Here is a 134,947-nt window from a genome sequence, read left to right as displayed (position 1 = left end):
GGGAATTTGAAACTCATGCCTGCACCTTCAGATTAAAGATACGAACATATATGTTTCATCCTCTGAGAGCGGATCCCTTTCATCAAAGAAGCACAAATGCAGAGGAAAGAGACAACGCCACCAGCACCATATAATCCTCTTCCTTCTTGTGTCAGGAACATCTGAACTGAAGTCAGGGCTCTGGCACATGAAAATATGCATAAATATGCTTATTTATTCCCAATGTTCTTTTTGTCAACAGACTAGACATGCAACCCTCCCATCTCCAGACAACTGACAAAAGACAGCTAAACAACACCAAGACCTCGTTATAAGCTAACATTATGCTAGCTGACGTTATGTTTGAGTGGCCTAAAAATCACGATTATATTATTACATTCTCACTTTGTATGACAGTTTATTCATTAAGAACTGGAGAGTCCAATGCTAGATTCATTACACTAACACTGGCAAAATATTTAAATAGCCGTGAATAGGTCTTATCCATTTTTCATTTCCTGATTAACAGCAAAGTGTTGATATTATTCAAATATGTTAAAATACAGTGAGTGCAAAATGTACTTTTTACAATTGTAGAAACATGCTAGCCAGTCACGGGCGTTATAGGGTGCAGTCTAAATGTAACATGTTTCATCTCTTAGCTGGCTAAAACTTTTAACAGCCTAGCTAGGTTTGTGCAGTTCAGTTGGGAGGAGTAAGAAACTGAGACCCGCAGACTGCGATTAATGCAAACTAAGGACTTATAGCGGTGAAAATGTTATACATTGCTTTACACTTTTATACACTTTATATAGTCTAGACCATGAACTTCGGGGTGGTCTACAGTTCGCTGTAAGGCAGCTACGATGAGTCGGCAACTACTGAGACCATGGTTCCGTTTGACCAATAATTGTAAAGTATTATTTCTAATTATTGGTCAAACAAGAGACTGACAGGTAACTTGATGTGCCATCAGCAGTAATGAAATTTTACTTAGTTTTGAGTTTTGTGTAGTAAACAGAAGGGCCAAAATGAGTTTCTCCCTGGTTCCTGGATCACACTTAGAGATCGGGTAAGAAGTTCTGATATTTGGAATGGAACATGTACCACCGCACCTTTGTGTGTGTTCATAGTATTTTAAAGGTCTTAACATTAAACTTACCATTGGTTTCCCAGTCATAATACGAGTGCATATTCCTTTAGCATCAATGTTTCCCAGCTCCTCATTATTCTTACTATTTGTTTTTGTTCTCCAGCATGTGTATCTACCTTAGGTTTAGTTTTTAGTATGACTTTGTTTGATTTTTACAGATTCTAAAGTGGCTACAATATCTTCTCCGTTATTTGTTCCAACATTCAGGTATAAATTATTATTATTATTAAGCTCTGGTTTTTGTGGTTTTTACAAATATCCTGTTAGTCTGCTTCCAAAATTGAAAAAATGAGTAGGCAGAATTTAAAACAAATAAAAAATTTAAACACGCTTCCTTCTGCCCGATCTGATTTCTGATCTGATTTGGAAACACGGTGCTAAAATGCTGAATCCTGATAAAAATCTTCTTGAAAATCTTTCGATTGGTAATAAAGACAGCTAAACCATGAGCATGCCTAGAGCTCCATTAAGACTTAACCTTTGGATCCCTAATAATGCCTTTTAATTAAGTCAACCCTCTTTCACCTCAAGTTGGAGCATATTTCATGCCTGACTTTCTAGGAAGGCATCCTGACAATGGAAAAACCTTTCCAACCCAACCAGATGCACTGCAGATTACCAGGTCAATTTAAAGTGCATGAAGGTGGTAGAGGAAACTTTCTTATTCTTACTTCTGCTTTTTTTCTTGCAAAACAGTATAACTGTTAACAAGGGAGAGAAAAACGACACACAAAGTGCCAGTTGTCCCTGCTCGTCTCTTGGGAAGACACACAATGTACAAACAGATTACGAAGGCATGTGGAATTGCAAGACAGTGGTATCCAATAAGGCAGCAACCCCTGGTGGCAGTGCTCCTCTTGGAGCACCTATACCCTCTACTGGATGAAATGTGTTATCTCAAATAGGGAGGAATTTCAGGCCACTCAAACATCTGAATTGGAGTGTGACATTTTTCTTTAAGAGACTAACCGAGTGCTAGAAAGCAAGTGGAATTCATTTCATAAGGTATTTTTAAACATGATTTATTCATTTTGAATGATGTATTCACAAAAAAAAAGTGTATTATATTCTTTGCCGACTGCCCCAAATGCATACCAACACACTGCATTCCTGAATGGACGAGCAGGTCACAAACAAGGTTCGTGTTTGAGTGTTCAAAGGATATGCTTCTTTTTTTCTGTCACGTCACATTTTGGGAACAATACGACTCTTTTATGCGATCATCTTAATAAACACAACTGCTTTAGAAAACATTGTGTCTTTATAATTTTGTGCAGTTTTGAAAACTCTGTCACCACCTCCATGCACTTATATCTTATGTGCAATGCGTCATTTTCATAGGGCACAGAGGTCACGCCCATGCCACTAAGATGATTGTCCTCCATTTAGTCTGTAATCACAATACTCAGAAGCTCCTTACTGCTTCATATTTAGCTGCCAGCCTGGTCCGGATCAAGTATTTACTTTGATAAGTACGGTTTACCGGGGATAGCATGCGTCTCATGGGCAGCTTAGCCAAGGGAGGAGCAATCCTCCTGAAGGTGATTAAGTACCTAAAGAAAGGCTGGTTGACAGGAATAAGGCACTAAGTTCGTCATTTTGCACGCTCTTACATAGGTGGAGCTCACGACTGGGTCAAAAAAGCACAGCAGCTATTGGTGAACCCTGTTTCCTCAGTTGAACAATGGAACATCTAGTAGTTTGAAAGGATTTGTCTATGTAAGTCTATTGACCTATAAATAAAGTTTCGTAGCTTTATCGGCCTTATATTTGTGAGAAGCAGCCTCTTTGATATTCTTCTTCTTCTTGGTTTACTTACTTTCGACACCGACTTGCTCCATCCAGACCTGACATGGCACATATAGTATTTTTGCAAAAGTATTTCATTCTGAAACATTCCCACAGACATCTCCTTGTCCAGCTGAATACAGAGGACACTTTTCTCTGGAGATTACACATCGTTTGCTCCACAAAAGAAATTGAGTTTGCCCCCCTGCCCCCCATTAACCTCATATCGCTGTTAATCAGGGTCTTGAGATGTTTTATGCTTAATTCTTACCAACTGCACAAACTGGCTGAGAAGGAGTGCGTACATTAAAAATGAATGCATAACTTTTTGGCTAGTTGTGCACTGTAATAATAATGTACACGTGGAACCTCGACAATGCGGTGGCACGCCACTTTCCTGGAACCGCTGATGGGAAAAGCGTGCGATGCCTTTACAAAGTGTAAATTTCTACTTTACTTGGAATGTTCGAGCATTTTGGAACGCAACTCCATAACACAGTCACACCGGCACACAACTGCACGTATTTTTGATAAGATTTTGTGTTCATCGTGTCAAAGGGTTATGCAATTTCCCAAACATGCTGTGACAGAAAGAAGGAAAGCCTACTCTCATTGGTCGAATACTCATTTGTATAGTTAAAACACTGTGAACTGTAGCCAGTCCTTTTAAAACAGCAGACACCAGTTTTCATTGTCCAATCTTAATCAGATGAAAGAGCACTAAGTTGTCAAATAACTCGAAAGTATTTAATCCTGTAATTAATGTGCTTGCAGGTGCTTGTGTATGTCACATTTTGATTTCTTAATGACTTACCAACGCACACAAAAATTGCTGTTAGGTTAGGCAACTGAAGGTGTGGCTCAGGGGGTTGGGAAGCGCATCTGTAACCGGAAGGTCGCCGGTTCGATCCCCGGGCTCTCTGTCCTGGTCGTTGTGTCCTTGGGCAAGACACTTTACCCTACTTCCTACTGGTGTTGGCCAGAGGGGCCGATGGCGCGATATGGCAGCCTCGCTTCTGTCAGTCTGCCCCAGGGCAGCTGTGGCTACAACTGTAGCTGCCTCCACCAGTGTGTGAATGTGAGAGTGAATGAATAGTGGCATTGTAAAGCGCTTTGGGTGCCTTGAAAAGCGCTATATAAATCCAATCCATTATTATAAAGTACAGGCCTTCCTGTTGTAGCACAGTCTTAGTAAATCTGGACACCAGGTGTCCTTACAGCAGGTGTCGGATTTTCAGCCAGTCTTTCCAGGACAGAGCCCTGTGTCCTGCAAAGTGAGCGCATAGTAAGAGGCCTAAGCACAGGTAAGAGAGGTAAACTTGGGGATTAAGGTCCTCAGCTCTGACTCCAAAGAGTCTTAGCAGGTGATTTGTGGCTCATCCCCTCTGGGCTTATGCTGGGACGATCTGACAAAGCTCGACCATCAAATCAGGTGTCTACTTAACGCAGTCCAGCCAGGTTGATGGTGGAGAATGCTCAAGAGTAGGTCACACATCCTGTTAGTATAGCTGTTTCAAAGGGTATTTAAAGGGTGATCCTATTATCCTGGATTGAAATCTGCATGTGTTCCAAAACAGGTCCAGGAAGGATTCTGACAGTGGTTGTTGGAAGGGAACATTTACAGGACACATGCTTACATGCATCAAGGTCATCGTGTCGGAAGGAATATGCAGTTCTTGGTCTGTGGGCGAGCAATGATCAGATGCTGCAAAAAGGTTAGACAAAACTGCAAAATGCAATATTTGTGCACATTCAAAATTGCCACTGTTGCCACTGGGCAGCATGAACAACTTAAGTGAGATCAAGATTATATCACCTGGAGTGAAGGATTGTGATGTGCACCCAAAAATGTACGAAGTCACAATATGACTTGTGGTTTGGTCACTTCCAGTGAGACCGGGAAATATGTTGTATGTTTTTTGTGTGTCCACAGGAAAAAAATGAAAGAGGAGCTGGACAGGAACGTGCAGTGGAAGAGCATGGGGCCATTAAAGAACAGTATTAGCTAGAGCGTGAGTAGTCTCACTTGTGTAAACTGACTGCCTGCCTTTTATCAGCTCAAGAGTTTGTTTAGAGTCCTGTCGTGTAGCCCTTGGCCTCTATCACGAAGTAGGCAAAACAAGTAGAGTGATTATCATCACCAAGGCCAGGAAGGGTGGACGGCAACATTGGAACTAATCACAGCCATCTCGCAGTCCTTTTTGCGTTGTGACCTAAACTCATTTGCACCTCCTCTCCGGCTGGCCCCAGAGCATCATGTCTGATGTGAGAGGACGACACCTCCCCTTCCGCCGCCTTCTTCCTGCCAGCCTCTCCTCGTCGAATGAACTCTAAACATGCGCAATTACAGTTTAGGATCTCTGTCCTCATCTTGGGTTCAAAAGACATCTGCTCAGGCCACAAACGCACCGTCTCATGAGCTTTGAGCCAAAGATGAAGCGTTTCGACTGCTTGAGCTTTTCCTGACACCGTGTGTCTCAGTTGTCCAAAACAAGGAGCTGTTACGTGAAGAAGTCACAGAGTGTAGAGGCCGCTATCTCTGATGGCTCAGATAGCAAACCTTGGCTCCATGCTTTTGCTATCATGGACACTCATCTCACACAAACACACACAGCCCAAACAATGACTAGCAACATCTCTGATAGCACAAACAACATCCTGATATAATTACACAATCAGGAAATTAACAAGCCAGCGTGTCTGCTGCAGCAGAAGGATGGGCCCTGCGCTGTATGCCAGAGAGAAACCGGAAGGCAGAGAATGGGTGGGAGAGAGAAGGAGGGGTCAAACACCATTTTGATTGCAGAGTCCCTGAGGCCCAGGCCACTCTGTGCATCCATACAGATAACTGTCTGCCTGGGCTGAGAGATGACAACGGGGATAACCACAACGATTTGCCGTGCTGCTGTGAAATCTTGCATGGATGCTCTTTGTCCCCAGAGGATGTTTCCAACCATTCTGGTGACCCCATGACATTTTCTTTAATTCCTAATCAGGCTGACATTTTTACTTCTATGGAGGAAAATGTCAGAATGATCTCCCGAGGCAGACACTGATATCCATGTTTAGTATTTTGTTTTTTTAAATAGCCGTCCTGTAGTTTCTTTCTTCTGGTTTATCGCTCATTTTTGGACACCCTGTGAGCACGTCATCTAATCAGCAGATTGTGACAGACTCTGATATACTGATGTTCCAAAGAGAAACGGGCAGTTTTGTTACTTATTGGAACGTGACATTTAACCGACTTCCAAATTCTCCACAATTGCAGGTGCAGTTTGGGCCACAAGGCCAGCCTGTAGCCAGAGGAAGCTGGGTGGACAGCCTGTAGCCAGAGGAAGCTGGGTGGACCCTTCTTTAACAAAGAAAAAAAATAGTGGGGGATAAGTGAGCAATAAAAATTCTGATAATGGCAGCTCTGATTGAAAAGGAGAAACCGAAGCTCATGTGGCCAAAGAGGCCCCAGCAGCAACTGCATTACAAACTGCAACTACTGCAGTGTGTCAGATGGATAAATATCATCAGTGTTATTTTAATATTAATAAGGACTTGACATTATCAAGCAGCCAAATTAGCGTGTTGTGTGAGCATTCAACAACCGTTGTTACATTTGTGTAAAGCAATTATTGACCAACTGCAGGAAAATTATTAGGACAGTGATCAATGACGGCGCATTTCTCAACGTCGTCCAATACAAAGGCTGACTGCAAATTAATGAGTTCTCTCACGTTGCCTCTCCTTTCAAAGCTTATTTTTTTCCATTCACACTCGGCAACACTGAAAGGCCAAGACTGGAGAGAGCTTTAGCTAAGAGACAGCTGTCAAGCAGACTAAGAAGGCAAACACTATACTTTTATCCATGCTTATGGGTAAACATACACACACACAGACTGGCAGGCAAACATGTGCGCAAACACTATTGAAAAGGTGAGAGGTACAGCTCTCTCCGACACCCATGGGCGCTTCAGCCTGAGAATGTTTTTAAGGTTTAGGCTCCACTCCCTTGTTTGCTCTGCAGCTTACTCTCGTTGCACCTGCGTGCGTTTGTCTTGCTGTTGTATGTGTCAAAGTGTGCCCTCGCTAGGTGAGAGTGTAAGGGCCATGTTTTTCTTCAGATGACACGTGTTTACTTTGTTTCTTACGTTTGGGTTGTATGCTGAGGAGCTGACACCTTTATGACATCATATTATCAATGTCTTCTGTCCAAAGCAGCAAGTTTAACGAAACAAATCTGTTTAGTCAGAGCAGGAAGTAGAACCTAAAAAATGTACTGGTTTTAATATTTCTTTTTTTGCAAACCTACAAAACCTACCGATGGCTCTCGAATGGACCCTGGCTTGGCACAAAACATGAATAAATAAACCTTAAGAAGCTCGGACACTCTTTGTTACCTGTGGAGCACTTTATGTTTCACAGTGTACTGAATTAACTCCTTCAACATAAAGACACTGGTTCAACTCAAATTTGCAAGAGCATTGTCTTAATGTGATTATTATTTATTATTATTATAATACAAGCCCTGCAGCTGAGCCAGGAATAAACTGACCCTGGTCAAGACAGCAAAAAAAGTAACACAGGGTAGATCGCAGTGTGTGTCTACGTGGAAAAAAAATACAAACTACTTGATTTGTATCCAGTAAGGATGCCCAATATAGCCTCAAAATTATGTCACAATATTTCAAGGAAATTTGTGATTTGTGATATTTCTAATAATCCAGAAAAAAACAACATTTGATCATTTTGTCAAATCTATCAGAGCAGTGAGTTAAATATAAGAACAAAAAAAGCCTAGGTAGCATTTTTCCTGTAACTTGTAAGTTAAAGTATAACATAACTCAGTGGTGTGCAGTGACTTTTACAGAAAGCCACTCTACCCGAAGCTCACAGCTGATCTCAGAGCAGTGAAAGCAGAGCCAGCGGCAGCTTGTCTACCACACTAATCTCCCATCAGTCTTCCGTCAAAGACAGGAGGGTTATCCGCTACGTGCATGCGGAAACAACCAGAAAAAGCTGCTGGCCTCTCAGCTTGACAAGCTCAAGTGATTGTTAATGGGAGACGGGCAGGCCTGTGACATTGAGTCACACTACAGTTTCCAAAGGGATCCAAGGCAAGCGCGTTTCCAGCTACAATAGCCAGTTATGGCCACAAGATGGCAGTAATCTAAGAAGAGACACAAACAGGTGAGAAGCTTAATGACCGAATACTGTCTGAGACAAAGGAGAGAGGTCGCTTTCACGTTTGTATCTTTTAATTAATAATAATAATAATAATGACTTTATTTATAAAGCGCTTTCAAACAAAGTGCTGTACAACTAAAGGGATAAATAAAATAAAAGTGATACATAGCAATACAGGTAAGAGACACAATACAAGTTAAAAACAATAAAAATGTAAAAACTAAAAGCCATAGAATTAAGACATATAGGATAAGGTGAACAAATGTGTCTTCAGCTTAGTTTTAAAAACCTCCACAGAGCAGCCTGCCGAATATCTTGAGGGAGGTTGTTCCACAGAAACGGGGCATGAAAAGAAAAAGCTCTCCAATTGTCTTTTTTCTGGCTCTAGGAACTTTTAGAAGGCCAGAGTCCTGAGATCGTAGAGCACGAGATGGAACATAAAGATGTAAAAGGTCGGAGAGGTATAAAGGTGCCAGTCCATTTAAAGCCTTGTAGGTGAGCAGCAGGACCTTAAAATCTGCTCGAAGCTGACAAGGTAGCCAATGCAGAGATCTCAGTACAGGGGTAATGTGCTCAAATTTCCAAGTTCTTGTTAAAATGCGAGCAGCTGCATTTTGCACCATCTGTAGACCTCTGAAACTTTTCTTTGGTAGGCCAGAAAGAAGAGCATTGCAATAATCAATGCAGGAAGACACAAATGCATGGCCAAGAACCTCTGCAGTGTCGCTTGACAAAACTTGTCTGGCTATGTTCCTCAAATGATAAAAGGCGGTCTTTGTTATCTCTTTTACATGAGATTCAAAGGAGAGCACCATGTCAAACCACACGCCCAAGGTTTTTACCTTGTTCCTGCAATTTATGACACTGTCATCAATTTTCAAGCTGAAATTTTGGGACAAGTGCTGAAATTTGTGTGGCCCAATGACCATCACCTCTGTCTTATCAGTATTTAGGAGCAAGAAATTATCCGATAACCAGCCCTTAATTGCAGATAGACAACATTCTAGTTTAGAGACTTCAGCACAATTTCCAATGGTTAAAGGAACATAAAGCTGCAGGTCATCAGCGTAACAATGAAAGGTTACATTAAAAGAACGTAAAAGAACACCAAGAGGCAGCAGCTACATAGAAAACAGCAATGGTCCAAGTACGGAGCCCTGAGGAACCCCATGCCTCACTGCACAGGTCTCAGAGAGATCATTTTTAAAACTAACAGTCTGAGACCTCCCAAGCAGGTAAGATCTCAGCCATGATAAAACATTTCCTGTAATTCCAATAAATTGTTCAAGCCTATCCAATAAAATGCAGTGATGCACAGTGTCAAACGCAGCACTTAGATCCAGCAGTACCATGTTCTGACTGAGATATTTTTGAAACTAATTCAAACGTACAGCTCTGCTACCACTTCCAACATAAATGAAGACAGAAACTAAACAGCAGTGACGTTTGTAGGGTTACTGAAGTTGGACTACCTGGTGTATAATGTTGTGCTACGTGATTGCTAGCGACACAGCTATGTTAGCATAACTGTTAGCAGAGACGGGTCTTCCAGCGGAATCTGCATGAATATTGAAGATACTTATATTGTCTAGACGGAGGAATAATCACACGTGGGGCATCGGCTTTTCACCGGAACAACACTTAGTTTTTATTATTGAACTCTCGCGTGCACTCTGCAGCATAACAGGAAGCATCCTTTCAAAATAAAATCACAACAGATGACAACGAGGGCATACCTATTAACTAGCTCAACACCCCCACTTGCACTCACGTTGTCAGCTTTACATGCATTCCAAAAGAAACAGTTTTTCTTTACTATTTGTTTACACTCCAAACATATATTTCTCAAACTTCAATAACTTCCCCTTTGTTGCTGGCTTTGTCATAACATCGGCCACCATCAGACCTGTCGGACAATACTCCAATATCAAATTTCCAGCATTAACTGTTGATCTCACAAAATGATATTTGATATCGATATGCTTACACCTCTGTCTGTTAACAGGATTCTTTGCCAATGCAATAGTCCCTTGATTGTCCTCAAAAATCTTTGGCGGTCTCTTTTGATGCTCATACATGCTTTGCAACAGTTGTGTCAAGTACAAACATTCTTGTGTTGTTGCTGCCAAAGCTATGTACTCTGCTTCACAAGTTGACAAGGCAACAGTTGGCTGCTTCTTTGTTCGCCATGACACCAAAGTACCTCCTTCATTCAGGCTTACGCAGTAACCTGTAGTACTCCTCCTGTCAGTCACATCCGCAGCCCAGTCTGAGTCACTGTGACCTTGTACTCTCAAATCTTTGTCACTTTTCCTGTAGCACAATGTCTTGTCTTTTGATTGTTTCAGGTACCTTAGAACATGTTTCACAGTAGTCCAATGTTCCACAGCTGGTTCTTTGAAGTGCTGTGACAGCTTACTTACAACAAAACTCAAATCTGGTCGTGTGCAAGAGGTCAAGTAAATAAGGCTACCTACTGCCTCTCTGTACATTCTGACATTGTTCATTTTCTCAGCATCATCATTGTAGTTCAACCTTTGTTCACAAGGAGTTGATCTTGGTTTACAGTCTTGCATTTGAAATCTTTCCAGTATGTTTTCTACATATCTCTCTTGTAACATTTTTACACAATCTTGGGTTTGCTCAAAATCAATACCAAGAAAATGTTTGCGTTTCCCCATATCTTTCATTTTGAATCTTGCAGTTAGCATTTCCTTCACAGTTTTCAAAACCCTTTCATCACTGGCTGCAATAATAATATCATCAACCCATATGATCATGATCACTTTTTCTTTTCCTGTTTTCCTTGTGTAAACACAATGATCTACAGGACTCTGCATGAAACCGTTCTCTATCAAATAGTCATGTAATGTCCTGTTCCAGTTTCGGCCTGACTGTTTAAGCCCATAAAGTGACTTTTCCAGCTTGTAGACCAGTTTCTCATCTGTTTTTCCTTTTACTTCATAGCCTTCTGGCTGCTCAACATACACTTCAAAATCTATTGGTGCATGCAAGTATGCGGTTTTTACATCCATCTGATGCAAAATCAGGTTTTCTTGTATTGCACACTGCATCAATACTCTTATGCTTGTCAGGTTAGCAGTCGGAGAAAAAGTTTCATCATAGTCTATCCCAAAACACTGGTTGTAACCTTTAGCTACGTACCGTGCTTTATATTTTTCTGATCCATCACCACTGTTTTTCTTCACATATACCCATCTACCCCCCACTGCTTTCTTTCCCTCAGGTAAGATTGTTAGGGTAAAGGTGTTGTTCTCTTTTAAGGATTGCATTTCTTCATCCATAGCTGCTTTCCACTCTCTAGAGTTGGGTGACCTTGCAGCTTCACTGAATGTCACGGGTGAGTTACTTATCAGTCTGTAACAGTAGTCTATGTTAGTCAGCACTTGATCATCAATGTCTTCTCCTGACTCATATTCATTTAGATAATCTGGTTTCTTTCTTGTTCTAGAAGGATACCTTCTGGAGTTTTCAGTCTCATCACTAAGTGGCATCTGACTGTTCACTTCTGGTTGGTTGTCAGTATCTGGTTCCTGTGAACTGGTACTGGGGCTTTCCCTGTTCACATTTGGTCTCTCCCTCACCTGTATGTCTTCATCCTCAGATGTCGTATCAGTTTGTGTTTGCTTTTCCTCATTGTGTTTGGTTACAAACTTAACCAGCCTAAACTTTTGCACTTTGGCGCTGTCTGGGAAATAAACCTTGTATGCTGGACTGTTTTTGTCGTAGCCTACAAAAATCCCTTTTGTACACTTAGAATCCAGCTTACCCTTGTTTTGCTTGTAAGCATAACACTCACACCCAAACTTTCGCATTCTGGATAGATTGGGCTTCCGCCCAGTCAGCAAAAAGTAAGGTGTCTGCCCTGTCCGGTTGTTAAAGCATCTGTTTCTCACAATAGCCGCTGTTTGAACTGCATACGTCCATAATTCCTTTGGTATGGCACTCTCAATAAGCATGCACCTCCCCATATCAAAAAGTGTTCTCCAGCCACGTTCCGCTGTACCATTCTGGTGAGGGGAATATGGGGCTGAAGTTTCATGTCTTATTCCATGTTTGTTTAACAATACCTGGTAACTCTTTGCCATGAACTCTGTGCCGTTGTCTGACCTGATACACTTTACCTTCCCGAGTGGGGCTGTATCGGCCAAAAAGATTTCAGTTGCTTGCATTGTTTCACTTTTGTTTTTGAGAAAATATACAAATACTGCACCGGAAAAGTCATCGGTAAACAATAATGCATATCTGTGTCCATCTCGTGATTCTGGATCTATCGGCCCTGCTAGATCCGTATGTACCAGCTCGAGAGGTTTCTCAGCTCTTCTGTCAGGGTTTCTATTCGTAGTCTGGACAAATTTTCCCTGAATACACACCTCACAGTTCAAACTTTCTTTGTCAGTTTTCCCTTTGATTTTCATACCTTCAACCACATTTTGTAGCTTCAGAATGTCACTATGATTGCAATGTCCCAAAATTTCATGCCATGTCTGCACATCAAAACAATTATTACACTTATCATCGTACTCACTTACAGTCTCAAGGTAATAAAGTCTGTTGTGCTCATGGATGTGAAACTTTGTACCGTCTCTGTGTTGAAGGACGTTCCTTCCTTTCTTAAAGATGATAGTGGCTCCGTTCGTGGTGGCCGCTCTCACAGAGAAGATATTCTGTGGAAATGAGGGAATGCATAGGGCGTCTTTCAGTGTTGTTTTACACTGTCTCCCTCTGCTGTCAATCAAGCACACCTCTGCATCTCCTCTGCCTTCAGCCACTCCTTTACACCTGGTGCCATCAGCTAATTCCACACAGTGCGTTCCCGGCTGGAAGTCGTCATTAAATTTCTTGAACGCTGTTTTATCATTCAGGATGTGTGATGTTGCGCCAGTATCCACCATTAGGCCTTTGGTCCTGATGTCTTGTGGCTGTTGAGGTGCCGCGTAGTCATCGCTCATCCGGAAGACATAGGTGTCGTCGCTCTCTGCGTTGTCGCCCTCCTCCGAGGCTGTGCGTGCTTCATCATTCCGTTGTCGTCTCCTGCAAGTCGACTCTCGGTGGGTGTTGCTCCTACAGTGACCGGTGCGGTCACTGTAGGAGCAACACCCATCGAGAGTCGACAAGGGTAAGTCTGTAGCGGCATGCTCTGGCCTTGTGTCCCCGTTGGCCACACTTAAAACAGACTATGTCTGACATGTCTCTCCTGTGGTCATTAGCAGCTGCTGCGGGTCTCACGCTGGGTTGCACTCTCGCCTTCATGATGTTATCCTCTTGTTCCATTAAGCGCATTTTCTCAGTGTCCTCATAGCTGCGGAGTTTCGTTTTAAATTCCACAAACTTGATTTCTGATTCACTTTGCGTAATGTGAACGGAAAAAGGTTTAAATGTTTCTGGTAAACCTTTTAACACCATCGCTACAAGCAGACCATCACTAAGTGTCTCTCCAGCATTTCTCAGGGCTGTAATAAATGTCTCTGCGCGTATGATGTACTCCGTGACGCTCTCACTGCTTGCTTTCTTCAGAGAAGTCAGTTCAGTATAAAGGCTGATAATTCTTGGTTTACCTTTTCCTGCATAATAGTCTCTTAAAATTTTCAGTGCCTCGCGTCCATCATCGGCAGCTTCTCTCATCACGAGCGATAAACTCTTATCATCCAGGAACAGTATTAACTCTGCATAGGCCTGGGCATTCTTATCTTCGTCGTCCTCATCGTCGTCATCACTTTTCAATATTGTGTCTTTTAGACCTTGTAATCTAAGATGTCCCAAAAATTTTGTCTCCCACAGTTCATAATTCTTCTCATCTCCGTCAAAAACCAACCTTGCCCATCGGCCACTGGGTTCACCAGCACGCTTATTCATGGTGCTAACTTAGCACGCTAGCCCTCACCGAACACGCTGTACTTTGCGACTTTTCTGGTGGTAAACTTTCCCCTGGCGTAGCTTCAATGTTTTCCTGGGCCCATAACCTGTTAGCAGAGACGGGTCTTCCAGCGGAATCTGCATGAATATTGAAGATACTTATATTGTCTAGACGGAGGAATAATCACACGTGGGGCATCGGCTTTTCACCGGAACAACACTTAGTTTTTATTATTGAACTCTCGCGTGCACTCTGCAGCATAACAGGAAGCATCCTTTCAAAATAAAATCACAACAGATGACAATGAGGGCATACCTATTAACTAGCTCAACAATAACATTAGCACAGTGAAGCTGGAGGATGAACGCCAACTTTTTTTCCACTCGATAAAAGTTAACGTGAGGGATTCTGGTGGTCAGGGACAAATGCAATCGCATAGCAGGATGCTGTACACGGGCCAAACTTCAGTCAGGAGAACAACTGACATTATTCATCCACAATATGAGGTTAGTTATTAATATACTGCAACAACATGGGAATAGAGCAGCTGCGAGAGAATTCAACATTAATGAATCAATGTTACGGAAGTGGAGGAAGCGCAGTTTTTGGCTTTCCCCATATTTCAAAAGTGCTTCATCTCTTTGCTATGACTGTCGCCCGCCATAATTTGCAGATGATAATGGTTGTAGCCGCTGCGATGCTTTCGACCAAAACAGACGCAGCTTGATGACATCATGTCTGTCGCGATAGAGCGATATAGTCAAAATCTCTATCGTTGGCCAAACCTTTCACGATTTTGAAGGACAAATAAAATGTTTGGGGAAACTTTGTAAAGGTTTTGGATCCATACGAAGTCAGTCTAAACAGTTTTCAAAATTCATTATGCAGTATTTTGAAATAAAACTGCTGCTGTAACATGACTTTTAAGACCCATCCAGACTGAATTTAACATAATTTAACACTTTCAAGCTCAGTTGGTGTGCCCGTGTCTGCTGCACTTAAATACTGTAGAGAAAATAGAAATCAGAACTCTACACACAATCTTAAATATGAATGTGAAGTGAAAGTATAAAACTGAACTACAGTAAGTTAAACCAACAAAAATAGGTCACAAAATGTACATTTTAATCATCAGTGAGGTTAAACTCCTAGACTTTACAATACAGGAGCTCTAAAAACTATAGCCTCTGTGAACTGGAATCAATACTAATACTAATAAACAGTGTGACTGAGTGTCTGTAGCAGCTGAAATTGTACAGCATTTCCCTGTGACGGTGCTTCGGTGCAGGTAAAGAGAATAAAATAAATCACATACAGTGTCAAACTGTGCATGACTGCGAATCATCAGCAATCCCTTTGGTCATCCGAGCAAGCATCCCCTGTGGCTAGAAAGCAAAAACCCAAGCAGAGCAGTCAGAAGTTATGAGTCTTAGTAAGGAGCTGTGCTGATGTCATCTGCGTTGGCATTTTTCAAAATAAACTCTTCGTGGCTTCTCTTCACCTAGTGGCACCCCAAGCAAAACACACCAGTCTGGCTGCAATCTATCTCCGCATGTTTATGTGGCAAGCTAAAGCAGTGCCATAACAGTAAATGGTTTAGAACAACCCCAGGCTCACACGAAGCCATATTCTACAGATCGGCTGTGACCAGTTCTTTTTCCTGCTAGGTGGTGTTTTGAATGGCTCATCCCCGAGGACGCCGCTGTTTGTTTAAGCCCAGAAATGCTCTGCTTGTTTCATTATAGATGGCGTCTCAGCCTGGGACCCTTGACCGCCTCATCACTTTCTTTCATCATTTTTTCTCGCCATTAATTTAAGTAACATTAAAACTGTTTGGACAGACTGGCAAAACAAAAGTGACAAGATGAACTGAACAATGGTGATGCCTTATCTTTCAGTAAGCCACTCACTTTAGGGAGCTTTATTGGGACAGCAAATGAGCAGAATTAGCTTAAGAAACAGATGTCTCTTTATTGCTGCTGACACAATAGACAACAGGGTAAAACCTAGCAACACAAGCCCAACGCTGAAGCCTTGGCGGCTACAGCTCTATCCACAACTTAATCAGGAGGGTCTCCTCAGGAAAAGTAGGAAAACAGTGCCCCTCTCTGTCCACACTGAGTTACACAAACAGGATAGGCCTGTTCTCTGCAGGGCAGCGTGTCAAGGGCAATAAGGCTTAAAGACTCAAGCAGAAGGTGGGCAAAGGAAAAGACAGTATGTCTGTAACACCTTCATGTCACAGAAAAGGGATTATTAGGTTGGCCTGTGATCAGTATACACAGACGCACGCACACAAAAATACAGACTGCCCATTAACTATAGACGTAGCTATTAAAAACACACCAGGGGTGCGAGGGGCTTTGTCCCGCAAAACTGGGTCAAGATTGAAAATCACAAGAGGGCGGAATAAAGGAAACTGCATACAAATGAGTGGTGTGGGGGTGGGCTTCTCTTCATGGTCTCTGACACCATCACCTGCCTATCCTCTTTGCACATGGCTGAAATTTCACACAGCTGGGATGAGACTAGCTTAAACCTCCCTTTGTGTTTCTGTCAATAATCATGTTTGCACTCTCATGATCCTACGGCTTTAGCGCTGGTAAGTTATTTGCTGCTGCACCTCTACCACCTACATGACTGACTGATGTATGGCTTCTCCGGTGCACGAGGATCAACATAGCAGTTACTGACATGTTTTCTTTGCTTTGTTTCCTTTCATCTCTTCAGACTGCCCCCAGTTTTACAGAGTTTTGATCAAACAGTGTCTCAAAAAAAACCTGAATAATAAAAGAAGAGCTTGGAAGTTCAAGTCAGGATCCTGAAAACACAGGCGCTTTGCTATTATAATCACATTAGGAAACCTGCGCTTGTTGTATAAAATGAGAGAGACTTAACTGTGGGAACTTCTCAGTCTAGTTTTAGCATGTTAAACTACTTGTTGTTAAAATGGTGCTACAAAGACAAAACTGCATTCCTCATCAGTGAAAGCAGACACAATGAAGGATGGTGCAGTGCTGACCAGCCATGTTTCAAAAGGTATAACGATGTAATAATCAGGAAAAAGATATATTTCTATGACACCATGTTCAAGGTATAAATACAGTGTTAGGAGCAAGAATGCTCTATACAGAATTAGAACCAAACAGAAAATCTTGATTTGGGTCACTTATTGGCTAACTTGTAAATTACAAACCATTAGCCAATTAGCATATTATGGATAATCCTTTTTGGGTGGTCAGGACCATAAACCGATCAGAAATGTTTTCCTACAGAATCTACAGAATGACAAAGACAGCTAATGCTATCAGGGTGGCTTTCAGATAGTAGATAATAATGTAGCTTTATGGAGGCTCCACACTGGCTTCATCTTCCTGACCTGGACGCTACATCCTAGTTTTACACTGTCTATGGTGAAGACGGAGAGTGAAGAGCTTGGATGAGCACTTTCCAGATAGCGAATTCATTTGCAAATGTAGTGTGGCTCAAAAGAAAAACTACAAATATCTGCAGCATTTGGACCAAACAAGAATTCCTACCTGTGCTTACAATTTGATATGAAGTGTCTACCAGAATTATTGGACACTGTTATGTTTTGAAAACTGAAAATTTGACATATTTAACAAATAATAGTAGCAAAGGCTGGTAGAAGACTGAAAACATTCAGAATCTGGACGGCAGTCTTAGGACGACTATTATTAATTATTGGGTCCGTTTTCTTACCCGGGTTGCTTCCCACAGTCTAATTGAAATTGATTTAAAACCTAACTGCTTATTATGGCTGATGATACTTAAGATGGTTCTCAGGTAGGCTGTTCCAAGCATCATGGACAACTTGGCAAAGTTCTAGTGTGGATTTAGGCTATCTCAGGGTATCATCATGTAATCCAAGAATGACTTAATGATACCGAGATCCGTGCAGGCCAGACCATCTGTTGGTTGGATTCTGCTGTCTGACTCACTGTTCTTCTTGTGGCAGAAGATAGTGTTTATCAGCCTGGATGGATATTTTGGCTCAATGTTCCACTTTAAAAGAAACTTGGGACTGATTAGACATCTGCTTGAGTTTACTGAGTTGAAGGTATTGGAAAGAATTTGAACATAGAAAGTGCCTTAAACCTTTGTGCAGCACTGCATATATAGAGAAACTGTGACGGAGTACAGGTCATCTAATAACAAAGCGTGTAAGTACAAGGTATATAGAGTAACAAAGACACTGATGAGAATCTACTAATCCTTTTAAGTGAAAGACAAAGCTGAAGGAAGTGAGGCTGGAGGAAAGCCAAGTGACCTGGTGCAAGGCTGATCCAAGGCACTCTTCTTGTAGTTCATGTGGTGTGCCAGGAGGGGCAGGCTACTTCTGTAAGCTCTTTCAGCTCTTAACAGAAGCCACAACGTGCAGTTTTTCTAAACTAGCATAGATCTGACCTTTATGAAAAGGTTCTGTCTTTGAAAGGGTTATGCATGTCTTTATCCTGTCTTCCTTCTCTCACCCCAACCAATCACAGCAGATGGCCCCGCCCCTCCCTGAGCCTGGTTCTGCCGGAGGTTTCTTTCTGTTAAAAGGGAGTTTTTCCTTCCCACTGTCGCCAAAGTGCTTGCTCATAGGGGGTCACATGATTGTTGGGTTTTTCTCTGTATCTTTGTTGTGATTTGGCGCTATATAAATAAAATTTAATTGAATTAAATTGAATTGAAAGGGTTAGTGGATGAAAACGACTTCTAACCAGAGTCTTTAAATCTTTTTGTAAATCTCTACTGGAATCTTGTCTGCAGCAAGACAGTATAAAACTGTATGCTTTATCAGCAACAAGTAGTTTCAGAGACAAATAAGCTGAAATGGTACCCTGAATACTTTATAGGAAGTCGTTTTCTGATGGAATGAATCCAAAAGAAAAAATAAAAATAGAACGTGAGAACAGTTCACCACTCTGAGTACAGCAAACAAAAAGAATCTAACACTAGACGGGCAATGACAGGAGGTTATTTAGAAAACCTGACTCACTTTGTAGCTTAAGGACAGGAAGGAACAAGCTAAAACGAGCGCGTTGAACAGGCAGTAGTATGCTCTTTATTGTGGCCTTCTAATATTTAAAAGCACTAGTAGGAGAGCGCTGTCTCACAACAGATCAAACTAAACTGCATTATCAGTCTTTTGGATTACACGTGTTTTTGAGCTGGCTCTGTCAGGTTGTTCTGTCTCTGCTACCTACGCTCTCACTTTTTAACTACCTACAGTCAATATTGACTCACACTGCAGTCAAAAACTCATTTTTGCTCATGAAGACTTCTAACACATTAATACTGAACTGTTGCAGCCCTGATGACAGCTAGTTGTTTCCTCAAAGACAAGAATAGGTGCAAGACTTCTGTACCTTTCCAACTGTTTACAGCAGCAAAGAGCAACTAACATACTTCACCTATTTTGAGTTGAATGAAAAGTGTGTATAACTAGACATGTCATCATTTGTTGTTTTTTAGCTCCAATCCCTTTTTCACTGAAGTGGTTACGTTTAGAAAACCATTAGTGTTAATGACACAATTCAGCTGGACCCGACCAAAACAGTGACGAGACATCGCTGCACTGTAACGGTGGAGTGTTGCATGTGCTGTATGTCATCTGTCTTTAACCATGAATGAAAAACCTAAGACTTGACATTTACTTGATGAAGCTGCCTATCCTAGCTAGATACATGCTACCAAGCTAAGCTGCAGCTCGCCAGCTAACATGGGTAAAAACTACAGGAAGCCGCTTTACTCTTACTATTGTTTATGTGCTGCCTGAAATCAAAGTTAGCAGAAGATGAATCAACTAACATTTCCTGGTTCATTTTCCTCCATTTTCTCTCAGAATGCATGCTTTTATTTGAAAGACCAGTGTGGTATTGGTATACCAATGACCTTTGACATTCCAGCAACTTATATAAGAAAGCCATATTGAGACCAAAATGAACATTGCAACAAAAATTGCAAAGAGCTGATAATACAGAACACAAAGCAAAAGAAAAAAAGCTTTGGAATCCACACGTATCCGCTGGTTGACAAAATCTGGAACAGTTATTGTGATCGTGCTTTTTGACCTAAGACAGATTTCTAGCATTTCAGCTGGTAAATGCGTCGCTTCGTGCACGACCAACTTTCCAACGTTGACTCTGTTTACACGTCACAAACAGTGCATTCATACAAATCTGTACCTAAACACAGTGTACTGCATTTTAGAACAAAACTGGGAATCATAAATGTTTTGTGCACAACTTCTCTGAACATGTGTCACGTACAAGTTATGAAGGCTGGTCTGTCTTAGAAAATGCAAACAATTCATTGCAGGAAAAACCCTCGCAGGACACAGTGGGACTGTTGGTGGGAGCACGCCAGTGCTCATAATGCTATGGAAAGGAGCACTGAGAACATTTAAACCAGGCTGTGAGTGTTTGCAACGGGTCTCTTAACAATAGGTCAACGGACATCTTGGAGTGGCAAAGACGGGCATGAATATTGATGCACTTTAGCTGGCCACTCATGTTCTGAAACTAAGGGTTTAGCATTTGGTGCACAAGGATTTAGGGGGCTTTTCCCTAAAATAAACAGAGATGGCTGCTGTTGCGGGAAGCGTAGTAATCGTGGACCTGTCACTATGTGCATACACATATATAATCTCTATTTGCAAGCATTTCATTCAACGTTATTTGTAGATCATTTTATTAGTCACAGGACTTCATAGTGACATATTTAATCAGGAAAATCGGAGGAGATTTTTCTATATATTATTTCCATTCTGAAGATGATTTCAGGGACATTTAAACAAATATTTGTCTCACACCACAACGGAGTGTGCGAAGCAGGGTAGAGCCGTGTCATTTCTCACAGGAAGTAGTCGTGTCCCTTCATTAAAATAGCAGAACAAACACGAGCACAAACACAATTGCTCACTTACTAAGCCATGCTTTCATTGTAGCACACCGAATAAAAGGCTGTAGGTTTGCTGAGTGCATTTAGAGAAAGTTACCTACAAAGTCAGCCAGGAGGGCACTTCTACAAAGAGATGGGCTTTTGGAAACGAAGGGACAATGAATCAGACGACCAGCTTCAAGCGGCACCTGTTATGGAGCAGAAGGACCAGGGTGGAGGATTGGAAGGAACAAAGGCCGAGCATTATGCTGCCGTTGTAAAGAGCAGGTAAGCCTGTTTGCTTTAGAGGTGTTGTCCCAGTTGCCCCAGCAGCTATGAATTGCGGGGACGCCCGTGGCCTTTGTTTTCTGACACGAACAGGGGGTGTTGAGAGCAAGCTGCGGACACTGATGCGTGACTGAATTCCTATTAGACTGGTAAAACTGGGTGAGTCTTCAGAGAGCACATTAATGTCCCGCTCTTATATGGGCAAACACGCATCAATGCATCTGATGGAGCATCCCCGATAGAGGCTTCAGAGGACGAATCATGTCACTCGAGTGTTTTGGATGACATAACATTTCACCAAAATGACACGAGAACCGTGTGTGTTCGCCTTTTACTCTTCACAGGATAAAAGAAAACGAAATGTGTCCGTCGTACTGCCACCACGTCAGTCAGTAACGCTCTCTATCAGAACTCAGGTTAATTACTGAAATCTCAGAATGGAGCGACATGCCTCATCATAACAGGAAAAGAAACAGGAACAGGGAAACAATCAAGCAGATTCGAGTTAAGCCACCAGGCTATTGTAGAACGATATTGCACACTGCCCATACACGTCTAACACAAATTACAGAGCAGCTTCCTGCTGCAGCTTTCGTAGTAATCATAATAAAAACAAAAAGTTTATTAGTATAGCAGTGTATTTTACAAAAAGACACAACTGTAAGCAACTGATGTAGCAAGAGCAGTGTGACACATGCATGCTCAGTAGCCTGTGGTAGCTGGGATGATGTTTGCAACTATTACACATACATACAACGACGATCGCAGATATGCACATGTGGACGCTGCAACCTGACTCATGCATCTGTGAGTGTGAAAATGCCAAAAGATATTATTAATGATAAGTGCATGCTACCACGTCACTGCACATTATAAACCACCTTTTCACTGTTTGAAGCTCGTCCCTCCATCCACAGAAGCACCTTTTTCTACGTTTTAATCTAACGTTCACACACTCTCAGCCTGCCAGGCCATCAACAATAAAACACAAATCACCTGCACTTGAAAGAGAGCAGCAGGCGCTATCGGGACACAATTAGGACTTTATGTTTTTGAAGTCTGAGCTTACGCATTCAGCTAGGGTTCTATTATAACTGGGAAAAGCTGCTGAATACCCGACGCAGAGCCCAGAGAGAAAGTGGAATCAACCTGTTCAAACAGAGATGGGCTGAGAAGTGTCATTCCCACGACGAGGTGTGCCAGCAAGCTTTGAAAGTATAATGAGTCAGGGCAAGCTTTCAGGTATGTTGCCACAGAGTTAAACACCGAGTGTGTCCTGTTTGATTTGAAGAGCTCCTGTTCTTAAATAGTCTTGTCTGTCAGCACCAGCAGATTCCACTAAGAGGCCAGAACAAAGAACTTTCCCGTCATTACTGCTTTGGGATTTCTCTCAATGCTTTGAATGGCTGTGTGGTGAAAATAGGTGTGAGATAACTGGAACAAGGAGGATATAGCGTGTTGTCAAAAACAGCCGTAGAGGGGCAAATGTTGGGTCGAGTCCCGCAACTGTCGGGAGCTCCTCTTTTCTTTGACGAGCCCACATGTTGCATTTGTGAATCCTGCGATTTATTATCAGTCCTCTTGAAGCTGCAACATGTTTTGACACAGTGTCCAGAGGCTTACTTAATGTACACAGGCCCGGACCACCAACAGCATAGCGCTTTTCACTCCTCCGTTTCTCAACACATTACCTTGTAAATCTGTTAGTCCCCAACACTCACTTAGCTTTCTGACAGCTGTTAATACCCCAGCATTCACCTGCACTTTGTCAAAAGAAAGGCAGTCCATCATTCGGAGCAGAGAAAAGCAGAGCATTTAGCAGGGGATGAGTGAGAAGTTACATGTTTGATCTGCTGAAATATTTGCAGAAGGATTCCCATATGTAGAGCCAATTATGTGTGTCTGAGGGAGTTTCCCCACACCTGCCCGATGTGAGCTCCAACAGACTGCACAAACTCCACCCTGCCAGCACAGCCGTACTCCAAACACTTATTTTATCTGGCTTTATCGCATTGTGCTGCGAGCCTTTTTGCCCGAAAGCATGCTTATCGTGGATGATTGCGCAGCTCCCTGCATTACTCTCAAACTAAACTGTGATCACAGTAACTAAACACCAAAAATTACACCAACGCAGCCCATCACAAATCAAAAGTCACATCATCATCATCATCATCAGTGTCGGTGCTTTTGAACTTTCTGCTTGCAAAAAGGCCAGACGTCCTTTAGCCTTTTAAGACTGCAGCACACGGAGTCCGTCGAGTTTTGACCGGTCACAGCACAACACCTCAGTCCATCTCACACGAGCTCACATAAAGATAATTATAGATAACTAAAGCTAAAACTTACTGTAGTCAGCTAAAAGTAAAAGTACACTTCTAGGGACCTGAAAACAAAAAATTTCTCGTTTTAGGCTTTGGCGATTTGGTGATATTAGATTAGATTAGATTAGATTAGATTAGATTAGATTAGAATAGAATAGAGATTACGTAAATGAAACGAACCCGAATCCCTCGGGTGGGTTCCTCCTGGAAATTCAGTTTCCAGTAGCACAGCACCGACAGAAGTTGAATGTTACAGACACAATAAAGGGGAATGAGAGTACAGATATAAGCATAAATACACCATATATACAAACAATACAGAATACATAATCTGGATGAATAGGATTGCACATTTGAGTGAGTGATTATTGCACTGTCGAATATAAGAAAAAAATATTGCAAATATTGCACAGTGAAAAAAAGCACTACAGCTCAGTGGTTCCCCCCTCCCTTGTCCTCCTGTTTCCCCTCCCCCTCCCCTCCAGTGAGGAGTTAAACAGTCTGATGGCGTGTGGGACAAAGGAGGTTTTAAGTCTGTTGGTTCTTGACTTTGGGAAAAGCAACGTGTCGCTGAACAGGCTCCTCTGATTGTTTACGACCGTGTGCAGAGGATGCCCAGCATTGTCCATAATGTCCAGCAGTTTCTTCAGTGTCCTTTTCTCTGCCACTGTCACCAGAGTGTCCAGCTTCGTGCCGACCACAGAGCCCGGCTTCCTGATTAGTTTCTCCAGCCTGGATGAGTCCTTCTTTGCTGTGCTGCTCCCCCAGCACACCACATATTAGTCAACACATTAACCATGAGGAGGCTTTGTATGCTTGTATATGTGTGTAATGCATGTTAACCCCCCCATGCTTCCTACTTCATCGTCATATGGAGTTATGCTTTACATCATTGCCTTGTCAGTCTTGCAGCATTCACATGGTTTATCATGGCGTCATAAAACGAGCACAGGAGTCATGTTTACTTTGGTTAATTAAAAATTATTAGTTCATGTTTAAATGAACCGAGCTTTAATTTCTTTCACCAGAATGGAAAATTCAGATCATCTGTTTGAGCCCTTCAGAAGCCAATAACTACGTCCGTTATGGTGTTTTCAGCAGGACTTCTTGCCAGTGCCTTAAAACAATACAGCCTCCCAACACGGCTACCTGCAGTGATTTAGTCCAGCACTGTTTTTGTTACAATCCCTCCAAAGTCAAAGAGCTTGAGTCTCCATTGTAACTGTGAGGACTGCTGGGTAATTTACCATCTAATGGCAAATGGAAACGCACTGTTAAATAACATCCAACTTCTGCTTCTCCAGTATAAAAGTCTGTGACTAAGTATTCACAAAGCCTTTGTGCTAATAATTCAGTGCATCATAGAGCAAGATCCCTTTCCTTTGTGAAGCATGCCAGGATAATGGAGCGCTGTTAAAAGCTCGACAGGTCATCCGCCCTGACCAAAACCTCAACTTGAACCTGAGTCCTGCTCCCAAATAAGAAGCAAATGTTTTTTCTGGACAGATTTATGAGATACTGTCATTTAATGTAATGCAAACTATGCAGCTCAGTAAAACATATGCCGACTAAAAGTAGGACGGCGGTGAAAACAGGGTTGATGCAACGACCCACTAATCAAGCTGTCACGGAGAAAAGCTGCCCATGATGGTAGAATTTACCGTGGCGTGCCTGTGTGCACAGTTTACCAGGTTAAAGCTTTGTCAAAGAAGAAGCCTTATGTGAGCATTACCCAGAAATGTTGCCTGTTGTCCAAAGCTCTTGTAAAATGAGTAGTGTAAAAATTCTCTTTGGAAAACATAAACAATGCTACAGAGGGACCGTCTGGCTCGTTATCAGGGCTCATTTCAAAAGTTTGTCTTATGATGTGGGAGTTTATTCATGCCTGTGGAACAGACACACCACCAGAGTGGAGATGCTTTACACAAAACATGCGCTCCCACCTGGATGATGTCTCTATAATGGAAGGCCTCTCAAATTTCAGTAAAACACGGATAAACTCCATACTGTAGTTTCACAACACGGCTTAATCGTAGACAAACCCAAACCTTTGCCACATCACCGAACAAAAAAACAAACCGCAACAAAGAAGACTCGGGACAGTTAAACTGATATAATCCTGTATCAGACAAGAACGGTACAATATTCCTCTCCCAACAGTCCAACTGGTCTCCTCAGTTCCCGGGCATTTTAGGACGGTTGTTAAAAGAAGAGGGGATGCTGCCAGAATTACAAAATTGGGATCTTTGTCCAAATATCAATTGTTGTGAAAGAAATTCCTGACAATCCAATTAAAACTGGAGATATCTGAGAGATGGACTGACAAAGAGACTGAGAGACTATGATGGTTAAAAAAAACGGAATCTGGGGTAGATTAAAGCTCTTAGGCCCATCAAATTCTTCCTCTCTGTTCACAGCAGATCAATCAATGCTATCAATAGGTTTATGTGGCAGAGTGAAACCTCTTATTACACCTCTAAATGAAGAAGTTCAACTGTATTGATTGGAGAGGAGAAAGGATGAGAACAATGCTACTCCAAAATCAATACGGGATGAAGAACATGGAGCTAGATGATTGTAGATGTTGCCATGACATACACACACTCACAGGGTGAAAACACAACCAGCGGCTTGTAATCGTGCATTGAAAACAAACCCGGTGATCTCTCCATTAATTATGCGTGTAATCATCTACCATTTTAGCTACTTACGGTAGTTTTTAGGGGGTTTTGTCAACATGGTTAGACTGGAGAGTATGAAGTTATGTGCAACTAGACAACAACTACAAAAACACTTCAACGTGATACTGCACAAAGACATTAAGACGTTTAATGGATCAGAGTTTCTTATCTCTGTCAGTGATCTACCATAACTAGGGTAAGGCTGCATAAATGGCTAATTGCCAGTACTTAATGGTCTCCTGCTGAGACCCCTTTACAATGTGCGCAACTAAAAAGGCATCAGGACTTCAGTTGACAAATGGTTGCCACAATCACACTTATAGCATTAACTGGCTTATGGTGTAAGCGCACTAAGATGAGCCCTAACAAAGGATGTCTATATCAAGATTAGTCAACTTATTAAACCACATAGGCAGATTAGGTGTCTAATTCCACTGACCCTCTGAAATAAATCTGGATTTTTTTTCCGAGGAGCTCCAAACCTCTGACCGAAGCCAAGTTCTAACAGCTGCTGCAGTAGACAGACCGCTAAAGAGCCTCCACAAACAGATGATCCGGTCAAGCAATCCTCATCAGGCTGCGCTTAAAGAAATCAATTTCATTAGCTTTTCGCTCTACGCAACACACTGACTGATTCCCTTTATTTAAAAGGATGTGTCAGTGAGTATAATTCGACTAAAAACACAAAAGTCACATAAATCTTTCTGTTCAGATTCCTACACGTTGTACACTTGCATGTTTTTATATTTTAGACTTCTAGTTTAAATATTACTGTGTAGTTAGTAAAAGGATTGACACCAGAAATATGAAATGTTATATTTAATATACCTTTTTACATTCTAAGAAAAAACTGAAGCGGCTGATGAAAGGTACAGACTTAAAATATAATAACTTTATTATAAGTCTGTTAGAATTAATGAGCATGTCGGTACTTTAAAAGAACTCAAATTGACGCATTTTACAGATTTACAGTTGTGGTAAAAACTTCAAAGTAGCTTCTGTAAAAAGACAGTCAAGGGCAACGTTGGTTGTGTGGCCATGTGTCTTAGATGGTTACATTTAAACAAGTAACAGTTAAATATGTCACTTATGAAACTAGAAACTTCAGTGATTTTATGTTCAAAGGGAAATACTGAACAGAATTCATTTTGTACAATAAAAAAAATCACTCACATGAAACTAATCACCTTTATCACCCACTGGGCCGTGAAGATTGGCTTTTATGAAAGGTCATGTGCTTGGGAGCCTCCATGTATTTCTGTAAGGAACATTAAAAAACGACTGTGATGCATGCAGTCACATATATACTGTATGTATATGAAATCAACTACAGAGAGAAACAGGTTTAGCAGGGATGTGCACACGACAAAGTGATAAATGATGAGAAGGGGAGGGGCGTGTTGTCACAACAATGGCAGATTGAGATGAACAAATCAAAATGACAATAGCCAATGATGATAATAAAGTTGTGGAGAGTGTGTCTCGCCCCACGCCAAGAGTGTTGGGCCAGTTAACTTGGCTGCAGGCTAACTGGAGTCTGGGTGTCTGGCCATTGCACCCAGACAGGCTCCAAAGCTTCACGTGCAATATGGTGTCTGTCAGTTTGAACATGAAATGTCTCGTGCAAGTGTTCAAAAAGCAGTGAAGGCCGGAGCAAAGTGTGCCCTAAACCCCCTGGTTGCAGAGGGGGGCGTTTGGCAGATGGGCTTAGTGAGATTCACACTGAGATCCAGATGGCCACCGCTCAAGCTCTTTTACAAAAAAACACCAATATTCGAAACTTTGAATAGATACGCACACACAAATTAGTCGTGCACAGCCGAGATTTAACGCAACCTTGTTTTCAAAACGAGTCACAGAGCAATGATGGCATGATATAAGTCAAATGTTGGAAGTGAAACATGCATTTTTTAAGTTTACATTGATTTGAATGCCGGTGTTGTGCCAAAAAGTGATTGTCTGCCAAAAACTGATTGCTCGTATTTAAACTGCTATAAGTAACTTGATGGCCTATAATATGTGAAACATATGTCAAATGCATCCCTCATGGATGACATAAAGTCATCTTGAGCCACAAACAACATTCGTGTAACAAGGTAGAAGCTGCAATCAGTTTTTGGCAGCGACTTTTATAGAACCTTTATTTAAACAGTTAAAAAAAATCTCATTAACATTAAAAATGTCTTTTGTAAGAGTAAGTTGGCCAAGAGGACAGCAGAAATGGCAGCAAATATTACAATATTTCTGTAAAAATATTTTAAGTGGGGATAAAGGACCGGATTGGTTATAATGTGAGTACAATAGCAGAGAGTTGTAAAGATACTTGAAAAACAGATATTGTTTTAATTCTCTATATAACCCCTTTGTAAACCCTGTTCACCGAAGTCTATTTACGAACATACGTAAAGATATTACACATAAAAAATACACAGAAACATTGGAAATCAGTTTTTGGCAGACAATCACTTTTTGGCACAACACCGGCACATTTTTAAGTTGGGCCAAGGTATCTTTCATTGTACTAAGTAACCTGTTCCTTCTCCTCTTTAGACCAGAGATTTTCAACAATTCTGATTGGTCAGATCACAGCACAGGTTTCCAGTCCACCTTAACAAGCTTAAGGAAGCCAACAGTTTTTCTGGATCGTGTCTAAGTATATTTTTCTTTTTGTGAGGATTCAACTTAAAATGAACTGTCTTCACTGACTATGGTGTTCCTGAGCACACAATCATTTCTATGCATAATCATAACCATGTTCAGTGCTGACTGAACACCCAGCAACATGCTCGATGCACGCTCAGTCACCCAGGTAAGCAAATCCGGACGTTTTCAGTGGGGGACACGTTTCGTCATCCAGGTGACTTCTTCAGTCTCAGCTGACTGCAGGTTTCCAACCTTATAAACAGTGAATGAAGAATGGGCTGTGAGGTTCTTTCATTTAATAGTTGGAAAGAGGCACAAAGTTGATTTAAAATCAAGATGTTTGTGATTAAAGTGCAGTTTTAAAAACGTGTATTTGCTGGCTTGGTGGCAGCTGTCAGGGGGAAGGACAGGACACGCCCACACACAACACCTGCTGGAGGAACAGCGCGGTGTTAAATTATTTACTGTTTCATTCTGTTTGTACAAACCTGTTTGCTGTTTAATGACTAAAGTTGAACGCATTAACACTATAAATGACATTATTTATTATACATTATATTTGTTATTAGAATTATTTTCATGTTTTATTATATACAGATCGAATCGTGGGGAAAAGACTGGCGCAAGATGAGTATAAACCCAAAGATTTGAAAGTAGCAGAAACCTGAATTTTCTGGTGAGCTGGGGTTAATCTTTATAATCTCACAGGTCATAGTGTTAATCTGAGCAGCGTTCACATCATAAGATCTGCTGAAGCAAAAGGACTAAACAGACATGTCACATTTTTGGATGGTTTTCAATGAGACAAAGTGGTAGCAGTTAAATCGGTCATTAACCATAAAAAGCAGCCGATTGCATCAGAGTCACGCTTAAGTCTAACTGTTAACTATTAACTCATAGCATGTAGTGATCATTTTAAGAAACATTCATTTTTTTTATTTACTTATTTTTTACAATGCAGCAAAAAATAAAAATCTGCGTGTCTTATGGTTAATATCTGTATGAATAATGTAGCACGCTGTGCTTTATCTGTTTCCTTTTTCTGCTGTGAAGACAGCTCAGACTTTAAGTCCTGCTGACCGTTCAGTTGCATTTATAAATGTTTTGTGTGGTAAATGAGCCTCGGGTCACACAACAAACTGCCTGAGTTAACCATTAAGTATGAAACGAGTCGGTCTTATTCACACATTCACAAACAACAAGCTTTTTGCATAAATACTTAGAGTTTCTAAATGATGCCATGAACCCTTAACATCGCCTACATAACATTTTTATACTTCGAGGAAAATTGTTTTACTTTCATTAAACATGTTATATATGAGCCTTTTACACAGGACTGAACATTTAGATTGTTTTTTTATAAATGACATACAAGGAAGGAGCAACGCTTTAAATAAATGATGAGTTAAGTACTAACTAATATTTAATGTGTAATTCTGTGTGGTTATAAACGTGTTACCAAAAACTGCACATACAGAACCTGTCACATTTATTGAAAAACAGTTTACAAAAAGAAAAAAACATCAAACGTATAAACTTATTTAAAACTAAAACTTTTATTGTTATTAAGCAAATAAACCGAAATCACATTTTTATACCCAAATTTGATCACAGTGTTCTTTGAAACGTCAGAAATGAATCAAGCATAACTTTAAGGCACTGAGACACTTTTCTCTGTTCAAGGATGCAAGTAAATACCTGTAATGTAGCATCATCTGAAAATGTATGGATAACAATAATGATCATATTTGAGCATTAACAGGTTTTGATGAAAGAGCTTGCACATAGAAGAAAAACTTATTAATATTTAGGGTAGCTGTGCATTAACTCTACATTTACTGTGGTCGAATAAACTTGTTATCGCTGTACATATGAAACTTTGTATAAGATTCTAAAATGTGGCCACAAAAATACAAAAGAATACAGTGGCACAGTGTACCAGTAAATAAATTAAAAAAGCTTTTGAATGTCTAATATAGTCAGGACATAAAACCAAGACATGCTGTGAGCTGTTACAGATTACAGGGAGTGGGCGTGCTCATTGATTAAAACTGAGCTCCTGCAACAGCAGTGTTCACTTGGTGGTACAAGTCAAACAACAATGCTGTCACTACCCAGATTATTTTCTTATTAAATAACAGCGCTGTGCAGACTGTCACCATAACACTGAATTTGCAGCACATTTAAATATGGATCTCTCACTGCGTTGTTTTCCTTTCAGGAAACTGAAAGGAAAACTGTCCAATAAAATGATCTTTGTGTGTCTGTGTGGATAGGGGTGAAGGGCATGACTTGCTACACTGCTGCTGCTCTGCTAATATAAACATATTGGCACAGTAAGTCCCTAACACGCAGAAGCAAAAGACATCATATATCAGAAAGAAGAATTCGCCTGTAGAGCATCTAAAATGAGCAGACAGCTGACGGGTTTAACTCCAGTCTTTAAAGTAGAGAAGTAGCTCAAGTATCTGCCTCCAGCTCTACTTTAGAAAAGGAACCACGGGTGAGCCTGAAGTCAGAGAGCAAAGAGCTGTGTTAGTATTAATAAGGTTTATGGGGTCTTTCAGATATAGCAGGTCCTGATTATTCAAGATTGAGAAGCATTTTAAATTAAATTAAATAAACTAATATGTAGTCCCAGTCAATACTCTGACTGTAGTGTTCTGGATCATCTTTAGGGTTTTCAGGGAGCTTTTAGACTTAAACGTAGATTCTCCTGCACCGTTCGGCGCATTGGGTGGCAGATCTCTGTCGGCGCATTTGAAAGTCCTCCACCTTGTCGTGCAGGAGCAGCCTGGTTTGCGTCGTCCACGTGATGGTGATCTTGGGCAGTTGGTGCGTTTGTTGGTGTAGAATGTGACTTCCAGAGCGCATATGCCGCTCAGTCACTCTCAGTCATGGAGGGGTGTAAGGACGAGGACAGGGCCGCCTTGTTACAAGGGCAATGTGTGGCAGTCCAGAGGTGGACTTCTTCATTGGTGGCCTGGTCCCGGTAAGAGACCTGCAGGATAGTCTTGGCCATTGATGTTGGGCCACATGATGTTTTCCACGTCTCACAAGCTTTTAGAGTGACCTGATAGTACAAAGAACGATTGTCCAGCCAAGAACCAGCTTTACTCTGAAGTGGGCTGTTTCTAATTTTACTGATATTGTGGAACTGAATCAAGTCACACAAATGTATCTGTGTGATGCGCACGCTGAAGGACATATCCTAGTCTACAATAACTCCAGGATTTATCACAGTGTTAGTGGAGGCCGTTCATACTCTGCTTTTAACAGTCATAACTCAGTCACACGGTCAGTCCACCTGCCTGCTTCATTAGAACACATACAAACAAACAGATCTAGCATCATCCTGTAAAAATAATGTGTGTTAAGAACTGGGAGATGTGCCTGATCTCGAACCACATCCCTGTGGTGGTGCATCTCTAGAGAAGTAGCTTTTGCACTCCAGAAGCCTGGTGACAGAGTGGTCCTCAGGCACAGCATTATATGCTGTATGAATGAGAATGGGCAAATCATGTAACCGTGCTGACTTTAGAGGGGAGAAAACAGAGTGTTGACATGTTCACAGGAAATCTGAACTAAATCAGAGGCGACGTGTAAAGATGTGCGTTTACTTTCAACCCACCAGTTAAACTACTGCTGAGTCGGCCTGCAGAGCAGTCTGCAGGGCATTCACCGCTGAACGATTTACACTGCAAGCTTAAGTCTGCAGCTCGCACTTTCAGACAGCTGAAAGTCAAAGTTGTGCTGCACACAGACGTCAGTGCAGCAGGATGTATCCACCTCCTGTGAAAACATAGATGCTCTGATATACAAAGCATGCTGTACTGCACCTAAATTAAGACCGAAATAAAGAAACAAAGGGCTTGACTCATATTCTGCATCTGCGGTGAACAAACTGAAACTAAAGAGGAATTTCTCAGAAACCACCACGAGCCACAGGAAGTAGCTCCTTTTCACACACTGAATACTCGAGTCCTAAGAAGCTCAGATTTGTGTCTCTGGTGATGATGTGAGTAGAAAACTTTATTGTTGTTTTAAAGTTCTGACTATTAATCCAAAGCTTTGTCATGCATCCACAGCTTTACTTCTGCCAGGATTTAGCTAGTTATCAAATTTAAATTGTTTCAAAACATGAAGGATGTGAGGAGCTTTTCAGCATTCCAGGGAATAAGGTTACAAATATCTAATCTGGCCGTGCAGTTGATTAGTTCTGGTTATGATAACAGCACAAAGCACTGAATCTCACACAGGATGTGAAATGTGCTGATATGACTCACCAGTGAGAAACCGTCCTTTCTCTGTGCTTGTGTGAAACATAAAATCTGTGTCGACTTTAAGGCTCATGAAGAAATCACAACAACTTTTACTGTAGGTGGACGCCACACTCACAGGGCTCAAACGCTGCCTCCCATTTGATTGCAAACTTACTGCAAGGTGATAAGTTATGTTTCTGGTTATGGAGTTTGTGGAAGCTCAGCAAAAGCTTGCACAGCGAGACATCTGCTGTGGTTTGACTGGTCTGACATCAGAGTTTAAATGCAACATGATGGCAAAATCGACTGTTTGTGCCGTAGTTCACAGAAATCTGAACCAAATCAAGGCAAGCACAGCGCACAAACAGCAAGCTCATCTCTGCTGAATGCAGCTAAAACTTACCACTGCTAACTAGACATTTGTGTCAACCCTTGACAGAAGTGATGGAATCACCACATTTAAAAGCTTTTCATTCATCCTTTTTGTAACAAATAAAAAAAATCTCAGATATGACAATTTCCCATCCACCATAGGGCGAGAGGTGGGGTACACCCTGGACTCTCCACTAACTGCAAGTCTTTGGTCTGTGGGAGGAAGCTGGAGTACCTGGAGAGACCCCACACAGAAAGATCCCGGCCAGGAGGTGGAGTCAGACTCACGACCTTCTTGCTGTGAGGCAAAAGTGCTGAATTAAGTTGTTTTTATTAACTGTATATTTTTTGTAGATCAAGGAGAAGATAAAAAGACAGAATCATCATGTCATTTTCATTTCGGGGGGGAGGGCACCTGCACACATCCAAATATGTAAAATAGTTTGCCGTTACAAGAGAGTGTTTGCAGACCTTAACAAGCTGTTGCACCTGCCTGACTGACAGGAAGCATTGCAGCTATACAGGTGTTACATGAAACAGTGGCGAGGATTACACAACACCTCCAAGAAGGAGATCCAGCACACAGCACAGCAAAGGATGTTGGCTGTTCCCCCACAGCTGTAACTGGAGTAAGTGCAAACAATATGAGAAGGTCATAAAAGGAAAACATGCACGCAAGTATCAGAGCAACAGGACAGAAAACTCGAAGCAATACGCCCTGAAACTGGAAAACAAAAGGTTTGGTGTCTCTGCGGTTTGTTTATTAGGCACAAAGTAAAGAAAGCTGAATGAACATCCTTATTTCTGCCCTGGGTTGAGTTAAGCTCCCTGCACCATGTTTTAATCTCTTTACAGTAGAAACAAAATCCCAACCTGAGTAGAAAAATGTCTCACAAAGATATCGATGCGTTACGTTTGGAGGACGAGACAGAGACAGAGTGCTTTCACTCTGACTCGCCTTCCTGTTGACGACATCCAGCCTGCTCCGGCATGCTCTCTACACTGTGAACAACAAAGTGAACAAGACAAACGGTCTGCTTGTAATTCGGATCTTTTTTGTAAGAAATCTGAATAAAAAACTTAACAGAGGCGACACAACACAAATGTTTCCTGATCATTTCCTTTTTTCCTTATTTATTCAGTAAGACTAAAATTCTTGAAATGCAAGCAAAGACTAAAAAGCCCATGCAAGCATTTGACCTGCAAACCTGGTAGGGGAGACCGGGGATAGTTGTAACGTGGGTCAGTTGTAACACTTCCAGTTTCTCCAATCAGGGCTAAGTTTCAAATGATGTGACTCATCCTGTGCATGCCCAACTCAGTTCTGCTATCACATGTGAAAAATCAGCACATTTTGTCAAACACAAACAATTTAACATGAAAAAAAGTCATTTGTATGCCAAAAAGTAAGTTTTTCTACTTTATTTCAATTTCTAATAGCATTATCTGCTTTGCAGTTAAACTCATCAAACTTAAATTGTGTTATTTGTATGTCTATGGGGATATATTCTGTGTAGGTCTTTAGTGCTAATGTTTTAGCCGTTGGCTGTAATGTTAGCTAGTTCATGGCTATAGGAGTCTGGGTCAGTTGTAACAGCAACAGTCTGGGTTAGTTGTAACAATAATGCAGATGTTACAACTTACCACACTATTACTTTAACTTATATTAAACAAGTTGGGGCAACGACATCAGCAGAGAGAGGTTCACTGGTCACATTTGTATATGCGGTTAATGCCATTGGCAACACAATTCCTCCACTGTTTGTGTTCCCCACACATACATTATGCAGACCACTGTGTCAGAGATGGACCAGTAGGAAGTACTGGTAGTGGAAATAAATCAGGATGGGTGCAAGAAACAGAGTTCCTCATCTTTCTGAAGCACTTTGCAAACCACACCAAGGTAAGCCATGATAAAAAGTAATGGAATTGCGATGCTGGTGAACAACTACATTTTTAGGCTTCATTGTTATGTTTAAAATTGGTGCAAGAGTTGTAGGTTATAATGCCCACTGAGCCAATGAGGCCAAACTCAAGGAAGACCAACCAAAATTAATGAAATATTCAGTTGCAGAAAATTCCATAATTTGTCTTTTTTGGGGGGTTGGAATATGTTCAAAAGCTAGATTTCTGCATTCTGTCTCACACACACACACACACACACACACACACACACACACACACACACACACACACACACACACACACACACACACACACAGCTACATAAATGGCTCTCAGTGCATTCATGTGTTGAATAAACAAAGATTACATGTTAATGTTTTGTTAGTACCCTTATTTCATTGTGTTACATTTCACCCCAGGATATGTTACAACTAACCCAGAATAGCTGACCTATTTAATAGCAGAGACATGTAAATACTTTGCATTACATTTTGAAGAGCTCCAATTTACAGACAGAAATGTCAAAAATGTTACAACTATCCCCGGTCTCCCCTACTAAACTGGTGGTGGGAGGTAACAAATATCTGTATGGTTTAAGCACAGTGGTGCACACAGAAGGGCCGAATGCTACCACAGGGCGAGAGGCAGGGTACGCCTGGGACGGGTTTCCAGTCTGTCGCAGGGCTAACACACAGAGACGGACGGACAACCATTCGCACTCAGATTCACACCTAAGGGAAGTTTAGAACGGCCAATTCAAACGGCGACTAACTGCATGTCTTTAGTCTGTGGGAGGAAGCCGGAGTAGCTGGAGAGAACCACACAGACTCGGGGAGAACATGCACAGAAAGCCAGGTGGTGGAATCAAACTCAGGACCTTCTTGCTGTGAGGCGACAGTGCTGATGCAAAAAGCCCACATTAAATACCCACAGTTGTCTTCAGCAGGGCAAACATTTGGACAAAAACCATTCTGAATCCTACAAACTGCAGACAAAATGTGACATGCAGGAGAGCCAAGCAGCGTGTTGATAGATGAAGGGGCTCTGTTGCTATAAAACTGCACTATAAAAATGAGACTGTTGGCATTGATGGCTTTACCGAGTCCGAGCGCTCGTCTTTCTCACAGGCGCGCGAGTGAGGCGAAATAAAAAGCACAAACAGGCAGCGTCTGCTTGGAGTTCTGTGCCTTTACTTTGTGTTTTTCAGTTTCTATGTTTTTGATATTGAGATATTTTATGCTCTATTTACACCTTATGGAAGAAAGAACTACATGCTATCTAAATAAAGTGATTTGACTTCACCCAAGCTTTGCTTTGAACACACATCCAGAGCTTTGAGATCAGTGGCTCAACAAGGGAACGTAAGGAGCTCTGGCATGAAGTCCCTGAGCATTTGAAAACAAGCATTTAGTTCCACTTTCTCTCACTTGGTGTGAAACCAGATGACCAAAAAGTTAGCTCAGCATTGATCATCTAACAGGTTATAATTGTTCTTTTAGATGTATTTCTTAATAAATAACTTTTCGGACGTATTTGATGTATGGGACTTGGTATCTGAGTTATTAGATCACATTTGTTCCTTAATAATGGGATTTTATGCTTTTTCATTGGTTCCTTCACCCATCCAGGCAGTGCAGAGCTAAATCTTACATGCATCACTTCTCTGAGGACATTAATGTTCTACATGACTCCTGACAGCCTACCCACCCTTTGCTGGCAGCAGTCGCGACAAGGCGCTTTAACTTCTAAAGCACGTTGCTGCAGTATTAAAAAGAAAGCTCACACGATCCCATACAAACAAGCACCTGATGACAATGGGACAGAAAGAGGAAAAGAGCTCAGGGAGGGCGAGTGAAGAAGCGCTCAGAGCGTCCCGTGAAGACCCTCAGCAGGGTGACCTTACCCAGCGCTGCTATGAGCTTCATCAAAAAGTTTTATGCTTAATTTAAAAGCAGGGTCCAAACTGGGGGTAATGACTGTTTGCACTTTGCTTCACCATCACAATAATTAATGACTTCAGTCTAAAAAAGTGTGGAACGAGCAGAAAGAGCACATTATTGAAAACCTCTGATGGCACAGACCATTTCCAGCACCAAAATTGAATTTAGGCAAGCAGCAAAAATCTGTAAAATTACTGTTTTTTCTGTTGCATTTCCAATTTGTGACTTTGGCTCCAGTGTGTGTCTCTTAAATAAAAATGTTTTATAGTGTAACTTTAATGACTTGGTTAGGGAAAAGGCTGAATTAGGTTAATGGCAAAGAACACAGTCATCCACAGCCATTACTGGGCCTTCCTGTAATGCGGGTTCCCTATTAAGTGCTTTTAACACACATTCGCCGGCCTCTCCGCGCTCCGAGTTTTGATTATGTTAACGAGTGGTCATGCACGATTACATGTACAAGGGTCTTGGGTAGGCAGCTGACGAGCAAAGAAAGGCTTTAATGGAACACTTGTCGACTCTGCTCGTCTGTGCAAATCACACATTGGTGAAGCTCATCCTGTAATGAGACGAATCACATCAGCGTAATCACGTTTGATGTCATCGTTCTGCCTCCTTTCAACTCGGCCCGTTTGATGATTCTGTATTTAGCATTGGTTTGATTAAACGACATGCCCTCTTTTGACACAAACACTCAAGTCTGACCTTTACACTGATTACACACAGTCTGCTATGCACACGCACGAGCCACAAATACCAATTGTTCCTCTACAACTGGAGGATGACGGCAGGAGTTACCGTCAAACAGTCACACAGAAGTGAAATCAAATCTATGGAAATGATCGTGTCAATAACTAGTGAACCACAGCAGGGATGGGACAACAAATTCACTCTTTATCGACTTCCTTCTGAACGTTACCGGCTGTACTTGCTGTTGTTGAATAGTGCGCGATGCCGGAAAAGTGGGACAATGCCAGCCTCATCTGGATGAGCGGTTCGGATGTTTTGGCAGGGACGTCGAGCAGCCCTGGGCCTGGTGGCCATGCTGACTTGTCACTTCAGTCCAGTAGATTGTTTTCCGTAGATGAAGTTATTAATTACTCCATTTTTTCAATAAATTGTGTTCTGGTCACTACTGTGGTGATACCAGCACTACACAGATGTGCAGACGTCTAAAAACTATTTCTATCTGTAGAGAATCTGCTTGAATCACAAAGATTTAAAAAACTACAATATGCAGAAGAGCATCTCTGAACACAGCAGCTGTTACTCCTGGAGTCTGAGGCTACAAATGATGTGTTGCTGCATCATCCGATGGTGGGCTCAGACTTTACAACATGGATCCATTGTGCCTTGTGTCAGTGGGTCAGGTTGGTTGTGGTTTAAGGTGTAGAGGATACACTTTGGGCCCGTTAGTACAAATTGAGCATCGTTTAAATACCACAGCTTATCTGAGTGCTTTTGCAGACCACATCCATCCCTTTACGACTACAGCGTAACCAGCTTTTGTGGCTGCGTTCAGCAGGATAAGGCGCCACGTTACGAAGCTCAAATCATCTGAAAGTGTTTTCTCAACATAACATTAAGTCCACTGGACTCAAATGGCAGCGCCGCAGGAACGAACCGTGGAACAAGAGACGCCGAGGCTGTGCAGTCGGCATGTTTGTAAAATCTCAGAGCAGTTTTCAGCGCCTTGCTGGATCCACGCCATGAAGGCTTATCAGTTCTTACGCCAGTAGGGGTCCAACATGGCGCTGCAAAGGCGAAACCTTGTGGCTGTTAGTTTTGCTGATCTGGCACAAAAACATCAAACTAAAAGAAATTGTCACAAAATCACCACAGGAATAGAGATGAACAATTTTATTGTGAACTGACAAAGTTTATGCAAATATTTGTACTTACTGCACAACAAATAATTACATGGTTGTAAATGAGACTGAAAAAAGGCCCGTCTTTGGTTCACTCAGACATCTAAAACATTCCCCTTCCTCACCCATAATCTACAAACACATCATTAAACAGGACTAAATGATGAACTGAATGTAGGGCTTTCTATTGCACCTCAGCTGATTTTAACATGAATCTGGTTTCCATATTTTGAATGTTTATTGTAGTGTAGGACCTTCTGCCTCGTCTTGCTGAGCAGTAGTTAGACCTGTTTGAGTGGAGGAAACGTTCTGTCTGGACCTGGACAGCCTGCTGCTTCTCTGTCTACCCTCTCCCTCCTCATACTGCTTCTGTCCTCTGACTTCTTCCTTCCCCTGCGACAGTCCTGCGCTCTGCTCACTGACTGAAACAGCACTCTGTCCATCCAGAGCCGAGGCGAGCCCTCGCACGTGGGTCTGCTCAGAGCTGAGGAGCTCTTCGGTCACCGAGGCTGTGCTCGTTGCTCCTTGGACCGACTCTGGAAGTGACTCTGCCTTCGTCTCCTCCTGTGCACCGCCTTCATCTCCTTCACCCTCAAAAAGTTCTGGAGTAAAAAACACAGTCTGGTCCTTTTCGTCTTCGTCTGAACTGCCTGCTGCAGGTGGTTCGTTTTCACAGCTGGGCGGGGCCGTTACTGGAGCGGGCTCTGGAGCCAGACTGGTTTGGTCTCCTCTGGCTTCATCTGAACCATTAGTCTTCAGTGATGCAGAGGCGATCTGCTGGTTTTCTTTGTCGTCACAACAATTGGACGTTTCCTGGCCAGGACTACTCGGTGCACTTCTTTTAAAAATGGGCTTCCTGAAGGTGTGGTTGGTGGGGCTGGAGGTGAAAATGGAGAACAGAGGCAGCGCTGCTCTTTTTTGAAGTGGGAGAGGCTCTTCTGAGGGACGGTGCTGCTTCTTCAACTGGTCTGCATCATGGAAAGAAAATGACATAATTTAACATTCACAAGGACACTTTTTCTCCTTAAAGCAGCTCGAAACTGACAGAACACACGTTTATACTGACAAGGTTTTGAGACTGTCAGCAGTGTGTGCTAGGAGGTCAGTTTATAAAGAAAGATATAGCAAACGTGAGCATACGCTCAATAGAGCCCGAACAAAGGTTAAGAGGATTTAATTAAAAGCAACAGTCCAACATCTGCTCATCAGCTCGCTCCAGCGCCACTCAGGCATGCAAAAGACCTTACAGTAATGAGGCAAGCCACTCAACTGATCCCATGGCCCCCCGCCCCCAACGTCCACTCCCAACTATGACGGGTGGGGGGGGCTACTGCTCCTCTACCACTCTATCCACCACACTGAACTCAAACAGACTAACAGCTCAACCTCGTCATGACCCCAAAGACAATGGGCGTCGCCAAGGCGATGTGCAAACACGTCACCTCGGCGTATTTCCTCCGCGTGATGTCATGCTCCGGCACACCCTTGACAAAAACGATACGCACCTTTTGATCCCCGTCTTTCAAAAGCGTCTGTGCATAAAAGGTCACGATTCATGAAAAATTAAGTTGGACTTGCCTCACACCGTGCAAATCTAACATTACCTCCTTCCACACATCTGCTGAAGGAAAAAGACGTCTGAAAGCGGTAGAAATCTCTCTATTTTCTGACCTTTATTTACACAATTTGAAACACAAGTGAGGACATTCAGCCAACCGGAATTCAAATCAGGGAGTCTGTGTGATACGCAACAACCTGACTACCAGGTCACCCAAGATTGTTGGACACAGATGTGAAAGACTGAACTGTGAAACGAACCCACTCTGTCTCAGTGGAGCTCTATAGCCACGGTTCGGTACGCGTCTGCTGCCTGTACGGTAACGAAGCCCCTTCTCCGTGTTTTTTTCTACATATGCATGAGAGTCCACGGACATCACGGCTACTTCACTGATCTTTTTAAAGGCGTCGTAAGTGCCGGTAAAAGAGACGCATTAAAGCAACATGAATTTGATTGGCACGTGTTCTTACTGCTGTACAGCCTATTGGTCAAATTTAGTATGCTTTTACACAATGCAGCACACCACAGTCAGGTCTGATAACGTAAAGCGTTGCCACTGATTTAGCAGATCGCTTTTAAAAATCCACATAATAACTTTTGTGATTCTTTGAAGGTTTTTGACATTTTTAATGAAAAATAAGTCCTGAGCTGGAATACATCTTCATGTCACTGGTGGCAAAGTATCTGGGCACAGACAAAAATAAACAAATCAAGAAAAATCAGGACTGTATCAAACATTTTCCCCAAGTGCAGAAGAAGAAAGAAGAGGATGATATGCACAAGAAAAGGGTGGAAACACTATGGGTGCCTCCATTGCTACTTGGCCCTCAGTTACTTCATCGTTACTGCTCATGTAAACCTCTCGGTACCATTCAAGGCAGCATTATTGGACAGGCCTTAACAGAGAGGACAGAGCCCAGCTTTGATGATCCGAGACCTGCTGTATTTTTTAGGTCCTTCAATAAGACTTTAAAGAGATATTGATCTTCCCGAAAATTCGTCTCTCAACAGATCCATCAATCTCACCTGCTTTTTCTTTCTGTTCAGCTTTCAACTGTGTATGGGAACAAACGAGGTCGGCTGAGGGGCTTGAGTGCTGCTGGGGTTCAGGTAGTCTGACACATGAGATAGGTATCTGAGGTTCTGAAGCCTCAGGCAGACTATGTCCCTCTGCAGCGGCTGCTAGGTGGCTGCTGGGAGACGAGACAGTAGAGCTGATGGCCTGCCTGTCAGCAGGAGCCCCATCCATCTTCTTCTGCACCTGAGAGAATGCAACCAAAGACTGCATTGCGTCGCTGAAGGTGCTGTGATGCTGGACAAGCTGGCGGACCCATTTAGACAGACCTGAGATTACAGACACACAACAGAGACAAGTGCTAGCAAACATCTTGCAGTGGATAACCAGTGCCATCTAGTGGTAAAAGTGGGCGGCTGAATAGTGCAGAGTACCTGTGATGTACTTATTAGGATTATTCCTGTACCGATCATCCACCAGAATTAGAGCTCCCCAGTCATTCCTGTGGCGAATGCACCTGTAAAATCAAGTGTGGAGTTTTCATTTAGAAGTGCAAAAGGCTCAGTTTTAAATCTGAAGCAGCTGCAGAGGTTTACCTCCCCAGGGCCTGGTTCAGGGCTCTGTAGGCCTGAATCTCATACCAGCGACTGCCTGGGAGAAGACCTCTGGACTTAGAGTGCAGGTCATTGTACTTCATCTTCAGTTCCACCTGAAACACAAACAGAACAACTTTTAAATGTCTGTAAGTCACTTGTGTTGATGGAGAATATTTACAAACAACAGGAATAAAAAAATACAAAAACATTTCATCGAGGCTAAAATGAAAAACAAGAAGCGGTGAAAGCAAAACATCAGGGCAACACGACAGTCACATGCCTTTAGGCAGTGAGTGTCGGGTTCAATTCCCGGCCAGCCCAGGGCTCAACGGCAGAGTTCACCAAAATCAGACTGAGGTAAGAGTCGGGGAGGTAAGTCAGTAAAGCACAGCTCGAGTTAATGAATCAAAATGACTCCATACGGGTCCGTCGAGGGCTTGTTAATGAAGCTCAGTGGTGCTGCAGCTAACTTCTGTGGGGTTTATAAGGAAAGGGTGTGCTCGTATTAATCGCAGTTGTGTTGTTTTGTTAATTTTTGTTTGTTTGTTTTCTTTTCCTTTACTTATGTTCTAACATGAGAAGCTTTTTTCTATTCAATGTAACCAGTTTTTGTGTTTCCCTTTTTTCTTTTCTTTTCGTAAACTGTATTCATAATAACTCAATAAAAATATTTGGAGTAAAAACTCAGAGGGCTCCTCAAACTAAACTGAAAACAAGTGAAGACGGCTCGTCTTTCAGTCGCCGGTGGTGCGGCAGGTGTCTCTGTTGAGTGTCCCGGGACGCTCAACAGAGAAAGACTGAGATGCAACCAGCAAAGTATGGAGTTGGAGGTCTACGACCCATGATGGCAGCAATTTGCATCAAATTTTGGTTATTGTTGCTCTTTGTTTTGATTTTTTTTGCCCCATATTCATTTTACTGATTCAGTTTTTAAAACACCCAAAAATATAAAGAATGGTAACAAATAAAAACAACAAGCTACAAACGGCTGGTTTCTTCAGACCCAGAGTACAAAGTCAGGGAGTTTACGATGTGTGTGGAGGAGCTGTAAACTGAAAATGTCTAGATTTTTGTTTTTACTGGATGTCTGAAATGATCATTTCTTTACAAAACTAACTAAATATCTGGGTTATAAATCACAGCTTGGTCACGAAAGGGTTTCTGATTTGACTACAGCCAAACATAATACCCTGCCATACATATAACTGTATGGCAACACCTTTGGTAACAAGGATTCATGCACAGTTAATAATTAAGAACAAATTGAATTAAAACAGACTATGAAGGAGAACATCAACTGGGTAAACCTTCCCCCGAAATATGAGTAAGCTTGAAGCCTGAAGTGGTGAGGTATTGCCCGTCTGCACAGACAGATGTATTCTGAAAGGGTAACAGAGGGGCTAACGAGAGGCCATGACAGAGTAGAGCGGAGGTAGGAGGGGGCAGACAAGGTGGTCGAGGCGACATGAAGCATCCCTGCGCAGAAATGCCAGGAAAGCATCCATCCATTTGCATCTGTCGCTGCTGATTTTAGCGCTAACCTTTCAGAATTGACAAGTGAAAAGTTCAGCTGGCGTCTGACGGGATGCTGTGCAGGGCAGGCTGCTGAACGGGGCTCTAACTGCTTTTGACAGGTACCGTGTGTTTGCCCAGAGCCACCAAACACGGGGCCATGACAGGTACGGGCTGTTCCCTCACGCCAATCACGCAATGCCACTGTGGCCTTCCCGGGCTTGTGTGCGTAAACAAACAAGCAGAGTCACAGGAAATCCTAAATGTCACCCTAAACTTGGTTTGTGACTAATCACACCTCACCCAACAAGCATGCAAACATGCGTGCAACACCTGCTGCTACCTTGGAACACACTAAAACCAATAAAAAGGTTTTTATAGGTTGAAGACTGCAAGCCGACGCTTATCAAGAGATTTAAAACAATAACAGAGGTTTTCAGTGGGAGGGACGTCCGTGTGGCCGTATCGCAGGAAGTCTCGAAAACGCTGCCGGGTTCACGGTGAGAGGTTTGCCAACATGTGAGACACCAAAGCAGTTAAAGAATCTACTTCTAGAGCCCGAGAAAGGCCGGTAGCCTCGAGCCGGTGGTGTCATCTAAATCCAATCACAGTCCGTTTCAGTGTTCCAGCCATCACATCCCTGGTCTGTCCCATGTCATCGTCCAATCTGACATGACAGGTTGCATATGTGAAAAAGCCAATCCTGGCTGCTAGCAAATCTAACAAATGTGCAAGAAACCACAAGCTAGAAGGGATTAGTTAAAATGTCAAGAGATCGCTCGCTTGCCTTCGCCTTGTCCTCTACAGCAACCTGTTCATCCCTAAAAACATATATTTGACCACTAGGCATGATTCGCATCCGTTTGAGCTACATTTTACGCAGGGCGTGTGCATGCACGTCAGTGTCAGCGTGCACGCCCCTGGCAGTCCGGGACATCTTGTGCCTGTCACTGAGATTGCTGAGCGCCTCATCTGCCACATGTGGCCGAGCTGACAGCTGAGCGGCTCGCCTCCGACAGCCTCCGTGTGTGTGTGTGTGCTCACACTCAGGACATCAGACTAGGACATCAGGCTATCGCACTCCAATCTGCTCATGGATCAGCTCACACTAGAGCTTCATACAGACCTACTTATTCTTTAATTGTTCCTCTCAAAGGAAATATCCATGACTAGTATATGGGCTCAAATTGTGGTCATAAATATTTTGTACTTGTAACTCAAATGCGTAGTTGTGAGCTGGATTTTGTAACCTTGTAACCAAAAATATCAGAAAATGTTGTTTGTGCATCCACAGATGAGACTTTGTTACAAACTGTTTTTGTTAAGGTCTGCTCACAGATACATTTATGCTGTGTGAGTTTCAACTTACAAGTACGAATTTTTCTTGCTTTCAGCTGATTGGTCAATCACAAATTTAACAATCCAATCAGAGAACAGATGGGTTTGGCTGTCGGTGGGGTGCTTTACTGAGCTTCAGGTCCTCCAGCTTCAAACTGTATTTCCAGGTAACGCAGTTTGAAGCTGGAGGACCTCTATAGGAATATCCCATAGGGGTCATACAAGCTAGGTCCCTTAACCTTCGGTAGCTGTTGAAAGGATAAAGTTGAAATACCATTATTACTTTAACACACAGTCAGGGCTGACCCGGGACCACTGCTGCGAGTCACACTGTGCAGCATAAAGGCCCTTTCGCAACAGACGCACTCACCGCTGACTAAGAGCTAAGGATCCAAAACTTGTTGCGCTGGCCGCTGTGCTCTGTCGTGTACTAGATGCACCTGATCCTTGTCGTTTCAAAGCATGTATCTCTCTGTCTTTATGTCCTCTACAAGAGTTTGTGTTGTATTATCTTCAAACGTTCAATAAAAACGTATGGCTCATTCATAACGAAGAAAGCTTTGTAACTATCACAACTAGTGAAGAGTGTGTCATTTCCACAACAATGCTTCCCCCCCCCCCGAGGTCCACAGAGCCGCTGAAAAGGCTCCGGAGGTCCCTGTGTGAGCACGTAAACCTGCAACAACAATTCACCAAACTCGGACACGCACAGAATGTTTTCCTTGTGCTGATGAAGGAAAACGCCGGCATGTGAAAGGGCATTTCCCCTTCCAGGACCTGAAGCTCAGTATAGCATCACTGACAGCCAAACCCATCTGTTCTCTGATTGGATTGTTACATTTGTGACTGACATGACATTGGCCAATCAGCTGAAAGGAAGAAAAATTGGGTCAAAATTTGTACTTGTAAGTTGAAAGTCACACAGCCACGGTGTGCGAGTGCAGAGTTTTACACGTCGTTCTTTGCTTCGTGTCTGTAAGCAGACCTTAACAAAAACATTCTCACGAACAAATTCTCATCTAAAGATGCACAAACATAACATTTTCAGATATTTTGGTTTACAAGGTTACAAACTACTCACAAACTCACAACTACACATTTGATTTACAAGTACAAAATATTTTAGTGCTGTCAGCGTTAATCTCGTTAAAATGGCATTAAAGCCATAACCGCATCAACGAGGCAAATCTCCGTTAGCAAGGATCGCCCCGTGCGTGGGGCTGGACCGCGGTGCGAGTTAACCGCGCTAAAATATTTATGACCAGTTTGAGCCCATACTAGTAAAGTCAGGCTGCGGGACTGAGCGTAAGGTTGAAGCTTGCTGATCTGACGCTTAAGTTCAAGTTGGCAGTGAATGGTAAACCACATCAAAAAGAACGTAGAAGCTGAACTTCTGCTTCAAAGTCGTCTTTGTTTCACAAGTTTTCTTGGTAAAAATCAGCTCGACTCTAGTGTAGGCATTAACTAAAGGTCTCGAGTCCTCTTTAAATTTCATTTTGGTCTTTGTCTTAAGTCAGTCTTGATTTAGCCATGATTACCACCTTTGATTACCAGATCTCAAAGCTGCTTGGATTAAAGGACACGCACGGCACCTACAAGGAGTAGCAGACGCGTGAGGGTGGAATTGGCGAGCTGCAATGTAATTGAAGAAACATGTTTTTGTATTTAGTAAAAAAATTGGGTGAAAGGAAGCTACTCTAGCTAATGACATCACGATGACATATTGAAAAAAAAAGAAAGTGACAGTATGTTGGACCTGGAGACAGCTCCTCAGTGATATTACCCTAAAAAACATATTTAGAAGAATATCCTATGATTGTGGGGTGCGGACAGGTGGGTGTGGGTTCGCTGAGCTGCACAAAATGCAAAGCAGACAGCAGACCCCGAGCTGCTGCAGGGTTGGAGGTTTCGGGGGGCTGACTATCTATCCACCCCCAGGACTGCATGCTGTGTGTCAAAGCTGGACCAGCTGTGCGTAGGTGCAGCTATCACACTTCAGCCGCGCTCCCAGGACTTTTCCAGGCTCTCTTTAAATGTGCTAACAGAGTTAACAGTAACAGAAGGGCAACTGCATACATTACGATAACACCTTCAGCTAACAACAACATGCTAAAACACAAAGCTGTCTCAACCTTAAACACATGCGTCTGTAACGTGCAACCATGCAAATCTTTTAAAGTGTAAACTTTAGCGTTTATGTTGAAATGGTTCATCCTTCTGTAGATGATAAATCATCTTCAACCTGTGTGGATTATTTAGGACCAATATTTAAATAGCTCTTGTGAAAAAACAGAACATAGTCACCACCAGGACAGCTTTTAATGAATCCCTGGTTAGACTCATTTGATCACATGGTCACGGTTGCTTGTTTTTAGCATTAGACGTCTGAGAGCTGCTTTAACAACACGGACAGTTGGTTGGTGTTGTTTCTCTGAGAGAATAAACAGAGTTTTAGACACTACTGAATAATATCACGAGAATGCACTAACAAAAGAAGAACGAGGATTAAACAAAGGATACTCATGTGTTATGTAGAAGTACTTCAGCTACTGATGACAAAGCCACATGTACAGTGGCTTGAGCGTGCCTGGAGCATCCATCAGCACCTATTCTTGAGGAGTTCCATGAACTCTCCAACATTCTGCTAAAATCCCCGTTATCCATTCGTTTTAAAAGCTTACAGGCAAATGCTCTCGTGTCTCTAATAAAGGGCAACCACAAAGGTTGGCTGTGTTCTTCATTAAACTGAGAGAGATGCCTTATCAGTTGTAAGTGTCTTTTTATTGCTTGTTAAACCTACTTATTGTTTGACTTACTCACGCAGGACGTGACTGTTCACTGTAAAAACATGCCACTGGAAAAACTCAACATAAATGTAATACCACCTTTGGCAAGGCTTTCTCTGCAGAGGACTTTTCAAGTTCAACCTTTGATCTTTGTCACAATAACACAACAGGCCAGTAAAATGCTACGTGCTCCAGCGTCTACAGGTTATGCCCGTCTGGGAATGCAGGCCGCGCAGGCATCGAGAGCGCTGGAGTAGTTTAAATGGAGAGAACAGGGCTTACACCTCTTATCCTAGCAATGGGGTGCTGTCGTATAACAGCAGAATGAATGCGTTAATGTGTCTGGGTCCATTTGTGCTCTCAGGAGAATGCACAGGTTAGCACTAGTGCATGGAAGTGACTATGTAAGGATATGTCACATATGTGTGTGTGAGCCTGTATGCATTAAAGGAATGTCACTGTGAGACATGCGGAGTAAACGTGATAGCGTGCTAATACATGAAAGGTGTGCACAAACCCAGACACACTAAGACTGCTGGGAGAAAGCAGCATTACTCCTGGGAATTAAAGGCAGGAAAATCAGTGAGTAAAGAAAACGTTTTAATATGAGAAAGAAGAGGTCACATGATCAGCTCGTGAGGCACTTATTCGATCGTCATCTACACGTCAGAATTATCAGTGCATCTGTGTATTGGGTCGCTATGACCGGGGACAGAAGAGGCTGGCTTCAGGACACACACTCTGTGTAATGAGCAGAACTGCACCATGACAAAGATCACACTTCTTTGTAGCTGTTTCAGAAACAACATTAGTACAACTACAGGTAAGTTCTGTAACAGCTTTGGCTGCGTGCTGGTCTGGAGTACAGAGCCGTGTGTTCTCACAATGCTACAATCTTCCCAGGAGTGGATGTACCAGCAAATTCATCATAAGGTCCACCTGATGTTCAGAGCAACATCTCAGACTCTACGGGCCTCAATTGGCATGTAAAATTTAAACGTTTACCAGAGTGCACTAAGAACTGTCAGGAGACAGCACGTAGCAGCTCAGCTTAGGTTTGCAAACCTCGTGACTTCTGGAACAACGGCCTTTTGACAGATGCAAAGCACCACGTTTGACAAAAACCAAACTGTCAGCACGGTGGCAATGGGATAATGATTTGGGCTCGTTTAGCAGCCACTGGACCTAATAGAGAAAGCTTGGGCAAAATAGGGTCATACAAACTGGTCAGTGATATCGAGCACATCAGCAAATCTACAACCGAATGGCTGAAAAATAAAGAATCAAGGTGCTTCATACATTCTGCACAGAACCCCATGAAAACTTTATTTTGTCATATCTACAAATATTGACTGATCTGTTAATGGCTACATTATTATAACTTTTGTTTGTTTGAACTTTTCTGTCCCTTAAAGCAGCTGTTATGTGTCTGACAGAGGTCTGTGTGCTAGTTTAGCATGTTATGGGAGCTAGCTACATAGGCTCAGAGTCATTAGTGTCAATGTCCTCTTCCTCTCAACAGTGTAATGGGGTTAGCTCAGAGACCTTTAGAGCTCCCAGGGCTTCTCTGGGGGCTGCCTCTGTGGCTGAAAGAGAAGATAAGAAGAGGACGGAAACACGACTAGAGTGCAGTACAAAAAAGATGGAAAGCCAATGTGAAAGTCAGGTTTCAAAGTGATGATGAAAACAAGCAGACCGTTATGGATTCCAACACATTCAGTCCACAGTAAACAGAACGTTTGACAGCCAGTCTTTTCAAATATAAATGACATTTTTATGACTTCTGTCAGACTGCATCCAAATGCATTGTGTCACATTGCTGTATAAAGCTGAGACTAATAAAAATGAACTAGCTCCTTCTGCTACAATGGAAGCTAGCAATGCTGGTATAAACATAAGTGATATAGATGGGTCTAACGTGACTACAGTTCTGACACTGGGGAAAACTACGCTAACAACTGTGTTCTTGTTGTGTAACTAAGGAGGCAAAAATGAAGGACAGTCACGGTGAGAAGCAGGAGTGTCAGCAGGCCACCTGGTCACGCAGCAGCGATCTGTCTGTGGAGCTCTGCGCATGTTGCAAATAAACAAAGGCTGTTGATGCACAGTGTGTCATTAGAAATGCAGCATCTTCATGCTTGGTCAGCTCCACGTCCCCCTTAACTAGCTTTAGCTTCCTCAATCCTCCCCCCGGTGTTATGTTCCTGTTTCCTGTCTGAAACATCGCTTTCAACATACTGTGAGTCGGCTTTTATTGTATTTATTCCATAAATTTGTCAGCCGAATGAATAAATAACACCATATAATTCAGTACAACCAAAAACCAAACCACAGCAAAACTGTACAAAAGAGCCAAACCTCCTCTCACACTAACACTGGCACAAAACTGTGAACTGGGAGCTTGGACAGCTCTTGGACCCACTTCTTCAACGCTAAAACCAAGAACACCCCCCAAAAATCAAACAAATAAAGAAAAATCAGCAAAATTGAAGACATGCCCTGAGAGCTGACAGAGGTGAAACTGACAGCTGAGGTGAAAAGCAAAGGTGAAAGGACCGAGGAAGCCTCAATCAGCCACACATCTTTCTACCCTGACAGAAAAGGTTAGTGAAAGCTTCATTGTGCTCTGACAGCAGGATCAGAAGGAGTCAAGGGGAGGAAAGTGGGAGGCAGGAGGGGAGGAAGGGACTCAAACTTAAAGGTCAACTTTATCTGCTAAGGACAGGCCAGACACGGCAACATCGCTTTGGGATTCTTTTTCATGGATCACCTAAAAGGGATGCTCTTATTTGGTGTGTGTTTGTGTGAGCGTGCACGTTCATGTCTGTGAGTTATCGTGTTCAAAGTGTTCAATACCAGAGGCAAAGAGAAAAAACTGAAGAGCAAAGAAGGAGATGCTTACAAACTAAACAGGCCCAACCTACACTGTGCTGCCAAAGCCACCCTTTCTTTACAAACAACTGCTTTACAGGTTTTGCACAGGCACTGTTAAAGGTGGATGACGCTGTGTCAGTGATAAACAGGTGGAGAGCTGCAGATGTTACATATACTGTTACATGTCTAACACTTTTTTAAAAAAATGATTTCTATCACATCACACTTCATGTTTTGCCTAATTATGTAAAAATGATTCACATTTTGGATTTTATAACATTAAAATCTTACAACATTTTTATAGCCTGAGTTCCTGCAGCCCTGAAGCACACGCCCCACAGCTTGTTGTTGGGATTCTACTTGCCTGGAGGTCTTTAATGTTGGGGAAGGGAATTCCAACGGCGACTACTGCCCTGGCGTTGTCGTCCGTAAAATCAAGCCCTTCGCTCACTTTACCCCTACACACAGCAATCAGCAGTGCACCATCTGTATCAAACAAACACACGCCATGAGCCGTGAACATGACGTGGGAGAAGGCGTGTATGTGGTGCGCAACTATGTTCGAGTGGTACGACTCATTGAAATGGATGCTGGGCAGATCTAGCATCCATTTGAAGGATTCATTATCCAAGTTTTTGGATAGTAAAACAATTTCTGTCATTTACTTTTTTAGCCTCTAAACACAGATGTAACAAAGAAAGCAGAGAAATCCCCAACAATCATATGACCCCCTATGCCTCCCATTCGACTTTTAAATACTCTAGGAACAACAAGTAGGCCTGCAGTGTGAGAGCGAAGTGCTCTAATGGGATGATATGGTACTACAAGGTCATTAAGATAACCTTAATGAGCTTATAGATCCTCGTATAAGAATAATATTAAATCACAGCCATTGACAAGCCCCTTTCCAAAGAGTGTGTCATTGGTCATTGGCCAGTTTCTTATTAAGATTGCTTCTAACAGAGGCACACAAACTTTGTGACAATAACAATAACCTGCTGAATTCTGGATTATTCAGCTGTGGATTATGCACATTGAATCACTAGTAAACAGCAGCTGTTCCAGAGTCAGCATAACAATGTGTATCAGTCTCACCTTTTTCTTCACAGTATTTGATGGCACTGTAGTACGTGTGAAGCAGCTCATCAAAGTCTCCCTTGCCTCCACCACCACGGGGCTCTGTGATCACCGTTTTCTGTTGCTCTAGCTTGTCCCAGAGACCAGTTTTGGTCCATCGGTCTCTCAGTTTATCCAGCATCTGATTAGAAAACAGGAAATACATCACCACAGAGGATTTTAGCAAACAGAATGTCCATCCATCCATCTTCTTCCGAACCACCTCACTGACTCCTTTCGATGTGGAGGAGCAGTGGCTCTGCTCTGAGCCCCTCCCGAATGGCTGAACCTCTCACCCTATCTCTAGGGGAGAGGCCAGCCACCCTTCGGAGGAAACTCATTTCCACCGCTTGTATTTGCGATCACTACCCACAGCTCGTGACCATAGGTGAGGGTAGGGACGTAGATCGGTAAATTGAGAGCTTCGCTTTTACACTCAGCTCTCTCTTCATCACAACAGACCGGTACAGGGTCTGCATTACTGCAGCCGCTGCACCAATCCGTCTGTCGCTCCCTTCTCCCATCACTCGTGAACAAGACCCCGAGATACTTAAACTCCTCCACTTGGGGCAGGGTCTCATCTCTGACCCGGAGTGGGCACTCCAGCCTTTTCCGGCTGAGGACCATGGCTTCAGATTTGAAGGTGCTGATTCTCATTCCCACTGCTTTACACTCGGCTGCGAACCGTTCCAAGGCGAGCTGGAGGCCATCACCCGATGAAGCCAACAGAACCACATCATCTGCGAAAAGCAGAGATGTGATCCTGAGACCACCAAAGTGAAAGCCTTCCACCTCTTGGCTACGCCTAGAAATTCTGTCCATAAAAATTATGAACAGAATCGGTGACAAAGGGCAGCCCTGGTGGAGCCCATCACCGACCAGGAACGAGTCCGACTTATTGCCGGCTATGCAAACCAAGCTCTTGCAACGGGGAATCACACTCCTCAGCCTCCCTGGGAAAGTCTATGCCAGGGTGCTGGAGAGGAGAGTTCGTCCATTAGTCGAACCTCGGATACAGGAGGAACAATGCGGTTTTCGTCCTGGTCGCAGAACACTGCTCTATCCTCTCGAGGATACTTGAGGGTGCATGGGAGTTTGCCCAACCAGTCTACATGTGTTTTGTGGACTTGGAGAAGGCATTCGACCGTGTCGCTCGGGGGGGTCCTGTGGGGGGTGCTCTGGGAGTATGGGGTGCCTGGCCCATTGCTACGGGCCATTCAGTCCTTATACAACCGTATTTCACAGGCAGGTGTGGGCAATTCCTTCGTTATGTCATTATCAATTAAGCAGACAAAAGGCCTGGAGTTGATCTGAGGTGTGGTGCTTGCATTTGGAAAATGTTACTGTGGACAGAAAACATGTGGTCAAAGGAGCGCTCCATGCAGGTGAAACAAGCCATCCTTATGCTGCGAAAATAGAAAACAAACATCCGAGAAAGTGGCACAATATTAGAAGTGGCAAAATCTTCAGTTTGGTACATCCTGAGAAAGAAAGAAAGTACTGGTGAACTCAGCAATGCAAAAACACCTGGAAGTCCACGGAACATAATAGCAGTGTATGATCGCAGAATCATTTCCATCTCTTCACAGCAGCCAGTTACAACACTGTCCAGGAGGTCAGCGTATCGATATTCAAGTCTACCATAAAGAGAAGACTGCGTGAAAGTAAATACTCAGGGTTCAGGCTGTTAGCCACTCATAATCCTCAAGAATAGAAAGGCTAGATTGGACTTGGCTAAAAAAAAGCAGCACAGTTCTGGAAAATCATTGTTGGACAGAGTAAACTAAGATCAACCTCTAACAGAATGATGGCAAGAAAAAAGTAAATGTACTGATTCTTTTATAGCGCTTTTCTACTCTCCTGGAGTACTCAAAGCGCTCTCTACAACACGCCACATTCACCCCATACACACCCATTCACACAAGCACTATTATCTATACTGTGAGTGCTTTCTAACTATTATTCAAACGCATTCATACTCCGATGGATGCATCGGAGAGCAAGTTGGGGTAAGTATCTTGCCCAAGGATATTTGCCATGCAAACTGGGGGAGCCAGGGATCGAACCACCAACCTTCCGATCAGCAGCTGACCTGCTGGAAGAGGAATATCCTTGAATGGTCAAGCCAGTCCCTGATATTAGCCCAACTGAACCTGCATTATACTTGTTGAAGACTAAACTTTGGACAGACCGGCCTACAAAGCAACAGCAACTGAAAGCCGCTGCATCCAAAAGGAGGAAACCAGCATCTGGTGACGTCCACCAGTTCAAGACTTCAGGCTGTCACTGGCAGCAGACGGTCTTCAGCCAAGTATTAGAAATGGACATTTCCTTTTCAGTTTTAATTTGTCCAACTGCTTTAGTTCCTTTTTCTGTTCAACCCACTGAATTAAAGCTGAAAGTTGTTTCATTTAAATTTCATTGTGTGATGCACAGAACCAAAATTAGTCCAAATATTTATGGGCCTAACTGTATATCTGCAAATAAGTAACCCACCATCTTCAGACAGTGTCAATCTGTACCCTGTGCAAGGTACCACACTGTGAAATATTAATACACCTTCGAAGTCTAAAACAACCTTGCAACAAGAAAAGCAATTATGTTTGCTCCTGTGTCCTCACACTGCTTGGATTTCTTCTCTCGACTTTAACTTGGCAGAGAGCTGATGTATTCAAACCTCCTCTGCAATAAAAATCACTGTTGCTGTACTATTGTTAGCGCAAAAAGTCAGCAGCTCTCCGGGGAGGCACATTGATCTAAAAGCCCTCATCCAAGCCCCACTCGTGTTGGTCCTGTGCAGATTACATCCTTGAATAAGCATGGCTTCACAACCAGAAAGAGGCTTCACTGGCGTGGAAATGTGTTAGAAGGGTCAAATAAAAGTTCTTCTCATAGTCAGCAGAAAACTTCTTAATGGGTTAATAGTGTCAAACTGTCGATCGTAAGCTAGCTGCAGGTGAGACCTTCGGCTGGGAGGAATGCAGAGGATATTTGCACACTTGTAAACCTATTGCGTTCACCTGTGTTGCAACCAAAACACCACAAACCAGCAGACCTCAAACAGCACAGAAGTTTACTTTTTGGGTTTTGTGCAGTACTGAGGAAAACAACAGAAGCAAATGGGACAGCAGGGGAGCGCTGATATATTTTTGCAATCCAGTGTGACGGCCCCACACCGATCAAACGAAGCGTGGGAAAGATTTCATCAGGTTGGTGCCTACTAAAGCAAGCGAGGTCAGAATGTTTGCATCAATAAAACATGACTCACTCACTAAATATGCAGCATTACATCAACAAGGACCCCCCTTACGTGCATCTTCAACTCAGCAAACTGTTTGCCCTGCAATTGCTTTGCAGTGCAGTCTTAAGCGAGAGATGAATAATTCAGGTTATGTACTTTAGGCTGATCTACCACTAAACAAAACAGCCATTATCTGCCAGGCTGCGCTTGGAAAGGAGGTGATTCCACATGGAGATGAGTATGGAGACAAAATGTTCCTACTGATAAAACTGATGTGACGGAGTCTGACGGTGTTTTATACTCACTACACAAAAGGTCGGGGTTTGTATTTTTAGCAATGAATAACACAAAGGGCCTTTCAAAATAAAGGTTTGTGGTGAACACTTTAGTCGCGGATCGGTTTGGGCAATCTAACGTCTGTAATCTGATTGGTCTCTGTATTGATCACCTAAAGATGATGACGATCGTCACAGTTCATCAGAAGATCATGGGGTTTTTAAAGGGATAATAGTCTCCTAATGCACAGACAGGAGACCAGTCTCGACTACAAACTGATCGCCTGGGCAAAAAGGCTAAAGTCCTGCAGAGAAATTAAACACAGAGGCCTTGGTAACCGCACTAGAATCACCATCTGGCAGTTAGATAAGCCCTTTTCCCACCTGATTGGCCGAGACATGGAAGTACAACATTGGTCCAATAGAGCAGCGGTCCCCAACCCCCGGGCCTCGGACCGGTACCGGTCCGTGAGTCGTTTGGTACCGGGCCGCGAGAGTTGAGGCTCAGGTGTGAAATGTCTGGTTTTCAGGGTTTTTATCGGTTTCCAGCGTTATTTTGTTATCGTTTTTATCGTTTACTCAGTTTTCCTGGGTCTTTTCACGTGCGTTATGAATAAATTTTCTTTTTTCCGGTACCGGTACTGGTTTTATTTTGTTGTGTTTATCCGCGACACCTTAAAGGTCGGTCCATGAAAATACTGTCGGGCATAAACCGGTCCGTGGCGCAAAAAAGGTTGGAGACCGCTGCAATAGAGGACTGCGGTGGCGTTTTTAAACCTGTCGACTGCAGCCCCAAAAGGATTTGCGTCCTCCTGTCATGTCATTTTCGCGATTTCTTTTTAAATTTTGGTAAAGATTGTACAGCATACATCATTAATGCGTTAAAAATAATGAAACGAAACAAGAATTGGGTGCTTGATATTTAATATAATTCTGCCTGAATACTTCACTCTTCTTGGCAGAATTAATACAGTTCATATAGACTGGTTGTTTTCCCGGCACAGACCCGGCATGGTCCATAGCGTCTGACCACAGCAGCAGACCTGACCCTGGCTTTCAAACCTTGTGTTACTCGTGTGTGGTTCCTCACATTTACAGAGTTGTTTGTATATAGTGTGTAAATTAGTTGACTTGTAAATAGACACTGAAGGGCTGAGCTGATTTCTTATTTTCTTGTACTGTTTCCTCCTGTTTAGGGAGTTAGGTGTAGCACGTGTCTTTTGTTTGGTTTTTGTTTCACACCTCCTTTCCTGACTTAGCTTGTTTTTGTTTGTTATTTTGTCCTTTGTTCACCCCAGGCTTCAGTTTTCAGTGTAGACACAAATAAACCACCGTTCACTTCAAAGGTTGGCTTCTGGGTATGGTTCACTTCCTTTCTACCCCTTATGTTATGTTCCTGTACCCCTAGACTGGGGCGTAACATATGGGATCATTTTCCTGTTGGATCACAAAATTGTGTCCAAGTTTCAACCATCTAGTGGTTGATCTGAGGTAAAGTTAAAGAATTTGGAGCTAGTCCTCCTTCATTGTTCTACTTTATGAAATGTGTTGGGGTGTCGAACTCCAGGCCTCGAGGGCCGGTGTCCTGCAGGTTTTAGATATCACCGTGGGTCAACACACCTGAATGAAATGATTAGTTCATTACCAGGCTTCTGGAGAACTTCATGACATGTTGAGGAGGTCATTTAGCCATTTAAATCAGCTGTGTTGGATCAAGGACACGTCTAAAACCTGCAGGACACCGGCCCTCGAGGCCTGGAGTTCGACACCTGTATGTTAGTCAGTCTATGACTGCTGTCAAACAAATCCTTTTATACTAGCAAACAAAAAATACCGGTTGCAGTTAATTATGTCCACTGGGAAGAAGTTAAAACGGCTTCAGCAAGTTACTGTAGAACCTGCAGCATTATTTTTTAAAAGATTTAAGTGATTTTATGTATTTTTCACTCTGTGTGGATTAAACGAAATCTAAAATCAATTCAAACTTCTGCAACATCTGTCCTGTACAAACAGTCAGATTTACCAAAGTTGGAATCGCCAAATTACCACGACATTCACACAAGGACTGCGGATTTTTCTTATTTTTTAAACACAATCACATTTTATCAGCTTATATCCTTATACATGCTGTCTTTGTACTATTCCACTCTCTTCATTTACATTTACATTTCTCAAATTCTTTAGAATTGTGGAATAATTTGGAATTTAAACCACCCAGTGGGGGTGCCATAGGAATACTTGTCTGCATTTCTTTAACATATCTGTAAATGGGTTAGTATGGAATAAAATGTGTGATGCTATCAAGATGCATGGCTGCATGTGTGAAAGTGACCATTGTACAGTCAAACAAATCTTCAACACCTTCAACAAACACTTTCAACCAGGAGTGTGAGACACTCAACACAGAAACTGCAGCCACCAAAATGACAGACATGAGCAGCATCATGAATAATTCAGGGGCATCATCTGAAGACCTGCTGTTTAGATGTCGGACCTTGGTTATAAAATGTTAATCTAACGAATAAAACAGAAAATTCTCCCATCCAGAATTTTATCATCAACTTAATTTAAGAAAAATAAAACAAGTGAGGCTTACCAATTCAACACCATGGAGACTATACTCGGTAAAACTGCTCATTTTTATATTTGTATAGGTATATATTGGTTAAAAAAACCTCTAATTATAATTATGTTTCACTGCACATCCAGGAGAAAAGCATTTATTGAACTTGCTTCTAAAAAGCAGCAAAGCTGTCATTTAAAAGTGAATTTATCTGTGAACCACCATGTTTAGACTTCAGCAGGGATCTCACAGCAGCAACGTTATGATGCCCGTACAACATGAATGGGAATGAGCAGTATTTAGCACATAGGAGAGCACAACAGTGTTAATAATGCATTGCCCTTTCTAGGCATGGTAGGTGCAACGCTCAGCCTCTGCCGTTGACGCAGTAAAGTGGGCCAGATCCTTCTGCCAACTGGGACGGGGTGGTGAAACAACGCGGCGGAAGCAGTGAACTGTAGTCTTTCTCGCACTTTTACACTTCCCCTCTCTTTCTCCCCTTACTATCGCTCCATCTTTCACCTCCTCTGCATCTAGCCTCACTCTATCTCCTTTCCCAGATCCCCTGTGTCAGTGAGCTACGTGGCGACACATCAGAGCTCCTCTAGTGCCTGCTGAATTATGGAAAGGGATAGGAGGCAACGGCATTAATGAAACATGCTGCTAGGAGCCACATTTCGCAGTGGTGAGGGGAGACGTGTTGTTGCGGCTTAAATTATTCACCCTCAAAATATCACAGCAACCATCACGCCAAGACTGGTGGCGAGAAGCCACCTGCCACCTCTGAGATGCCGCTCTTCCCTCGTCGTCTGCCCGGCCACATCGGCGGTGACAACAGAACGCTGCAAAAACGCTGCATGCTGCCCAAAGAGGAGGACGTCGTCTGCTACGACATCATCTAATTTTCATAAGAATAAATGTCAACTTAAGTGTTTTGAAGCATTATTCAGTTATCTTTCATTTCATTATAAAATGAGTTATGGTCGTAATCTCCACTTCGATGCGGTGGATCCGCTCAAAACTCGAACCTTTACTTCATCAAATGCCTTCCAAGGTGATTATAAAATAAAGTCCAGATAATAAGAAGTATCCACCTGCACCAATCACAGCCTGCCAGGCCTTTACTATCATCTCGTTCTCTTTATTGAATAAATCTGAAGATTTTTCTCCTCACAACTCCTGAGGTGTCTACCACAGTTTGGCCTAGTTTCATAGACCCATAAGAACTCTATAGGATTAAAACCAATGAATGCATTGGCAGATTATCATCTTAAAGTTCCAATCAAACAGCATCTTCAGGTCGTGTCATTGGACTACAAAAATGTACAAAAAGCATTTTCTCCATCCAACAGCTTTACATTTGTTCCGAACTCTCGAAAATCTCATTTAAAATCAAAGTGAACAAGAGTTCAGTGAAACATTGTTACAATGTTTGTGTCTCTGAGCCCAGCTTTTCTACTTTGTTCATATTTAAAGATGCGTTTAAATATGAACAAAGACATAAATGTTTAAAAACATATTTTAATTTCAAAATGTTGCCTTCTTTTCAAAAGGCATCACCACACAGATCACATGTTGTATTCAGACAGAAAGGAATAGCTACATTTTTACTGCACTGCTGGAATCACAATATAAGAGACGCTGTTAGAGTTTTCCTAATCATAAAAAGCTGTTGGGGGTTTTACACACACATACTCACAGTGCATAAAGAAAGACGAGGCTGTGCAACATTTTTGCCATCTGGTAAGCAAAAATGTACTTCATGCTTGAGTAAATTAAACGTCTTAACCAAACCAAGCAAAACCAAAGATCTTATATGAAGGAAGGTCAAGGAAGGAATTTCGGGGGCACCAAAATTATTAGTTTATTTTATATGTAGGAAAAACCGTGACAGTGTGGAAGTAAAATGACATAACGCTGTGTGCATATACACATTAGATGTGTTAGAGACTCCCATCTTCGGTTTTGGAGTTAAACTGTTGGTTTGACAAAACAAGCAATTGGAAAATTCCATCTTGAGACTCGGAAAACTGTGACGGTCGTGCTCATTATCCAAAATGCAAAGCAGCACTGCCCTATATTTGTTTTTACATGATCTGCATATGTATACTTTATTTCATTTCATTTATTTCAGTCGCGGTGACACGAACAAATCTTTGCTACAGTAGATTAGGCAACAAAGAGATGACTCGCGCACCATTTAATATGTGCTTTTTAACTCTGAAAATATGAGCCTTCCCGAAAAGAAGCCCCAGCTTAGTCAGACAGCCGTAACGCTGAAGTTTCCACTGTAAAAACTCAAATAAAACATCTCGGCTCTAAAACAGCCAGGAGGGATATGCTACACTGACCCACGCTCCCTAAAACAGACAGCGGCAGCCCCACACGTGGAGCTGTGATTGGTGCTGCTGAGGACAGTGGTGTTGCTGGGTGTTTGCTCTGTAGTCCGCTTTGACTTTGATTTGACACAAACTCGGCAGAGCCAAGGCGCCGGCGCTGGGTGCGTCTTCGCGCAGACAGGGAGGCGACATCACCTAATGGCCCTTATCTCAGTCTCCTTTAAAAGCATCTTTTATTCCCCACCATCTTTTCACCTCAGCAAAGCTCTGCTTTTTTCTTTTAATAAACCATCAGTCTCCCACGGAGCATCGGTCTCTTCCCTTGGCGGCTGAGACCAGACGGCAAAGCCTGCTGTGGTTTTAATGGGCATTAACTGGGGGACAGTTGAAGCCTAAGTGTTAAAAAACCCACAGCGTCTAAGGGAAACTGTGATTATGGGCTTACATGTTTCTTTATAAAACTAATGCTAATGTCCGCTATAATTCCAAGTCATTTTTTTCTAGTAAAACACTTAAAACTGCACCAATGCAACCTGTGTACTGTTGACTCGTATGTGTTTATGTGTGTGAATGTGAGGGCAGCAGCGTCTCGAGGGACACTTCTTTGGCACACTCGCCTCACTGCTCTCTCCGTCTATCGCAGAAGCAGCTTTGCACGAGGGGTTGATAGGCATCACCTAGACACACTGAACAGGGATGTCTGAAGATGACCTTTCTGTTGACTATGCGCACATAAAACGTGCACATCGCAGGCCAGACGGGACTCAGCGGCACCAACGAGGCCTCCGCGGACTCCAATTAATACCCCAGCCCTTCATATCCCCTCATCTCCTCATCTTTAAGAGCTGACTGCAGATTAAATATTTATGCATCAGCACAGAGAGAGAGATAGAAGACTCCTACACGGCTATCAATAATAAAAAAACATCCCACAGCTCATAGTCGCTGCTCGGTTGGCATCAGAGGCTGACAAAAAGGAAGGTAAAATGAGAAAACAACAAGGCTCAGAGTCTTAGCTTTCCCTCACAGTTTGCAAGCTGGTGTCATCGGCTCTTTAAGAGTGCAACTGGATAGCGAGCCAACAAGGACTGCAGAGAAATCAAATCAGCGATCACTGCGTGGGACATGCTGAAATTTAAGTCCAACATGGACCGCGCACACGTGCCAAAGGCAAAAGACAGAAATCCCAAAGGCAAAGCACAGCTGTGAAAGTCCTCTGTTTGACTCATCCCAGCAAAACAAGACATCAGTGACGGCTGGCTTTCACGACAGTGCGCCTTTCCATTTCAAACAGGAAGTGAGTGGAGAAGATAACAGCACGAGTGGTGGCCCACAGATGAGTGGGACACTGGCTGAATAAGTAAGATTTAGGTTATAAAAGATAAAGCTGATGATGTATTCATCAAAATGATTGCGTGCGATTTGAGGCAAGCAAAAAGTTAACATAACGCGGTTTCTTTTTCTCTTTGCAGGTTGCACGCTAAAAAGCACAACATGCATCGTATCATTGCTCCAAATGTGTCTGACGTGACTGACAGTCAAGGATTTAAACATTTTCCTGCTGCGTGGACGAGCCTGCATGCACAGAGACAACCATACAAGGATATCCGGTCTCAGTGACAAACAATATACAGAACCAAGAACAGAAAATATCTCTTTGGCTTTAACCTTTAACACACAGGGATTGTGCACATGTTGTGCTGCATATTCACTTCTGACCTTTTAGCCATATGTAACATGAACATGTACCACTGGAACGCTACATATGACTGAAAATAAGAAAAAAGCTCCACCTTGAGTGGTTCAGAGTGCCAAAAGATCAAATTGTTGGATGGTTGGACTTTATTCGAAAATAAATATTTCAGGTTACTTAAAAACATTTAGAGTGACTTTTATAGGGTTTCCTGCAGTTACATGTAACACTTTGGACAAGCACCCACGATGTCGTACGAAATCCACTCGGCTCTCTGTAAGCTAATGTGACAACTGAGCTACGGTGGACATGAATGATTCACAGCCAAAAATGAATGACAAACGTAGGGGGGACAAAGCCTCTATGAGCGCGCTCTCAGAAGCAGCATCATTAACTGAAAGAGAACACACTTCTGTGAGGATGACGCCATTTTTCCTTACAAGCTCCTCCATTGATCAGTGGAGATCTGTTGTAACATGCGATACGGCAGCATCTTCACAGTGGGAGTGGAAGGAATGCCGTCCCTTAAAGAGGTACTTTGTCTGTCACATGTTCTTATACATGCCAAAGCATTGCATGTTACCTAAATCTGTGGTCTCTAGCGCCTCCCAGTGTTAAGCTACAGCACTACGACTCATTTTCAGTGTAAATTTAACATCATGCAGAGGATGCCTCCACACAAAACAGATCGTTTGCTTGTAATTGAAAGTAAAAAGACAACAACAGTTTTATTTTCATTTATACTGCATTTGTTTGTGTTTTTAGGGGACTATTCCTTTGAGCTTAATAAATAATGTTTAATAGTAAGAAGAAATAAAAATGCCTACATTAAGTCATTTCTAGAATCTATTCTATTATGCACAGGAGCCAGAAGCACGACTGCAGATTATAGTCGAGTCGAGTCCTGAAGCACCAACAAAAAATGCTAACTGGTTACTTTTACACACTAAGCTGTCTACACATTGGTAAATAGGCTGTTTCTCTCACAAATAAAAACAGCTTTATATTGTAAGGTTACAATCCTACAATAATTCAAAGAGAACCCCAACAATCGGATGCTTCCTATGAGCAAGCACTTGGCGACAGTGGGAAGGAAAAACTCCCTTTTGCATCATGGGAGTCCCCCAGCAGCCTATTGCAGCATAGTGAGGATTCAGGGTCACCTGATCCATCCCTAACTATATGCTTTAGCAAAAAGGAAAGTTTTAAATATAATCTTAAAAGGTGGGGGCTGGTTCTGCACAAAAGGGGTGTGGAAGCTGAAGGCTCCGCCTCCCATTCTACTTTTAAATACAGTGGAACCCCGGGCTTACGAAGACCCCATTTAGTTACGAAGGCACTTAACGGCAATATTTCTGCCCCTGGTACGGCAAAATGCCCACGTAAGGTAAAGCCATACCTCCCGGCTAACGTCTTTGAGCGTGTTATTCACCTTTTTCTTACTTGCAGATTAGACTACTGCAATTCATTGTATTATGGTCTAGATCAGGCCACCATCCATCGTCTTCAGATGGTTCAAAATGCAGCTGCTCGCCTGCTAACTGGTACCAAACGGAGAGAGCATATAACCCCAGTTTTAGCTTCTTTACACTGGCTTCCTGTCTCCTACAGGATCCAATTTAAACTTCTACTTTTTGTTTTTAAGTCACTTAATGCCCGAGCCCCTCCTTACCTGTCTGAGCTCCTCTCTGCCTATGCTAGCTCAAAACTAATGCTGTCCATCCCACGGACTAACCTCAAATCCCGTGGTGACAGATCCTTTTCTGTGGCAGGTCCCAGACTTTGGAATAGTCTCCCCTTAAATATTAGATCTGCACAAACACTTGAGCAATTTAAATCTTTACTAAAGACACATTTCTATGCCCTGGCTTTTAACACACTATGACCCAGGCATTCTGGTCTTATTTGAATTAGTTTAGTTATTGTTTTAATTCTTTTACTGTCCTATTATTGTTTTTTTACTGTTATTATTGTATTACATTGTTGCTTTTTAATACCATTTTTATATTGTTAAGCACTTTGTGCAGCATCGGCTGTTTGAAATCTGCTATATAAATAAATTTGACCTTAACGAAATAGATAAAATAGAAAATGTCAAAAAATTAAATAAAATTCCATAATGTTATGTACATGTACACATACGTATGCTTTCTTCAACTCCGCCACCTCTTCCTCCACCAAGAACTTCGTCTTCAGCCAGCATTGCATAACTCCAAAGGCGATGGAAAAAGGTGCTTCTACTTACGAAAATTTTAACTTACGAAAGACCCTCTGGAACGAATTAATTTCGTAAGTCGTTGTTCCACTGTACTCTAGGAACCACGAGTAAACCTGCAGCGTGAGAGCGGAGTGCTCTGTTGGGGTGATACGGTTTTAAGATGTCTTTAAGCTGGAGCCTGATTATTCAAGACTGTGTATGTGCAGAGAAAGACTTTCTGGATTTAACAGGGAGCCAGTGAAGAGAGTAAAAGGAATTACTAGTAACTAATAAAACTACTAACCAGATAATCGACCCCTGTGGGAGTTTACAATTATTTTAATTATTAAAATATTAAGTTCATAAACTATTTTATGAAAAAAATTGTGAAGGCATTGTAAAGAAGCGTTACAAATGTACAAACGCTAAAAGGTGATATTTACTAACTGCATGTTTGGGAGGAGAAGGTTTAAACGGCACATTTACCTTGTAGGAAGGCAAAAAGCAGAGCACACCCTTGGCCATGACCTGGCAGACGTGGAGCAGCAGGCCACCCACTTCATCCTGGAAGGCATACGTCTCTGCGTTCTGAAAGGTGGCACAGAGCTTCCTGCCTTGAGGTCCTGTGCCAACAGTGCCCACCCAAACCTGCAGAGATCAGACATATTTCTTATCAGAGACACAAACGTGACGCACTGTTCCACTCTCATGTGTGCTGCTTGATTAGTCTGCTAAGTTATCAAAGGTCAGCTTGTCAGCATTCCCTGTAATCGTATTAAGAAGATCCACAATAAATCAACTGTGCTCCAATTTGTTAGGTTACGCTGACATCTGCTGGACAAAAGTGGAACAGCGGAAGTGGAGAAAAGACATGTAAAGTCTTGTTTAGTCGTAGCATGCTATCATTAAATTAGAGCTGAGGTCAGAAAGCCTTGTGGAGCCTCTCACTACATATTTTTTCATAATGAGGTTTATGGGTAAACCCACTCACCTGAGACTTATTGATCACATGGTTGGCCTCCAGCTGGATGGAGAATTTCACACCAAGTTCAGAGGAAAAGGAGTCCATGGGTGACAGGGTTCCAGAGGTCAACACAATGCTGTGCACAGACCCACTCAGGTCAGAAAAAGCCTTGGAGGTTCAAACACAGAGAGAGATCATGTATGCACGGCCAAAACACCTGATGTGATGGACAAACTGCTAATCCTTCTTTCATTAAAGTTACGGCTTTTTCCTGTGTGTAGCCTCAGTAATCAGTTATCAATCTAAGTCAGCCAAGTCGACCGTCTCACCACAGCAGGGTTAAGGCACCAGAAGCTCAGCGTCAGGACTTCAGCCTTGACCCGGACAGTCTGGCGTCTATTACGTGGCCGAACTATAAAGCCCTGGGCGTCGGGGACATCGGGGGGAGCCTGGTTTGTCCAAGCATAGCTCTTCTGCAGAGCAACACGATAGTCGTCAGCAAATCTACAAACACACACAGAACAAGCGATTAAACCGTTAAACCAGAACAAGAAGGATTCATCTATGGCAGCGGCATCACTTAGCTCACATCCAGAGCGTGTGTCTGACCTGCAGCTGTCTCTGAAGAGGAAGTCGAGCACCATGAAGAGGTTTTTGAGCACAGTTGCAGTAGGTGGGCTGATGGTTGGAATCTGCACCACGTCTTCTCTCCCATTAACGACTCCAACACGCTCCTCCTTCTCCAAGACTGCTGCCAGGTTTTGCTGTCACACAGAAAACGCAAGAACGGAACAGTGTTGTCCACACGACAGCCTGGCAATGTTAGCGTCGCCATGATTACAGGATGTTCTATGTTAGAATGAATGAACCGTTTGGTGCTGCCCATTCTGGTCGATATGCTGTGCGTACCTTCAGAATGTTGAAGGTGTCTGCAGTGATGCCCAAAGTGTGAAAGATGCCCACTATATCCTTCCCACTCCAGACTTTACCGGCAGTCTCATAGCCGCGCTCAGACATCAGGCTTTGGCTCTCCTGGATCCAGCTGGAGTGACAATCAAAAGACATCCTGAGTGCGCGTGCTCGCTCGCATTAGGATGCGCAGAGAGACAAATGCAGTCACTGACTTGATCAGACTGTAGCAGAAGCCCCTGAGCAGCTCGTGTTTGGAACGTCGGATGTTGTTGTTGACCATGCTGTCCAGCTCGTCTCTGGACATCAGCAGACTCTTGTAGTCCAGTGTGTAGCTGGCGCTCTCCCTCGCACAGTCCTCAATGTTGTGGGCCTCATCCAGTACCAATATCTGGCCTTCCAGGTCAATCTCCATCTGGTGGAGATGGAAAGTAAGACAGAATCAGTGGCCTGCGATCTGGTTTGTTGGTGAGAGAAATTTACTCAAATCTATTTGTACAGTTTGAAATGTACACATTCAAAGTGGTTCACAGGCAAATATCAGGGAAAACGGAACATGGCGATCAGATATAGTAACAGTAGAAACTACAACAATGGTGTCATAGCTCTTTAATGTGGATTCATTAACATGCTGTAAAATTAAGTTGACTTTTGCCTCGTTTCCGTGGTTTTACATACGGAGTTTGCAACGCCACCACAGCCTGTAAAGCTTTTAAATGAAGGGGACAGGTTTCACCATCTTACGTCTACAAATCTGAGTTTGGACGTGGTCATACTGATGAAGTTACTTGAACAAATATTTTTGCTGACAGTCCAGAGCTGCTCCTCCCGCTCTTCCAAACTCTACTCACGCTTTCTCTGATCATTGGGTCCAGCAGGTAGTTATACGGACAGAAGATGATCCAGGCGCTCTGCATGAGCTCACGGGCAGCAAAGTAGGAGCACGAGCGAAGCCGTTTGCCCAGAGTCACCAGCTCCTCAATGTCCCAGGCTGCCCGCAACCCATGGACATGTTGTAGAGTGTTCTGGTCCCGCATCCTCTGCACACCGTGGTAGTAGCGGCAGGACCTTCCCTGCAACGCATGCACAGTGTTACAACAAGGTGTAACATCTCCTATATGTTACCAATTCAAAGGTTCATTTCTAAAACTGGGACTGTAAGATTTCGTAAAACATTGAAAAAACAGTCTTGATTTTTCTGAAACTCAAAGTTTGAAGCTTTTCTATTGAAATTCATCGTCCGAGCCACAGCCCCTGGCAACGTACTGGGATCACTGGCTTTCTTGTTTCCAACATGTGACACAAAACTGTAAAAACTAGTAAAAAAGAAATAAAAATCTGATTTGAACTTGATTCTAATGCTTTTACTTTTTCACAGCTACTCCACATGGTTACAATATCTAACATTTGTTGCATTTCTGTGTTGCTGTTCAGTCTCAAGTTTCCACTCTGTCCAGAGGTGACATACAGAACTTCAGAGGCTGCCTCTGATCAGGTGTTGCAGCAGCTTAAATGTCCTCACTCATACAGTGAATGTAAGCGGCGTGTAAAGAAGCGCCATCTCATGTACCAGCCCTCAGTTACTCTGTCAGCGAAGCTTTCGACGTCCCACCCTGTCCTTGGTGAATTTGCAAAGGTAACCTCTGACACAATAATAAAATAATCTCTGGATGAAACGGCGCGGTGCTACGCTCGACACTCTGCTGACACTGAGGCCTGTCTGCTGAAGGCGAGTTGGAGGATTAATGACCTCTCGAGCAGTCGGAGGGCGTTATGACTAACGATGGCATTAGCTGAACCATGAATCTCTGAGCGTGTGCAACATGGTAACCAGAGCCGACCCTGAGGTGATGAAGACACATTGTATGATTGACACACAGTAAGGGGTTAAGGCTGGGACAGTCATTTCATATGGGAAGCAAACACCTGCAACGACACTGTGATTGACTCCTTACAGCAGGCGCCTAAACTCTGCCCAGTTTAGGCGACTACAAGCGACTCATGCCTCTAAAAAGCATTTTCCTCAGTGGCTCTGACAGAGTGTTAAAGTGTGTTCTTGCTGCTCCTCTGGGTCGATACTGATGGCAATTACAAACAGGCATGGGCAGTGAGCTGCTAGCTTGTTGGAGCAACGAGTGAATCTGCCTAACACATGTTGCAGGACAGATTCACTGCGAGAGTCTGCGTGTGTGTGTGTCAGTGTTCATCCTCACATCCTTGGCCTCCAGCAGATCCTTGCAGCGTTCATTGCGGTTTGCGTGAGGCACCACGTCTGGGTTGACACAGGTGTGGTCTCTGCTGGATAAGATGGTCATAGGCACGCCGCAGTAAAGGGTGCGCTTCAGCTCATGGGTGATCTGAGTTATCTGTTTATGTGTGCGAGTGCCAAAGAAGATCTTTGGAATCTTTCTTCTGCCATCTTTCTCTTTATCCTTCACGCCATCCTCGGTTGAAGCGCACGGGCACTGCGAGCAGGGTTCAGGAGCCTAGTGGGAGAAAATCATATAAATACTAATACTTGGCACTTTTGTTTAACAGCATGAACCAGATGTTGCTTCAGGAACTGAAAAACATGCCAATGCCAACTGTTGCTTTATGATAAATATCACTGGTCCACAGCAGAAATCAAAGGCCACTAGTATCGCAGTCTTAAATCTCATTTTCTTGCCTTAATTCTGGATTTTCTGGAATAAATAAGACACATTTTCTTCTCCATCACTGCTTGCTTTGGCCTAATATTATGTATGTGAACATTTTCAATGAATTATGAGGAATATCACAACCACCTCGACACCGTTTTGCTCCTTTGATAAACACACAGGCAAGCATAAAGAATTTGCATCCATACACAAGGTGTCCCGTCACTTTTCACCAGGTGACCTTTTCTCTCTCTGAAAGATGATAGGTCACCATTGTGGTGGCTGAAAAAAATCTAATTGGCTGTCCGGCGGCGCGGTGGATCCTTTTTTCCTCCGGGTCACAGGTGAAGTGCAGCCGGCATGGCTTATGAAACTGATCCTCTTTATGTGTTCGGCCGGTTTTTGTTCTGTTTTAAGTCATCTGATCTTTGATCACTCGCACATATAATGTAAAATCATTGGCTTCTCCAGCCAGGAGAGTACAAATCATTATCAGTGTTATCAGCCTTTAATATTAATCTAGTCTCTCGGAGAATAAAGTTAAATGTATCCCAGCGAACTGATGAAAAGCTGATTTACAAAAACATTTATATATTCACTTAAATTCATTTATTTCTACCAGACTTTTTTCTTTAATAACATTTTGTAGTAGAAACATTTTCTGTGCTACATTTATTTTGAAACACCCCAGCTGAACACGCAGGTTATGGAGATTATTAACATTATATTTTATTTATGTAGCAAAAGTTCAAAAGAAGCAGCATCTCTTATTATAATTATGGGAGAGCCATTAGGTATTCATGTGTCATCTACACGGCTCTCCACCATCATCCACCCTGAAACCATCAAACACATCTTTGTTCACTTCAGCAACATCAGAGGTGTTTCTGCTGGTCTTTCAAACGTCTTATAGAGGATATGCAAAGTCTAAATTATATAAATTCATTAGTGCTAAAATGCTGAATGGTCTCATGCTCTGATCACCTGATCTGATTTGCAGCAGACGTCACAGTTGCTTAATATATATAAAATGCTACGATCTAGAAATCTAGCTCATTTCCATCTCCGTGGTCATTTCCTGGGCCCTACTAGAGTAGCTTTGCATTTTTTTTCCAGCATCATAATAAACCCTATTTATCTTATACTATTCACCCTTAGTCTTTTAAACTTGTCTTCTTTTTTGCTGTAGTTCACAAACAAGGTTAGAACAGCAGCGTGCAGGGCAGTCTGAAGCTTTTCTCAAACATGCTGTGTTTGATGTGAGCAGCCACTATTCTAATAATACACATAGTACATGAGAAAAAACAAAGAGAAGCAGAGCCTGCAGTCCAGGGGAAGAGTATTTTATCCCTTCAATTCAGAATTAACAGAGGATGAAAAGCTCCGCGTTCACTGATTTCACACTGTGTTAATGAAGAAAGCTGTTTAAGGGCAGCAGAGATCTTTACTGACATGACAGCCTTTAAATTGTTAACCAGCTAACAGTATAAGACCAAAAGGTCATCGCTGATACAGACACCTTATCCACTACATGATATCATACTTTCCGTTAGCACAAAATAAATGAGGGCTAACGTGTTTAAGTCAGAGTTCTGTGCAAATTATATGAAGGATCCACGTAAGAATGACTGGTATGTGATGTCATGCGTTGCAGCTTATCACGAGGATGAGGAGGTAGCACTTCTGACGACAGACGAGCGGCTCCAGTTACCCGGTGGCTCAGATTTTCCTAACGTGTTTGCCCATCAAATATTACAATGTGTGTTGGAGTGCAGGCCAAAGAAAGCCCTGAGAGAGCCGCCTCTCAGAGTTAAGAGGGATAACGAGCCCTGAGCCCATGTGAAAAATAAACAGAGGTGCTGCGGGGCCCCAACACCAGTTCGAGTTACCTTTCTCTGCTGAAACAGTTACGCTCCACAGTCTGGGCCCCGGGCCCGATCACCTTACCTGCTGCTGCCACGTTAAATAGAGCCATCCAAATATCCTGCCCCAAGATGGCCAATAATTACTTATTCATTGGCAGGTGGGGGGAGGAGGGGTGGGCTGGAGCAGTGCAGAAGGGCTGGCTGATGAATAGAGGCCCTTGTGAAAAGCTGCAGCAGGAAACAGCTGACACAAGAGTATCCTTTTACGCGGCTGCCTCCTGAGATGCCAGGACAACAAGGCTTCGAGCCTGGCCCCACAGCCCAGAGCAGACACCCCCTAGAAAGGAATGCAGATAACTGGCAAAAAGGCCAAGAGGGGCACAACCCTGCTCAGCAACAACAGCATAGTCCTGAACATGGTTCTCTTCTGAACCTGGAGCAGCTCCGTTGGTGTTACTCTGAGTGTGCAGCTACCTGCGGGAATACCCTCATGCTCATCAATGCTCTTACTAACATTGCATTTACAGGTCCACTGCATGGCACAGAGGTACTTTCAGCTGCTTTGCTACACTAAGCCTGCAGGGCACACCTACTCTGCCAGGTGTAAGCGCACGCAGCAGCGAGAGCTCTGGAACTGACAGAACAGAGGTCAGCAGAGTTACCGAACACCTCCGAATATTCACAGGTAGGCTACTGTTGCTCTGCTCCCTGCCAACACCTGAGAGATGGAAATCTCACACTCCGGGGGGCCAGTCGGAGGGCACACAGGGGCTGCAGGCAGTTGATCACTGAGGTATCACTGGCGCCTCTCGCTGGACGCCAATTTGCTCCTCATTCCACAGCTTTCGAGAGGCCTGGAATTCATTCCAGTAAGGGTGGTCTTCAATAGCAAATAACTCTGAAGACATGACACCCAACACCCCCGCCTCCCGATATGGCCACAGCGTGCAGGTAGGGGCCCTGGCAAATACCTGCCCTCCAAAGCACCTGTTTATCCCTCGGGCGCAGTAACCAGCAGGTGAACCCCATTCAATATTTATCCCCGTGGCTTTCACAGATCAGCAGCCCAGGCGAGGCAAACCCTCTTAATTAAAACTGGAGCTTGCTTCAAAGGGCCCCATTCAGGCCGTCAGTCAGCGCTCACAGGACAAAAGAGCCCGGGTCACGTAGCTGCAGGGAAACCAGAGAAGGACGCACTTCTTCATCTTCACTTTCCCTCCTCCTCTTTTTCCACCTCCCACCATCTGATCCCAGCCACACACCTGCGGCAGGTTACGATGAAGTTGTGAGAGTGTAACCACCTCTGCAAGCTGTGCTGCAGCATCCTAAAGCCAAGCACGCCTCAATCATTAGGAGCAACTTGGTAGTCTGTCCAGAGAGAACCTCCAGATATCCACTAGTGATCACTTTTGTTTTTGCCCGTCCCGTTCACAATTATTGTCTGAAGGCCAAGAAAAATGCCCAACGGATTTGTTTTCCCAAGTGGATCATTATGGCTTTGCCAGACTGGTCCACCTGATTCATCTTTATTATTTATTTATTTTTTACTTTGAAGTTATTACAATCTGAACAGTTATGACCGAGGGATGGGAAAGATGTAGACAAAAGAAGGGCAAGAAGAGGAGAGGGAAAGAAAAACAGAGGGGAAGAGGGACAGAGAGAAAAGACGGGAAAAATCCACTGCTGCAAAAAAGAAGAAGAAAACAAACAAAAAAAGAGAAGAAGACGGTAGGAGAACCGCAGCAATAAGCAAGATGAGCATAAGTATAGAGGCAGCAGCCAGGCAATATAGTGTGTCTGTGAACACCTGTGCGCTTGTGCTCCAAAGGTTTCTACATGTAACGATCTAACAGGCATGGAGGAGATCTACTGATCACTAACGGTGCCGTGAGACCTTTGAGAACATGCTGTGACTGGTTCTGCTTCACACAGGACAGCGAGTAAAACTTCTCATTTGCAGGAGACGTCAGAACTGCTGACTCATAAGAAATGCTCTGCATGGAGAAACTTGTTCTATCTTATTCTTCAAAAAATTCAACACATTTTGAATATTCTCAGTAGAAGCAGCTAAAAGAAGCAGTCGGCTTATTAATCAAAGTAAATGAATCAGCTACTATTTTAATAATCGTCTCAAAACTGTTTGGTTTTTTTGCATCTTTTGCAACACAGTAGCTTGTTACATTTTTTACTAATATGACTTCACATACAGTAAAACTCCCCAAAATATATACATACAAATATGACACAGGAGTGATGGTGTTGCTAGTTGTTCAACTTCTGTTTGAACAGGTTGTTTCCCTTTCCAGCAGTTTGAACTGAACGTTGGCCGTCTGACATGACAGCACTGATTTCCCTCATATTGTAAAACTGCAGACTTTTACAGACTCAACAACATGAAGGTAAACCAACAATGACGGCCTGTAATATTAATTATTCAGTCTGTTTATCCTTAATAGACCAAAGAAATAATACTACATGATGCTAAATACTACTGTTTCCTAGAGGGGTGTCACCATAACAATCACTAGGATCACGTCAACAACCCACCTATGATAACGCTGTAAATTCTAATTTTGTGAAGTCATTCGATTCAGACTCGGCGCCACGCACTTTCATTTTCATGTTAACAGAAAAGATAAATACAACCAGATTTCTGATGAATTTGACTCGTGACTTTTTTGCCATTACTTTGTTGTTTTGTAATGTTTCAGTAGTATTGTATAGATATTACAAGTGTTTGGCCCATTTTAGTCTCTGTTATAAAACGTTACATAAAAGGATCAGCGTAGTCTTGTATGTGCATGGATTCCTTACTCAGCTTTTCTGATAACTGCACTGCTGCAACACTGTTCAGACAAGTTCAACAGGTTATTTGTGATACTATCTATATATTACATTCCATAATACTGACAGATTTTCTTTCATTAATTAATTATGTTAGAGTCATTTTGTAGGGCTGACTGCTGATTACTAACTTTGTGTCTTTGAAAACAGGATGGTCCCATGTTTATCCACATTAGACATTTATTATGTTCAAATTCCTTTTTTTTGTGACACAAAAAGTTGATGGCACTCATATCCTTCCTCATGATTTCAATTCTTTTAAAGCCATTTGAAATAAAAACACATTTTATGGTGAAAGACATGAAAACAGCAGTGAAAAGTACAGCGCACACGCTGTTACATTTTCAGTTAGGCCGAAACAAGTTCGAGCCTCTGACCACAGTCTCTATCAATCTGGTGGAGTATACCGCCACCCAGTGGTGATGCTGATTATCTGAAAACCTCTAATATGATCGAAGCGAGAAAATCCACCATAAGAGGGTCAGCCCGCGGCACCGTGTAGCAAACCTTTAAAGCACAACTAACACCAGTGTAACGATGTCTCAGTGAGCCAGCACACAGGCTGGATCTGTCTCACACACAGCATTTTCACAAAGCCTCTGCAACAGAACATCTCAACTATCAGGCTCTGGTACGGTTGTCACGATACGGGAATTTCAAACAGAAGAAAACCACGGGGAAGATCGTGACCCCATCCTGGAACAACAAAAGCTGAAGAAGTCATATCCTGACTTGTTAACCTGTTAATTTTCAACAGATTTTCTAAACTCAAACAACTAATATTGGATTTAACAAAATAGGTATTTGAGATCAAGCTTGGGGGGTTTATTGATTTACAAATTGTTTAAATCATTTCATTACACATGGTGAAGTTAATTACTGTTTAAGTTACTGTAGAATTCAAAAGAAGAGCATTCATGACATTTGGATGAAGACCGGTATTATAAATAAAGAAGCTATAATAAGCAGAGCGCTCACTGACAGACTGCAGCGATCACAGGCTGCATTGTAAAAATGACCTCACAGGTGGCTACAACAAAACAGGAAACACACTTTAATAAATGAATGTAAAAGCAGAAAAATTAGAGTTTGTCATGCTGTCTACATCCACCAGTCCCACTGCTGCGCCTCAGTCTGCAGCTCTGCTTTTGCTCTGATTGGTTCTCCACACTCTGAACTCTGATCAGCTTCACTTCCCCTGCTGCTCTGCACAGCCAGCAACCCTCTGCTTCTCCACGTGTCCGTGATCCGCTCTGTCACAGCTCAATATTCCATCTGCCAGTCGTGCAGTTTGCAATAATTATTAATCTTTTACCTGACTAGTGGCTATGTTAATAATAACAGATGGCTAATGTGGCTATCGGGTAATTGCTAATAGTTAAACAGCTAACGTTAACCCGTGTGCTGGTCAGGTTACCATTGATGATAACTGTTTAATATTTTAATGTGGTTGAAATGGGAGCTGATCTCTGAAATTCCTCCTAAAGTGGTGTTCAGTGTTATGAACTTTAACTACTTCAGCTATTAGTGAGGAGAGGACCTGTGAGCCTGTCTGGATCGTACTCACGCAGGAAGTAGAGGAACAACCGGGAGCTTGGTGTTTCGTCTCGGCATTCCAACTCTGAGGTCCCGCTGGCTGGTTTTCCAGCTCCGGCTCATCGTCTGTGAACACGACTCCCTTCTCCAGTCGCTGCCTTTTACGGCTCTGAGAAGCAAACACAGGAAACTTTACTGATCTGTGCATTTCTTATTCTAATGAAACCAGCACAGAAGCTGCTAATGCTGCATACGATCACTGTTTAAATGTAACGCAGAGTAAATCTGGTGTTAGTGAACAACAGGCATCGGTGCCTACCGTGTTCTCTGCAGTGCGGATGCGTTTCCTGTCTTGCTGGAAGTCATCATCTTTCACACAGTCGGAGCTGAGAGATGCCTGGAACTTCTCTGACAGTCGAGAGGCTAGAGACTGTTTTCTTCCTTCTTCTTCTGGGAGAAGCACTAAAACACAGAAACAACACATGCAAATGGATGTTTTATATACAGTTTACACTGGTTTAATGAAATGCTTTAAGTGTCACAAGCCTCTGTGATGAGTCCTTTAACAACTGTGCCGTTGTTGGGAGGCACCTGTTGCTCCAAAACACTGGTGTTGGTTTTTAAGAGCTTAAATAATTTAACTAAATTAAATTGATGTAATTCGGACGCCAATCTCCTGGTTAAAAATGTGTAAATTTCCTTTAAGTCCACCAAAAGGATTCTAAAGAACGTATTACTTTATAACCGAGCTAATGAGGATACACAGGGTCGACTGACTATATAACAAAAACATTGTAACTGTGAGTCGTTGTCCTTCTAATGCCAAAGTGAAAGTTATGCCGAGGTTAGCTGGTCGTTGTTGTAGTTTTTCTCTGTATGTTCTGCTGCTGCATTTCCAGATGACTTCATATAAAAACTAAAGTTAAGACACAAATCTGGACTAATGGTCCCAGGGGGGGTTTGAGTATCGATTTTCCGATTAAAATCGATTCTAGCTTGAAATGTGATATCAATTCATTAAAATCCTGAATCGATTTTTAAATATACATTTATTTAGCCTGAAACGCCAGAATCTCAGGTTAAACCTCACAAGCTTTCGACAGACACCAAACAGCTCAAGTGAGAGCAGGCACAGGGATTCTGCACAAAGACAAACGCAAAGCGCGGACCCGCCAACGCATCATGAGGTGTCGGCTTTCCCGACGGCGTGTCCGACCGTGGACGTGCCGTCGGGGCTGAAAGCCGACAGCTCACAGATTCTGATGCGTCTGATTGCGTTTACGTCTTTTTTTGCGTTAGATTCTGAGTGGCAGGTTTTGTCTCTCCAACCATCCCCCTGACTTTTCCTGTTTTGCTTCCACCACGGTGAAAATCGCACTTCCTGCAGAGCTCTCTGTCTCTCTGTGTACTTCGAGAACAGTTTCCCATCTAAAAATCTCTGTTTTCTGCATTATTCGCTTGCTTGTTACGCACCAGTCTACCGTTATGTACAGCGCTGTCGGCCAGTTTTTCTTTTTTTAATTTAACTGACTTCCAACAAGAAAGTCGTAATAAAATAACTTTGCACTTCTGTGTTTTATCCTCAGTTACTTTGACACAAAGGCATCTGCTGTGATGCTCACACCTCTGATGACGTCTCACAAGTGTCAGCTGTCTTTTTATAGATATAAAAATATAGAGATGTGCTGATAAATGCTCAGAATTATAATATTTCTGACTGTCTGAGGCAAAATTTTCCCGATTCAAATCAAATCAAATCGTGGATCGAACCGAATCGATCCTAGAAATCAGTGGCGACACCCAGCCCTAAATGGCAGTAAGTGAAAGGGTGATTTAATTAAGGACATGTTCAAATATCAGTCATCCTTGGAACTGTTGTGATTGATTGGATAGTCCGTGCAAGGAGAGACATACCCACTCTCCCTCCTATTTAATTATTCTGCCCACAGAAATAACATTACTAATGCCAGAATTTCAGATTTGCTCGTCTGAATTTCTACTCGAATGCCCCTTAAAGACGGACTTTAAGTCAGAGCAGCCCAACCAGCCCCAATTTAACAATCAAAGATAGTGGCAGTGGACATAAACACCAGTAAAACTGTGAACCGTATCTGTGCTGACACAAATAAGCCATACACAGAGCACTGACCGGGTTCTGCAACGTTTTTAAGGACAAAAACCAAACGCTGCACTGTGTAACATAAAACTGCAGGTGATCAACAGCTAACTACGAGTTAATCGAGTGACTAGTGGCTGCAGGTACCATTGTAACAACAGGAGTACAGGTTCAGGTACTGTATGTTTCACAACTAAAACCCAGGTCTACTTACTGGGTTCTTGTGCTGAAGTCGACGGCTGAGCCGTGTCTTTAGAGGGTGACACAGTGAGGTCCACAACAGCATGTTTGTCTGCTGCTGTTGCCTTGTTCCTGCTGGATTTGCTGTGACACCCACACTTGCAAGACGTGGGGGAGTCGGACTTGTGGCTCTTGTCTGGACCGGTGCTTCCTCCTTCCTGCAGTTTGGCTATAATCCGATAGTGAAACAGAGAACTGTCAGTAACATTGACCCTGAGTGGCTATTAGTTTTTTGGGTATAAGAAAAAATGAAATTATACTTACAAGAAAACAGTAAGAACAAAAGAAATGAGTCAGTGGTTAAACTAAAGTCTTAATTTACCCATTTTGCTCAATATTTTTATCACATGAATCATAATTTAAAATAATCTGTACTGATCTTAATCTATTGTTTGAAATAAGTCATTTTAGCTCCCTCATCATTACCTTTAATCTAATATTGTTTTAATAGGCTGCCAATCATAAACAAGAGGTACAGTGGGGCAAAAAAGTATTTAGTCAGCCACCGATTGTCATCATTTTAAGTGGGGGAACTTGCACAGAGGTCAGTAATTTGCACCAGAGGTACACTTCAACTGTGAGAGACAGAATGTGAAAAAAAATCCATGAATCCACATGGTAGGATTTGTAAAGAATTTATTGGTAAATCAGGGTGGAAAATAAGTATTTGGTCAATAACAAAAATACAACTCAATACTTTGTAACATAACCTTTGTTGGCAATAACAGAGGTCAAACGTTTACTATAGGTCTTTACCAGGTTTGCACACACAGTAGCTGGTATTTTGGCCCATTCCTCCATGCAGATCTTCTCGAGAGCAGTGATGTTTTGGGGCTGTCGCCGAGCAACACGGACTTTCAACTCCCGCCACAGATTTTCTATGGGGTTGAGGTCTGGAGACTGGCTAGGCCACTCCAGGACTTTCAAATGCTTCTTACGGAGCCACTCCTTTGTTGCCCGGGCGGTGTGTTTTGGATCATTGTCATGTTGGAAGACCCAGCCTCGTTTCATCTTCAAAGTTCTCACTGATGGAAGGAGGTTTTGGCTCAAAATCTCACGATACATGGCCCCATTCATTCTGTCCTTAACACGGATCAGTCGTCCTGTCCCCTTGGCAGAAAAACAGCCCCATAGCATGATGTTTCCACCCCCATGCTTCACAGTAGGTATGGTGTTCTTGGGATGCAACTCAGTATTCTTCTTCCTCCAAACACGACGAGTTGAGTTTATACCAAAAAGTTCTACTTTGGTTTCATCTGACCACATGACATTCTCCCAATCCTCTGCTGTATCATCCATGTGCTCTCTGGCAAACTTCAGACGGGCCTGGACATGCACTGGCTTCAGCAGCGGAACACGTCTGGCACTGCGGGATTTGATTCCCTGCCGTTGTAGTGTGTTACTGATGGTGACCTTTGTTACTTTGGTCCCAGCTCTCTGCAGGTCATTCACCAGGTCCCCCCGTGTGGTTCTGGGATCTTTGCTCACCGTTCTCATGATCATTTTGACCCCACGGGATGAGATCTTGCGTGGAGCCCCAGATGGAGGGAGATTATCAGTGGTCTTGTATGTCTTCCATTTTCTGATGATTGCTCCCACAGTTGATTTTTTCACACCAAGCTGTTTGCCTATTGTAGATTCACTCTTCCCAGTCTGGTGCAGGTCTACAATACTTTTCCTGGTGTCCTTCGAAAGCTCTTTGGTCTTGGCCATGGCGGAGTTTGGAGTCTGACTGTTTGAGGCTGTGGACAGGTGTCTTTTATACAGATGATGAGTTCAAACAGGTGCCATTCATACAGGTAACGAGTGGGGGACAGAAAAGCTTCTTACAGAAGACGTTACAGGTCTGTGAGAGCCAGAGATTTTCCTTGTTTGAGGTGACCAAATACTTATTTTCCACCCTGATTTACCAATAAATTCTTTACAAATCCTACCATGTGGATTCATGGATTTTTTTTTCACATTCTGTCTCTCACAGTTGAAGTGTACCTCTGGTGCAAATTACTGACCTCTGTCATCATTTTAGGTGGGGGAACTTGCACAATCGGTGGCTGACTAAATATTTTTTTGCCCCACTGTATAAACACCAAATCGGTGGGGCTTCTATACTCACAGCCAGAGCTATGAGCGGCTCTGGCACCATAAAGAGTTAAGAGCAGAAAAACTTTAAGACCTGGTTTTAGACTCACAGGGAGTCTTCGTCCATACGCTAAGCTAAACAGTTTTATGAGTATCCACTGGAGCAGTTTAAATGTGACAGAAAAAGCAGATTTCATTGTATAGATAAAGTGCAAGTATATCATCCAACTTGAATTTTACATGTACATGCACTCAGTCATACCAGGCTTACCAAACTGTGCATGCTGCCAACCCAGGGCTGAACAAAGCAACGCCAAGCTCTTTCCACTTCCAGTTGGAGACTCTAGTAAACAGTACTGCCCTGTGTTCAAACCTCGTACAATCTACAAAACAACAGAGAAGAGCTAAGTTAAAACATACAACGCTGAAGTGAAAAACAATGAAATGTCCACTACAGCCACGGTTTATGCTCCACATTATAATGTTCAGGGTGATTTTTGTTTTAACCAGTTATCACGTTCCCTGCGAGCTAATGTGAATGTGAGATTAGGATCTTGGAGGACTGTACAGGAGTATGTCTAGGATGGGTGAAAACCTCCCTTCGCCTATCTCAAGGGAAACGTGTTATTAAGCTTGCAGGTGTAGCAGTCTGTTTGCTTTGTGCAAAGGGTACATGTGACTGTGCAACCATACTAAACTTTATGAAGAACTTAGGGAGAAGACCCAAACTTACATTTTCAAAATGCAAATACATGCATAAGTCAGACAAAGGAACAGCGAGGTTTGCAGGATCGTAGTAGAAACTATGCTATGATTGCATGTTGTGTATTTAGCTTATAATAAAGTGGTTTTCCTGTAAAAATTGTTTTGATATCCAAACTTAAAAAAAAAAATCAAGAAAAAAAACACATTACTAAATAATAATGTATAATGAACGGTACTAGTAGTGAGTCAGATCACAGCAGACTGTTGTTTTTTTTGGTAAAATATTTTAATAATGTAGTGAAGCAGTGCATCAGGAGGTGAGCGTCATTTAATCAGCATTAAGTGTGGTTTTGAGTTTTTTCATGACCAGAGACATTGAAAGAAAGACACGTGTAGCCTGGCACAGCCTCTGTCACTGCACAAGCAAGCACAGATGGATGCCACTCACTAAATTCATCATAGCCAGCTGGGACGGGTAAGCCTTGCAGGGGAAGTGGATCTTCACCCCTCCAATGGTGTACTCCACTGGTGATGAAGTCATGCTCGCCTGTCCCGACAAAAGTTCAGAGTAACACGAGTTAGGTGTGTAAGGTACAGTAACATACAACTAACGCACTACGAAGTAGCCTGCAGTAGTTACACTATTTCTTCTGTCTGAAGACGTCACCCAGATAGGTAAAGCTGGAGAAAGTGATGCGTTAGCTTGAACGTTTTTGCTCGAATACCAAGCAAGAGCTAATACTACGAGCTGCACCATTACTGTACTACTAGAGTATCCCATGGTTACACTGGTCACGCCTGTCACTAAAGACATATATTTGCATATTTGTAAACAAAACAGCAAAATATACAGCTGTTTACATCTTCTTTACTTACTGTGATTCTTCCCGCTCTCACAAATCACGCTAAGGATCCGGACAGGAAGTCGGCTACATTGCACATTAAAACTTCACGCGAAAGCTTTCAAAATAAAACTGGTATTGGAAAAGATCACGAAAAATGTTGTACGTTAAATTCCCATTTGCTCTATATTCTTTTGACATGTTAACTTATACAATTCTCAGAAGTTAGGCAACGTTAAAAATACGTGTGCAATAGTGTGTACAATAATGTAAATTCATCCCGCTATTTTACGCTTTTATTATGAATAGTTAGCGCTGACCAGTGACTGCAACTTATGTGGCTACAAAACGCCGGAAATTACGTCAGTAAACATTAGCGCCGTTGACTGGAGAGTCACGTTGTTATTCCCGGAAGTTTAGCGGGCAATTGGAAAAAGTGAAAGGAGGCCGACGGTGCTGCATTTCAGTAGTGATCAATAAATGCATTGATCTGCAATAACTTGTATACCAGAGTGGAGTACATGTAGTTAAATCTATGTATATCTAACTATTATATAATATTCAATAATCAGTGATAGCTTCTTGACATATTTAAGCTTTCATTACCACATTTCTTTTACCATACTTATTTTATTTATTATTTTTTTAAACATTGCATGCTAACCAGCAGCAGTCACAACTTAATATTTATTGTTGTCATTTTGATTGAATAGAATAAAGTTGGCTAATATTTCACTCGATAATGTTTCCATGTTTTTAAGAGTTTTTTTTCTTACAAAGTAGCATCAGGGCCCCATTAATAAATATAGGTATAAATTAGGGGTGCAACGATATTCGTATCGATATTGAACCGTTCGATACAGTGCTTTCGGTTTGGTACGCATATGTATCGAACAATACAACATTTGTAATTTATTTTATCAACTTTCCTTCTGACGATGCTGTCTGTGTTGAGCGCTCAGTGAATCTGCGTTCGACTACTCCGCCTAGGCTGCACTGTTGAGCGCAGATCCACTGAGCGTTCAACACAGACAGCATCATCAGAAGGAAGAGTGCAGGGCAAGCTAGCGAGACAGAAGTTAAGCTCTCCTTGCAACATCGCAAATTGAACCTCCCCCACCCTCATTCAGATCTGGCATTTGGAATTATTTTGGTTTTCATGTGACGTATGACCCTGAAGGTAAGCTAAAGTAAACCAGTAAAGTGGACTAAAGTAAAGCAGTATGTTGGATGTGCCAGCAATGCTCAATTACATGGGTGGGAACTAGTGTGTTAGCACAGTTAGCTCGTTAACGTGTTGGCCGTCTAGCCCCACGCAGGGGTAGCTCATTAACGGAGATTTGCCGTGTTGTGGCGTTAACGTCATTTCAACGAGATTAACGCTGACAGCACTAGTGGGAACACAACGAATATGACTGCACATTTACGCCGACATCATCCTCGTGCAAAGACAAGTGGAAGCAGACAAAAACAACAAGCATGCATGCTACAAACTTTACCCGAGTCATTTAGACAGCCGTTAGCACATGATTCTCCTTATGGGGACCTGATATGTTTAATATTGTGGCGAGCTCAGACAAGGAGGAGACGGAGGTATCGTTTGGTCTTGCTTCCCGTGAGCTAGCCAGGGAGCACAGCCGTTTATTGACATCTGCAGAAGAACACTGCCGCTAGCTAACTGCTCAGCGCAGTAACGCACAGCAACAACAACACACAGGGCGCCCTCTGACCCTGGAAGGACACACCGTTGCAGCGAGAGGGCGTCACCCGTCACTATGGCAACATAAACAAAACATAACTGTACAAACAGAACCCCGAACAGCCCTAACCCGCTACAATATGCTGCTGAGAATATAGCCCAGAAGAAGCGGATAGTATAGCTTTTATTTTGGAAAGAGCCATTTCTCTGTAATAAACTCTCTTTTCCAAAGATGAGTGATTCCTCAATCAGATACAGGGCTCGCAAAATCGCTAGCCCGACGTCCCGGGGCTAGCGATTTTTCCAGTCGGGCTACCAAAATCTATCTGCGTTTGAATTTGCGCTTGTTTTTTGCTTTCACTTTGCAATCGCGTGAACTGTGTATAGAGAGCGACAGCACTGATTGGTGAGTGATGATAATTTGTGCACCAATTCCTCTGACATCGTCTTATCAATCGTTAGCTTACTATGCAAACATGACAAGTGAAATCTCCTGCAGCTTAAACATGTGAGAGGTTGATCGCGCAGAGAATCGCTGACCGTTATGTGAGTGCGTGTGTAAAAGCAGCAGGATATATATTTTAGTTCTGCTGAGCCAAATAAGACAGGTCAGGGTGAAGAAGTGACAGCCAAAGAAAAGCTTACCACAAAACGGAGAAGTTATGACAAATCAGACTATAAGGCAAAAAGAAAGTGCAGCTTTATGGTTTCATGGACAAAAGAATTTCTGTGGCTGCGATATGACGAGCTAAATAACCAGGGCTGCACATAAGTGGTCCGCAGGTGCGCATTCGCTGTCAAAAAACCCCAAAAAAACCGCGCACAAGATATGAAGTTGCAACGCGTGTTTGCATACATAAGATTTTCTGGAGGAGGACAGACATTTGTTTAAAACTCTTAAAGATGTCGAAGAAGCTCCTTTAAGCAATTACTTTGGTGTTCCTCTACCTCCAAAGAAATGTCAGAAGGAGTCCGAACCACAAAAGAAGCATGTATTCTCGGAAAAGTGGTTGCAGGAGGTGAGCTGGCTTCAAACAAATGATGAACGCACAGAGATGTGGTGTGGAATGTGCCGTGAAAATCCCACTCTAGCGGACAACAACAGTGCTTTTTATATGGATGCAAACGCGCGTTGCAACTTCTTATCTGGTGCGCGTCTTTTATTTTGACAGCGAATGCGCACATGCGGACCACTTATGTGCACCCGTGTAAATAACGTAATGTTCTGCCAGGTGTGTTGTTGGTTTTCTCTCGATTTCTGAGTCGACAAGCGCCTTTGTTACTGGGACCAGTCATTTTAAGAAAGGCCCCCATTAGAACCCATGAGAAATGCAAGAAATGCATTATTGCTCAGTCTGCAATATCTTTCCCAGAACAAACACCAATTGCAAATAACATACTAAAAATAAACCTGAAAAATCTGTTTAGAACAGCGTACTATGTTGCAAAGAGTGAACTACCACTGGCAAAATGTAGCAGTCTTTGCAAACTTCAAACAGCAAATGGCCTCGATCTTGGTTCCACTTGTCTCTTACCCGTGACTTCAGCGGAAATGTCAGATTCAGGATCTGACACAGACGGATTCATGTCCTACACAGTTCTTACAAGTTCATAGAAATTTCTGTTCAATTAGAACCAAGTATTTGAGTTGATGATTGTAATTTTTATACAATGTTGTAATTTGTGTTTCAACAATTTTTTGATTAATGTTTTGTTTCCTTTACAATATTATACATTAATGTATAATATTGTAAAGGAAACAAAACATCAATCAAAAAATTGCTCTATTTTTTATTCGGGCTACTTACATTTATTTTGGGCTACCAAAAACTGAAGAGTCCCTGCCCGAAGGGCTACCAGGGATTTTGAAATTTTGAGAGCCCTGAGATATATTTATTTTTTTAATTACTTTTGTTCAGCAACATTAAATTTAAAAACTGTACTTTTGAGTTAAAATATATATTTATAATTTTAATAAATGACAAATTAAAAAGGCATGAACATTTTTTTTGTATCGAAAAAATATCGAACCGTGACACCAAAGTATCGAACCGAACCGTGAATTTTGTGTATCGTTGCACCCCTAGTATAAATGATCAAATTTCAATACTAAGGTTGAAATACTATTTTGAGATATAAGCTGAAAAATATTTTCAGAGTAAAGTCCAAATAAGAGTTTCAGAATAAAATTCAAATGTGGAAATTAAAGCCTTCTACAAAATGCCTTGTGTAGATGAGATGGTGAAATTGTACTTCATAATCGGTTTTAGTCAAAGGAAATGATTTCTCTTTTAGCGCATCAACACAGTGTGGTGATAAATATAATGACATTGAAGAGGTGGTGCAGAAAGTTGGAACTGTTCAGAAGGAAAAACCACAAAACCCTGGAAGAGTTGGAGAGATTTGTACAAAATGAAATGGCTGACAATGGGCAGATGCAAGGACACTGATGGTAACACCCTTGTACAAAAAAGAGGATGTGTGTTGAACCACAAACTCATCTACACAAGGCATTTTATAGAAGGTATAGGAGCCGTGAAGGTTGTTTGCCTTGAAGCAACAACTCAAAATAGTATTTCGAGTTTAACCTTTTTTCTGAATGTGATGATATGGTTTTGATGTGTGTTTGGGAGTTTTATCTTGTTGGAACACCTAATTGTATCCAAGTTTCAACTGTCTTATTTGAGGGGAAGTTAAAGTATTTTTCTTCATTATTCTGTCCATGGTGTGCAATGTACCACTGGCAGCAAGATAGCCCCAGAGCATGACACCACCACTACTATGCTTGACAGTTGGTACAGTTGCTGTACAGTTGTTAAAACCTAGCATATCTCTTATCGTGCAAATGTCCGCTTCCCACATGTACGATTGATTTTGGAACAAGACAACATCTCGTGATCAGCAATGTCCTAGTCCATAGCCATGTAAAACTCGCTTCACTGTGGATAGCAATGCTGGTTTTCCAGTAGTTTCCAGTTCTTGACATGTTTGAGCGTTCGTGGTTCCTGGGTTGCTTCTGCACATCCTAACCAGTTTCCTGTCATCTGAGCGTGACAGACTGGGTCTACTTGTCAACATTGACAAACTGGTGACACATCCAGTTTTACTGAGGTACAACTGAACTAATGATGTTGGGCTCTGAAATAAACACTTCTGTGTCTTCTCTTTTACCTTTACTTTGTTGGTCAAAGTGCTGTCAAACAAATCCTTTTTATGATGGGAAAAAGAAACTACCAGTTATAGTCAGTCATGATCACTAAGAAGTTAGCAGGCTTTGGCCTTGTCACGTTGAAAACATTTTACAACCCGCAGCACTATTTATCAAACGACAAACTGAGTCTATGTATATATTCTAGTCAACAGATGAGGACAGAGTTCTTAGCCTGACTATGAACATATTAAATCTTTGTTATTTCCCTTGTTGTCCGTTAAACAGAGCAAAGAATTTTTACCACAGCTTTTCCAAACATTTTAGTTTTATTTTGGATGCTTACATTATTTAACTTTGCACACAGAAACAAAATAATTTCACAAAAACAAAAAAAACCAAGGTCAAACTTATTAGCCCCCCTTATGCTAACGAGCGGTTGTGTATCTTTTTTTGCAGGACAACAGTCTGCAGTGTTTTGCTATTTTTTTCAACAAGTCTCACACAAGCCTCCTGAACAATCCCACCCATTCTTCTTTGGTCAGTGTGTCACACTCCTCCAGATTTCATGGTCACCCACAGACTTTGGACTGTCTCTAGCTTGCTTCTGGTGCAGTCAAAAACAAGGAAAACGACAATAACATACTGAAGAACATCCTGAACATGTTCTGGGGATACTCTCTACCACTTCATCTAACTCACTCCAGAACTTTAAGGAGCTTGAATAGAAAAGCGACTGGACTCCTTTGAGTTTCCTGAAGACGCCTTGAAGACTCGAGAAAGTCTTTTCTATTCAATCTCCTTAGATTACCATGACTGAGAACCTACACAGCCTTACTCCAGAATTCCTCTTTCTCTTCTGACGTTCAACCAGTGGGACATATGCAATGGCAAATGTTTTTTTGTTTGTTTGCATAATGATTTTTTTAATTACTAAATATTTTCAAAGCGTTGTAATTAAGTTACTTCAGAGAATTTATTTTATTTAAATAGGTTCATTTCCAGATAAGTGTTTTTCACATTTACATTGTACACATGCACTTGGTGTTAGCACAGCTATCCGAATCAGGGAGGTGAGTACTTCGATTAATAAGCAAACAAAAAGAGGAACAGAATTCTCAAATATATATAAAAAAATCATAATTGAGGAATTCCAAGCCAAGCAACAGACTGCATTTACAGAGTATGTCAAACATGAATCATCACTGTATAATTTAAATAACCCACAATGCTACAAATTCCTGTTAGAAATTGCACTTAGCTCAGTGGAAACACATCACGTAACAAAGACAGAAGTTTTTCTTTCCTGTGTAATGGTCGTTACTCTCTCGCAGGAAAAATCTGAATCATACAGGGCTCTGTCATGTTTTCCTAACTATACTAAGCTCAGTGAGTGATCTATTCTAAAACGATTTTATTATTTGACATCCGCAATTTCAGACTAGCTGCATTGTTTGTTAAAAGCAACTCACTCCTAGAGACAATGAACGTCACCATAATAGTGCAAAACAGTTCTCTTAAAGTCCATCCATGCAGAGTGTATTTAATCACAGATGAGCCTTGTGCATACATTGGTAACTATACAACTTGCGCTGCAGCATGGTGGGACAACAGCTCGTAGGAAGGCGAGTATTAAAGAAACAGGTGGTGCAGGTGGTGATGTTGTGTTGCAAATGAGATAAAACGAAGTGGCAGGATGAACTGGGGGAGCATGACAGTTTCTTCTCTGCAGGGGAAGGTTCGTGCACAGTGAAAGGCTGGCAGCATGAAATAGCTCAGTAAATGTTACTTGTAAACATTGTTTGCAGTGCCTCACAATTGAAGAAGATTTCCTTTAGGGCCACCAGGGTGTTCACACAGAGAGAAGTTCACTATTATAGACACATGTACAGAAGCAAAGGGCTGCCAAAAAGCTTTTTCTGAGAACTTATACCAGGTGTAGGAAGCAGGCTCAGGGAAGTGAAGACACCAAACAACAAACATTAAAAACATAATCGAGGGGATGCACCTATCCCTTAAGATGCACTGTGCAATTAACAACTATTAGAAACCTCACAGGGTGGGGGTGCATTATGGCAAATGAGAAAACATGATACTTGCAAACATTACATGTATTTATATAGCAACACACACAATGTAGTAGCTTACTGGTCTGTGATGGTAGCAGCACCTTCAGTTTATATTCAAGGTAAGTCTCCAGTGATTAAATAAACTGATAATAATACATAAATATGTTTAACACAGCGTGCGCACACAATTTTGTTGACAGAGTGATGAGTTGGAGAAGAAAGAAAAGGTGAAGCACATCTAAAAGGAATATTACTCTAAGATCATCATACAATAAAAGAAAGTAGAAAAATATATATATTTGTTCTAAATGAACAATTCAACTTACTTTTCAATACTTGCTATAAAATGCATAAGATTTTACACCAGCAACATTATTTAATGCTTACAATTGTTACTAGAAACTGAGGTGACATAAGACACATTTCATCAGCATTTCAGGAAGGAATTTAAAAACAAAGACACAAAATTCATCCAAAACAAACTTTTTATAAATGTCGACTGTTTGAGTGGTGAGCAGTGAGTCTTCCCTCCGTAGGACAGTTGCTTAGAGTCGTAACAATATGCAGGAGGAAGCTGCAAACTTATGGAACAGAAGCACCACTGCAAATGACGGTGACAGTGGGAGGGAGCAGGTGTGTGTGTGTGTTTTAGCACACACATACTGTGGTACTTTTATGCTGCTGGAGAATGGAGGAGACATTATTGGTGTCTTTCTGTTTCTTCTCTGCGTTGTGTTGCACCAGTGGCGGTCTTTCGGCAGTCCTGCGCCGGGCTTTCTTTGCCAGCAGGCCCGATGGGCTTGATGACACGTCAATAGTTCTTTTTCTGGTGGGTGTCCTGCTGCCAGCTGTCCTGTCCGTTGCACTGGACAGGGCGGGCAGCTCGGGGCTGCCGTTTGAACACAGCGGAGTCAGAGAAAAGGGGTCAGATAGATCCATGTGATAAAAGCTGTTGCTTCCCGATAGCCCATCTCGTCGCTCCAACGCAGAGAAGAGCTCACATGTGGCCGCGGGAGAGTCCTCCTCTGGAAGTCGCTGTAGAAGAAGACAATGGAATAACAGTCAAGTCCAGCACTTATATGTGCATACCACACCTTAAACCAGGGATCTATTGTTCCTCACCTGAACAAGAGGAGTGTCTGCGCGAGATATGGAGGTGGGGGGACACTGAGACACCTTGGCTAGGTCTAGCAGCACTTCCTCATGGTGCAGGGTGTCCTGGCAGGTCCCAGGCTCTTGCAGGGCAATTACTATGGCGCTTGTATTGTCTGCACGCAACATCCGCTGGCGCCACCGCAGCAAAGCATGACTGACCAGCTGCCTGGCACTCGAGACCCCACATGGTGCCTGCAGCAGTAAATGCTGTTAGTACACCGACTAACACGGCTGATATGAGGTGGACATTACTTTTTACTTATGGGCTATAAGAGACATCAACCCACACATGCAGGAACAGGGCAACCATCTATACTGATAGCAGCTAAAGCATAACCACTCACCATTTCCTCGTCATTATTCTGACACATGGAGATGGCCTCTTGAGGAGGAACCATATTCCACAGACCATCGCTGCCCAGGATGATGTAGCGATGTTTTTTAGGGTCAAGAACCACCACACTAGTGTCAGGCTCTGGAGAAACTACAAACTCTCCACTGTAGAAGTCGTAACTCCATAGATCGCCTGTGGCAGAAAAGGAAAACTTTAATGAAGGAACTACGAGCCACACATGCTGTGTGACTCTGAGTCTAACCATCACTACCCTTTTTCTTGAACTTAGAAGTAGCCTATTTGAACAGAAGCTCTACAGAGCGCAGACTTTGTGCCCAATTGCTAGTGAAAATAAAATCATGGTTCTGGTACTCTGTTTTGTATTATTCTAGTCATCCTCACAGCTTCTTCACTGGGATTACAGTAAGTTAATGCTCCTACCTAAAGCTCGAGCTACTGCCAAGAATGGTATCTGGTCGATCACAGTACTACGACGGACTGGACCATTGTGGCTGAGTCTTGGCCTCTTCCACACCACCCGATTCACCCCAGACTTCTTGATCACGCTGTTCATACAGAGAGGAGAGAGAAGCTGCCATTTAGAAGAGTCAGACTACAGCAACAAGAATTACACACAGGTGCCAATCGATTCAATACACCCAACAAAAACATAGTCATACACATCACAAACACACAGCCTTTTAAAGACAGACGTACATTTTTGACCTGCACTAATAGTCCAGTAGTGTGTGGCTTCAAGGCTGGGTTTGAGTATAGCAAGTCCAGTCAGGTATAGTTAAAGGATATTAATCTGGTCAGGCAAGCAATGAGACAACCTCCAAAACAGGAACATTTAGAGCAGCATATTTATCTAGCAATGTCAGAAATAATACAATTCTCTCTTGATCAAACAAAAAAAGGTTGTTACATTCTATCAGCACATTAAAGTTTTACTGAAGAATTATTAAAAATTGGCATAAACTGTAGCAACATTTCTTTTAAATTAACAAGCGATGGACTTGGGGGTGGATCCGTAAATTGTTTTGTCTGTTTGTTCAGAGTTTATCTTCAGTTTCTGTCCCTGTTACATTAAAGTTTAATAATCACATTTAAAAATCAAGATTTCAGATTCTAACTGAAAAATCTATTTAGGTAAATGACAATGAAAGACAGTATTAAAGATGATATTTAAAACAAACTTTTATTCAACCTATGATGAAGACAGACTGGAGCAAGACTGAAAGGATTTTTTTCTTCCGTCCTGTTTTTTTTAAGATGAATGTCGTGGTAATCAGTGACACGTGTTCATATTTCTTTGTGCACGGTAATAAAATCGGGACACTGCTTCTTATTTACCCGTTCCCATGGTAATTCGTTGTGTCGGGGCTCTGTTGATGATGGCTTTCTTTCCCTGTTCACGTATGCAATTAACTCAGAGTAAAGATACTCAGAGTGGAATGTTTTCAGAGCTAATCAACTCAGTTTTACTTTTTAACTTAGAGACTGTTGTTGTTCATGAAAACATGTTAGGGCCCTAATCAGAAAGCTTAAATATGAAGAAAAGCAGAAACAGTGACAAACACAGTAAATGGGAAATGGACTGGTACTTTTATAGTATTTTTTAATATACTAAATGAGCACTCAAAGTGCTTTTTACTAGCCTCACATGCATCCGTTCATATATAAGCACTTTTTTCTATGCTAAGAACCGTTTATAACATTTGTGCACACACTCACACTCTGATGGCTGCATCAGGAGCAAATCAGGGTTCAGTATCTTCCCCAAAGATACTTCAACATGCAGACTGGAGTAGCTGCAGGAAGACTGATTCTGAAACCTTCTGACTGGTAGATAACCTGCTCTGGCAACCACAGCTGGCCTCAAAAGCAGCTGTGGCTCAAAACAATGCTGTTTGATTAAAAGTTCAAATGAAAGCCGTCTGTGTGCAGATGAACTTCTTTGTTTAGTTTACAACGATCTTTAAATTGGGCAGATTTCTGATAAACTCTGCTGCAGGTGGACAGCCCTTTTCAATCTGCAGCATGCAGGGTCGGGTCTAAAGGGGGGGCATGGGGTGTACTATAGAGATTGGCAGACCACGTGGCTTTCGCGCATTGCATGCTGGGAACTCGTGGCAAAACAATCCAAGTACCGCATCAAATGCAAGCATTTGCAGCACCGCAAAACGTTCATTCTCCGGTTCCAATACCTTCTTGGTTTTTCTTTGCCCCCCAAAAAAGGAATGTACAAAACGAAGGAGAACAATGCCGGACCGTACAAAGACAGACTTGATGAAAAGTCAAAGAAAAGATACGAGGAAAAAAATCAAAGGAGTGAAAGGGTCAGACCCTTACGAGCACGCAGAGTGGACAAAAGACGTTAGCGTGCTGCCCAACTTTCACCACGCTCATATTTATAATTATACGCTTCTTGGAGTGAGCGCATACACTCATGAAGTTTAGTAACTTCAGGTCACTGCAACGAGCCCAGGTACAGTTTACCGACGGATGGGTACAGGACCTTGAAATGCACCGTGTAGAACAAAAGACCATCGTACGAACAAACGTAAGTTTACCAGTCTCACAAATCGTCGAGACTGGTAAGTGACAATAATATTGTATGCTGTAATCGTACTGGGCTATTAGTGATACAAAAAAACTGTTTTACCCTGTGGAAAAGTATATGTTTTTGTCAATGTACCATGGTAATAACAGAAGCGAAACGCAATATTGTGTCAGGACAATTCACTGTTTATGCACAATAAACAAAGGAGCATAGCGCGACAATTTCTGTTCAGCGCCAGACTTGCTTGTAACCTATATCACCAATTATGTTATGAAAAATGACGTATTAACTGCTACAAAACACTGACCTTTGTGGAAATGTTTGGAGCAGACTAACATGTGAGCTGGAGGGTTCTGGGACGTTGTATTTGCTCTTTGAATGGCTGCAATCCAGTCCATCCGTCACCTCTTTGTTACTTCGGAAACATGGCTTGAACAATTTCTCTTCAACGACGTAATCCGATAACAACCGATCTCTTTACCCGTCGGCTTCCCGTGGCTGTCATGCGACCGGCTATTGCAGTTAATAATACAACAGCTTCTTGACATTTTTTGTGTTTCTTTTTATCGCTGTGTGACTGATTTCAATTGAAAGCCTGCGTGCGCTATAGTACCTCTTGCCACGAGTTCCCAGAATCCTTTGCGGTTTTACCCCTGAATGACGTCACATTTTCAATCTCTATACTGTATTTCTCTTAAAGCTCAATTAATAGTTATTTGCAGGTTTAGACTTTTAATAACATTTACAAATAACTTATGTTACACTATTATAGATAAAATAAAACAGCAATATATAGAGTAATGAAAATTTGTATTTACCCCATAGGACAGTAGGACAGATAGGACAGTAAACATTTACAAGGGATCTATAAAACTATGGGGTCAGTTGGGGGGTGGGGGTGACAAAATGTTGGGCTGGGCCCTGCTTACCTTCCTCCTAGACCTTCAATACGCTCCCTCTCTTTGGGAAGTTCTGGTTTATGGTCCTGCGTGACTTCCACAGCTCTGATGAATGGGACTGAAGGGTCCTCCTGGACACCTAGAACCACCGCAGAGTCCCCAACATGGGCCACATACATGCGGTTTCCTCTGAGCACCACTACACTGGCTGTGGTACCTGATGTACTAGGAAGGCCTGTAAGTGTCTTTGGCCATTCAGCTGAAAATACAGAAGGCAGAAAATGAACACAAGCTTATTGTTTATAAAACATTACTGCACAGTGTTGTGAGGTACACCGAACAGACAGGTAGAACATACTGGCTTCTTACATATCAATGTGCACTGATCTGTTTTTGTTTACCACGCTAAAAGAGATGTATGTGACCTCAAGGTCGGTTTTTATTCGTCCAGGAGGTAGTTTTATAAGCAAAGTCACACATGCGCTGCACAAGCACTTTGTGTGTGTACATATAATCTGTGACCAGCTGGAAACAGCTGACAAGTCCGAACATATCCAACCAGACACCTGAACACACTGCCGTGGTCCAAGGCATACACAGACTAAATAGAATCGATGAGGCGTTAAAAAGGGTAATAACTACGTCTCTGTAACGACACACTAGATTGAGGCCAGTGAGACCATAACACTTTGTGGGTTTCCATTATACATTAGATTGTGAACATACTTCTGAACTGTTCGGTGTCTGCTGTGACGGGCTTTGTTTGGCGAATACCGGGCGGCTACAGCTAACTTCGTTAGCTCCGCTAATTCCAACATTTACTTATAACTTGATCTTAATTGAACAAACAAACAAACAGAGCCTGGGCACAATGGCGAGGAATTTGCTGGGGTATCTGGCAATTACCTAGCTCTCTGGTCGAGATCTTTCTTTTTAAGGCTCTACTGAGCCCGTGGAACATTCTAGTAAATCCGGCTTTCATAGAGCTAGCAATGAGCTACGGTCGGTCAACACTCAGCTGGGTGTAGGCCAGATAATATAGTCTGATTTTGAGGTTTGGCGTTAAGTTCACGTTACTTAAACACAGAGAAGCACAAAGTAGTAACAGCTTTTACGTGTCACAACTTAATAGTTTTAGTAAACTTACGCAGTTTCTTCCACATAGCATGGTGGCATGCTACAAACCCTTTGCGTATGGCAGAGCAGACCTCCCGGTCACAGTCTGACCAGAATCCCCGCTGTTTCTTCATGAACTCCCAAAGATAGTCTCGCGCAAACTGCGCAGCCTCGCGACCCCCGTGACCATCAAAAACGGCGAAGAATGCTACGGAACGGCGGGAACAAGTCGGGGTGTTCGGCTGAACTTGCGGCGTGCTTAGATCTCCTGGTGACGGCGTTTCTACCGATATACCCTCGTCTTCTGTTTGTACGAGTTCACTGGATGCGTTTAAAACCTGCGGGGACTCCACGGTTTTATCGGCCCGGTCGGGATAAGTGTCCCCAGCCAGAGAATTGAACGTGTAGTCTCTCCGAATGTTCTCCTCTGGGTCACCCGTCGTCGGCTCATTTTCTCCCGGCTCAGGCTCTACTATGACCTCGGTCACATCTTCCATGTATTTCCTGCCTCCTTGATCGGTAAAAACACTCACTCGCATCAGTAATGCGTTTTCCATGGCTCCAAAGTTGAGGCCCGCTCCAATTTTATTTAATATTGTTAGTATATAGAATAGAAAGACAGTACAAATTATCGCAGAGCCGCGTCCTGCCTTTGTTTATGTGGAGTGTAGTAGGCATGCTCGAGCGTGTTGACGTCAGAATTTCCCTTCTTCTTGTACGTAGACGTGGCAAAGCAAGTGCAGCTGTCACCGGAGTGCTGTTGCCCTCTAGAGGTCTTGCTCCGAGCCAAACCGCGACTTAAGAGCAAAAATATTGACTTTAATGGGGTGGTCACGTCAATATAAGGTGGTCATCAAAAAGAAACCGCGTTTCCAATCTGCAAGCGTATGAAACCAAATGAAATCCTAATTCTGTCACTCTTGGTGGTACACATGCAATTTTCCAGTTGGTCACCGCAGGTCAGGTCTAGTCTGCAGGCAAGTCAGTGCTGGGGAACGCGAGGCTTTGTCAAAGCAGAGGTTTCCAAACAGACACACTTCTCTACAGTGACACCTACTCGACACTTTTGCTGTTGTCGCCGTGATCCTCAGCAACACAGACAGGTATTGCACATTTCTAAACAAAGTTAAATATTATACCAGACTGTCAGTAATTGTAATCAACTAGTATATTGATGCATGCTCAATCATCCAGATAAGAAAGTTCCAAAACGCTGATAATTTTCATCTGGAAGTAGCGTGGAAAAAACGTGTCGTCACTCATCCAACTGTCAGCTGACTGCAGGTTTCCCCAAATATTATAATCAGTAGTGATGTCTGAATAGTGGGCCGTGAGCTCAGTTTCATGATGATTAATGCAAATTGTTGTGAGTACCAGCACTTTGACTCTGTAGTGTTTGATTTCAAATCCAAATAGAATAAAATTTAAAGTCAAATGGCACGCAAATAAGCTTCACTCTGTCACATTTATAAGCACTAAATAAACCCTGTTTAGTCAATATCAGACCTGACAGTAATACTGGCCCTATAGCACGCTCTAAATGTGCAGCAACTATGTAAGTTACACAAATGGTAATTAACCTATATGTAAAAGCTACCCAAAATGACAAGGTCGCATATGTGGTGAGCTAATGCATTTCACAGTATCAGAACAGTAATGGAAAGCCATAAGAAAAAGGAAAAGAATCCAGCAAAACGTGACACAGAACATGAGAGATACATCTGGCCCATTAGATGATTCATTTGCTGTTATTAAAGCCTCATCAGAAATGATTTCAGGAGAAGAGTGGCCGTTTAGAAGCCATTCTTATAAAAGAGAAAGGTTTGTCTTGTCTTGACTTATAATCTTGGTAGAATTCTAAAAACTATGTTTTAAGATGTTTCAATAGATTGCTGCACCTCTTTAGCATTTTTCTAAAAACATATAAAGAAGTGAGAGGTGGCCCATGATTTTTGGACAGAGTAATATCCAAGAAAAAACAAAACTGGAGCTATATTTGTCTTCTTTCCAACCGACACCACTATAACAAAAAACAAGAAGCATTTTATTCTTTAGAGACATCCTACACCCTCTGAATGGCATTATTTTGGAGAAAGAGTCATACTGAAGCGGTGACAGTGAACCTGAACACTAGTGGTGTGCGGATCGATACTGAAATACCGATTCTTCCGATACCAGCAATTTATGTTCTAGAATCGATTCTCATATTATAATATCGATATTTTAGTACTCTGGGGTAAATTTGTAGTTTTTCCATTAAAATGAATGCAGTGGAAAGAAACTATACAATTCGGATCGTCTAATTTGGAAGGAACTACTTCCTCTTACGCCTTTCATAGTCATATGCGGAATACGGCTGTATAAATGTGTCGCAGCCCCTGGCGTGCACACTCACAACAATGGCTGAGCGCAAACACAGTCCTGTGTGGACACGTTGTTGTGGCAACACTACTGACTTCGTCAAACACCTCGGAGTAAATCACATCACAGAATATGATAAGCTTATGTTGAGGCGAGCTGAAGAGGAGGACAGGGACAGGTGCTGCTAGGGCGAGACAGACGTCTCTCGCACAGTCCTTTAGTGCTGCAGGCAGGCAACATGCTCAAATAGCGCACAACGTCAGTTTTTTTTATTTCTATATGATTATTCTGCATTATTAAGCAATAAAAACAAGTTGTCTGATGTCCTCTAATCATTATGAAGCAATATGGTTATGTTATTATTACAATTACATAATACAATTATATATTGTATTATGAAATGCAATGAAACATTAAGTTTTTGTACAGAGTATCGGATCAGTATCGCCGATACCACCCTGAATTTTACTTGGTATCGGATCGGAAAGGAAATCAGTGGTATCGCACATCACTACTGAACACACCTCAAAGCTTTGTTGACCAAGCAGTGGTGTCTGTCACTACTGCTTGTCCTTCTTCTGCAGTCATCTGACCTCAGCCCAGTTGAATATATATGGGACACTTGGTTAAATTGTATTTACATAGCACCAAATCACAACAACAGTAGCCTCAAGGTGCTTTATATTGTAGGGTCAAGATCCTACAATAGTACAGAGAAAACCCCAACAATCATATGACCCCTTATGAGCAAGCATTTTGGTGACGGTGGGAAGGAAAAACTCCCTTAGAACAGGAAGAAACCTCACGAGGAACCAAGCTTGGGGAGGGGCGGCCATCTGCCGATGACAAGCAGCTGTGGAAGAGAGCCACAGATTAATAATAACAAACAACTGAGGAAACATCTGTGATATTACAAGATGCTTTTTAGGGCTTAGTCTCACCATACTCAGTTACCTTGTTCATATGCACCAGTGGGGTACATGTAAATGCTCCTTTCATTAAAGGTAAAATATTCTGCATATTTTATATAGGTTCAACATTTCACTCAAAAAGTTCTCTTAATTTCACAATAAACGAAATCTAGACTCACATTCACCTGTTGTAACAAAGTTTCGAACCTACCTCAGTGTAGTGCATTTTCATTTCCCCACAGTCAGTACTCCTTATTTCTATTTAGACACATTTTGTAACACATTTCGACATTTTTGGTGCAATGATTGGCTGTCGTTGGAGTTTTTCTAGCCACATTAAATATAAAGGAATTGTAATAAATTTAACACATTGTATACGAAATCAAAGCGCTGGTCAGGTAGCTACATTAACATTAAACAAGTAAAGGATTTTTGTCTTCTGTTGCCATTTGTTATGATATGTGTTTGTTATCTGCCAAATAAGGAGCGCGGCTTCTTCACGGAAAGACGAGTGGGTGGTTGGTACATTGCTTAAATGGGCAATCGTCGGTAAATTCATCTTTTTACTTTATGTGAAGTGTGACTTTTTACTTGGAGCCTGTTGGTTCAGCATCGACTGCACAATGACGTCATTGCGTCAGCGCCCGTGAGTGTGAGCGTCGGGACGGGGGCACGGAACTGCTGTAGGGTCGACGAGTAGTCGAAGATGAAAGAGAAGGATGGAAATGAAACAGCGGTTTTTTAAATCGAGACACTGACTTGTCTGCAACAATAATATTCGTAGTGTCAATACGGAGCGAATGTTGCATGAGGACTCGCAGAAGAAGGGCTTCAATAGTGGTAAGGTAGTGAATGTAAGGAGAGTTGAGGAGGGCTGTAGCTTCTGGGGCTTTTTTGGAGAGGGAAAACAACATGGCTGCGGTGGAGCTCGAATGGATCCCAGAAACGCTGTACAACACTGCTATCTCGGCTGTGGTGGACAACTACAGCCGGTCAAGAAGGGACATACGGTCCCTCCCAGAAAATATACAGTTCGACGTCTATTATAAGGTAGGATTTTAGCAGTAAGGAGACTCTCAATGATGTGACAGCTAACATCCTGTGCGAGCTTCTGTGGTCGGCTGCTAACACTGCTTGCTAACGTTAGCGAAATGTCGGTAACGTTAGACTAGCTATCGAAAATTCCTCCTTAGGAATCTGATTTGGCTAACGAACAAGTTATCCAGCCTCGACATTACAGAAAGCTAGTGTGACAGTGTGTGTGTTGAAGCGAATTATTAAACTGCATCGAGACTGTCGCTAATTACCCAAGTATCCATTTAAATGAACTGGTTCCGTGATGTGTGGTGTTTTTAGTGTTGTCATGTCCAGGTCTGACCCACTTTGGCTAAAGTGACGTTAGCCGTTCTCACGTATAAAGCTCCTCGCTTACAACATACGTGTGCTTTTACAAACAATCACCATCACCTTTCCATAAAGACGGACAGCGATATTAAACCACTGTAACCTCGACAGCGATTCTTTCCTTCTGATACGTGTAGTTGGTTAAGTGTCACACCGAGGTCAGGCGTGACAGACAGAGCAAGGATTTTAAAAACATGAAGGTCGCGAATACAGCATGTTTCACAGTTACTCGATCTTCACCCACCAGATAATTCCAGATGCCCATAAAATGTACACTAGGATCTGATATTTGTTTAATCTACGGGTGCATCTTTAGATCCTTTATTGATGTATACCTGATGTGTAACTCTAATACTTGGACGAAAAAAACCTTTAGTCCACCCAGTCATGGTATGCTAACTATTTAGTAATAATAAAAGTAACACCATATGTTAAAACCAATTGCGTGAGAAGTGTAAAAATCCTTTGAGTGTTCTCTTTGGGGTTAATATTGTAGCCACAAATATGTGCAAATGTGTTTGGAGATTTTGTTTGTAGTTGCATGTCATTTGGATTGAGGTTGTAAATATAAAAAATGTAGTGTAACACCAATCTATCAAACTGAGAGGCCTGTCCAAAGAACTGATTGTGACTGCAATAACAACAACTTGTCACCATTTCCAGCTGTTGAAGAAAAGATTTCAGACTTCTCAGCCATTTCTCTCCCCAGCTGCATATTTACAGATTTACTTGCACATTAGTAAATCTAGGTACACTTAAGAATGCAATTATAGCCAAAAACCATTTGCAGATTCCTGTAAACATCACAGTAGGCCTGTAGACAACCGAAGAAAATCCTAGTCAACTGAAAACAGTTTTCAGCCAATCGATTGGATGCAGCGCTCGAGGGAAATCTGCGCATCATTTTTAGATTAACTAAATAGGCCATAGTGCACTGAGTGTATTCAAGCCTCTCAGCTTTATTAGTTCAAGTAAACAAAGTGAACCTAGTTTGTTTTATAAGTATGGCAGACACCAGGTTAGTGTGCTGCTGTCCATATTCATATCTTTTCTGATATTGGAACAAAATCGTCAGTGTAGAAGTATTGTAGAAAAATAGTTACAGGCAAAAATGCCCTTATCTTGGATCGATCTTGATTTTCCTGAGAGATGAGGTTTCACATCCAGCTTGGCGTGGTTGCAGTTAATTTTACTGGCAGGTGTTAACCTGCAAACTGCACTGTGTCGTCCCCCCCCCCCCAAAGAAAGAAAAAAATAGAGCTTCATTAAGACAGGGGGCCAATGGAGCTAAGAACTGGGGCAATTTGGTAACTTTGATTCATGTAGTCCTTCTGTTAATGTGCGCCTCTCTGTGTGTCTTAAGACACAGATGGAAAAATAATTAGTTTTACTCCACGTGTCTTAAGGCTAAGTTGGGAAGAAATCGGGCATTGTGGGTTTCTGTGTGTTCTGATGATTTATAGAGCAGTCACTGGAAATTCAAAACACTGCCTACTGACCAATCAGTGTTTAGGAAAATGGTGTCTCTTCCAGGAAGATCCCTTTGGATAGTAAGAGGGTCTGAAGTTTTTTAGTAGTGTCAGTTTGTTTTTCCCTGATGAGCAGTAGTAAGGGGAAATATTCTTTATGAATAAATATTCATATTCTGTGTTCCTTGATTATTATTAGGTTTTATTTTCTCATTGGTTGCAGATAATTTTAACATTAAATTATTCTCTAAAAAAGGCTCCTCTTTGTACTTGTTGACCTTATTATATTCAATTTGCAAGCAGTGGTTTGAATTCCATTTTATTTATTTATTCTGAGCTTTTTTTCTCGCACCAACAACACGACAACAGCTGGAAAACAAACTAAAACGGTGCTTTTGCAGTCTTGCTGACCAAAGTGCTTAAACGTTCAGATAAAGAAATGATATGCTGAGTGTGTTAAACTTACTTTGTGCTGCAGGTTCCAGATGGAGTCTTTCTTGAAAAACAAGGGTCAAGGTGACATAAAACCTTCATTAGACACTGTCAGTGGTTATGGTATAAAAGTTTATTATAAATTTTCTCTTGTCTAACAGTAAGAATTAAACCTTTAAGCTGTCAGTCAGCTCGTCTTCACACTTATGGAAAAGGGGAAGAGAGCATTTTCAATTGTGTTTGTATTGATTCATTAACATTTTAAAATACATGTTTATTGTCCTAGTGGGCACAAACCAAAGCCATTTCAGAAGCAACATTAAACACAGACGCTATCTGAAACGCTGCTGGGCAGTTACTTTAAAACCCATACAGACTTGAATGGGGAGAGAATTCTAAGTTTAGGATAGGTTAGGCTTTTATTGTCATTGTACATGTACAACAAAGTTTTGGGTGGTCTGCACCATCTGTGCATTTCAGTGGTCACTGTGACAGAAACCCAGTAAAAAATCTTTGTTTTTCCCTGAAAGTTTTTCTTCTGCTACAAATGCACATAATTTTGTTACTTTCTTACGCTTTCGTTAACATTTTCTCCTTTTATATAATGACTCTGGTGCAAATCCAGCAAAAGCATGAATAAATATTTTCTGTAAATAAACCAAAATGGGTTTTTCCTTAGAGCTCAGATGCCCCAGTTCCCAGGAGAAACACACTGACATGAAGTCTGGGGCATGGACTCGATGTGCTCAGTGCCTCCTAACATGATTAGGAAAGCACAATAACACAAGTGCTGGTTTACCCATTTTGCTGATGTGTTTTTGATACGATATACTGGAGTTTTGCTCAGTGTGCTCAAAGTCTGCTTTGGACTAATTCATGTGAAAATGCTGCCACGAGTTTAAGTCATTACAATAAATTGAAGGTACAGCTGTAACAAAAGTGTCAGTTTTCATCAAACACAAGCTAGCATCTAAAAGCTGAGTGCTGTGGTACTGTTCTGTGTGCACTGTGGAGGTTCCTGTCAGTTTCAGCAGTTTGCTGAAACATAGCACATGGTGAATTCACCAGCACTGACACTGATTTTTACCAGTGTGCCAAATCATCCTGAGGGCAACATGAACATCTGTGGAGTTCATGCTAGAATTTTAAGCACCGTTCTAGACAATTGTCACTGTGTTTTTACACACACTATGAAATGGTGACACATAAATGGCGCACACACCTAATATCATGAAGTTGTCTTGTCCACACTGCACATGTTTTCCTGTTTCTGGTTCCCACTGCCCTCCACAGCTAGGTGACTACTTGTGAGTAGAGCGTTTGACTTAAATTACAAGCACTGAAAGGTTAAAGCTGCACAACCAAAATAACGCCCCAGTACAGCAGTGGCTGCAGTACAAGTTTTCATTAGGTGAGATTTCATGTAAGAACCTTGGAGAGAGACATCTGTGATTAATAGTTTCCGTCACAAACACCACTATGGTGAGCCATTCGTGTCAAGGATTATATGGATTATACTGTCTGTGTCCACAAGTGTACGAGGGTCTATTTAATCTGAGTGGTGTTGATTTTCTTATCAGATGTGATTGTGATGCTCTGTATGGACATTCCAGGCAGACTGCAAGCAGAGTTGGAGGGTGGGGTCCACAGCAGCCCACGTGCATGTCCATAAACAAGCATAATCCTGGCTCAGTATAACAGTTTCCAGCTGCGTGCACTTTGATGACAGGCCAGACATCAGCAATTTTTTTTTTTTTTTTTTTTTTTTTAAGATCCTGTTCAGCAGACAACATTGGTTGCATCACTTAAAGCAGAGTAAAAAATGTTCAGCTTCACTCCTGTAGTTACAGGTTAGACTGTCATTTACCTGCAGCTGAGACATTGGTTCCCCTGCACATTAAGAAATTTGACTTGTACCTATAGAGATGACATCTGTTGTATTGTTACTGAATCTCATTTCTCACTGTGTCTCACTGTGCTGTGCTCTCAGCTCTACCAGCAGGGTCGACTCTGCCAGCTGGGGGGAGAGTTCTGTGAGCTGGAGGTGTTTGCTAAAGTGCTGCGGGCTTCAGACAAAAGGTAAGAACATAATGGGGCCAAACTGTGCCCATCACTCTCCTAAAGTAGTTTTCACACTTCCACTGCAGTCCTGAGCAGGTTCAGCAGAGTCTGAGATTAACCATAAACTGCAAGTTGATTACCTTTGAGATCAGTTAACTCCGAGTACGTTCACCTTGAGTTTAGTGTGTGCGAGTAGGGAAAGAAAGCCACCTTCAATGGAGCTTTGATAGCACAATTCACCATGGCAACACGTTAAATGAAAAGCAGAACTTCTATCTTAATCCAGTAAAACGAGGAATATTAATATTCCTAACCTTTGGAGACCCTTTGGCTACTAAACATAGAGGAAGTATACAAGTATATGTCACTGTACACTGGGATGCTAAACTTTAAATTTAGGAGGGTAGAAAAGAGTCATTTTAATGAGCTCTGGCCACTTTGTCATCAGTAAAGATGGTATTTGGAGTTTGGTGAATGCCGGTTTTTTCATCATTCACCAAACTTGCATTTTCATTTGTTCATACTGGAATCCTCTTTTTTTTTTTTTCTTCTTCTTCTTTTTTTTCCAACAGTGGATGGAACCAGTTTTTACACTGGAACCAAGCATAGGTTTAGTCGGGTGCCCTTAATGATGTTAAACATGTTTTTAGGTAACCAGAGAAATCTGTTTTTAGCTCTTTTGAAACTCTTGTCCACTCTGTTAAATGTAGTGTTAGGCGGGCTGATAGGTGTGAAACACTAATGATGCTGGAACAGAGAGGAAGGAAGCAATGTCCATCAACCAAAACTCTAATATTGTGATTGCTTCCATCATATAATTTCTAACTAGAGAATTTAAGGTCTTGTTTGTAGATCTTTGAAAACACATTTGGCACCTATCATCGTAGACATCGTTTCATGTGAATCTTCTTTAGACTGAGGAATGCTCATATATGGAAATGAGATCCCTTCTGTATGACGAGGACATCAACTGCGTACACTGACCTGTTGTTCATTTCTTGACGGTCCCTTGTGTGATATTCTTACTGCTAGTTAACTGTGCCAGGTGTTCTGTACAGTAGGGATGGTGCCATGCTGTCTACGGCCATGACTGATAAGAATCTGTTTACGCTAAAAGCTGCTTGTGGACTGGATTTTTTTATTTTTTGTGTTTCCTGCAATTTGACTGTTGACCCGATGTCTCCCTTTGACTTCATCACTGCAGACACCTCCTGCACCACTGTTTCCAGGCCCTTATGGACCACGGTGTGAAAGTGGCCTCAGTTCTGGCAAACTCCTTCAGCCGCCGCTGCTCCTACATCGCCGAGTCTGACGCCCACGTCAAAGAGAAGGCCATCCAGTTTGGCTTTGTGCTGGGTAAATGTCAGGGCTGGGCAGTGGAGGCTTCAGATAAGCACTGTGTGGGATAGAAGTGCAGAGCTGTCCTTATGTTAGGTGGTTGATAACGTACAATATAAACAGCATATAATGTGGGCCATATTAGGGCTGTGCGATATGACCAAAATCTCATATCCCGATATAAGACCTCTATCGTCCCGATAACGATATAAATCACAAAAATGTAACATTTTCTGTAAAGTCTGTGAATCTCGGGCAGGTGAAGTGTTTCCAGCTGTGCGTCATGTAGCTGGAGTCGAGTGTTTTAACCGATGCTGAAACGACACATTTTTAGACATAAGTTGTAACGGCGCCGTTTTCTTTGTGAGTATTTATTACACGGCGTGCTGCGGGGAAAAGCCTGTTCTAACGTTTGAGTCTAAGGTTTATTTTTTAGCACCGGACGGCTCTTTTTTACTTTTCATCTGTAAATAATCTGCATCTTTCACGTGATTCAGTTTATTTTGAAAAGTCTCAACAGGATCTTGAGCTTTATTGTGAAAGGTTTATGTGGAACATAAACAATCGAACACGCGATGGTTTTACCGTCGTTGTTGCTAACGACAACACATAAAAACAGGCGCTTGTCCGTCCGTAGTGTGGTGATATTAAATATAAGAGAAAGAGAGAACTTTAAGACAATAATATAGCCACTACAGTGACCATCAGAACATGAACAAATATTACCGTAAACAGTTTATTTTGTGACACCACGAAACAAACGAGAGGGTAAAATGAAACGATAGACGTTTTTATATAGTCATCAGATACATATCGTTATATTGAACAGCCCTAGGCCATATGTATTATGATAATACGTTATTATAATAATTGTCATGTAGGGCTGAACGATTATGGAAAATAATCTATTGCGATTTTTTTTTTTTTGCCCCAATATTGCGATTGCGATGCGATATGCGATTATTTTTTAAGGTCTTTGTCTTCTGTATTATTAAACAAAGACAAGCAATACATCATATAGTATGGCCAATACTATATTACATTAATTTTAAACTGTTCTTTCCTGGAAGACAGACCTCTGTTATGATGACATGAGGTGATGCATGAATTGATGACTGACATTTTTATTTAACTTCTTCAATCACAACAGTATATTTGAACATACACAATAGTTTATTTTTAGCTTACAAACATCTGAGCATAAAGTGCTGACAAGGAACCCTGGTGTAAACATTAAAATGAAAGTCAGTACAATGTGCAGATTGCAGAAATATACATAAACAAAATCAGTGGCTTTACCACACTCAGTTTTTCGACATCTGTGAACTACTAGACAGTCATTCAATTAAAAAATAATATTAAATAAATAAAACTAATAAATAAAAAATACACACATCTTACTGATCTCTGCAGTCAGTAACATTACACATAAAGTGCAAACATAATAGCAATTGTATAAACACACACACAAACACGCCTTTAAAATTTAAAGGCGTGAAATTGGACGGTCTAGTTCTGATTAGCGTCACCGCTGTCTCGGTGGAGTTTAATAAACTCGGCCGTCTGCTTCTTGCTATCTAAAATATAACCAGACACTGGTGTAAATTCTCGACTGTCTCATACTTCTGTTTAATAAGTTTTCTGTTTGACGTTTAGTCAGCTGTGTGAAAACCAAGGAGGAACCCACCCGGGGGATTAATAAAGTTTTATTTTATCTAATCTAATAACTTTAATCTCAGCCAAACCGATTTACTCACGAACAAACAAAACACTGAAAAAAGCCCAACAATAACATTTTTAGGTTGTCTAAGTGACTTATATATTACGTTTAACCCGAGCAGCGAAACTCCGCGGTGATCTGAAAATGATGTGCCGGGAGTTGTGCCGTTCTCGGCCGCATCAGTAACCCTCGAGCTCCCGGCTAGCTGTCGAGCTGGTGGGTAGCAGACGCCTCTGAAAACGTCGAAGCACTTTTGCAAATATGGGATATCTTGATAAACCGAGCAGATATTTGATGTTTACACAACTACTTTCTCGCCTGAAAATATGTTAAAAGTTTATTTTGTGACCCAGAAAGATTAGTATGAGTAATTTTAAAACTTAGTAGCGGCCGCCATTGCTGGAAACTGGAGTTTGGCTGGGCCGCGCTATGAATTCTGGGATATGGTAGTAATTTGGACAGCCTTCGGCGCGTCGCTGTGACGTAATCGGTCTACAAATGCGGCCTCAGGAGGATGCAGCCCATGAATTTGGACATGTCCAGAGTATAATCGCAGCCTTTGCGGTTAGAAAATTGCACTTGATCATGTCGCGATATTATCGCAAATGCGATATTATCGCAAATGCGATATATCGTTCAGCCCTATTGTCATGTCATTGAGAGAATTTAATATTTGAGCAGAGTTCTAGCTCCCATAGATCTCTGAAACATTAGTCAGTGAATTCCAGATACTCCCCATCTTAACTCATTATGTGTATAAAGCACACCTGTCTGCAGAATCAGTTTCTTTCCAGTTTCTCCACCAAAGAACAAAAGTCTTCCCACATGACATTAACCCAAAACATACCAACAAGGTAACAAAGGAGAGGATAAGAAGAAGCTTGGCATTCCTATATGAAATTTGTGGAGTGAGCCGAAGCCTCAAGTTGCTAAGCAACAGCCAGGTTTTAGAGTTTCTGTAAAGAGCAATGGGCCAAAATCCCTACAAGAAACATCTTACTGCTGTGCTTCCCAACAAGGGTTTCTCCACCAAAATACTAAATATTTATTTCACTTAGAAACTGATTTGCATGTCATTAACTTTTACATAATGTGTGTTTCTGGATTTTGGGTTGATATTCTCTGTGCCTTAAAACTTTAGAGCAGGGGTGTCAAACTCAAATACAGAGTGGGCCAAAATTCAAAATGGAACAAAGTTGCAGGCTAACATTAATATTTATTGAAAAAAAAATCTTCCTCCAGATGTAAGAATGAATCTTTTCTTATGGACTCAAATAGGTTTTGCTGGAAAACTGAATATGGAACAAGCAAAGTATTAGTATTATACAGCTAATATATATATTAGCTGTATAATACCAGTAGGCCAGCTCTAATAATAATTTGGTATGGCTTCGCAGGCCAAATGTAATTAGGCTGCGGGCCAAATTTGGCCCACGGGCCAGAGTTTGACACCTATGCTCTAGAGATTTCTTTCTAAGTGACCAAACTTCCAGTCAAAGTTTGGTTTTCTTAAGACCCTTGTGCTATGACCAGCAGACACCATAGTTGTTAGGCAGATGACTGTCATGTTTCTGTTTGTAGGTGGCTTCTTGTCTGATGCGGGCTGGTATGGAGATGCAGAGAAAGTGTTTCTGTCGTGCCTGCAGCTGTGCACGCTCCACAGTGAGGTCCTCCACTGCTACCGGGCTGTGGAATGCTGTGTCAGGTCAGTGTCAAAGAGCTGCTTTTATTCACCAGGGAACTCTGTGTCCTATAGTTACAATACCATAATTGTTAGATGTGCCAGATATGATGTTACACAACATGTGTTTTCTCCCAGAACACTTAGGCGTCTGACAGCACAGCTTGAAATGTTAGTTGTGAATAAAAGCCACTGAGTGATTCATATGAAGAGCTGTTAAACAGTCTGTCTTTACATTTTTTTGATTCTTATCAGATGAAAACGGATAAAACACAGAAACTGTATCTCATCACAGACGGTTAAGCTTTCCTTCTGAGTGGAAGTAGCAGCTATCTGTCATGGAGTAACAACACTGTAACTGTTATAAACTAAAACAGCAACATTGTTAGAAGTACCATGGGCCCATATTTAAGGCCTTGTATATAAATGAATCCTAGCAGATGGTATTAATGAATAAACTGAACACTGTAGAGCTAAGAAAAAGCTGCAAAAATGTTTGATCCAGATGTTTCTGTAGCATATTTGGTCCTGACGGGTGTGTTGACCGGGCACAAACATGTAAGCTGTGGTACAGTTTTATATGAGCTCTGCTGTCTCTGTAGTGTGTAACCGAGTGGGTGTGATGGGTTGTCCGTGATGGAGAGCAGTTTGTTCAGTGACCGCCTGTCCCTTGCTGCCCAATGACGATTCCAGATTAGTTTGTTGATCCTGCTACATGTCTACCAGCATCCCGAGAAACTAGAGACTGTTCATCCGCCTGTTGTACACAGCATCACTGTTGGGTTCTCCAGTTTAGTGTCCAGTCATTTAAGTGAACTATGGAAGTCAGCAACCATCTCTTTGTCCTGGGGACGTTCAGGAAGGGGAGATTTTTGTTGGACCATCCCACAAAACGTCTCACCAGTACCTGTACTCTGACTCCTGCCCACCCAACCACTGCAGTGTCGTTAGAGAGCATCTGCATGTGGCTCGATTCCCTGTTACACTGGAAATCTATAGTGTAGAAAATCAACAGGACTGTCCTGTGTGGTGCCCCAGTAGCACTAACACCACATTAAAGATGGGCTTCACCATCCATACAAACTGAGGAATCCAGGAGACGGTAGCAGTGGTGACAGCCAGCCTGAGCTTCTCTCATACATGCACACACACATGTTGCAAATTGCGGCAAACTGAATCCAGTTATTTTCAGGGAAACCAGTGCAGCAGTTTCCTTCCACAGCTTTTGTTGTTTTTAAATTGACAGTTATGCAGTAATACAGCAGATAAGACTGAGACTGAAGCGTCCCTGTCTTCTCTCTTCAGGCTGCTTCATGTCCGTAATGGAAACTGCAAGTACCACCTTGGGGAGGAGACCTTCAAGCTTGCTCAGTCTTACATGGACAAACTAGCCAAACATGGCCACCAGGCCAACAAGGCAGCGCTGTACGGCGAGCTCTGTGCCTTGCTCTTTGCCAAAAGCCACTATGACGAGGTGTGTAGGTTTGACCACTGAGGTGCTTTACAGTTTTGATACTGAGACAACTGAAAGTCCTTTCTGTCTGCAATGACCTTGTCTCTCAGGCGTACAGGTGGTGTATAGAGGCTATGAAGGAAATTACTCCAGGGCTGCCTGTCAAAGTAGTGGTTGATGTCCTTCGCCAGGCCTCCAAGGTAACACTCACACATGTATTTATCGCTCAGATCAGTCTTTGTCTGAATTTTTACACTAGTCTTCCAGACACATGTGTAAACTGTGGATTGTCTCTTCCCTGCAGGCCTGCGTGGTGAAAAGAGAGTTCAGAAAAGCAGAGCAGCTGATCAAACATGCAGTGTTTCTAGCAAGGTAACCCGCTGGGTGTAATGAAGACTCGACAGGGTACTTTCTAACATCGCAGTTTCTGACTGAAAATATTGTCTTACAGAGAACATTTTGGACACAAGCATCCCAAGTACTCCGACACGCTGCTAGATTATGGATTTTACTTATTAAATGTGGACAACATATGCCAATCGGTTGCTATTTACCAGGTACGTAGAGCGATGTGCTACAGGAGTATGCTCTTGTTTTCAGTGATGTTATTTAATTCAATCTTGTCTGATGTACAAATCCCAGACAGCGCTGGATATCCGACAATCGGTCTTTGGGGGGAAGAACATCCATGTTGCCACAGCCCATGAAGACCTAGCCTACTCCTCATATGTGCACCAGTACAGCTCTGGGAAATTTGACAATGCTCTGTGAGTGCATCTTCTAAACTCGGCTAATTACATTCCTCATGAGCTGCCTTGTAAATGTAGTCCAACACCCAAAGTCAGACTCTGGTATTTGGGTAATGTGTATGCAGCTGCACATATCAAATGTTTAACTGTACACACGGGCAGACGTAAAGATGACTGGAGATGCCTGTTGTTTGTGTAATTAATCATGTGATGCTCCTCGTGTATACAAAGGCTGTGATTCAGCATTGCCTAATGGTGAGACCTTTGATCCACTTTTGGACCGTATGAGCTGCAAAACAACTTTGTTCAATGGAAACACTTGATATTCTTGGAAGTGTTTGTCCCCAATATGTAGAGTTTCCAGCCAAGTCTGAGTTACACGACTGAGTGCTGTGTTTGTCCCTCAGATTCCATGCAGAACGTGCCATAGACATCATAACTCACATTCTGCCTGAGGACCATCTTCTGCTGGCCTCCTCTAAGAGAGTCAAAGGTAAGGCAGGCAAAGTGGAGAGTAGTATTATGCTCGTGTGTGTGACTGGCTGCTTGTAATAAAGTACCTTGAAAGAACAATTTAAAACTGGTTCTTTGCTAAGTTGTCTATTCGTAGGTCAAACTTTTGTGGTTTGACAGATTAAAAAAACATTCAGCAAGTGAGTGAAAAAGCAGCCGATGTCCAAACAAACAGTTTGAAAGAGCTTCAGGACGCCTGGAGAATTATTGATTAAGACCAGTTTACATGAATCCTTTAAAACATAAGAAGTTAGGGATAGCTCAAGACTTTTGCACAGTGCTGTATCTGTTTGAAGCTGTGCATTATGTCTTATAGACTCTATCCGCGTTTGCTTGTTTTTCCCCAACAGCCCTGATTCTGGAAGAAATTGCCATCGACTGTCACAATAAAGAGACAGAAGAGCGCCTCCTGCAGGAGGCTCACGACCTGCACCTCTCCTCGCTGCAGCTGGCCAAGAAGGCTTTCGGAGAGTTCAACGTACAGACAGCCAAACACTATGGCAACCTCGGACGACTCTACCAGTCCATGAGGAAGTTTAAGGTGAGGAGGACATGTGTGGTTTGTAATATTTGACACAATAATTAAAATTAAGGGGCATAAACCATCCCAGCGTGTGCCAGTTGTGCTGCCTTGTGATAAAAATAATCTCAGTGTAAGAAAAGGTCAACGGCAGAGAACAGCTATTCCACATTCACCTCATCTTGATTAAGAGATGAGTGTTTGTGTGAGAGTGAGTCACATTGTGCTTTTACAAGCACAAACCACTGTTTGTGGGAGACTGAATGGTTTTTGCTATTTAAAGCCAGAAATGATGAGATGTGAAATATTGTCATTGCAGTTGGCTGGGATTACACAAATATCAGAGTGGTGCACATTTATAAAGAGTGTGCACCAGTCTTAGATGCTGTCTTTGGCCTATAAAAAGCCAGAGTGGAGGTTAAAAGTAATCCTGCAGAAGTTCTAGTCTGCAGCTGAAATGACTTTGGGCAAGTATCTAATATCCTGCTGTTAATGAGAGACTGACTTGGGACTACACGTTATTCCTTTTAGTCCATTGGAAATGGACTGGAAAACAATTTAAGTGTGAAAGGCCATAACTTGCTTTCAGAGTGTAATGTGACAACTTTACTTTGACCCAGTTACAACACTTACAGGCACTGAACCACTTTTTGTTTTCAGTGGAAACGTAGCTGGATGTTTGATTTATGGGAAAGGCCATGGAAACCAAATAAATATTGCCTTTGAGTTTTGTCTTTGTTTGTGATTCATATCTCTTTGTCTTGCACACGTATTTGTGTAACCAGGAGGCAGAGGAGATGCACATCAAAGCCATCCAGATTAAGGAGCAGCTACTGGGCCACGAAGACTATGAGGTGGCTCTGTCTGTGGGTCACCTGGCCTCCCTCTACAACTATGACATGAACCAGTACGAGGATGCAGAGAGGCTCTATCTGCGCTCCATCGCTATCGGTCAGTAAGAGCAGAACAAGTTCACGTCCATGTTTTTTAGTGTCACAGTAAATGAGGCCCAAGGCCTGGGTCCTGATGTTGCTTCGTCACAGAACATGTTGTACTGAGATGCATCATACTCAACCTACTTCTCAGTTAATTGCCAAGTTTTGCTGTTATTGTTATGTAATCATTTATGTAGAGCTGACATTAATCAGTCCAACACCTGACGTTACTTCGCTACAATGGAAGAGGGTAACATTATCAAAAACGGGGCTCGAGTCAGAGAGACTGAATGAAACATGGTCTGTGATGTTTCTGTCTTCACAGGTAAAAAGCTGTTTGGCGAGGGTTACAGTGGGCTGGAGTACGACTACCGAGGCCTGATCAAACTCTACAACTCAGTGGGAAACTACGAGAAGGTGTTTGAATACCACAACGTACTGTCCAACTGGAACCGGCTGAGGGACCGGCAGTTTGCAGTGGCGGATGCCCTGGAGGACGTCAACACTACACCCCAGCAGACCCAGGAGGTGGTACAAGCTTTCCTATTGGCCCAGAGCCTAGGCCCCACCCGCCCCTGTCTCGGCTGATTGGTTGACCGAATGAGAAGGAGAAGAGAGGAGGGAAAAGAGACAAGTGGGTGGGTTTTAGCCTGGTGTGGACATGATTTGAGCCCAAAATGTGATGCTTCAGTTTCACACGGATTAGTAACACAGCAAATTCAAACATCACTGGCAGCTTGGTTGACTTTGTATGCTGCCAGTACACACACACAGACATACACACGTTTTCATGGAATAAAAAAAATAAATAGAGAAGACACTTATCAAACCTCATCAACACACTCTCACCATCAAGATGCAGTCACTGCGTTTCTCCAACAGAAAGAGGACACATGCCCGAGACTGGGGACTCGAAAAGAAACGTCAGACGTCCTATAAGGATGACGCACGACCTCCTCGCCTCTCATCTCACTCGCCTTTTTCTTCCTGGACAGCAGTTTTGCTTTTGTACCGTACCAGTGTAGCTCAGATCTCCGGGAGCGAACCCGTGTTCTCAAGAGCTGCACGACAGCATCTGTGGAATACCTGCACATCCATCAGCATCACTTGGCAGATCACAGCTGGAAATAGTTGGATATTTTTGACACTTGTACAGTTAAAGAAAATACAGATTGTACTCTTGAGTTTTATTTGAAGGCTTTTTGTTGTTGTTTTTTTCTTTGCAATTAACTGAACGCGAACCCTCAAAGTTGCGTGGAGGAGAATGTGATAACACCAGGTGTGGTTTTTACACACAACAGGTTTTCACAGGTCTTTTTTTCCAGCTTAGTACTGACATAGCATCATTAAAATGCCAATAATTTATATGCAAACATATGTTTATGTAGCCCTTTGTTTAAGTTTTCTTACTGAATGAGAAATGGCTCAACACTATGATAACAAGGGACACGGATGGGAGGGCAAAGAGGAAGCTGCTACATGTGCAAAGGCTCCGCAGCCTCGCTTTGTTCATCTTGAGGCTGTATGTGTGAGTGAGTGAGTGGAACACAACTCTCGGTGCCCAAGTGCTCCACCGATGACTACCAGCCTTACACCAGCTTGCAGTTATCTGTCTGTAGACGGACCCATATTTTGAAGTGCTAAATAAACTATTATATCCTTAACGGCGCTACAGTGGGGACCAATATTGTGTGCTTGTGTGCGTGTTTGCATAGCAGCCTGATTATTGTGCATGTGGCCTCTCTGCTTCACACCCTCCTGTCAGAAAATCCCATTAAAGTTCCTGATATGTTTTTCTGTTACTGGCCCATCGTTCAGAGTCTCGCTGTCCAGAATCTCATCTGTTGCTTTATTTAAAAGCTCAGCTTCGGCTGGTTTTCAGTTTTACTCGACATCTTAGCTCTATAACAGGGGTGGGGGAACTCCAGGCCTCAAGGACTGGCGTCCTGCAGGTTTTACATGTGCTTGATCCAACACAGCTGGTTTAAATGGCTAAATTAAAAAGGTTTCCAGAGGCCTGACAATGAACTAATCATTGGATTCAGGTGTGTTGACCCAGGGTCATATCTAAAGCCTGCAGGACACCAGCTCTACAGCTGCCATGTTGGTATTTTAAAGCTAACTTAGGCTCTCTAGTGGACAAAGTATGCAACGGCCATTACATACTTTGTGCCGAAAGGGCTTTAAAGGAACATGTTCTTATTTTTAGACTGTAATATTGTATCTTTTCATTATTCTCAGTTCTAAATAATCCTTATTGACCTTATCCTGAGCCTTGGGGCAGCCACTCAAGTCAGTGTCTATCTGAAAACAGCTCTTTTAGTGCCTCTGTCTCTCTTAAAGCCAGCTCTCTTCTGCCTGTCACACACAAATAGTTTGAACAGCAGGTGTGTAGCCAGAGCTGTGTGCGTGACTTAACCATGTTAATGGGTTTGGCTCACTGACATGAGAAAACAGAACATTTGAACACCTAGTTGGTCCATTTGAAACCTGTTTGGATTTTGTTCTGTATATTTGGAGTAAGCTACAGTGCTGCGACAAAGTATTTGCCTCCTGATTTCTTCATTTCATGCATGTTTGTCACACTGCAGTGATTAAGATCATCAGACAACATTTAAAATGAGATAACATACGTTTTTAATTGATTTGTGATTTTTGGTGAGGGACAAAAGAACCTACCTGGCCCTGTTTGAAAAAGGAAAAAAACAAAAACAGCTTTTCATAAAAAGAACATCACAGTAAGAGCATGTGGAGGGAGTGGGAGTGGAAGTGGGCTGCTTGGATGATTAAGGATCTGGATGGAAAAAGGAATTCTGCTCTCGACGTACAGCTCGAGCGTGCTCGGGTTACGCAGCAGAACAACACAATCCCAAATATACCAGCAAGTCCATGACCTTAACAGGTTGTTCATGGCCAACACCCCACCAGTGCTCCTCCATACTCGACCAGTTTTTAGACTTTAGGCCAGGTAGGTTTGGATAACTTTTTACCCTTAATCCTAATTTTGAGCTTATTCTGGTTATGTCTGTGTAACATTAACAGTTGTATGATGACCTGAAAGTGAGACAAAAATGCAAAAAACAATGTGTATATCAAGAACGGGGCAAGCTCTTGTTCACAGCACTGTTTATGTACCTGTGATCCTGTAAAGCCTTCCACTGCAGATGCTTTCAGTCTAATATTTAGTCCACAGTTTGGGAATCACCAGCTTCTCTGGATGGGATTTTTTCGTTAGTGCAATTCTAACATTACACATGGACCCTTGTTTCACTAAAGCAGTCTGTCAATATAAGAGGTGAAGGAGAAATGAGCGCTTAAAGAGACGCTGCGTAACAGTGGCGTGAAGAAAGGCATGGACGCATGCTGTAGCAGATGAAGGATGAGATTTTGCACAGTCGAGGCTGAACACAGGCTGTGGAGATTCTGTGCAACGTTACTGAGAATGTGATGCCATGGATGAATAGTCCGCTGTTAATTTAGTATTTAGTTTGTTTTGAAAAGAACGAATGAAGAAAACGAGCTTTGCCTTGCTGTTGCTTCAGTGCTGTCAATGTCTCCCTCTGTAACAGTGATGTGAGGGGCTGTAGCTGAGGAGGAGGTCCAGCTCTCAGCTAAACACTCAGTGCTTTGGCTTAAATAGACCCCCCACCCCTCCACCTCTGAGTAGATTTCTTATCTACAGACTTTACTTGTAAACAGGTGCATACAAAGAGAAGGATCATGAATATTTCTTTGTCTTAAAAAGTGAATCATGGAGAAACTTTGCATGATTTGACGTGTGTGCTGTGAGGGCTACGTCTGCATCTTCTCCAGAGGATTACAAAACAGGTCTCGGCAGCAGTTTCTAATCCAGCTTCGGCTGAGGTGCAAGTTCCTTTTTCCTGCTTGGCCAAGATGATCTGCTGATGTCTGAAAGGGAATAGTGTAGTTCAAGTGGTGGTGTCGGGGGTGGGGGGCGCAGGACAAAGTTCAAATTGAAGCTGCGATGTCTCCAACAGCCCGCTTCTCTCTTCAGAGTTCAAAGGAGACGTGTGGGATGTGTTCACTGTTGTCCTGTTACTGCTTCACTGTTAGCTTCAAAAACATTAAAACATCGTTGACCATCACAGTTTCCCTCTTTGCTGTCCGTCAGCTGTACACATCTGGACTTCACCATCCCAGCAAACAACAGGACACTTTTACACTGATGAGATGAAATATTCAGTTTATTTGATTTCAGTCCTTCAAGTTTTCTTCCTTTAAATCTGGCTTTAAGTATAGGTGAGTTATAGTGCATAATACAGCGAGTGGAAAGGAACTTCAGACTTTACTTGGAAATTGCCATTTTTGGCAATTGCCACTACATTTCACTGTGAAACTTTTACTCCTTTTATAGACTAGCCTTACAGCTTCCATCACTGACATTTTACACACAAGACAGATTTTAAAGGGTTAGGATTGCTGCTATACAAATCATAATCTTTTTTTTTTTACATATATTTGATCGTGCTGGAATTAAAAGTACACCCTGCAGAGCACATAAAAGAGGCAAACGAGGTAAAGTGTGCATAGTAGCAGGCACAGGCGGACGATCTTCCTGCGAGCATGCAGAGGTGGGATGCCCAGGATTTGTAAAGTGTTCACTCTGCAAAGTGCTTCTATTGCCGGGCATAAATGAGGGTCGTTAGATCAGGTAGCGAGGCAGCAGAGAAAGCCACAAGGTGTCTTTGGATCAAGAAGGCAGATCTGTTGACGACTGCGGCTGTGAGTCTGATTAATCCAGGTGAGAGAGGGTGTCTGATGTTGAGAGGTTTAAAACCTGTGATGACCTCATGTTACATCACTGATGATGCATCCCAGCACACTAGTCTGTCATGCAGACCTCAACCAGGCACCGCTCATCACCCGAACACCACCATCACTACAGCGAAGCACGGTGGGGGCAGGATTACACTGTAGGGATGTTCCCTCTAATTTTTCATGTGTCTGAGCGAACACACAAACTCCCTGAGTGGTCTCTTGGACCACTGTGAGCAACAGCAGACGTGTGCACTGTGGTCACGCCAGCATCCAATCCACCCAGGTTACATGGTTTATTAAAGTAATCAAATTACAGCATTTATGTTAGACGACTTTTAATTAACTGCTTTAGCCCACTTACAATGATTTTTTTTTTTTTAAAGAAATCTTGTTCATGACCTGTGCAGCATGTTAAAACTATTGGAAGTAAAAATAACTTAAACTCCAATTTTGAAAACACAACTTTCTAAAAAAGAAATTTATGAAGCTCTGACTCATATCATGAGTCTGAGTCTGTGGTCTGGGAGAGAGTCTGTAACTCTGTCTGCAAAATACAGTAAATAATGACCAATGCTGGGCAGTTAATTATATAGTTACTTCTTCAAAAAGGTAACTGAGTTATGCAAACAACAACATTTTTTGCAGCTGTTTACCTAAAAATGCAGCCAAGGCGTTTTTTTTTTTAAATAAACATTTCAAGCTATTTACAGAACACAAATTATTTGTGCCGCTCCAAAAAATAATTCCTGTCCACTATGAGATGAAGGAGAACAACAGCCTGATACCTGCAGGCCTGACAGCAGCAGACGTATCACTGCTGTAACACCTGTAACATTCAGCAGGCGCCTCATTGTTCTGACACACAACAACACTATTGACTACACTACACACTAACTACACACTGACTACACACTAACTACACACTAACTACACACTAACTACACACTAACTGCACACTAACTACACAAGATTTGCACTAAACGTCGCAAATCTCTCACATCTCAAAAACACGCCGTCACTCCTGTTTTTACCGTTTCTTCCCACAGTAAATATAAACAACGACAGTATTCAGTAAAAAACAAAGAAACATTGCAGATATTTTTATCATAACTCTGGTTTTACGTGGCCGATCAACACAATTTAAAAACTGGTATAAAGTCCACACTTTTCCCTCAGTTGTTCCGTGGATGAGCCGAGGTCTCCCCTCTCGCCGCCGCCTCTGAACACACAAATACAAATTGCATGTGAAGCAGGAGGTGCAGATTTTTTTGCTATTGTTTTCTAAATCCAGGCTTGATCACGTGGAGGTATTTGGAAAACTTTTTTTGGCCAGCGGACGACTGTTGTCTCGCAGAAAGTCAAATCAAATGTATGCGATACACAATCAATTCACAAGAACACATTTAAACAGAAGGTGCCTGATTTCAACTAAACGAAATCATATCATCACGTTTGGTTTTTTTCTTCTTTCTTGTTTTTTTTTTATTTTTAAATTAAGCATCTTCTAATGAGAGTGCAAAAACAGTAAAGAAAGAAAAAAAGAGACCTCTTTCCTCTCGATGGAAAAATGCACCATGTCGACCAATTTTTTTAAAAAAAAGTCAGCATCTGGGATTTGGTTGTTTAGGAAGAGGGGAAAGCAAGACAGAGATCGATAGCCGGTTTTGAGATGTGGGAGATTTGTGACGTTTAGCGTGGAGTGTATAGTTAGTGTGTTGTGTAGTCATAGTTTTGCTTTGTGTGTCAGTGAGGCCACTAATGACTGTCACAAAGGCACATTGCAGTGTAAACACTGTCACCAGGTGAAAACAGGAGCAGTGCTACACCTGTTGTCCTCTTGTGGTGGACATTTTTTTTACTGGCACAAGTAGTTTGTGGGGCATCTTATTGTGACACCTGATTGTTCTTTCATTTTAGTTATAGTAGTATTTTTAAATGGTTGTACCACATTTTAAAAATGCCAGATGTATTGGTTGCATTTTCAGATAAATAGTTGTATATGTTTATAAAATGTGTGCACAACTTTTAAAAATGTACAATTTATATTTGCATTTCAAGTTATAAAAATAATTTACTCAACATGTCTGTGGTTTTGACAGTAAAAAAAACCTAACTACTAGGATTTTATGGGGTTTTTTTGTGTGATTTCAGATCAGTTGTGTTAATACAGTAAGTCAGTGAAAAAACCAACTAAATTCAGACACATGAGGTTGAGCTGAAAAGAATGATACCAAACAAGGCAGGAAGAAAATAAAAATGAAACAATCTGAGGGTGAAATACAAATGTAAAATCAACAGGAGTCAAAAATGTCCAGTTATATTTTGGACCTCAGAGGGTCAGCCTAACAAATCATGAAAAGTTAGGTTTGGATTTTTGTTCACGACGGTGCAGATTTCTGACATTTTGTGTAATTTAAGCACGTAACAATTTGTGTGAAACTGAAGTTAGCACTTGGACTTAACGCTACAAGCGCCACTTCAACGACCACATGGGATCTGTACAAGACACAAACTGAAAGCATTGGGGGATATATTACACCACAGGTGCCGTATTTGTGGGGGTAGTTACAGAGGTTGTAATTTTTGCAACGAGACTTTGGCTTTAACCGAAGATGGGGCTCCAAGTTCTGCTTTACTTAACGAAAAGGCGCTCTGTCACCCAAGAAACACGCAGGCGCAGAGAGAGAGAGAGCGCGTCGCCCTGTAACCATGGCAACCGTAACGCTGCCGCCTGGAACAACAGCACGTAGCTGTCAAACAAAACCAAACAGTCCTGACCCGCGACAACATGAAACAGGAAAGTACCGCAGTGTAATCCATTTATTTCAACAAAGTAACTGTATCCTGAATACCACCTTTTTAAACGGTAACTGTAACGGAATACAGTTACTCATATTTTGTATTTTAAATACGTAACGGCGGCACATGTATTCCGTTACTCCCCAACACTGTGTGTGTCCCATATAATACAGTGGTTCTCGAAATGTTTAGGCTTCCTTCACCCCCAGCACATCACATAACCATAGGGCAAGAATCCAAATTGAATATAGCCTGAATATAGCGCCACTATATACTTTTTTGCTGCATAAACCATCTTCTTTCAGCTTTGGTAAGGTGCTCACTGATGTCCAACTGAACCCCTCTCCCTCCAACTGGTATAATTTTATATCCATAGCTGATCATTTTTAATTAAAGAATGTATCACACCAGAATTGGACACGAGAAGTGTGGACAATGCTGCCTTGTCTGGCAAGTCTTGATTTCAGCAGGACATTTGAACGGCAGGATCAGAATTTAATGTGAACAACATAAATGCATGGATTAATCCTGCCTGTTGGTAGAGGAAAGTTTGGTGAAGCACGACAGAAGATTTTGTTCCTGATGAAGGAAAACAAGACAAAGAGTGCTGAATTAAAAGAACCGTCTGCCCAGCTTCAACGCGCGAATGCTACTATTAGGGAGATGCAAAGGGATCTCCAAAACATGGAGCAAAAGAATCAGGCTGTCACGGTTGTTAAAGAGTGGACTCAGGCGCGGAGCTCAGAAATAATGACAGTGCATTTATTTACAGTGCAGCAAGGTGACAACAGTTCAAATGTGCAACAATGGTGATAGTGCGTCCCTCCTTCCGTGTAAGCCCGTGCGTGCTAGTGAGTGCCCGTCTCTCCTCCAAGTGCTTCCTTAGTGTCCGTGAATCCTCCGTCAATCCCAGGCTTAGTGCAATACTCCAGCGCTGTCTGTCGCTCAGCCACACCATTAAGTAGCCCTGCTGAAGATGGTAGTTGATTGGCAGCAGCTGGTGGATTGACCGCGGGTGCGGCAGCTCCGGGCGAAAGCACTTCCGGGTCGGTACATTGTAAATAGCTGTACTTTGTGTGAAGTTGTTTTAATAAAACAAAAAAGAATAGTATATTTGTTTGTTTTTCTTTATTATAGATCTATTCACATGTACACAGCAATCACATAAAAATGAAATGCAAACTATTTACATCGCACCACACAGCTGTCATCAATCTTTAACCACAACATGAAACATTACAGGCTATTTAGAGCAGCACGTTGTTTCCAGAAGTATTTCCCAACAAGTTCAGGAAGGCACACTTTACGAAAGAAGTCTTGTGCTTGCTTTAAGCGCGGTTTCCAGAAATCCACAGCAGGGAAGACGCGAGTCACAGCAAGGTCTCTCTGTGTCCATGTAACGGAGCGGAAAGGCTGATTTTATTTCCAAGATGTTTTGTGTTTTTAAAAGGAAGGAGACCTTCCTAAAAACGGGCAGAGCAGTGGAGCCGCCAAGGGAAACACACAATTTAAACTGTAAGATTAAAAATATAATTTATTATATTTAAATAGTTAAAAATGTAAGATAAATTAAAACAACCTTGGCCAAGGGATAACACAATAAAAATCAATAAAACACAACATTAAAAGTCCAGTGGAATCCACCACAGCATAAAAGTCCCAGGGAGTTAAGAAATCCAGCGAAGTAAAAGGGAAACCCAGCGGAGTCCTCTCCTTCCTTTCCGCATTCGCGTCTTGATATGCTAGAGAAAGGGAGGAGCGGCAGTCACTATTCTTCCGGCAGTTTTTATTCAATAAAAGGGGATAAGTCAAAGACTTACCCCGGGTGGGCAGAGCTCTCAACTCCGCCCGCCGCTCTTAAAAACTGCAAAGCCACACAGCCGTCCCGTGCCTTCCGCTGGTGCTGTCTCCGCTCTCCCCGCTGGTACTGTCACTCTCTGCACTGGTGCCCTCTGCGCTGGTGCCCTGTGCGCTGGTACTGTCCGTTCTCCTAACGCCCAGCTCCACCAGCCCCTTCGGCTTGCAGGCGCTGCCGCCTGGCACCACTTACTCCTGGCCGTCTCTCAAGCCTCTCGGTCGAACCGCTTCCTTTGGTCTGCCAGGCCCTCTTATTGGCCTCTCTGGGATCTCTCGCAGGTGTGAACAGTTTATTATCAGGTAGGGGCGGAGTCTTTCCAGGACAGGTGTTCAATTTAAATAAGATAAAAACATGCAATAAAGCTCATACAAACAAACCCAATATACAATATTAAAATATTAAAACAGATAAAACATTGCAAAACATGCACAATAAAAACTCTAAATAACTTGTCCCGTTTCACCCCGTGACATCCACACAACGAGGTCACAGTGGCTGGCGCCCGTAACAAAGACTCAGCGTCTCTGTTGTGTAAACACGCCAGTGATTGGGGTAATGTGGGTGAGTGTGTAGTGTAGTTGGTGTAATAGTTTTCGACTCCACACAGTCACTGCTTTGCTGTGCTTCTGCAGCGTATCCAGTAATGGTGACAAATCCTCCAGCGTTGCAATAGGAAGCTGCTCTTAAGCGCAGAAAGAATTGTTTCCAGGGATTTCTATTTGTATCCAGCTTGGCGTGCAGGATCCTTTGTGTAATCTATGCTTACATATGTATTTTACACACAGACAATGTGAAAAATACAACACATTGCTATGGATTGATGCTGAAAGTGCTAATTGCACTAAAAAATTTAGCTGAAAAAAAAAAAAAACACCAACTAAATAGATAAGCATGTCTGTTAACAAAAAAACCCAAACGCTTTACCCAACTGGGGTTTTTCAACTACCTCAGGGACAAAGCTTTACCAAAATCTTCCAACTCAGACCCTGTGACAAGGTCTGTGAAAACCACGTTTTTATGCCTGAAATACTACAGTACTACACTCCCACCAGATGAGCTCATGCAGCCTGTCACGAACCGGGACATACAACCATGACAAAACAGGAGATGCACACACAATTTATTGTGTTATTAATTTAGATGAACTGTGCTAATATAGTATACCAAAATGAAAACAATAACTCAAATTTCAGATATTTGAGGTAGTGCTGAAAATAATGGTGCCAAATAAGGCAAGAAAAACATATTTTAAAGGTGAAATATAGAGGTAAAATCAAAAATAGTCAAGAACGGCCAATTCTACCCTGGACCACAGAGGGTTAAATTTGAAAACGGTTTAAAAACAAACAAACATCCCCATTCTAAAATGTCATGTGACAATCTGATTCATAAAGAGTGATGATGTCACAAGGACATGTGATGATGTCACAAGGACATGCCTTTGATCCTTTGAAGTTTTTCTATAAATAGGGGTCAGGAGCAGCAAGTTTTAGTCAGTTTGTTCGCAGCCTTCAAACGTTCGACCAGAGATACATTTGAAAGTATTTGTAAACCTCTTCAGAGTCACTGTGCACAGGATTAAAAATGGATCCACGAGAACACCAACAAGGAATAAACAATTTTGCTGCCTCTCCTTCGAGGTCTGGCCGGCCACTCACTGCAAGAGGTAAGCCTGATATGACACGATCCATTGGTGCCTCATCAGTCCAAAGGACATTACAGGAAAACTCCGACCTACATGCAAAAATTAAACAAATTGAAGAAGAGAAGCTTCAACTGGAGGAGAAGTGCAGACAATTGGAAGCACGAAATCAAGAGCTGGAAAAACAACAGCAACGCCAGCCTTGCACAAAAATTATTAGTGAGGCCTGGGAAGTAATGTTTGGTGAAGCACGAGAGAAGATTTTGGTCCTGATGAAGGAAAACAAGACAAAGAGTGCTGAATTAAAAGAAACGTCTGCCCAGCTTCAACGCGCGAATGCTACTATTGGGGAGATGCAAAGGGATCTCCAAAACATGGAGCAAAAGAATCAGGCGCTCCAAGGAATGCTTGATGAAGCTATGGAACAAACTGCACAAATCCTCGGACAGAAAAAGGAAGGGGTCACACAAATGCAGGACCAACTCAAAGGCATAAAGAAAAAATACGAAGTGCTGAAAGTCAGGCTGGATGAAACAGAGTGCAAAAATAAAGAGCTTCTTCAAGAGAAAGAGCAACAGGAAGAAGAAAAAAAACGTATTCTCCAGGACTTGGAGAGAAGAAATGAGCAGTTAGAAAAGATGCACGAGGAAAAACAACAGCAAAATACAGATAAGTGCAATCTATTAAAAGAAATGGAGCAAAGATGCCAGAAACTTGAGAAGGAAGTTGAAGAAACAACCGATCAGCTGAGAACCCTCATCCTAGAGAAAAAAGTGGTCGTGGAAAAGCTCATGGAAAAGAAGAAAAAACGTTTCCGCTTCTTCTGGAGGAGGGACACTCCTGCTTTTTCTACTTTTTCTATTTTTTCTACTGCAGATGTCACCTCGTCTCCCTCCACCTCTGTTCCATCTTAATTTTCACCTCACCTCTCCCCTTCTCTCCTAACACTTCTTCCCTCTCTCCTTCATCTTTTTTCACCCCAACCAGTCCCGGCAGTTGACTGCCCCTCGTGAGCCTGGTTCTGCCGGAAGTTTCTGCCCGTTTAAAGGCAGTTTTTCTTCCCCACTGTCGCCTAGTGCTTGCTCAGAGGGGATTGTTGGGGTTTTCTCTTTTCTTTTTTTTCCCTTCTTATTACCATTTTCCTTTATTTACCGATTTGTTTTGTTTACTTTTCTTTTACGTTGTTTCTTTATTTACTTGTTTAACTTTTTTTCAACTTATGTAATAAACTAATAAACCAATTGAATTTATCCTCTGCGTATTTTACATCTAATCTTTAAAGAATATTTCCAAAACATTTTCAAACATCACGATCTGTCTTTTGTTTGCTTGTTAAAACCCCGTAAATGGTGAAGTAAAAACCCTGTGATATGGTTTAAAACATCAAAATAGACTAAACAACTAGTCTAAAACCAAGAGACACTTAAATATTAAGTTAAACCTCTGGGGTCGCCGGACACGTCGGCGCGTCAAAATCACATGACCAATTTACTGCTTTACTGGCCGAATATAGTTGGTGAGAAACACTCAGTTGTGTTACATTGCTGTGTGTTTGTATAACGAGTCACTTAACTGGTGCTGTGAACATAAAGCAGCTTGTTGCCTGCTGGAGCATTTCGGTGTGTTGGGAAGCTGCTGAAGCAGAATGACCACACTTGAAAAATGTGTAGAAATTGTGAGCTGGCCTTAAGTGTATCAAGTACTGTGTGAGTCTCAGTTTGTCATGTCTCTGTGTTTTTCAGGATACATCAGGATTGGCTGGTGTTTGCTGCATGGGCTGCTTACCAGTAGTGTTTCTCCCTCTTTACTCACTGCGTGTATCTCTTGATGGTAATGCACCCTCTGCTTAGCTCGCTGGATCTGTGAGCACAACTTTTGAATGACTTTGCTGAAAATAACTTGAATAATTTCTGCATTTCTCCTAAGCAGGTATATGCAGTTGATCATACATGTACCATATGTGAAGAGGGGCATTTCAAGACTATTTAAAATACTTTTTTTAGGTCTTACTGACCACATAAGGCACTTTAGACTCAAAGTTACCTTTAACCATACAGCGCTTTATTCTGTAAACTTCAAGCACTTTATCTGCCTCAGTTTAATAATAAATTAACCCACAATGCTTCACATACTCTGGACTATTTAAAAGGATCCTTCTATGGCCTCTGACAGTGGACTCATGTCTGTGCTTGTCCTGCTAGACCTTAGTGCAGCGTTCGATACTGTCGACCATAATATCCTATTAGAGCGATTAGAACATGCTGTAGGTATTACAGGTACTGTGCTGCAGTGGTTTGTATCATATCTATCTAATAGACTCCAGTTTGTGCATGTAAATGGAGAGTCCTCTTCACACACTGAGGTTAATTATGGAGTTCCACAGGGTTCAGTGCTAGGACCAATTCTGTTTACATTATACATGCTTCCCTTAGGCAGCATCATTAGAAGACATAGCATACATTTACACTGCTATGCAGATGACACCCAGCTCTATCTGTCCATGAAGCCAGATAACACACACCAATGAGTTAAACTGCAGGAATGTCTTAAAGACATAAAGACCTGGATGGCCGCTAACTTTCTGCTTCTTAATTCAGATCAAACTGAGGTTATTGTACTCGGCCCTGAAGAGCCTAGAAATATGATATCTAAGCAGATTCTTACTCTGGATGGCATTACCTTGGCCTCCAGTAACGCTGTGAGGAACCTTGGAGTCATTTTTGACCAGGACATGTCCTTCAACGCACATATTAAACAAATATGTCAGACTGCTTTCTTCCATTTGTGCAACATCTCTAAAGTTAGAAATATCCTGTCTCAGAGTGACGCTGAAAAACTAGTTCATGCATTTATTACTTCCAGGCTGGACGACTGTAATTCATTATTATCAGGAAGTCCTAAAAACTCCCTGAAAAGCCTTCAGCTGATCCAAAATGCTGCAGCAAGAGTCCTGACAGGGACTAGAAAGAGAGAGCAGATTTCTCCTGTTTTGGCTTCCTGTTAAATCCAGAATTCAAAATCCTGCTCCTCACATACAAGGTCTTAAACAATCAGGCCTGATTTGTCCTCCTTCTTTTCTCACAGAGCATGGAAGCTCCTATTTTAATCCTAAAACTGTACTAAGAGACTTTGCTAAGTTTTCCTTTAATTTGTCACCCATCCGTAAACCCTGAACAGATCTTTATAAATAACTGAAGAAACAGATTTTTGTCGATTTTGCACAGATAATGTAACAACGTAACTGTGCAGGTAGTGCTGAAATAACCAAAGAAGGAAGGGAGTAACGTAGAAATGAATTAGCTACAGTGAGTTATATATGATAGTATAAATGGTCTGTTTGAATATAATGTTGACAGTGATGTGTGACTAATGTAAACGTTCAGGAAATAAGTGTAGCACTTTATAACAATGCTGCACTATTAAGCATTATTAAGGTATTAGTAAGGTGCTGGTCTTTGTGAGTCCATGTTTTGTCCTGATGTACATTGCGGGTGAATTCAGGGTCCTGGTGATGATGTTTTGACACCAGCTTTTTATCTATAAGCAATAATATATTATGGCGGAGTCCATTAAGCTTTGATGAAGTTTTTATCACTTGTGTTTTCCATATGACAAGTAAGAACTGTCTGCATGGGCTGCTTGAATATGAGCTTCACACTGTTCTTAGTGCAGATAAGAACTGTTTAATCCCATCTAAGCCCCACTGTTCTCTGTGCAGCAGTGGACGGCTGGCTGGCAAGGAGGCTGGGCCTGACCTCCAGGTTTGCAGCATGGCTGGATGTAGCTGTCGATAACCTGGGCAGAGGCATGCTATGGAGTCTGCTGCTTAAGGTCTTACGTTTGAAGCACATCATCACACATGCACAAGGCGATGAAAACGAGGCTGTACTTAAATACCAGCAAAAAATGTTGTGCAGAAGTCAGGAAAGACTTGAGCAGGTTGATTACGGCTTTAGTCACCAATACCTCATTGGTGACTAAAGCCGTAATCAACCTGCTGAGGAGGTGTTCGGGGCAGCCTCTGCACAGAGGAAATGGAACAAGGAGGCTTGGTGGTGGGATGAGGAAGTATTCAAAAGTAAAGTGGAATAAGCAGCGAGGTATATTTGAACATACACAATAGTTTATTTTTAGCTTACAAACATCTGAGCATAAAGTGCTGACAAGGAACCCTGGTGTAAACATTAAAATGAAAGTCAGTACAATGTGCAGATTGCAGAAATATACATAAACAAAATCAGTGGCTTTACCACACTCAGTTTTTCGACATCTGTGAACTACTAGACAGTCATTCAATTAAAAAATAATATTAAATAAATAAAACTAATAAATAAAAAATACGCACATCTTACTGATCTCTGCAGTCAGTAACATTACACATAAAGTGCAAACATAATAGCAATTGTATAAACACACACACAAACACGCCTTTAAAGTTTAAAGGCGTGAAATTGGACGGTCTAGTTCTGATTAGCGTCACCGCTGTCTCGGTGGAGTTTAATAAACTCGGCCGTCTGCTTCTTGCTATCTAAAATATAACCAGACACTGGTGTAAATTCTCGACTGTCTCATACTTCTGTTTAATAAGTTTTCTGTTTGACATTTAGTCAGCTGTGTGAAAACCAAGGAGGAACCCACCCGGGGGATTAATAAAGTTTTATTTTATCTAATCTAATAACTTTAATCTCAGCCAAACCGATTTACTCACGAACAAACAAAACACTGAAAAAAGCCCAACAATAACATTTTTAGGTTGTCTAAGTGACTTATATATCACGTTTAACCCGAGCAGCGAAACTCCGCGGTGATCTGAAAATGATGTGCCGGGAGTTGTGCAGTTCTCGGCCGCATCAGTAACCCTCGAGCTCCCGGCTAGCTGTCGAGCTGGTGGGTAGCAGACGCCTCTGAAAACGTCGAAGCACTTTTGCAAATATGGGATATCTTGATAAACCGAGCAGATATTTGATGTTTACACAACTACTTTCTCGCCTGAAAATATGTTAAAAGTTTATTTTGTGACCCAGAAAGATTAGTATGAGTAATTTTAAAACTTAGTAGCAGCCGCCATTGCTGGAAACTGGAGTTTGGCTGGGCCGCGCTATGAATTCTGGGATATGGTAGTAATTTGGACAGCCGCGCGTCGCTGTGACGTAATCGGTCTACAAATGCGGCCTCAGGAGGATGCAGCCCATGAATTTGGACATGTCCAGAGTATAATTGCAGCCTTTGCGGTTAGAAAATTGCACTTGATCATGTCGCGATATTATCGCAAATGCGATATATCGTTCAGCCCTATTGTCATGTCATTGAGAGAATTTAATATTTGAGCAGAGTTCTAGCTCCCATAGATCTCTGAAACATTAGTCAGTGAATTCCAGATACTCCCCATCTTAACTCATTATGTGTATAAAGCACACCTGTCTGCAGAATCAGTTTCTTTCCAGTTTCTCCACCAAAGAACAAAAGTCTTCCCACATGACATTAACCCAAAACATACCAACAAGGTAACAAAGGAGAGGATAAGAAGAAGCTTGGCATTCCTATATGAAATTTGTGGAGTGAGCCGAAGCCTCAAGTTGCTAAGCAACAGCCAGGTTTTAGAGTTTCTGTAAAGAGCAATGGGCCAAAATCCCTACAAGAAACATCTTACTGCTGTGCTTCCCAACAAGGGTTTCTCCACCAAAATACTAAATATTTATTTCACTTAGAAACTGATTTGCATGTCATTAACTTTTACATAATGTGTGTTTCTGGATTTTGGGTTGATATTCTCTGTGCCTTAAAACTTTAGAGCAGGGGTGTCAAACTCAAATACAGAGTGGGCCAAAATTCAAAATGGAACAAAGTTGCAGGCTAACATTAATATTTATTGAAAAAAAAATCTTCCTCCAGATGTAAGAATGAATCTTTTCTTATGGACTCAAATAGGTTTTGCTGGAAAACTGAATATGGAACAAGCAAAGTATTAGTATTATACAGCTAATATATATATTAGCTGTATAATACCAGTAGGCCAGCTCTAATAATAATTTGGTATGGCTTCGCAGGCCAAATGTAATTAGGCTGCGGGCCAAATTTGGCCCACGGGCCAGAGTTTGACACCTATGCTCTAGAGATTTCTTTCTAAGTGACCAAACTTCCAGTCAAAGTTTGGTTTTCTTAAGACCCTTGTGCTATGACCAGCAGACACCATAGTTGTTAGGCAGATGACTGTCATGTTTCTGTTTGTAGGTGGCTTCTTGTCTGATGCGGGCTGGTATGGAGATGCAGAGAAAGTGTTTCTGTCGTGCCTGCAGCTGTGCACGCTCCACAGTGAGGTCCTCCACTGCTACCGGGCTGTGGAATGCTGTGTCAGGTCAGTGTCAAAGAGCTGCTTTTATTCACCAGGGAACTCTGTGTCCTATAGTTACAATACCATAATTGTTAGATGTGCCAGATATGATAGAATAGAATAGAATAGAATAGCCTTTATTGTCATTGTACAGAGTACAACGAAATTGGAGTGCCACTCCCTTGGTGCAAGTTTCAATAATAAATATAAATGTAAAATATAAAAAGTACAAAAAAAACAATCGTAAGTACTCAAACAACAGTATGTACAATATATACAGGATAGCAGCATTAATATGATGACAGTATGAATAGCAGCATAATATAATGACAGTGACGGTATGGAATAGGTTCAATTGTTTTTGTGCTTATTTACTACGGTGATAGCTCTGGGAAAGAAGCTATCCCTGAATCTGTTTGTCCTGGTTTTATGTGACCTGTACCGTCGGCCTGACGGTAATAGTTCAAACAGTTGGTTGCTGGGGTGAGAGTGGTCCTTGATGATATTGCCAGCTCTGCTGAGGTACCGAGAGTTTGCAGTGACCTCCAGGCTGGGCAGAGAGCAGCCAGTGATCTTCTGGGCTGTGTTGATGACCCTCTGCAGTACTTTCCTGTCCGCAGCTGAGCACCCTGCATACCATGTTGTTATGCCGTACGTTAGGATGCTCTCTATGGTGGCTCTGTAAAATGTCACCAGCAGCCTCTCCTCCAGGTTGTTCCTCCTGAGCACTCTCAGAAAGTGGAGACCCTGCTGGGCCTTTTTTTTACCACCGCTGTAGTATTTGCAGTCCAGGAGAGGTCATCAGATATCTGCACGCCCAGAAACCTCATGGAGTGTACCCTCTCCACACAGCTCCCGTGAATGTAAAGTGGGGCCGGGTCTGCTCTGCCCTTCCTGAAGTCCAAGATAAGTTCTTTAGTTTTCGTGGTGTTCAGTTGGAGGTTGTTAACTGAACACCACTCAGTCAGTCTGTTGACCTCATCTCTGTAGTCCGACTCTGTAGTCCGATGATGTTACACAACATGTGTTTTCTCCCAGAACACTTAGGCGTCTGACAGCACAGCTTGAAATGTTAGTTGTGAATAAAAGCCACTGAGTGATTCATATGAAGAGCTGTTAAACAGTCTGTCTTTACATTTTTTTGATTCTTATCAGATGAAAACGGATAAAACACAGAAACTGTATCTCATCACAGACGGTTAAGCTTTCCTTCTGAGTGGAAGTAGCAGCTATCTGTCATGGAGTAACAACACTGTAACTGTTATAAACTAAAACAGCAACATTGTTAGAAGTACCATGGGCCCATATTTAAGGCCTTGTATATAAATGAATCCTAGCAGATGGTATTAATGAATAAACTGAACACTGTAGAGCTAAGAAAAAGCTGCAAAAATGTTTGATCCAGATGTTTCTGTAGCATATTTGGTCCTGACGGGTGTGTTGACCAGGCACAAACATGTAAGCTGTGGTACAGTTTTATATGAGCTCTGCTGTCTCTGTAGTGTGTAACCGAGTGGGTGTGATGGGTTGTCCGTGATGGAGAGCAGTTTGTTCAGTGACCGCCTGTCCCTTGCTGCCCAATGACGATTCCAGATTAGTTTGTTGATCCTGCTACATGTCTACCAGCATCCCGAGAAACTAGAGACTGTTCATCCGCCTGTTGTACACAGCATCACTGTTGGGTTCTCCAGTTTAGTGTCCAGTCATTTAAGTGAACTATGGAAGTCAGCAACCATCTCTTTGTCCTGGGGACGTTCAGGAAGGGGAGATTTTTGTTGGACCATCCCACAAAACGTCTCACCAGTACCTGTACTCTGACTCCTGCCCACCCAACCACTGCAGTGTCGTTAGAGAGCATCTGCATGTGGCTCGATTCCCTGTTACACTGGAAATCTATAGTGTAGAAAATCAACAGGACTGTCCTGTGTGGTGCCCCAGTAGCACTAACACCACATTAAAGATGGGCTTCACCATCCATACAAACTGAGGAATCCAGGAGACGGTAGCAGTGGTGACAGCCAGCCTGAGCTTCTCTCATACATGCACACACACATGTTGCAAATTGCGGAAAACTGAATCCAGTTATTTTCAGGGAAACCAGTGCAGCAGTTTCCTTCCACAGCTTTTGTTGTTTTTAAATTGACAGTTATGCAGTAATACAGCAGATAAGACTGAGACTGAAGCGTCCCTGTCTTCTCTCTTCAGGCTGCTTCATGTCCGTAATGGAAACTGCAAGTACCACCTTGGGGAGGAGACCTTCAAGCTTGCTCAGTCTTACATGGACAAACTAGCCAAACATGGCCACCAGGCCAACAAGGCAGCGCTGTACGGCGAGCTCTGTGCCTTGCTCTTTGCCAAAAGCCACTATGACGAGGTGTGTAGGTTTGACCACTGAGGTGCTTTACAGTTTTGATACTGAGACAACTGAAAGTCCTTTCTGTCTGCAATGACCTTGTCTCTCAGGCGTACAGGTGGTGTATAGAGGCTATGAAGGAAATTACTCCAGGGCTGCCTGTCAAAGTAGTGGTTGATGTCCTTCGCCAGGCCTCCAAGGTAACACTCACACATGTATTTATCGCTCAGATCAGTCTTTGTCTGAATTTTTACACTAGTCTTCCAGACACATGTGTAAACTGTGGATTGTCTCTTCCCTGCAGGCCTGCGTGGTGAAAAGAGAGTTCAGAAAAGCAGAGCAGCTGATCAAACATGCAGTGTTTCTAGCAAGGTAACCCGCTGGGTGTAATGAAGACTCGACAGGGTACTTTCTAACATCGCAGTTTCTGACTGAAAATATTGTCTTACAGAGAACATTTTGGACACAAGCATCCCAAGTACTCCGACACGCTGCTAGATTATGGATTTTACTTATTAAATGTGGACAACATATGCCAATCGGTTGCTATTTACCAGGTACGTAGAGCGATGTGCTACAGGAGTATGCTCTTGTTTTCAGTGATGTTATTTAATTCAATCTTGTCTGATGTACAAATCCCAGACAGCGCTGGATATCCGACAATCGGTCTTTGGGGGGAAGAACATCCATGTTGCCACAGCCCATGAAGACCTAGCCTACTCCTCATATGTGCACCAGTACAGCTCTGGGAAATTTGACAATGCTCTGTGAGTGCATCTTCTAAACTCGGCTAATTACATTCCTCATGAGCTGCCTTGTAAATGTAGTCCAACACCCAAAGTCAGACTCTGGTATTTGGGTAATGTGTATGCAGCTGCACATATCAAATGTTTAACTGTACACACGGGCAGACGTAAAGATGACTGGAGATGCCTGTTGTTTGTGTAATTAATCATGTGATGCTCCTCGTGTATACAAAGGCTGTGATTCAGCATTGCCTAATGGTGAGACCTTTGATCCACTTTTGGACCGTATGAGCTGCAAAACAACTTTGTTCAATGGAAACACTTGATATTCTTGGAAGTGTTTGTCCCCAATATGTAGAGTTTCCAGCCAAGTCTGAGTTACACGACTGAGTGCTGTGTTTGTCCCTCAGATTCCATGCAGAACGTGCCATAGACATCATAACTCACATTCTGCCTGAGGACCATCTTCTGCTGGCCTCCTCTAAGAGAGTCAAAGGTAAGGCAGGCAAAGTGGAGAGTAGTATTATGCTCGTGTGTGTGACTGGCTGCTTGTAATAAAGTACCTTGAAAGAACAATTTAAAACTGGTTCTTTGCTAAGTTGTCTATTCGTAGGTCAAACTTTTGTGGTTTGACAGATTAAAAAAACATTCAGCAAGTGAGTGAAAAAGCAGCCGATGTCCAAACAAACAGTTTGAAAGAGCTTCAGGACGCCTGGAGAATTATTGATTAAGACCAGTTTACATGGAGTCTGAATCCTTTAAAACATAAGAAGTTAGGGATAGCTCAAGACTTTTGCACAGTGCTGTATCTGTTTGAAGCTGTGCATTATGTCTTATAGACTCTATCCGCGTTTGCTTGTTTTTCCCCAACAGCCCTGATTCTGGAAGAAATTGCCATCGACTGTCACAATAAAGAGACAGAAGAGCGCCTCCTGCAGGAGGCTCACGACCTGCACCTCTCCTCGCTGCAGCTGGCCAAGAAGGCTTTCGGAGAGTTCAACGTACAGACAGCCAAACACTATGGCAACCTCGGACGACTCTACCAGTCCATGAGGAAGTTTAAGGTGAGGAGGACATGTGTGGTTTGTAATATTTGACACAATAATTAAAATTAAGGGGCATAAACCATCCCAGCGTGTGCCAGTTGTGCTGCCTTGTGATAAAAATAATCTCAGTGTAAGAAAAGGTCAACGGCAGAGAACAGCTATTCCACATTCACCTCATCTTGATTAAGAGATGAGTGTTTGTGTGAGAGTGAGTCACATTGTGCTTTTACAAGCACAAACCACTGTTTGTGGGAGACTGAATGGTTTTTGCTATTTAAAGCCAGAAATGATGAGATGTGAAATATTGTCATTGCAGTTGGCTGGGATTACACAAATATCAGAGTGGTGCACATTTATAAAGAGTGTGCACCAGTCTTAGATGCTGTCTTTGGCCTATAAAAAGCCAGAGTGGAGGTTAAAAGTAATCCTGCAGAAGTTCTAGTCTGCAGCTGAAATGACTTTGGGCAAGTATCTAATATCCTGCTGTTAATGAGAGACTGACTTGGGACTACACGTTATTCCTTTTAGTCCATTGGAAATGGACTGGAAAACAATTTAAGTGTGAAAGGCCATAACTTGCTTTCAGAGTGTAATGTGACAACTTTACTTTGACCCAGTTACAACACTTACAGGCACTGAACCACTTTTTGTTTTCAGTGGAAACGTAGCTGGATGTTTGATTTATGGGAAAGGCCATGGAAACCAAATAAATATTGCCTTTGAGTTTTGTCTTTGTTTGTGATTCATATCTCTTTGTCTTGCACACGTATTTGTGTAACCAGGAGGCAGAGGAGATGCACATCAAAGCCATCCAGATTAAGGAGCAGCTACTGGGCCACGAAGACTATGAGGTGGCTCTGTCTGTGGGTCACCTGGCCTCCCTCTACAACTATGACATGAACCAGTACGAGGATGCAGAGAGGCTCTATCTGCGCTCCATCGCTATCGGTCAGTAAGAGCAGAACAAGTTCACGTCCATGTTTTTTAGTGTCACAGTAAATGAGGCCCAAGGCCTGGGTCCTGATGTTGCTTCGTCACAGAACATGTTGTACTGAGATGCATCATACTCAACCTACTTCTCAGTTAATTGCCAAGTTTTGCTGTTATTGTTATGTAATCATTTATGTAGAGCTGACATTAATCAGTCCAACACCTGACGTTACTTCGCTACAATGGAAGAGGGTAACATTATCAAAAACGGGGCTCGAGTCAGAGAGACTGAATGAAACATGGTCTGTGATGTTTCTGTCTTCACAGGTAAAAAGCTGTTTGGCGAGGGTTACAGTGGGCTGGAGTACGACTACCGAGGCCTGATCAAACTCTACAACTCAGTGGGAAACTACGAGAAGGTGTTTGAATACCACAACGTACTGTCCAACTGGAACCGGCTGAGGGACCGGCAGTTTGCAGTGGCGGATGCCCTGGAGGACGTCAACACTACACCCCAGCAGACCCAGGAGGTGGTACAAGCTTTCCTATTGGCCCAGAGCCTAGGCCCCACCCGCCCCTGTCTCGGCTGATTGGTTGACCGAAGGAGAAGAGAGGAGGGAAAAGAGACAAGTGGGTGGGTTTTAGCCTGGTGTGGACATGATTTGAGCCCAAAATGTGATGCTTCAGTTTCACACGGATTAGTAACACAGCAAATTCAGACATCACTGGCAGCTTGGTTGACTTTGTATGCTGCCAGTACACACACACAGACATACACACGTTTTCATGGAATAAAAAAAATAAATAGAGAAGACACTTATCAAACCTCATCAACACACTCTCACCATCAAGATGCAGTCACTGCGTTTCTCCAACAGAAAGAGGACACATGCCCGAGACTGGGGACTCGAAAAGAAACGTCAGACGTCCTATAAGGATGACGCACG

The 134,947-nt window shown here is 42.3% G+C and overlaps 4 protein-coding genes across 4 annotated transcripts in view; 2 read left to right on the top strand and 2 right to left on the bottom strand.

The window, feature by feature from the left end:
- Nucleotides 1-39,124: 39,124 nt before the first annotated feature.
- On the bottom strand, nucleotides 39,125-81,325 carry brip1 (BRCA1 interacting helicase 1). The gene is made up of 20 exons (XM_085479040.1): nucleotides 81,018-81,325; nucleotides 80,590-80,688; nucleotides 79,708-79,819; nucleotides 77,332-77,526; nucleotides 75,321-75,463; nucleotides 75,033-75,170; nucleotides 68,331-68,603; nucleotides 66,969-67,190; nucleotides 66,333-66,532; nucleotides 66,118-66,250; nucleotides 65,818-65,972; nucleotides 65,538-65,712; nucleotides 65,236-65,376; nucleotides 64,731-64,892; nucleotides 51,916-52,078; nucleotides 51,185-51,306; nucleotides 42,311-42,423; nucleotides 42,149-42,231; nucleotides 41,726-42,043; nucleotides 39,125-40,109 (listed from the first exon to the last, which is right to left on the bottom strand). Exons 2-20 carry the CDS (start codon nucleotides 80,680-80,682, stop codon nucleotides 39,379-39,381), a joined length of 3,672 nt encoding a protein of 1,223 aa, XP_085335166.1. The 5' UTR covers nucleotides 80,683-80,688; nucleotides 81,018-81,325; the 3' UTR covers nucleotides 39,125-39,378.
- A 4,821-nt stretch (nucleotides 81,326-86,146) lies between these two features.
- On the bottom strand, nucleotides 86,147-94,675 carry LOC146693223 (protein phosphatase 1D-like). The gene is made up of 6 exons (XM_085479039.1): nucleotides 94,001-94,675; nucleotides 92,884-93,112; nucleotides 89,830-89,954; nucleotides 89,399-89,580; nucleotides 89,022-89,246; nucleotides 86,147-88,934 (listed from the first exon to the last, which is right to left on the bottom strand). The coding sequence occupies exons 1-6, from the start codon at nucleotides 94,524-94,526 to the stop codon at nucleotides 88,548-88,550; spliced, it is 1,674 nt and encodes a 557-aa protein (XP_085335165.1). The 5' UTR covers nucleotides 94,527-94,675; the 3' UTR covers nucleotides 86,147-88,547.
- Nucleotides 94,676-97,877: 3,202 nt separating this feature from the next.
- Nucleotides 97,878-115,622, top strand: appbp2 (amyloid beta precursor protein (cytoplasmic tail) binding protein 2). The gene is made up of 13 exons (XM_085479038.1): nucleotides 97,878-98,291; nucleotides 102,537-102,625; nucleotides 103,812-103,963; nucleotides 107,247-107,370; nucleotides 108,652-108,820; nucleotides 108,910-108,999; nucleotides 109,104-109,171; nucleotides 109,251-109,356; nucleotides 109,442-109,566; nucleotides 109,956-110,041; nucleotides 110,412-110,602; nucleotides 111,367-111,532; nucleotides 111,842-115,622. The coding sequence occupies exons 1-13, from the start codon at nucleotides 98,154-98,156 to the stop codon at nucleotides 112,102-112,104; spliced, it is 1,767 nt and encodes a 588-aa protein (XP_085335164.1). The 5' UTR covers nucleotides 97,878-98,153; the 3' UTR covers nucleotides 112,105-115,622.
- Nucleotides 115,623-127,807: 12,185 nt separating this feature from the next.
- Nucleotides 127,808-134,947, top strand: part of LOC146693221 (amyloid protein-binding protein 2-like) — a 10,295-nt gene continuing 3,155 nt past the window's right edge. Inside the window, exons 1-10 of the mRNA XM_085479036.1 lie at nucleotides 127,808-128,949; nucleotides 131,131-131,299; nucleotides 131,389-131,478; nucleotides 131,583-131,650; nucleotides 131,730-131,835; nucleotides 131,921-132,045; nucleotides 132,435-132,520; nucleotides 132,898-133,088; nucleotides 133,853-134,018; nucleotides 134,328-134,947. The exon at nucleotides 134,328-134,947 is cut by the window's right edge and continues 3,155 nt beyond it. Of these exons, the coding sequence (XP_085335162.1) occupies nucleotides 128,801-128,949; nucleotides 131,131-131,299; nucleotides 131,389-131,478; nucleotides 131,583-131,650; nucleotides 131,730-131,835; nucleotides 131,921-132,045; nucleotides 132,435-132,520; nucleotides 132,898-133,088; nucleotides 133,853-134,018; nucleotides 134,328-134,590 (1,413 nt within the window). The 5' untranslated portion in view covers nucleotides 127,808-128,800 and the 3' untranslated portion in view covers nucleotides 134,591-134,947. The remainder of the gene's footprint in view (nucleotides 128,950-131,130; nucleotides 131,300-131,388; nucleotides 131,479-131,582; nucleotides 131,651-131,729; nucleotides 131,836-131,920; nucleotides 132,046-132,434; nucleotides 132,521-132,897; nucleotides 133,089-133,852; nucleotides 134,019-134,327) is intronic.

The sequence above is a fragment of the Copadichromis virginalis genome, linkage group LG14 (assembly GCF_057382275.1).
Source record: "Copadichromis virginalis isolate Kocher_CV1m ecotype Utaka linkage group LG14, C_Virginalis_male_GT1.1, whole genome shotgun sequence".
NCBI classification, from domain to species: domain Eukaryota; kingdom Metazoa; phylum Chordata; class Actinopteri; order Cichliformes; family Cichlidae; genus Copadichromis; species Copadichromis virginalis.
Note: the sequence above shows the minus strand (reverse complement) of the source record. Positions and strands in the feature narration are given on the sequence as shown.

Bases quoted from the DNA above. Each gene is read 5' to 3' on its own strand.
- brip1 (XM_085479040.1), bottom strand. From the start codon at position 80,682: ATGACTTCATCACCAGTGGAGTACACCATTGGAGGGGTGAAGATCCAC. The intron at 75,464-77,331 runs GTAAGTAGACCT...TCTGTGTTTTAG, and splicing joins GACTTCAGCACAAGAACCCA to TGCTTCTCCCAGAAGAAGAA. The intron at 67,191-68,330 runs GTGAGGATGAAC...CATGCGTTGCAG, and splicing joins ATCTGCTGGAGGCCAAGGAT to GGAAGGTCCTGCCGCTACTA.
- LOC146693223 (XM_085479039.1), bottom strand. From the start codon at position 94,526: ATGGAAAACGCATTACTGATGCGAGTGAGTGTTTTTACCGATCAAGGA. The intron at 93,113-94,000 runs GTAAGTTTACTA...CTGTATTTTCAG, and splicing joins TGCTATGTGGAAGAAACTGC to CTGAATGGCCAAAGACACTT. The intron at 89,955-92,883 runs GTAAGCAGGGCC...CTGTATGAACAG, and splicing joins ATTGAAGGTCTAGGAGGAAG to CGTGATCAAGAAGTCTGGGG.
- appbp2 (XM_085479038.1), top strand. From the start codon at position 98,154: ATGGCTGCGGTGGAGCTCGAATGGATCCCAGAAACGCTGTACAACACT. The intron at 102,626-103,811 runs GTAAGAACATAA...TCATCACTGCAG, and splicing joins CTGCGGGCTTCAGACAAAAG to ACACCTCCTGCACCACTGTT. The intron at 110,603-111,366 runs GTGAGGAGGACA...TTGTGTAACCAG, and splicing joins AGTCCATGAGGAAGTTTAAG to GAGGCAGAGGAGATGCACAT.